Here is a 144,179-nt window from a genome sequence, read left to right as displayed (position 1 = left end):
ATCCACACTGGATCTCCTTTCAAAAATCATCATATTTTCAAAAATATTTTCTTCCTTTATTAGAGTTTAACTTAAAATTAACTTAAGATATATATCAATGGTCATAGTCAGGATATATTGAGAGTTAATTTCATTTTAAACTCTATAAAGGCACCATAATGTATTTTATTCTTCATATGAATTTAAATACAGATTATTATATAATACATTAAATGGCCATAGTCAGGAATGTATTATATCTTTGATCTTCTTTCAATTCATTTAAACAATAAAATATACTTTTCAAATATTCAATTCTCAAAATTCTTTAAATTCATTCATCATTTAGGATAGAATCACATCATATTTTCAAAATTCTCTTTCAAAAACCAAGTGATCCTGAATATCTTTTCTTCAAAATTTCTATTTCAAAAGTTCAAAATCCAAATTCAAAGTCCAATTTGACTTTAAAATTTCAAAATTTATTTTATATTCAAAATTCTCATTCAAATCAAATTTCAAAGTCCAATTTAACTTTGAAATTCCAAAATTCATTTTTTTAGAATTCAATTTCAAAATTCAAATCAACATCTCAAAATTCAAATTCAAAGTTCAATTTAACTTTGAAATCTCTGATTCATCTTCTGATTTCAAAACTCAAGCTTTAAATCAAGTTCATCCTTTATTTCTCATTGAGTCTTGATTCTCAAATTCAAAATCAAAGTTTTGAGATTGATTCTGAATCTCAAAATTCAATTCTTTTCTAAAGTTTTAAATTCAAATCTGGGTTTTTCAAAACCCAAACCCATCTTCAAAAGTCCCATTTGAGCTTTCTAAATCCAAAATTAAAACTCAATTCCACTTTAGATTCAAATTTCGAATCCAATTCCATATTGGATCTCAAACTTCAGATACAATTCCCTTGTAGGATTCCAGATTTCTAATCCAGCTTCATTTTGGATCTCATACTTCAGATCCAAAATCCATTTAGGATTCCATATTTCGAATCCAACTCCATTTAGGAATCCAGATTTCAGAACTCAACCTCATTTTGGATCCCAGACTTCGGATCCAGTTCCAGTTAGGATCCTAGAATTCAACCTCATTTTTTATCCGAGACTTCGGATCCAATTCCATTTAGGATCCTAGAATTCAACTTCATTTCGGATCCCAGACTTCGGATCCAATTACATTTAGGATCCCAGAATTCAACTTCATTTTGGATCTCGGACTTCAGATCTAAATTCCATCTTGGATCTCAGTTTTCGAATCCGAATCCAAATCCATTTAGGATGTCAGATCTCAAACCCAAGTTTATCTTGATTCCCACATTCCAAAACCAAATTCCTTTTTTTTCATATCTCATCTAGATCTCCTAAACCCAATTCTATTTTTCAAATTCAACTTGGATTTCTCAAGTCCCATCCTGATTTCAAATTTCGAAATTGGAATTCAATTCCATTTTAAAATTCATCTCCTCTCCTAAATTCAAATTCAAAGTTCATTTCTGACTATGAAACTTTCTCTCTTTTCTTTTTATCTCAGCTTAAAATCATTATTTTCAAAGTCAAGATTTATTTTCCCAAACTCTGATTATTTCATAAGACTTAGAACTTCAAATCTCTTTCCTGATCTATCTCAAAGCTCTAAGTTAAATTCAACTATTCATAAATCATTTCTTTATTCTATCATCACATTTTCACTTGGAAAGTCTCAGATTTCCAAATCATTCTTTTCAAAAGAGCATACATCGTTGCATTGCACAAGCATGACTCTTGGTGCATTTAGACTTAGGATAAATTCTTAGATGATATTTTAGCAAAGCAAAAAGGCATAAATTCGATCCTTGGTTCGATTACCTTTGGTAAAGGCGCCAGGAACGGTCGAACCTCGTACCGACGAGCGGACCCCGTCTCCCAATTTTTCCACAAATATTCTAAAAATGGAGGCGAGTAATCTTTTAAAATCTTTTTCAAAATTAAGGTCAAGTGAGACCTTCGCAGAAGAGTTCCTCTCTCTTCTTTTTCTGTCTTTTATTTCTCCCTTCAAAAGGGAGAAATAGGGATTAGAAAGGAAAAGAGAAGGAAGAGAGAGAAATACCAAGAGAGAAGATATTTTACGATGATCACAATTGGGAACCCTGTCCGAAAAATAAAAGATCGAATTGTGATTTACAGGTGTTAAAATCGCTATCGAAATTCATAGGTAATTTGTAAGTGCGTTATTTTTGTCATCCGAAGTCCGATTTGTGATCTGTAAAGTGCATCAGATTCATGTTAATGTCTATTATTTATTGTGATTTTCATGTATTTTATATTACTGTTCACTATTTTCCCTCTGTTAATAAGTCAAACTCATGCTTTAAAACACGTTATGATTTATTAAAACCATAGGTCAAATCGTGGCAATCATAGATCCTTAACCATAGATCCGATTCATGATCTATAAAAAGGGAAGTTCATTATTTACATGTCTGTTATTCACTGCTAAAATCTCAAAAAAAATATATGAAGTCTGCTATTTTTTCCTGTATTTGCAACCGGAAGTGCCTATTTTGATTAATTTTATATTTGTTAAATTCAAGTACAGATTGTCGAAACAATATCTTCCCAACCGGAGATTATTTTTTTGATCTGTAAAAACGAGATTCTTTGTTTTTTTTTATTATGGCTCTGTAAAAAATTATAGATTTCTATGGTGAATTGACCCCTAAATCGGGTCGGACACCATGACAAGCATGTGCTTGCAGGTAAAATAGCATATTTTAGGGTTTTAATGCAATTTTCGAATTAGAATAACATTCAAAATGTCTTTTTCTAATTCTAATCTAAATTTAGGATGATAATAAGGGCAGGTACCACTTTTTATGAATTTTGGATATCATTTGATGTTTGGATGAGTTAAATTGCAAAACAGGGTGCACATAGGATCCCGAAACACTGCCAAAATCATGATTTTTGTGATGTTTTTAGTTCTTTATGTATAAGTTCATATTTTTAGGGTTTATTTATGTTTAAAATCATGATAGGACACCTCATGTTCGATTTAGCTGTTATTTGATTTTATTTATACCCCAAATTCAAAGTTTTTACCAAAATATTTTTTGAAAACCCTGATTTCAAGGTCATAGTCTTGCTATTAGGGGTAATTTGGTCATTTGACCTTAATTTCAAAATCCTTAATTTGGATTTTCTTATTTTCAATCATATCATATCATTTTATATTTGATTTATTCTTATTTGAATTTCAAAATTTATATTTTACAAAATATCTTTCTGAAAACCCTAATTTCAAGGCCATAGTCTTGCTATCAGGGGTATTTTAGTTATTTTGACCCAAAATTCGAATTTTCAAATCTCATTTTTATATTTTCAATTCAATTTCATCATTTATGTTTATATCAGGGAAGTATAAACTGGGTTTACATTTGGATGACATCCGATAATTTCCAATATTTTCGGATAAATCCAGATAAACCTACATTTTTATGCTAACATGTTTTATAGTTTTACAGGATTATTCAAGTGTAGGACTTAGCTCTTTTATTCATTTCTCTTTTATTCAATTCAATGTAATATCAAATGTAATATTTGGAATAAGATTTATATTTTCTGCTTAGAATAGGGAACATTGCATGTAGTTTAATTCTGCAAATATCAATATCTAATTCATGCATATTATTTACAAATCCACCATGGTCTACACAAATGACACATGCACTAGCTCTTAGGAAGTTGACAAACTCGGTGAAATTCGTATTCATGGCCATAGTCAGAATACGAATGAGACCCAGATTTGTGATCTTCGTATTAGCCACATTCAGCCTACACTCTTAGGCTAACTTAAAAATGCACTGCATTTCTCAAAAATACAAAAGGGATTTTCTCAATTCTTCAAAACAATGTCTTTAAAATCCATATTCATTCATTTCATTCAATTTGCAAATTCCAATTTCAATTTAGAGAAATTGATTTTCCTAAAATTTTCTAAGTCTTTCTCAGAAATTGATTTTCTCAAAACTCTGAGCTTTCAAATGGTATTTCAAGTATTTCTCAAGTTCAAATCATAATTTTTCAAGTCATATTTTTTATCTCAAAGTTCAAATTCAAAGAAATCAATCTTCTCTGAGTCATTTCATGTTTTCTCAGAAATAGATTTTCACAAAACCTCTAGATTTTTCAGAAATCGATTTTCATTTTTCTCAGGAATATTCTCTCACCATGATTCACAATTTTCCAAGTGACATATTCTTCAAGAATTCTCTAAGTATTTTAGTTATTTTAAGCAAATATCATGTTTTTAAATCTGCATTTTCAGAAAATTCATAGCACATGCCTGATTCTTTGTACATTTAGGAAATAGAACACGATTTAGACAAGACAAGCAAAGCCAAACACACTTTTGATCCTTGGTTCGATTACTCCTGGTAAAGGCGTCGGGAACAGTTGAACCTTGTACCGACTGACGAGTCCCATTCTACAGAATTTTCCTGCATTTTAAAAATGGAGGCGAGTCATTTTTAAAATCTTTTCAAAGGTTAGTTTGACTTGCAAAAGTAAAATTTTGCAATGACAACAGGTTTGGCGACCGAGATGGGACCTGTCTTCGTCTGATAAATTGTGTGCTTTGACTTAGCTCAATTATCAAAATCGTGTTTTATGGAATGTCAGCTTTTATTTTCTGATATCATGTAAACCTAGGAGCCTAGACTTGAACCCAGCTGACATGGATGCATGTAGACTAGGCATGGTTTGGTAGGACCAAATTGAGGATAAATTTTCATGTTCACTTAGACTTAGGTCTAATACAACACTCCTCAATCTAGGATTTGTATGAAAACAGTGTTTGCTTCTTCAAAATTTTCAAAAATTCTACTTCTTTAGGTCTTAGAGCCCTCTATTTTCTTGCATGTGATCATATTTCTAAAACAACCCCACATATCTCTACCCAGTCTTCATGTTGTTGGGATTTTTTCCAGAACCATAGTTCAGGATAAAGCCTCACAACTGGGTCACTTATTTGGGCTAACACCCTTCTGCCAAGGAACAAGAGTCATAGTACAACGTATATCGGCAGGCGCTCAAGGATGTTGGAAAACATGAACCTAGAACCAGAAAAATTGATCTTATGCCATATACATCCAGCCTCGGCTCGAGTATATCGGCATAGCATGATTGGACACAATTGATCTGAGCCTAGAGTCAAGATTAGGGTCCTACAAGCTCTTTCAAAATTGATGCATTTAGAGTCAGTTTCTTAGGGAATGTTGTATGTGCATAATCATTTATGCAAAATGTAATTGAATGTATTGTAGTAATTTTTTCTTTATTTTGCTATATTTTCCCTAAATTTTTCCAAAATATTGGACAATTTTTCAAGTACCTCATTTTTCAATTTATGAAACCCTTCCTTGTATTTTCTCAAAACCCTGAACGATTTTCCAAATTCTCCTCTATTTCCCTCAAAACTCCCGGTGATTTCCATCATTTCTTCCTTCTGGATCTCGAACTTCCTGCTTCATTTTTATCCCTCCTGCATCTTTTTTAAAATCCTTGTATTTTCTCAAGTCTTTTTCCAATTTTTCAGTCGGATGGCATCTAGTCAACTTGATTCGATCTTTCCTGAGGGTCACATCTCCTATGACGTGTGACAAGGTATCCTCGAATATCGAACTCTCAGCACCGGATCCTTCATTCCTCGGTGGTATTATTCATGGCTCAAGAACTTCTCTCGTATGTTTCTGAACCATCTGAGTGATTGTGGATTAGAACTGGCATCCGCAGTGGGAAAGCAGACAATCAACATCAATTTGATTCATGCACTAGTAGAGCGGTGGAATTCGCGCACTTGTACTTTTGGTTCTCATGGGGAGAAATAACTTTGTTGATGGATGAGTTTTCAGAAATTATGGGATTGCCTGAGCCAGCCGGTCATTTAGGAGATCCATTGGAGAAACAATTCTTAATCAATGTCAAGGATCTGGATCCCTGAGATGGTTTAGCTCGCATGACCGGACGCAAGTCTTGGCCATTGATCGAGGAGAATGGAAATGAATATGTGAACCTGCTCGAAATCTACAGACAATATAGGGCATCTGTGGAAGTCAGTTTTTTATCTTGAACAGCTTGAGAGAAAATCCATCATGTGATGGTCCTATGCACTGTGGGATTGGCTCTCTTTTCAGACGGACAAAATTACATGGATATCAGGATAGTTCAACTTCTGCGAAGGTGGGGAAGTCGACAGACTAGCCACCTCTCTATAGCCATGGTCGCACTCGCTTTTCTGTACCGAGGGTTGACCCATTTCGCACTCGGAGAATCGATTCTTGTCGAGGGGTGCACTTGTGCCCTGCAGTCCTGGTTCCTTTGGCATGTGCCAACAAAGCCAGCTCATTCAGATACAATGGCGAGAAGCTTCTTCCAGTTACACGATACAGATTCTTGATCGACAATCTTCAAGAGGAAGAGGTCGTGTGGGACTACTTTGATCGTCAGGAATCACCTCTCATATATACTTATACATACGGCAAGCGGTTCAGTCTACTTGGCCCATTCTTCTGCACATATTACCATCCAGAGCACTGTGTTAGGCAGTTTTCTGAGAGGCAGAAACGTGTAGAAGCTCGCCTACTTTCAGAGATCATGCTAGAGTTCGATCTCGCATCAGCACAGTGGTCTAGAGCATACCATTCTGTCAGATATAGCTGGGATTTCTTTGTCAATCTTACTCTTTTTCTAGGTCCTCGAGTGTCCAATGATTATCATGAGTGGTGGAAAATTGTTTGTCCCCCTCCTCTCTGTCAAGTTTATTATAAAATCATGTTTTCTTTGATAAAATTTCTTCCATTTTTATTCTATCATGGTTTGACGACCTCGCCTAGGTAACAAGGCGCATTTCCAGTTGTTTATTTTGCAAAGAATATCAGCACAATTGTCGTGACTCCAGCGACGACTCAGTTCTTAGTAATGGGACATCTTTCAAACTTTCTACCAGATGTCCAGCAAATGTTTCCTATTCAAAACCATTTTCAGCAGCTAACCCTCAGTTTTGCTTTGCAGAGAGCACTTGCATCCTTACATGGTTCAGACAAGGTCCGGCAGGAAAACCTCACTTGTTCAGCATATCAGTTATTCGTCAGCCTCAGAGCAAGAAATGGCCTCCACGATCTATTGAAAATAGAATCCAACAGAGCAACGATGACAATGACCCTCAGATGTATCTATTATTTGAGAAGATGAAGAAGAAAATGCTGACTGAAAAAACAGAGACCAGCTCAGGAAAGATTTGTAATAAGAAGAAGGTTAGGGGCCGAACAGTGAAAAAGAATGTAAAAATCTCAAAGAGGCAGAATCATCGTGAGGAAACTTCTGATAAAGTAGAGTCAGCGGGTGGTACCGATGAGGAATATGAGACGCAACAGGAACTTCGAAGGTCAACCCAAGGACAGGGGTCAGCTTACAGATCCAGGAATCAATCTGTCAATGATCCTACTTAACCATAACTCAAAGACGTGGTTAAGATGGTCAAGGACCTCCAAGCTCGTGACAAGGGCAAGGAGGTATTTACAAGTAAAGATTTCTACGACGGACTGGATGGGGATGACAATCTTGATAACCTCCCTAGAAAATTTAGCAAAAATGATGGTTTGGGTGATCCAAACACACATCTCGCCTTTTTCTTCGCAGAGTGTTCCAAGTTCAGGAGGAACAATCGAGCCTTATTTCTTTGTTTCTTTCACAGTCTAGAGGGTATTGCGGCGAAATGGTATTCAGAACACGTTAACCCCATAAAACTGAGGGAATTTGACAAACTGGTCAATTTGTTTATTGAGCGCTTCTTATTCAATGTTGAGGCACTCCCGACCCTCAGTCACCTCTGCAGTCTAAAGCAGAAAGAAAATGAGAAAGTCAGAGATTTTATTCACTGATGGAGGTCGGCTTGTAATAAGATGTGAGAACCAATATTAGAAGGACATGCATTGTCCTTAATCTTAAGTAACTTTTCACAATCCTTAAGGGGTTTGATTTTCACCTCTCCATCAAAGACCTTAATAGAACTGACAGAACGAGCCAAATGGCTTGAGTTGAGTGTGGAAAATTGATCTTATGAGGGCTTCATGTTCACTAGGAACAATAGTCAGCAGGAATCAAAGAAGAAAACCCATTTCACCTACTCTGCCAACAACAGCAAAAATCAACATAAGAGGAATATGAAAGATCACAGTTATGGGTCAGGAGGGTCAAACCCTAATAAAAATGACCAAAAAGGCAAGTCGATTCTTCAGTATGATAGACAGCCTCAGCAGACTCTCGAGCAAGGGTCCAGACCTCAAGAAAATCTGAAGCGTGAAGGGTGGAGTTATAATCGCAAGTTTACTTCCCTTGATCAGTCCCTCGAAACAATGCTAGAATATATGCTTGGCAGCGACATGATTAAACTTCCAAGGGTAGCTGATCCACCAGTGGTTATGGGTAAAATGAAGAACAAATTTTGTAAATTCCACCAAACAGTGGGACACGACACTGAAAATTGTATTGTTCTAAAAAATATTATTCTGGATTATATTGACAAGAATCTTCTGGTAGAAGGTGCCGAAGATGAAAAGATTACCATACTGAATCAGCCCTTTTTTCAGCATTCAACCGTAATGATATTTGATCACCCATTTTAGCCACAAGATCATAACCGGCCATGTTCCAGTAGTGATATTGATATTCAACATCAAGTATTAGTATTACATAAGGCCCAGTCCAACACCCAGAAGATGGACCTCGTTTCATCTTTCAGCAAGCTGAAAGTCTCAAAAGAGCTTACTGGGATATCTTCTGAGGTGGCCAAAAGAATGCCATGGTTCCCCAAAAGCTTTATTAAATTGGTGTCTGAAAAGAGCAAAGCATCAGAGGAGAAGGTCGATATAGTGCAAAGATCGATTACTGCTCTCTCAAATATCCTGATCCTTCAATTGGCACGTGCGTCTGCCAAGTTGTTACAACAATGAAGCCATACATGATACTTCAAGTACAATGTTTTGATGATGAGCAAGTAGAATCAACTGCATTTCAGCTAAGGCTATGAAGAAATTGAAGAATTCGGTGAAGAATCCTTGAAGACTAGTGTGCAAATGTTTAATTCATTAAAAGTCTTAGATTCTTGTAAGAGTCTTACTTAGAGTGCATATTTAGGTTGCATTTCACCTTAAAAGTCTTTAGAAAAACTTTTCTAAAAGAAACTCTTTTGAAAATCTTTTTAGAAAACTCTTTCCTTAAATTTTCATGTTTATTAGTCGACCAATAGACTTATCAGTCGACTAATCTTTTCGCGCCATATTTTCTAAAAAGTCATTTTTGTCAAATTAGTCGACCGAAGGTTTTATCAGTCGACTGGACAGAATGTCTGTTTTCTGGAAAATTAGCAGCAGTCGACTAATGGTTTTATCAGTCGACTGAACAGAACATGTGTTTTCTAAAAAAATTTAGCAGCAGTCGATTAATGCTTTTTATCAGTCGACTGAACAGAATGTTTGTTTTTTTAGAAGTTTTTAGCAGCAGTCGACTAAAAGGTTTTTCAGTCTACTGATGATATTATCAGTCGACTAACTTTTCTCAAGTCGACTAAGTTTCAAAAGTTCAGATTTTCAAACGGCTCGATTAACAAATCAGTCGACCGACGATAACTGTCAGTCTACTAATAACTAACTATTAGTCGACTAACTGATGTTTCAGTCGACTAATTTTGCCGTTTTCCTGAAACTTCAAAAAAGGTGTGTCTTTTCATTTTTCAAACGTTTTGATCGTTCAAAATGGACAGTTTTGACACCCTTTCATACTCTCAACGTATGGAATCTTTTAACTATAAATATGAGTGCATTCTACACTCAAAAACATCAAATTCAATAGAATTATATTGAATTACTTCTTGTTTTTCACTCCTATTCATTCAAGTATTTGTTTTCTCACTCACGTGATATTTTCACTTCAGTTTTTCACTCAAATCACTTTGAGAGATAGTGAATTCGTGAGTAGAGTGTTTCAACATCCTCAAAAGCCAATTGCATCTCATTTGCATTCAAAATGAAGGCTCATAGGTTGTATTGTAAGTTGTTATTTCTTTTGTGTAAAAAGGACTCCTTGGTGTAAAGGAGTTGTTTGCTTTCAGTAGGATTGTTACTGAAAGTGGGACCGGTTATGGTCTGTGTGATCTTGTAGTTTACAAGGTTGATAGTGGAAAATCTCAAGCGGGTTTTGCTTGGAGACTGGATGTAGGTCGGGTTTGAACGAACCAGGATAAAATCTTGTGTTCTTTGTGTGTTTGCTTTGAGATTTGCAAAATCATTCAATATTCTGCAGAAATTTTTAAAAGCACTATTCACCCCCCCTCTAGTGCTCGTTGCCTCAATCCTAGTGCACTTTCATTTGGTATCAGAGCAAGGTTTGCTATTACTTTGATTTGGCCATCATCTAGCATGGCAACTACAACATCTCAGCACAAAGAAGGAAGCTCCTTTGTTCGTCCTCCTCTCTTCGACGGAACAAACTATGGATACTCGAAAGTAAGAATGACAATATTCCTGCAATCCATGGATCTCGATATCTGGAGAGTTGTTTCAGAAAAGTATCAAACTCCATCAACTGATTTTAGCCGATGGACCGATGATGAAAAGAAGACTGCTTCACTTAATGCCAAGGCAATGAATGCCTTATATTGTGGCGTTGACAAGGTAGAGTTCAATCGCATCTCTCAATGCTCTACAGCTAATGAAATCTGGCATACTCTTCTCGTAACACACGAAGGTAAGTCAAACGTAAAAGAATCTAAAATTGCTTCTTTAGTTCATAAATTTGAATTGTTCAAAATGAAGCAAAATGAATCTATATCGAACATGGTAACTAGAATGACCGATATAACTAACACTTTGAAATCCCTTGGAAAAGAATATTCACAAGTGGATTTAGTCAGAAAGATTCTAAGGTGTTTAACTCCTGAATGGGAGAGAAAAACCACTGCTATTGAAGAAGCAAATGATCTCAATACTCTCACTCTTGAAGACTTAGTTGGTAACCTAATGGCATATGAGGTCCAACTTCAAGACAGACAAGAAGAAGAGCCTAAAAAGAAATCTCTTGCTTTTAAGGCTACTTCTGACTCAGAAAATTCTGAAGAAGATGAAGATGAAGATATTGCCCTCATCATAAGGCAATTCAGAAGATTCATAAAAAAGGGAAGATTTCAAAGAAAGGCAAAAAAAGCAGATTCTTCCATTCCCAATGAAGTAAAGTGCTTTAACTGCAAAAAGGCAGGACATATCAAGAAAGATTGTCCTCTTCTCAAATTCAAGCCCAAGGACCAATTCAAGAAGAAAAAGGCATTTTAAGCCTGTTGGGATGATAGTGACTCCTCTTCCGATGAAGAATCAAATGAAGAAGTCGCCAACATGTGTTTTGTAGCACAAGAAGATTCGGTAAGTCAATTTGACTATGATGAGTTATTTGAAACATTTAATGATTTATATGCTAAATTTAAGAGTCTTAGTTCTAAAAATAAAAAGTTAAAAACTGAAAATTTAACTATTGACTCTCAAAATAAAGTGTTACTTCAAGAAATAGAAGATCTCAAGAAGGAAAATTCTTGCCAAGCAATTGAGATAAAAGAAATTGGAGTTAGAACCAATCTCTTACAAAAGGAAATATCTAGTCTTAAAGAAAAGTCAAATGATCTTCTTTCTATAGTGACCAAATTCACAAATGGTCAAGAGAATCTAGAAAAACTTCTTGGTTCTCAAAGATGCTCGGTTAATAAAACCGGATTGGGATATAGCTTCTTTGATACTCAAAATAGACCAAACTATGTGGTGAAAAATCAAAGACATTATTCTCAACCTTTTGTTCATAAAACTAAACTTTCTAGTTCTAATAGAAATGCATCTAGAAATGATTATTCTAGAAATGTTTATTCTAAATCCTTTTATAGAAAGAATATTTATTATCAAAGGAAACCAAAATCCAAATGGATATGGGTTCCTAAGACTAACTCTCATTGACCCAAAAATAGAAAGGGATCAAATGCTCTGTTTTCTGATTTTGTTGTAGGTACACAACATAAGGAGCAAATGGATATTAGACAGCGGCTGTTCCAAACATATGACTGGAAGGCCGGAGTTATTTTCCACCCTCCAAAATAAGGATGGAGGAACCGTCACCTTTGGTGACAATAACAAGGGAAAAGTGATAGGTATTGGTAATATTGGTAATCCAAAATTTCCCTTGATAGAAAATGTTCTTTTAGTGGATGGTTTAATGCATAATTTAATATCTATTAGTCAATTATGTGATAATGGTTTTCATGTTTCTTTTGAAAATGATTTATGCTTAATTTCTGATTTTCAATCTAAAAAGATCATTTTTAAAGGTAAAAGAAGAAACAATGTGTATGAACTATATCTAGATGAATCACCCTCTTTTAATGAAAAATGTCTTATTGTTTCAAATGAAATTCAATGGTTATGGCATAAGAGACTTGGACATGTTAACTTTAAAATTATTTTAAAATTATCCAAGAATGATCTTGTAAGAGGCCTACCTAGAATACCATATAAAAAGGATCACTTATGTGATGCTTGTGAAAGGGGTAAACAAATCAAGAGTTCTTTTAAAGCAAAAGATATAGTTTCAACAAAACGTCCTCTTGAACTTTTACATTTAGATCTATTTGGACCATCTAGAATTCAAAGTTTGAATGGTAGCAAGTATGCTTTTGTTATAGTAGATGATTATTCTCGGTTTACATGGGTGATTTTTCTAAAAAGCAAAAATGATGCATTTTCAGAATTTTCTAAACTTTGTAGAAGAATTACAAATGAAAAATCTACATCTATTATTAAAATTCGTAGTGATCATGGTGGTGAATTTGAAAATGAATCTTTTCTAAAGTTTTGTGATTTACATGGTATCTCTCACAACTTTGCTTTTCCTAGAGCGGCTCCACAAAATGGAGTTGTTGAAAGAAAAAATAGAACTTTGCAAGAATGTGCTAGAACCATGCTCCAAGATAAAAATTTACCAAAATATTTTTGGGTTGAAACAATTAATACAGCATGTTATGTCTTAAATCGTGTTCTTATTCGACCAATTTTACATAAAACATGTTTTGAATTGTATTATGATCGTATACCAAAGATCTCATATTTCAAAATTTTTGGTAGTAAATGTTTCTTGTTAAATACCAAAGATAATCTTGATAAGTTTGATTCAAAATCAGATGAATCAATATTTCTTGGATATTCTTCTAGAAGTAAAGCATATCGTATTTTCAATAAAAGAACATCTTGTATTGAAGAATCTCTACATGTTGCATTTGATGAGAATTGTGAGCAGGTTATTCCTCTAAGCGAAGAAGAAGAAGCAATACTTCAAGAAGAACCCTTGATAGAGAGTACTTCTCAAGAAAATATTCCTCTTCAACCGGTTTGGAAAAAAGTTCCTAATCATCCACATGAACAAGTTATTGGTGAAATAAAGAGTGGTGTCCAAACTAGAAGGCAGTTAGAAAAATATATTGCAAATGTTGCTTTCATATCTAAATTAGAACCAAAGAATATCAATGAGGCATGTGATGATGAATTTTGGCTTTTAGCCATGTCTGAAGAACTTAACCAATTTACTAGGAATGATGTTTGGGATCTAGTTGATAGACCAAAGGATCATCCAGTAATTGGAACAAGATGGGTCTTCCAAAATAAGCTGGATGAAAATGGTGAAGTCATTCGTAACAAAGCAAGGCTAGTGGCACAAGGCTATAATCAAGAAGAAGGCATAGATTTTGATGAAACCTATGCACCAGTGGCTCGAGTAGAGTCAATTCATATGATGCTTGCTTTTGCTAGTTACATGAACTTCAAGTTATATCAAATTGATGTTAAGAGTGCATTCTTAAATGGACACATCAATGAAGAAGTTTATGTAGAGCAACCTCCAGGCTTTGAAAATGAGAAATATCTAGAAAAGGTCTACAAATTGAAAAGAGCTCTATATGGACTCAAACAAGCACCAAGAGCGTGGTATGAAAGACTACGAAATTTTCTAGAACAATCTGGTTTTTCCATTGGTCGGGTAGACTCCACTTTATTTATTAAACATTTTAATTCAGATATTCTTATTGTGCAAATTTATGTTGATGACATAATATTTGGTTCTACTAATGATTCTCTTTGTAAAGAATTTGCTAAGGCTATGCAGGAAGAGTTTGAAATGAGCTTGATGGGCGAATTAAACTACTTCCTTGGACTTCAAATAAAGTAAACTGAAGAAGGAATCTTCATCAATCAGGCTAAGTATACAAAAGAACTTCTCAAGAGATTTGGGATGGACTCATCGAAATCAAGAAGGAATCCTATGAGTACAACTACTTCTCTTGATAAAGATGAAAATGGTAAAAGTGTAGATACTAAGCTCTACAGAGGTATGATCGGATCTCTATTATACTTAACTGCTAGTCGACCTGATATTATGTTTAGTGTTTGTATGTGTGCAAGATTTCAAGCTTATCCAAAGGAATCTCATTTAACTGCAGTAAAACAAATTCTTCGTTATTTGAAAGATACTTCAGATTTCGGTTTGTTTTACCCAAAATCATCTTCTTTTGATTTAGTTTCATATAGTGATGCAGATTTTGCAGGAAGTAAATCTGATCGCAAGAGTACTAGTGGAACTTGTCATTTCTTGGGAAATTCCTTAGTCTCTTGGTTTAGTAAAAAGCAAAATTCAGTATCACTCTCAACAACTGAAGCTGAATATATAGCGGCTAGTTTAGCATGTTCACAAGTACTTTGGATGAAACAGACCTTAAAAGATTTTGGTTTGAATTACTCCACAACAACTATTTATTGTGATAACACTAGTGCTATAAATCTTTCGAAAAATCCTATTCAGCACTCAAGAACTAAGCATATTGAAGTTAGACATCATTTTTTAAGAGATCATGTGTTAAAAGGAGATATTTCGTTAAATTTTATTTCCACTAAAGAACAACATGTCGATATCTTCACTAAACCTCTTAAAAATGAAGATTTTATGAGAATTAGGAGAGAACTAGGTATTTGCTCATTTTTGGATTTATAAAAATGTTGATTTTTGAACAAAATCTCAAAATCGCACTATATTAGTCGACCGATAAAATTTTAGTCGACTAGTGTTTTATATTTTGGAATGTATCGCACCATATTAGTCGACCGATATATTTCTAGTCGACTGATGATATTTTTAGAATAAGTTGCACTTTTTAGTCGACCGATAAAGTTTTAGTCGACTAAAATTTTTTTTTAAAAAAAAATTAAGTGAAGGGACCCGACACCCCTTGGATTTATTTTAAAACCCATTTTTATTTAAAAAAAAAAAAGTTATCATTTCACTTCGTACCTTTTCATTTTTTCTTAAAAACGAAACCCTTAAACCCCTCTTTCTCTCTTGCCTCTCTCTCTTCCGAAAAACCCTCGGAGTGCCGTTCGACTCCATCATCGTCGGGATTTTCTTACCGTAAGAGGGAGACGCCGGAATCTTCTGGCCGTGATCTTGAAACGCCGGAACTCTCTTGCCGTGACAGTGCTTTGCCGGAATCCCCTTTTGGCCGACTTCTCCTCATCGTTAGCCACCACATTGTCCTTCGTTTTTTATCGCCGGAAAGCTTTTTCCCCTTGCCGGACGTCATTTGGAAGCCGACATTTTGGTAACCATGCCTCGCACGAAGTCTGCATCTGCAAAAGGTTTAGGTTCTCCTCCTCCTACACCTACTTCAAGACATGGTTTTTCACTAAGATTACTTCGCAATCCTCTTCTCTATGACACTTTTGGATCAATTTCTGCACTACCTATTTTACCAGGCCGAAATGTTCTATTTCACTTGTTTTCTCGTTACAAAATAAGAGAATTATTTCCTGGTATTTCACATCTTTTTGATGTTTGTGCAGACACCCTTCACTATCCTTTTCTTATTCACTTGTTTTACACGAATTTACAAATGAATCATGAAACTGGAGTTTTGTCTTCTCTTGTTCGTGATGTTGAAATCGAGTTTGATTCAAAATTACTTGGAGAAATTCTTGAAATTCCACCTTCAGACACTCTTTTCAACACTATTGAATTGAATGATGAAAGAGTTTTTGAACAAATTCTTCTTCCAGAAGCACCTCACTGCCCTCCTTTCAAAAATACTAATCTTCAAACTCGTGCACGCATTGCTGGATGAATCCTTGCCCACAATGTTCTACCCAAAACTGGTTCTTTTGATTATTATTCCACAGATCTATCTACGGCTCTTTATGTTTTATTTGGAAATATTTCTATCAACTGGGTCAATGTGTATTTTACAAACTTGTGGAAACAAAAACCATTTCTTCCTTATGGTTGTCTTTTAACCCGTATTTTTAGACATTTTAAAGTTCCTTTAATAAATGAAAAGTACATTGAGCAAAAAGAGTTCTTTGATCAAACAATTTTTAAAAGAATGAAAATTAAATATCTGCCTCCTTTAAATGTTGATCAAACTGAACCATCTGATCCTAATGAACCATCTATTTCTGAACCTTCACCCTCTGCGACACCTTCATCTCATGCAAAAAGAAAGAAATTTTCGACAAATTAAGACCATGATGAAGTTATGCAGAGATTGGAAGCTTTGGAGCTGCATCAACACACCTTTCGTGAAGATGTGACTCAACAACTTGCTTCAATTCAGAAGGATGTAACTGCCATTAAGGATTTGCTAAACTCTCTTTTCTGATCTTTGATCTTTGAAAAACTTACTTTATGGGTTGTAATATTTTTAAACTTGTATCTCTATTTTGCTTATGCTATTTTTGCCCTTACTCTTTTTTATTCTGACAAAGGGGGAGAAAAAGATAAAGATAGCATTACTTTGAAATTGCAGAGAGATCTTAAGAAAAAGATGATAGCAATTACATTACAGGAGATCTTGCATGAGAAATGCAAAATTAAGAGAAAAAGAAAGCTTTGAATGAATGTATTTCTAAATGCATGAAGAAATGATGAATGGAAATGCAAACCAATCAATATGTGATATATGTGCTTTAAATGTGCTAACTTTTAATGTTTTGCAGCATATTGATAGGGGGAGTAAAATCTCCATCTATGCATCTAAATGCTTCATCTTTGATTAAGTTTGTCATCATCAAAAAGGGGGAGATTGTTACAACAATGAAGACATACATGATACTTCAAGTACAAGGTTTTGATGATGAGCAAGTAGAATCAACTGCATTTCAGCTAAGGCTATGAAGAAATTGAAGAATTCGGTGAAGAATCCTTGAAGACTAGTGTGCAAATGTTTAATTCATTAAAAGTCTTAGATTCTTGTAAGAGCCTTACTTAGAGTGCATATTTAGGTTGCATTTCACCTTTTCTAAAAGAAACTCTTTTGAAAATCTTTTTAGAAAACTCTTTTCTTAAATTTTCATGTTTATTAGTCAACCAATAGACTTATCAGTCGACTAATCCTTTCGCGCCATATTTTCTAAAAAGTCATTTTTGTCAAATTAGTCGACCGAAGGTTTTATCAGTCGACTGGACAGAATGTCTGTTTTCTGGAAAATTAGCAGCAGTCGACTAATGGTTTTATCAGTCGACTGAACAGAACATGTGTTTTCTAAAAAAATTTAGCAGCAGTCGATTAATGCTTTTTATCAGTCGACTGAACAGAATGTTTGTTTTTTTAGAAGTTTTTAGCAGCAGTCGACTAAAAGGTTTTTCAGTCTACTGATGATATTATCAGTCGACTAACTTTTCTCAAGTCGACTAAGTTTCAAAAGTTCAGATTTTCAAACGGCTCAATTAACAAATCAGTCGACCGACGATAACTGTCAGTCTACTAATAACTAACTATTAGTCGACTAACTGATGTTTCAGTCGACTAATTTTGCCGTTTTCCTGAAACTTCAAAAAAGGTGTGTCTTTTCATTTTTCAAACGTTTTGATCGTTCAAAATGGACAGTTTTGACACCCTTTCATACTCTCAACGTATGGAATCTTTTAACTATAAATATGAGTGCATTCTACACTCAAAAACATCAAATTCAATAGAATTATATTGAATTACTTATTGCTTTTCACTCCTATTCATTCAAGCATTTGTTTTCTCACTCACGTGATATTTTCACTTCAGTTTTTCACTCAAATCACTTTGAGAGATAGTGAATTCGTGAGTAGAGTGTTTCAACAACCTCAAAAGCCAATTGCATCTCATTTGCATTCAAAAGGAAGGCTCATAGGTTGTATTGTAAGTTGTTATTTCTTTTGTGTAAAAAGAAGGACTCCTTGGTGTAAAGGAGTTGTTTGCTTTCAGTAGGATTGTTACTGAAAGTGGGAGCGGTTATGGTCTGTGTGATCTTATGGTTTACAAGGTTGATAGTGGAAAATCTCAAGCGGGTTTTGCTTGGGGACTGGATGTAGGTCGGGTTTGACCGAACCAGGATAAAATCTTATATTCTTTGTGTGTTTGCTTTGAGATTTGCAAAATCATTCAACATTCCGCAGAAATTTTTAAAAGCACTATTCACCCCCCCTCTAGTGCTCATTGCCTCGATCCTAGTGCACTTTCACAAGCATCAGCAAGTCCTAAATGATTTACTGTGAAGAATCAAGGTCAAGCCAGGCACCACCTCTGAAGACATGGCCCAGATCGTTAATCAGGCCATGACCAATGCTTTCATAACATTCTTCGATGAAGACCTACCCAAACCCCATGCATTTCATAACAATGTTTTGTACATTGTGGTTCGAACCAGGGGATGACTGTACCTCATGCGCTCGTAGATGGAGGTAGTAGCCTCAACATTTGCCCCAAAATGACGGCTAAGACTTTGGGTATAAAAAAAGAAGAATATGCACCAGATCCGATCACTATTTACGGATTTGATAATCATGGACACACAACAAAGGGCAAGATTTTCCTAAAAATATTTATCAACTACTTTGTTCACATAGTGCTTTTCCACGTTGTCAATGTACCGCCAACGTATAATCTTCTATTGGGGCGAACATGGATTCACAACGCCAATACAGTGTCATCCACCCTACACCAGTGCATTAAGTGGTCTAAGGGCGGCATGATTACTATTGTTCTGGGGGAAGACCCAGAAGAGAGGCTGCCTCAGCCTATGATTCCGTGACCGACCTATACTATTGATATTTCTAGCATCAGGGAGAGCGAAGAGGTTATTCTGAGTGAAAGCCTCGAGATGTTGAAGTTAGGGGTAGCACTAGAGACAAAGCATACCGCAGCAATGGTCTGATGGCAAGGACCACATTTCTTTAAAATCGGAGGTCATCTTGATTACAACACTTTCAGAGATCATCCTTTATTCCCAGAATTCATAAAAGTCAAGAAAGGATTTGATCTTCTACTAAAACATGACTATCAGCCTTTAAAAGGCCTAGGCAAGAATAGAGGTGGCCGACTAGAACCAGTAATCCCTGATCATCACCCGTACAGAGCAGGGTTGGGATTCATGGGCAACAGATCTCATAAGGATATTGTCTTTATCAAGGGGACCCATTAAGAGCATTTGTTATCATTCTTTTTCTACTTCAGTTATTTGATTCTTGCATTTTATAGGGACGGTGTCCCGTTTTATTCCATTTCCTTATGTCATCATTTCAATCTTCAATAAAGTTATCAATTTTTCTTATCCATTGGGATGTCATCCTTCCTTTCCTCCTCTACGATTTGTCTTCGAAATTCATTGTCATTTATCCTTTCTGCTTCATGCAATTTGTTTCGTGATAAGCCAACTTTATCTAAAAATGCTACTCCTTTTCAAATTTTCAGAATGTCTTTCCGTTCAATAAGGAGACTAGTCGTCAATTCATCAATCGTGTCGAAGTCTGTGAAGATCTATCAGGTTAAGGCAAGAACTGAGAACAGTAAAGTCACAAAGCAGTCAGAAGAAGCTATATAATTTGATTCATCTATTCAAAAATTGCCAGAGTTTGCAGCGATTCAGAAACAAGATGAGTCATCGAACCTAGTTCAGGACCCAACTGAAGACATAAATATTGGTTTAGAGGGTAGTCCGAAGATTCTTAAAATTGGCACTGGTCTGAGTGCAGATGAGAAGGAAAGGCTCATCGATTTTCTCAAACAATACCAAAAAGTGTTCGCATGGACTTACGAGGATATGCCCGGTTTAGACCCTAAATTGGTAGAACATCGCCTCGTTCTAAAACCTGATGCAAAACCAGTTAAGCAGAAGTTGAGAAAGATGGACCCTCGAATCGAGCAACAGGTCAAGGAATGACTTGAGGATTTGCTTAAAGCAAGATTTATTCGAGGAATAGATTGTCCAGATTGGTTGGCAAATATCGTAGCAGTTCCTAAAAAGAATAACAAAGTTTGAATATGTATCGACTTCCATGATCTCAACAAAGCTACTCCAAAGGATGACTATTCACTCTCAAACATCGACCTCCAGATCAATAGCACAGCGGGTCATGCCATGTTTTCCTTTATGGATGGATATTTCGGATACAATCAAATCAAATTGGTCACTTGTGACCAATCCAAAACATCATTCACCACGCCATTGGGTACTTTATGTTACACGGTTATGCCATTTGGACTTAAGAATGTCAGAGCGACCTATCAGCGCGCAATGGCTGTCATCTTTCATAATTAGATGCACAAGACCATGGATGCATATGTTGATGATATCCTAGTCAAAGCCAAGGAAGAAGAAGATCATATTGATGCTCTCAATCAAGTCTTCAAGCGACTCATCCTTTACAAACTAAGACTCATCCCTCAGAAATGTGTTTTCGGAGTTAAATTAGGCAAATTGTTGGGCTTCTTGGTCAGCAAGAAGGGGATAGAAGTGGATTCCGCTAAGGCAAAAGCCATCATTGACATGCCACTCTGACTACTCTCGAAGAATTATGTAGCCTTCAGGGGCGTATGCAATCAATTCGACGATTCATATCCAATCTTGCCATGAGATGTGAGCCTTTAATCATTTACTCAGAAAATGAGTAAAGTTTGAATGGGGGGCAGAGTGTCAACAATCATTTGAGCTTATCAAAAAGTATTTTCTCAACCCTCCTGTCTTAAAACCGCCAGAATTGGGAAAACCCCTTTTGCTATATATTTCTGTTAATCAAGTCGCTTGCGGTGGATTCTTAGCGCAATATGAATAAGACAGTCTGATAGAATACACCATTTACTATGTGAGTAAGACTTTTATTGACTACGAGAAGAAGTATTCTCAGATAGAAAAGACATGCCTAGCATTAGTTTGGATGTATCAGAAGTTGAGACATTACTTGTTAGCATCAGAAGTCAAGATTCTCTCAAAACTTAATCCCTTCAAGTACATCATCGAGCAACCGTTTCTCAGTGGACGGATCGTCAAGTGAAAAGTTCTATTAATGTAGTATGACTTTGAATACGTCTCTCAAAAGTTGATCAAAGGCCAAGCTATCACCGACCAACTAGCCGATTTTCCGTTGTCAGAAGAAGTGAAAGTCGAGGATGATTTCCCTAATAAGCGCATTCATAACGTCCGGCAATCTCCAGTTTGAAATCTATTCTTTGATGGGTCCAAAAACATGGCCGGCATAGAAGTCAAAATCTTGTTGATCATGCCAGAGAAGGAGATGATCCCTTTCTCTCTCAAACTTGATTTTCAGTGCACTCATAATATGGTCGAGTATAAAGCTTTAATACAAGGTCTGAGAATTCTACAAGACTTCAAAGTTAAGAGAGTTCACGTTTTCGGTGATTCATTGCTCATCGTCAGCCAAGTCAAAGTTGAATGATAGGTAAAAGATCAGAAGTTGCTTTCATATCAAAAGATCATTCTAGCCCTTATCGACAATTTTAATGAATTTCAGCTTTTTCATATCAAAAGAGAGTTTAATCAAATAGCTGACAGTTTGGCCAGCCTAGGATCCATTATGTCTTTCAAAGACGGAGAATCATGTCGTTCTTTTGAAATTGGCAGACTTGACCAGCATGCCTTTATTCCAATAATGCAAGTCAACCAAGCGGAACAGAAGAAGAAGCCTTGGTATCAAGATATTAGAAATTTTATTAAAATCGGTAGGCTTCCATCAGAATTGTTGAAGAAAGAACAGAAAGCAATTCAATGCATGTCTGCTCATTATTTTATTCTCACAAATGTTCTTTATCATCATGGATTCAGTTTTGAGTATTCTAGGTGCCTAGACGAAGAAGAAGCCATGGAAGTCATTCGAGAAGCGCACGAAGGCATTTATGATGGTCATGTCAGTTACCAAACTCTTGTTAAGCAGATCAATCGGGCAGGATATTATTGGAAGACCATGCAACAAGACTATTATCGTTTTGTGAAGAAATGCTTACAATGTCGGATATATGCATATTCTATTCATGCGTCAGCCACATATTTGCAATATGTCGTCTCTCCATGGTCGTTCTCTATGTGGGCCTTCGATTTCGTAGGTCCCATCACCCCTTCTGCTTCAAATAGCTATAAATACTTTCTTGCTGCAACAGAATACTTTACTAAGTGGGTGGAAGTTGTCACTCTACGCACGGTAGAAGGCCGACATGTGGTCTTATTTATTCACAGGAATATTCTTTGCCATTTAGGTATACTGCATGACATTGTTTTAGATAATAGTACTCATTTCAAGAATGAGAAAATGAAGGCCTTTTGTTCAAAATTCAGAATTCATCATCATTTCTCAGCTTCATACTATCCCCAAGGGAATGGTCAGGTAGAAGCTACAAACAAAATTTTAATTCGCATCTTGGAAAGAACCATCAAAATGGGGCATGATTGGCACGAGAAAATCCATGATGCACTCTGAGCATATCGAACCATCGTTCGAACCCCGACCAATGCAACTTCTTTAGAGTTTGTTTATGGAACTGAGGTGGTATTGTCTCTTCATTTTCAGAAACCTACTCTTAAATTTGCATCTCTTCTAGAGCTACCACTCGATCAATATCAGCAGTAGGGGCTGATACAACTTGATCAACTCGATGAGAAAAGGCTCAAAGCAGCAAAGCATGCTTAGTCTTATCGTTAGAGGATAGCGAGGCAATATGCCAAGTCGATCATCGAAAGAAGATTCTGAGTTAAGGATTTGGTCCTCAGATCAATGACTCATCTCAAGCACCGCCCACACGGCAAATGGTCACCAAACTGGGAAGGACCCTATGTGGTTAAAGAAGCTTACCACATAATTCATATCATCTGATTAACGCAAATGGGGTAGAATTACCTGATCCTATTAATGCCCGATATTTGAAGAAATTCTACACTTAGAAAACTTCTATTCTATCTTTTGTATCCCTCAATAAATTCCCTTCTAATAAATGATCAATTATTCTTTTATCAGAACATTTCTTTCCTCGAGACTACACTGGGGCATTTTTGTTATAAAATTCATCTTTTATTCAAAACACCCTGCATGCAGGCAGGATCAAACAAAATCTTTCATCATTTGCTTATTCGCATACATTCACGTTTATTTGCATGTGTTTGCATTTGCTTACATCCATTCTGCATTTGCACCAAATTTCATTCGGGATAAGGAACAAATCCAGAGATCCCGATCAACTATTCGAGTCTTCGTGAGGGTGAAGATTGAAAATCTCTCATCACAACTAACAGGTAATCTTTTAAGACCCAATGCTCGTATTGGTAATCTTTCAAAAATCCAGTGCTCATACTGGTAATCTTTTAAAATCTGGTGCTCCTACTGGTAATCTTTCAAAAATTCAGTGTTCGTACTGGTAGTCTTTTAAAATCCAATGCTCATACTGGTAATCTTTTAAAATCTGGTGCTCGTACTGGTAATGTTTCAAAAATCTAGTGCTTATACTGGTAATCTTTTAAAATCTGGTGCGTGTACTGATAATCTTTCAAAAATCTAGTGCTCGTACTGGTAATCTTTTAAAATACGGTGCTCGTACTGGTAATCTTTCAAAAATTCAGTGCTCGTACTGGTAGTCTTTTAAAATCCAGTGCTCGTACTAGTAATCTTTTAAAAACCAGTGCTCGTACTGGCGATCTTTCAAAAATCTAGTGCTCGTACTGGTAATCTTTTAAAACCCTATACTCGTACTGGTAATCTTTCAAAAGTCTAGTGCTCGTACTGGTAATCTTTTAAAATTTGGTGCTCGTAGTGGTAATCTTTCAAAAATCTAGTGTTCATACTGGTGGTCTTTTAAAATCCAGTGTTCGTACTGGTAATCTCTTAAAAACCAGTGCTCGTACTGGCGATCTTTCAAAAATTCAGTGCTCATAACTATAATCTTTTAAAATTCGGTGCTCATACTGGTAATCTTTCAAAAATTCAGTGTTCGTACTGATAGTCTTTTAAAATTCATTGCTTGTACTGGTAATCTTTTAAAGTTCAGTGCTCGTACTGGTGATCTCTTGAAATCCAAGGCTTGTACTGGTACTTTGACAAAATTCAGTCTACATACTGGTCGCAAAACACTAGACTCGCATTGGGGTTCAGACTCAATGTTAATCTTCAGATCTGCGAACCAAAAACATTTTTTGTCAGACCCTTGGGTCACTCCGGTCTATCAATCATATCTTTGGGTCATCTATTTGGTTAGTCAGACCTCCGATTATCAATTTTTAGCAAGCAAAACCTTTGGGTTAACAAATTCTATCAAAGTCAATTATATCTTTCCAACCTTTGAGTCGCATCCGACAATTATAGTCTTTCAAGATTCGACCTTTGTGTTGAATTCGTCCGCCAACTAGCTCAAAATCAATTATCAATCATTTCTCTTGCGAGGGACCCTTTTTCCAGGGAGAGTTCAAGAGAGCTCATTCTTTTCGCATATCTTTATTGTTCGTTCGTTGAACCTTTTTTCTAGGGAAAGTTTGAAGGGACTCGTGCTTCACGAATAGTTTATAAAACAATCTTTATTGTCGCACAAAAAACCCTTTTTTTAGAGAGAGTTTCGACGGAAGCTTGTTCTTCTTGTAACCCTAAATGTCTTTTGTTAGGCCACCCCAGCATCAAGGACCCTTTTTCTAGGGAGAGTGTGATGAACTCGCTCCTCTATGATATCCTTTCCAACCTTTGTTAGCGGCCCAATTTTCATAAGAGAAGTCTAGAAATAGAGAGTTTTGACGAAAACTTTATTTTTCTTCGAAAGTTCGTTTTGCAAACACCTCCTCTTTATGGAAGAGAGAAGCATCTTTTGTTACCCGTTCAGGTAAGGGTCAAGTATGAGTCTCACCTTTGGGAAAAGGAGAGGAGAATCTAGCTATGAATATGTCGTTTAAACCTCAAACGATTTCTATCACCAAGGATTCTAAGAATATTTTGCCAATTTATCATGAAAAATAGTTGTTGATTCCAAAAATCTCTCATTACACAAAAGAATTACCTCAAGTTACCTTCAGTATTACTTTTAAAAGAGCGAAGCTTTTGCGAAGAAGGATTCAAAATCCAAATTCTTTCTATTGATCAACCAAAGAGATGAAGAATAAATCCTCGATATGACCAACAAAGAAAATTTGATATTGTCACAAAGCCATAAGTGATTGATATTGATCGCAGCTATGGCATATATTTAAAGACCGTTCTTGTAAAAATGAGGCAGTGAAAATATCATGAGCGATAAAAAAGAATCCACGCAATTCTCATGTATCCCCGATCATTTGAATATCCAAAACTGGAATTTAATATCTGCAAAAGGGATTTCTCAATTGTCGTTAAGATGAAGACAAATATGTGAGTTAGACCCTCAGGGATAAAGAAGATTTGGATCATCTCCAAGATGAAGGAGTTTGTAACGGATTTTTCTAGGGAAAGTTCCGATCACCGCCAAGTTGAAGGCGAATGCGATGAACCTCTCGACAAACCCTAAAGGATATTTAATTTCAGCTATCATCAAGAGACCACCAATCAATGAGCCAATATCGTCAATATAATCCCTGAGGCAAAGAAAGATCGAAACATCTCCAAGATGAAGGAGTTTGTGACATACCTTTCCCAAAAAAGAGAAAAGTCAGGACATCTTCAAAATGAAGGATGATGTAAAAAACTCTCTAGGAACCCAAGAGAGCTTCAATTCTGTCGAAAAAAAAGGAGGGGCAAAAAGACCATCATGAGAAAAGAATCTCAGGATATCAAACTGTTGAATCTACCAAGAATCTTCTTAAATTTTGTGAAATTCTTTTATCAATATCCTTTCACCAATTGCTTTCACAATGAGAATTCTTTCTTTTCCGTTCATATCAAAGAAATTGATAGCTTCTTTGAAAAAAAGTCAATTGCAAGTAATTTGAATTCGAATCTTAATTCTACGAAGTTAAGTCCAGATGAAGGTAATACTCTAGGCAGAAAGAGGGAATATTTTATATATATATGCTTATTTTCCAACATTCTTGAATTAACTACAATTTTTATCTTATTGGCAATCTTTTCAAGTTATCCTGACAAGAAGTGAGAGCTTGATATCTATTTTGATGTATCCAGGTGTTGTTTTTATCTCTTTTAAGATCGGATAACGCGAGTTGTCTAAAATCCTTCCCTTCTTGTTTTCATTTGAGTGCTTGGGCTCTCAGATTCGCACACTTCCCTATGCTCCCCACTGTCCCACCATAGACAGTTCCCGTTCAGGGTAAGGGTTAAACCTGAATTGTTTCTGCAAAAGGTCATCTGTTTTAAAAGTCATATAGTCTTAGCAATGAGACGCCCAAGATCAATTCCTTTTCAAGCTTTAGAGAACCCCCTTCCTTCATTTTGCAAACCCCTCTCGGATTTATTGTGCAAAATTTGAAGGTCCCATCATGGCTTGTTCATTTGAGGATTCTGTTTGTCGTCCTCTTTCAGGTTAAGGGTTAAGCCTGAACCTCATTTTTCCACGAGGTATCGTCCCCTTCAGGTTAAGGGTCAAGCCTGAACCTCATTTTTCCATGAGGTATCGTCCCCTTTAGGTTAAGGGTCAATTCTGAACCTCATTTTTCTATGAGGTATCGTCCCCTTCAGGTTAAAGGTTAAGCCTGAGCCTCGTTCTTCCATGAGGTGTTTTTTGCCACATTCAGGTTAAGGGCTAAGCCTGAGCCTCATTTTGATGAGGTGAATCTTCATCTTTATTCTCCATTTCATACCTATCATTATCGTCGGAACCAATTCTTTTATACCCGATCAGATTCTTCTAACTGGGGCATTTTTATAGTCCAAATTTGGTGTGTTTTTCTTTGCCACTAAGCTCAGCCCTATACGGCTTAGTAGCAAAGAGGGGCATCTGTAAACACCCTAAATTTTCACCCCCATCTAGTGCTTATATTTCATATGTCACTGCATATCATTGCATGCATTCGACATATCATTTCAATGCATTGCATAGCATTGCATGTCATTTCATCTCACTACCGAGATCTAGAACTCCTGTTTTCAAAATATTAAATCCATATTCGGGTTTTTAAAAATTTTCTTTCGAAATTAATTTCAAAATATGGGTTTTAAATCGACATTTTTGTCATTTGCCAACCCCCATAACCTTATATTTCGAAACATTTTCCTCAAAAAACAATCTGGGTTCATTTTAAACTCAATTTCAATCGATTTCAATTCTCAGATGAGACCCAGTTAGGTGGTGTCGCTTCTGAATTCCTTTATTTATAAAAAAATTCAGAGTTCTAGTAGGACCAGGACTCTGTATTTTCATCTTTTTGAATCTTTTTAAAACTCCATTCTGATTTTAAACCAGATGTAGTCATATCCCTTGCTCATTCTTGTCATTTTAGCCAAAATTTCAGAATTTCAATCCAATCAGGATTTTTTTTCCAGAATCCTAGTTGGATCAAAACTCTTTTTCTCAGAGTCCTAGTCGGATCAGAACTCTACCTTTTACTACCCTTTTTACCTGTTTTTGAGAAAACTTATCAAAATCCTTTGTTTTTGGCCAAAATTCTAGAGTCTCAGTCGAATTAGGACTCTTTCTCAGAGTCCTAATTGAATCAGGACTCTATCCTGATTTCGTCTGTTACTCATGTTCTTCACTTGTTTTCAAAACTTTCTCATATGACTTTCAAAATCTTTCATTTTAGCAAAAATTTTAGAGTTCTAACTGTATTAGAACTCTTTTTCGAAGTCCTAATCGAATAAAGACTCTATCTTTTGTTGGTATTCTATCTATTTTTAATTAAATTTTTTAAAAATCTTTCAAAATGAGTCAAAAACTTAGAGTTTTAGTTGAACCAGGACTCTATTCAAAGAGTCCCAGTTGGATCAGGACTCTGACTCTGATTTTAATTTTGATAGAATCTTTCAAAAATCTTTCTATCTATCAAAATTGTTATACTTTTATCATGAAATTTCAAAATTCTAGGATTTTATCCCAGAGTTTTGATCGAATCAGAACTCTACCCAAATTTTGTTTTCTCACTTCATTTTCACTGGTTTTCAAAAGCTTTGTTTAAATCTCACCATTTACTTTTTAGAAAACAAAAAATTTTCAGAGTTCTAGTCGAATTAGGACTTTTCTTTAAAGTTCTAATCAGATCAGGACTCTGAACCAGACTTCAATTTTATGTTGTTTTCACTTGTTGTTCAAAATCCTCTCATTTGTTTTCTCATAAAATCTAAAATTCTGAGAGTCCTAGTCCAATTAGGATTTTGTCACCAGAGTCCCAGTTGGATCAGAAGTTTGTTTGATTTCAATACTTGTCATTAGTTTCACTGTTTTTTGCAGGTTCTTTTATCTGTTTTTCATAAAATACCAAAAAAGATCTAGAGTTTCAGTCCGATCAGGACTCTGTCCAAGAGTCCTAGTCTAGTTAGGAGTCTATTCTGAATCTTGTTTTTACTTTCATTTTCATCTTCTCCACATGTTTTTCCAAAATTAGGTCATTTTGCAGAGTTCCGGTTGATTCAAGACTCTATTTCAGAGTTTTGATTGAGTTAGAACTCTAACCTTAACTATATTTTCTGACTTATTTTACCAGTTTTGATAAAATCTTTCAAAAACTTTTTCATTTAGCTTTTAAAATCTAAAACCTCAGAGTCCTAATTAGTTCAGGACTCTGGTCCAGAATTACAGTTCGTTTAGAACTCTGTTTTCAAAACCTTTGAATTTTACTTGTTGATTTTAACCCCTTTTCAAAGCCATTTTCAGTCTTTATTTCGAATTTTTCAAAACTCTGGTGCAGGGCCCACTCAGTTGGCACCACATCTGGAAGAGTTCTGATTCAGTCGAAATTCTATTTGGTTTAAAAACATTCAATTTCAACTTCACTTTTAACTTTATTTTGAAAACCTTTGTTTTCAAGCTTTAAAATCGTTTTTAAAAATTCAAATGGGGCCCACGAGAGGTGGCGCCACATTTGTAAAAATCAGGGTTAGACTAGGATTAGTCAGTGTCCTACCTAAGTTAGATGTCTAGGTGAGTCGAAATTTAAATTTTAAAATTCCTATTTTCACTTTAGTTTTTAACTTTGATTTTAAAGTTTTAAAAATCATATTTTTTGAAAAACCCAAGTGGTGCCACATTTGGGAGTCTTTTAAGGTAATTAGGAGTCTAGATTAGGTATTGATTAGGATAATTAGGTTAGGGGTAGTTAGGTAATCTTTCCTAACCCCCCCCCCACCCCTAAGAAGCCAATTTGAAAAAGAGTTTGGAAATTTCCAAACTCTTTAACTAAACCTAATTCTTTCTATTTAAAGGGACCATAAGGGGGTCGACCCCTAGGCTTCTCTTTGGTGAATCTTGGAGCTTCTCTCTCCTTTCTCCAACACCTCTCCTTCCTCCATTACAGCTGCAACCTCAAGGTAAGGTTTTTATAAACTTTTTTTATGCTTTATTTAATATTTTTCCATGTTTTAACATTGATTTCACCATTGGCGCCCTCTCTTTCATGGTTTTAACCATGAATTCTCATCCAAGAACATCAAGTTTGATCCAAAAAGACGATCTAACCCTATTTCATGTTGCTTTTCAAGATTCTAATTCATTAGAATAATTTACATCATCGTTTTTCATGTTCTTAACCAATGAAACATGAGATTTATCCGTTAAATGGACTAAATCCATGTTTTCAAAGGTAAAAGCAATTTCAGCCATGAATTCCTTGTTTTATTTTTTATTTTTTTATCATATTAATATTTATTGCATGTGTTTCAACATTAAAATAGACTTTGTGTTGCTGTTTAGGTATTTTTTATTGTTTTCCATTATTAAATTATATTTTTTTAGTGTTTCTTAGATTTTCATGTGTTTTAATTCTAGAACTGTAGAAATCATGTTATTTTTAGTTTAAATCTTTGTTAAAAATTGTTGAAAATTTTATATATGGTCCACGAATATGTTATTGAGTCTTTGTAAAAAAATCAGAGGTTTTTAGATTCAAGAACTCTGTCAGAAAAATAAAAGATGGAATCGTGATTTCCACGTGTTAAAATCGCTATCGAAATTCATATATAACTTGCAAGTGCGTTATTTTTGTCATCTGAAGTCCGATTTGCAATTTGTAAAGTGCAATAGATTTTTGTTAATGTTTATTATTTACTGTGATTTTCCTATATTTTTATATTGTTGTTCACTATTTTCCCTCTGTTAGAAAGTCAGACCCATGCTTTAAAACTCGTTATGATTTATTAAAACCCTAGTTCAAATCGTGGCGATCATAGATCCTTAACCGTCGATCTGAATCATGATTTAAAAAAAGGGAAGTTCATTATTTACATGTATGTTATTCACTGCTAAAATCTCAGAAATTTTGATGAAGTCTGCTATTTTTTTTCTGTATTTGCAACCGGAAGTGTCTGTTTTGATCAATTTTATATTCGTTAAATTCAAGTACAGATTGTCATAATGATATCTCCCCAACCGAAGATGATTTTTTCGACTTGTAAAAAAGAGATTCTTTGTTTTTTTGTCTATTATGGCTTTGTAATAATTTATAGATTTTCATGGTGAATTAACCCCTAATTCGGGTCTCACATCATGACAAGCATGTGCCCGCAGGTAAAAATAACATATTTTAGAGTTTTAATGCAATTTTTGAATTGGAATAACATCAAAAATATCTTTTTCCGATTCCAATCTAATTTTAAGGTGATAATAAGAACATGTACCGATTTTTATGAATTTTGGATATTATTTAATGCTTGGATAAGTTAAATTGCAAAACAGGGTGCTTGTAGGATCCTGAAACACTGCCAAAATCATGATTTTTGTGATGTTTTTAGTTCTTTATGTATAAGTTCATGTTTTTAGGGTTTGTTTATGTTTAAAATCATGCTAGGACACCTCATGTTCGATTTAGCTGTTATTTGATTTTATTTATACCCCAAATTCAAAGTTTTTACCAAAATATTTTTTGAAAACCCTGATTTCAAGGTCATAGTCTTGCTATTAGGGGTAATTTGGTCATTTGACCTTAATTTCAAAATCCTTAATTTGGATTTTCTTATTTTCAATCATATCATATCATTTTATATTTGATTTATTCTTATTTGAATTTCAAAATTTATATTTTACAAAATATCTTTCTGAAAACCCTGATTCCAAGGCCATAGTCTTGCTATCAGGGGTATTTTAGTTATTTTGACCCAAAATTCGAATTTTCAAATCTCATTTTTATATTTTCAATTCAATTTCATCATTTATGTTTATATCAGGGAAGTATAAACTGGGTTTACATTTGGATGACATCCGATAATTTCCAATATTTTCGGATAAATCCAGATAAACCTACATTTTTATGCTAACATGTTTTATAGTTTTACAGGATTATTCAGGTGTAGGACTTAGCTCTTTTATTCATTTCTCTTTTATTCAATTCAATGTAATATCAAATATAATATTTGGAATAAGATTTATATTTTCTGCTTAGAATAGGGAACATTGCATGTAGTTTAATTCTGCAAATATCAATATCTGATTCATGCATATTATTTACAAATCCACCATGGTCTACACGAATGACACATGCACTAGCTCTTAGGGAGTTGACAAACTCGGTGAAATTCGTATTCATGGCCATAGTCAGAATACGAATGAGACCCCGATTTGTGATCTTCGTATTAGCCACATTCAGCCTACACTCTTAGGCTAACTTAAAAATGCACTGCATTTCTCAAAAATACAAAAGGGATTTTCTCAATTCTTCAAAACAATGACTTTAAAATCCATATTCATTCATTTCATTCAATTTGCAAATTCCAATTTCAATTCAGAGAAATCGATTTTCCTAAAATTTTCTAAGTCTTTCTTAGAAATTGATTTCCTCAAAACTCGGAGCTTTCAAATGGTATTTCAAGTATTTCTCAAGTTCAAATCATAATTTTTCAAGTCATATTCTTTATCTCAAAGTTCAAATTCAAAGAAATCAATCTTCTCTGAGTCATTTCATGTTTTCTCAGAAATAGATTTTCACAAAACCTCTATATTTTTCAGAAATCGATTTTCATTTTTCTCAGGAATATTCTCTCACCATGATTCACGATTTTCCAAGTGACATATTCTCCAAGAATTCTCTAAGTATTTCAGTTATTCTAAGCAAATATCATGTTTTTAAATCTGCATTTTCAGAAAATTCATAGCACATGCCTGATTCCTTGTACATTTAGGAAATAGAACATGATTTAGACAAGACAAGCAAAGCCAAACACACTTTTGATCCTTGGTTCGATTACTCCTGGTAAAGGCGCCGGGAACGGTTGAACCTTGTACCGACTGACGAGTCCCATTCTACAGAATTTTTCTGCATTTTAAAAATAGAGACGAGTCATTTTCAAAATCTTTTCAAAGGTTAGTTTGACTTGCAAAAGTAAAATTTTACAATGATAACAGATGAATATGAAACAAATATGACCGGGAGTTGAGACTATTTTTTTCGAGGTCAAAATTCGGTAATGTAACTAACTTGGTCAATGTTTATCATTATGACATAATATCCATTTTTGGTGGATCCAATGACATAGAGGCTTGATACTTAACTGGATCTGAAAATTTTCTTTGAGGTCCGAGATAGATCGTAACCTTGACTTACTCTATAAGAAACTAATATAGTGACAGGTCAAGCCTGACCTGACGCATATCAGGCCCACTTTAATCATACCTAATCCGTATCCACACAATCTCCGAGTCCCCACAAGCAGGGGTTTCAACGGATTGGACCTTCACTGGACATAGGCTAGTTCACACTCAAATCCAACTATGAGGTATTGGTACTGGACCTACCAAATGCAAAACCATACTGGGGTCTTATAAGAGTAGTGTAAACCAGACTTGGCCACACCTGATAAAATATTAAATTTTTTGTACGTTTTACATTAGGAAAATGTGGATCTTATTTGGAAGCCGATTGAAGCCTGGTATGAAATTTCACCAACCATACTTTGGCTCTGTATTCTAATTGAACCTTGGATGTCCAAACCAGAGTTAATTGGACCCCTTTCTTCGTTACCAAACCCGATCATACCGGGTTTGATACAGGTTGGGATTGGGCCGTACCCGACCCGTTCGTATTGAAACTCGTGGGTTGACCAAGCCTAGAGCGGAGTCTTCTGCCAAGGTTCTCTCTCTCTCTATCATATGCACATAGTTAAAAGCAGTGACGTGATGAACATGAGGTAATTCAAAAATCAAGTAATATTATCTGGCTTCTGCTATTTTTGTAAAAGATTTGATATGTCAAGTGAGCATGAAAAGGGAGAAGGATATAATGGGGATAAAAGTTAAAATGAAAATAAACGTTTCATAGAGATAAACATTACCTTGTTTTCTGAGTCCGCTTCGGTTTTTTTATATCAATTAGAGGTATACCGTAAAATACGAAAAGAATTCTCCTGGGTGAGGGTTGCAGATAAAATAAACTCTCTCTCTAAAACCCTAGAATTTCAATCCCCACTCTCACCTCATCATCACTCTTGTTTCTCCGACACGCATCTCTCTGCGAAGAGGAAGAGGAAGAGGAAGTGGAAGTGGAAGAGCCATCATGGGGTCGTCTCTTCCTACCAAGGAATCAAATCTCTTCAAGCTCATAGTGGTAATCTCTCTCTCTCTCTCTATATCCCATCCGATTGTTTTTAGCCAAGTCCGTTGGTCTCATGCAGTTTGGTTTCTTTGGTTGGGGTTAGGGTTAGGGTTTTGAGTTCTGATTGGTAATCACCTTGCATGAATAAAAAATTTCATTCTTCTTTTTCGTTTTGTTTATTTCTTACTTACTGAATGCAGAAAATACTTAAATTTGTCGGATTCCCTCTATTTTGGAAGGTGGGTTTTCTGTTCAAGAGGGTTTTCAATTCGCTTCGATTGATGAACTTTGGCTATTACTTGGAATTGCTTATTGACTTGCTGAGCTTTCTAGCTTTGAATATGTTAGAATTGGTTTGAGCTTATCCAATGCAATGTGTCGTTTGGAGTTTCGGCAATAAATTCTGTTTCTTGGACCGAAGAAAGGATTTGTTTTTTTTTTCTTGGTCGATTCAGATGGATGAGTGAAATCATTAAGTGTCCTTTTCTTATGAAATTTTAACCGAACATGAGTTTATGGCTTATCTAGACGAGTGGTTTCAAAACTTTGGTTTATATAGGTCAATGTGCTTTTTCTCATCTTGAGTATATCCTTATACTGGTTTTGAGGTTCTGCAAAAGGTTCAAATGATGGGAGATAGTTGGATGCTCCCACTTATTCAGGAAAAATGAGATATGCTGGGATATTGCAATGTGAAATCACGAAATGTTGGAGAGTGTGTGGATCTATCTGCTTGTTAGGAAAAATGGGATATGGGGGATATTGTATCCTTCCCCAAAATTCATCATCCCAGTAGAGGGTGCCGCGGATGAACAATAAATGGTTGATATTATCCATTTTCTTTTCATTGTTCTTTTCTTTTTGTGTTTTTGAACATCACAAGTTCCTGCAGATCTGTTTAGAGCATCCGAATGCAATTTCTTACTAATCCTCATTTTGCAGAAATCATATGAAACTAAGCAATACAAGAAGGGTCTGAAGGCTGCAGATGCTATATTAAAAAAGTTTCCAGATCATGGAGGTACTAATGCTGCAACAATTGGATTCTTATTAGATCACTGTGTGACTTCTCATGCTTACATGGCACTATTGTTACATATGTGTGACCTATGCAATTTGAACCGTGATTGAATATCGTTCAATGGAATCACTATTATTGTAGTCTATGTGACATAGCCTGTATCCATGTGACATAGCAACAAATATACGAGTAAGTTATTTATTGATTCATCCAAATATTAAGTCTGATTATTCCACTTGAAAGTGGAACCAAGGGATTTATGTATGAACTATATGCTCACTCATATTTGAAGCAGTAATGCAGAATCATATGTTCTGCCTTTTCTGCTTGGTTATGTGATTATCTGGTGGTCATTGTACTGCCCGCGTCTTCTGGACATGGATATTTTGTCCAATCTTTGGCAACACTGGATGTTAAAAAAAATAAAAGTAAAAACTTTGGCCTGCCCTTAGGCAGTAATTTGATGTCTGTTGATGTGGTTTTGAACTCTTGAATGCGCCTTCAGTCCCACATTATCAGTTTCTGAGCAATGTGTGATTCTGTAGAGTGCTGCTCGTATGATAACATGAGATGGGATATTCTTATGGGGCTCTTTCCTTTCTCTGTCCGTTAATAGTTTATTTTCTGCATGGGGCATGGATTCTTATTTTTGTGTTATGATTTGTTTCTGTAGAGACCTTATCAATGAAGGGATTAACATTGAATTGCATGGACCGTAAGGCTGAAGCATATGAGCTTGTGAGACGTGGACTTAAGGTATGTGATTCCTTCCTATATGAATTGTATATGTTATGGATTTCTTTTTATGTTGTGCTTTCTCTCCTTGGACCTTTTTTTTCTTGGTTCTGAACTTTTGATTTGTTTATCATGTGCAGAATGACCTGAAAAGTCATGTTTGCTGGCATGTGTATGGCCTTCTTTATCGGTCAGACAGGGAATACAGGGAAGCAATCAAGTGCTACCGTAATGCTTTAAAGATTGACCCAGACAATATTGAGATTTTACGAGACTTATCACTTTTACAGGTCAGAGTATGAGAATTAACAAGTTTAACTTTTTATGAAGCATGTGCCCCATTTTTGTTGGTGTAATTTCTTGTTTCCCTTACATTTGGATAGAATTTTGACTTTTTAACTTGTGTTGTCTTGCCTAACTATCTTTTCGTTTGTCTGAAAAAGGAAAGGCTGATGCCTAGGGATGTAAACGGACCGGACTCGGGTCTGGTAGGCATTACCAAGTCCGACTTAATCGAGTATGACCTAATTGGGTTCTGTTTCAGATGGAATTAGATAAAACCAAACCCGGAACCGACTAGCTTAAAACCTGACATTTACACTTAATCGGGTCGGATTTTAATCAGGTTCTGGGTTTTGTTGGATTTGGGTTTGCGTTTGAATGCAAAACTCAAAACAAAGCCCGCATCTGATTATTAATTGGTTCCTAAGTTTCCTACCAAACCTGAGTAAACAGGTCCGGTTTAGTCGGGTACTAGACCCAAACTCATTCTGTTTACATCCCTACCGATGCCCATTGTTTTTACTTACAAAATTCACTGTGTAAGTTTTTCTGCACTGTGATGTTTCTATGCTCCCCAGGGGTTCGTGAGCTTGGGCATGTTGCATATGGTCCCCAACATATCTTTAAGTGTTAATTAGTTTTTAAACTTCCATGAATTTGATCTTTTAAATAGTGTGCAGTTCAACAAGGCATTGTAATGCCTTTCTTACTGTCTAATTGTTGGTTATGATACAAGTCAATTTTTTTTCTGGGAAGTTATATTTTTATTAAAGAGAAGAAAGAAATGGCTACAATATGTCACCCAATACAAAGATAAGTCAAACATTAGTAAAGCTAATCAAGGAAAGTTCAGAACACGACCATTTTTTGGAAGTACAAGCCAAAACAATCTGTTTGACTGATACAGTTAAAGTGGGTTTGGAGGACTTCCATTGAAATAACCTGTCATTTCACTGTAGGCTGTTTTGTGGTGACCACTTGTCACCTGCATTCCCTTCTTAATGAAAGTTTTTTTCCCTGGAAAAAAACCTTGTTGTTCCCTTTGCATCACGTGAACCTTTATTTCTGGAATACACCACATACAGACCTCCATTTTGTCATTTTCCTAATCTGAATTGGTCCCAGAAGAAGCAACCAAAAGCACAAAGAGGGAGAGGGTGATATCTGGCCAAGCAAGGTGAAAAAGCGTCTAGAAGTATGGAAGAAACAAAGAAGATGAATAGTCAAGTCCCTGTGTGCTAGGACATGTAGCACAGATTCACCTGCTGAGCCTCCACCAATTTCTGATTTGATTGAATGGCTATAAACTTGGCCTGTAGGGATAGTAGAACTGTCAAAAACTAGGCAAGAAAAGTATATTATTCATGTGAAAGGTCCAAACCCAAAGTAATCCTGCTGGAAAAATGGGCAGGTGTGGGTATCCCAAGTATTCTTCACAGAGTTACTGGAAGCGTCTTATGGAGTGGGGAAGCGTGCTTCTCCAAAGTGCGTTTCGGAAGCGCAAAACGTCGCTCTTCCGAAACACGCTGGGAAGCGCAAAATTTAGGGGAAGCAGCTTCCCCTAAATGGGAAGCTTGCTTCTCCTTTTTTTTTATATTTTTTTTGTATTTTTATTTTATTTTTCTCTTTTTTCGCTTTCCCCTCGCTTCTTAGGTCGCTTTTGGTTCGCTTCCTAGGTCACTTCCTCTTTGCTTTCTAGGATGGTTCCGAGACGATTCCTGATTCGCTTCTAAGTCGTCCCACGCTTTCCGCTTCCTAAAATTTTGAAAGTGCCTCGCTTCTCGCTTTCGCTTCCCGCTTCCTCGAGTGGCAACTCAGAATCTTCATAGATTGAGGAGCATCCCAACCTGAAAAGAAGGTTTGGAAAATTTTTGACACTCCTTTGTGTTTCATTGAGAAGGATCACAAGGATCTCTTGCAGAGCTAAATGAAATGTCAGTTGTTCATCTCAGATTTACTTACTCTCCAAATTGTTAATCAATGAAATTGTATCTCATTCAGATAGGCCACTTGAATTTTGCATCCCACATGCCCATGCTAAAAGCTGGTGCTTCTTATGAAGTATTCTGCGGCACCCCTGTCACTTCAGTTCTCTTATTATTTATTTTATTTTCTCCATTTTTTCTTTTTTACGGGCTTGGGAGTTGTTTCCCTTTTACTGTGTTTTGCATAACGGCCTAAGCTGAGTGTTCTTAATCCTTTCAATAAGTAGATTTGCTATAAGAATAAGCATGAAGAGTACATTTATATTTATTTTGATGTGTACAAGACGGTGGAAACAGTGCCTATTTGATGTGTAAATTCTTCCATAGCACAAATATTATCATTCCTTAAAAGCCTTTTCTTGAAACTGTTAATGTCAAAACATCTCTGCCTTTGGAATATTATATTGTTACATCAAGCACCAGATTTCAGTGAATTAGTTCAGATTTCTGGGGTGCATGTACTTTTTCTTATTTGTTTCACACTATGTCACCTGGGTACGGGCACGACACGACAATTCCAAAAAATGTGGGTATAGGGACACGGATATATATATATATATATATATATTAAATATCACATAAATACAAAACAAATTCAAAATAAACTGAATATAATCTAAATATATATAATATCTAAAATATATATTGTATACTGAAAATATGAAGTTATAAACTGAAAATATAATTACAAATTATAAATTGAATACAAACTTGTATGTATGGAGGGTAAAATGGCATGTCCAGGTGTCGACACGGGTACACGCGTGTCGATGCGGGTACAGAGGAAAAAATGAAGTGTCCAGGTTGTGAAAAAGCCTTACAAACAATTAAGTTTTCAAATAACTTGATACTTCAAATACTCAAAACATATGATAGCATAAAATAACATTCAAATGCTTTACACCACAAAAGAAGAGAAGTGCGTCAAATGCACTCTATTGATAAACATAAGGGAAAAAAACCCCTCTTACTATTACAACAGTTACAATGGGCTCACAACCCTTATTTGTAAAGCACTACAACTCTTAAAGAGTCGTTGGGCTATTCCCAACGACTCTAATTAGAGCAGTTGGGAATCAGCTCAACGACTCTTATTTTACTTACGGTGTACAACAGTCAGTGGTTGACTATTGTACACTGTACTGTGTACAAAAAGAGTACACAACAACAACAACAACTACGCCTTCATCCCAAAACAATTGGGGTCGGCGATATGAACCAACAAAGAAAATCATTATGGGTGCAAAAAGAGTACAAAAAAGTGAAAAATAAATAAAATAAAAAATTACAAAAATAAGAAAATAAAAAATACAAGAATATACATATATACTTTAAATATTTATTTATATACATATACTTATACATATACATACTCTTGAATTACAAAGAATATGTGTATATATATATTCAAGTATATACATATATGTATTATTTTCTAAGAGTCTCCTTCAAACTTATGGTGAAATCACCAAAAGTTTGTCAAGTAAAAAGTTGAATCTTGGTGAGTACAATGCCTTGGTGAAGAAGTCCGCAAGTTAATATTCTAATGTCACATAGGGAATATCAATAGTCTTCTTTAAATATTCTTCACGAACAAAATGACAATCCATCTCTATATGCTTAGTTCTTTCATGAAACGTATGATTTCGAGTAATGTATATGGAGTTCTTGTTGTCCCAACATAATCTTGTAGGATTTTAAAGATGAATTCCCATATCTGAAATTAGTTGTTTGAGCCATACAATTTCCATGGTAGTAGTCGCCATTTCTCTAGATTCAGCTTCTGTAGATGATAGTGACACCTTCTGTTGTTTATTGTACCTCCATGAAATTAACGATTCACCTAGAAACATACAAAACCAGTTGTTGAACGCCTATTATTTGGATCCCCTCCCCAATCAACATCAGAGTATGTAATAAGATCTAAGGAGGAAGAAGAGGATAAAAAAGCTCCCTTATTTATTGTGCCTCTAATGTATTTGATAATCCTCATCACTGCACTCATATGAGCTGATGTTGGAGCGTGTTGAAACTGACTGGCTATATGTACAACATGAGCTATGTCTGATCTTGTAATACTTAAATACATAAGAGATCCCATGAGCTCCTGAAAGGGGTTGGATTGTCTAAAGGAACTCCATCATTGACTCGCATCTTTATTCCAAAAGTCTCTGGGGTGTCCACAACTTAGTCCTAACCTGTCAATAATATCTAAAGCAAACTTTGTTTGTAACAATATGTACCCTCTGTTAGAGTATGATACTTCTATACCAAGAAAGTATGTTAGGAACCCAAAGTCTGTCATTTCAAAAGTTTTTTTCAAAAATTGTTTTACTTTCTTGATTCCTTCTTTGTCACTCCCTGTAATCAACATATCATTAATATACAACAAAACAGCAACAACTATGCCTTCATCTCAAAACAATTGGGGTCGACGATATGAACCAAAAAAGAAAATCATTCTGTGTCTTCCACATGAATCCTTCTCCTCCAATCATTTCTATCCAATGCCATGTCCTCGGTGAGGTTCAAAGCATTCATATCCTTTCCTATCATCTCCATCCAAGTCTTCCTAGGCCTACCCCGACCTCTTTTAACTAATATATTTTCCCATTTCTCCATCCTTCTAACCGGAGCATCATTATGCCTTCGTCGAATATGTCCAAACCACCGTAAATGATTCTCTCTCATCTTATTTTCAATGGGTGCAACACCTATCTTCTTACATATCTCCTCGTTTATTGTATTTCCACACATCCATCTAAGCATACACATCTCAGCTACACTCATTTTTTGAATATGATGTCTCTTGGCAGCCCAACATTCCATACCATATAGTAAAGCGGGCCTAATAGTCGTCCTATAAAACTTTCTCTTCAATCGCAATGGCATTCTACGATCGCACAACACTTCAGTTGCACTTTTCCATTTCATCCACCCAACCTTTATCCTATGATTTACATCTCCATCAATTTCTCCATACTTTTGAATGATAGATCCCAAGTATTTGAAACAATCATCCACCAGTATATAATTGTTTAGTTATACACTGCCGGTCCCAAGCCCGGATAAGGGAGGAGGGTTGCGGTAGGCCAGTGACAGCCAACATAAAAACTTAGTCATACCCTATGAATATGAACCAATATGAGAACATATCATCAATATATACAAGTAAAATTATAATACTTGTAGAATAATTCTTGATAAATAAAGCTGTATCATTATGGCATGGTTTAAAACCATATCTTGTAATAGCATTGTTAAAAGTATCAAACCAAGCTTTAGGTGTTTGTTTGAGACCATATAATGCCTTTTTAAATTTAAACACTTTTCCTGAAGGAATTATCAATCCAGACGGAACATCCATGTATACTTCTTCATTAAGATTCTCATTCAAAAATACATTTTTAACATCCATTTGAAATATATTTCAATTTTTAATAGTTGAAATAGCTACAAGCATTCTAACAATGGTCATTCTGGCAATAAGAGCAAAAGTTTCTTCGTAATCCACTCCGTATTCTTGAGAATATCTTTCGGCAACTAGCCTGACTTTATGCCTTTCCAATGATCCATCACTTTTGGTTTTTACTTTAAAAACCCATCTACATCCTATGAACTTCTTTTCAATGGGTAAATTTAGAATTTCCCAAGTGTTGGCTTCTTTAAGATCGTCTAATTCTGTATGCATAATTTTTATCTATTTGGGTAAATTTTTTGCTTCATTGTAACATGAGGGTTCAAAATATGAATGAATAGCTATAAGACATGCTGTATGTCTAGGGGAGAATGAGTCATAAGATGCAAATTTATTTGGAATTCTTAAGGTTCGTTCTGAACTACGAATGATGATTTGTTCTCAAGGAATTTTTAATGCTTCATGGTTACTTTGATTTACACTTTCATTGGTTGCATTTTGATTTCTTCTAGTATATACTATTGGTTCAATTGTTGTTCTATCTTCAATAGAAGGTTCTAGATAACTATTTTCATCATTAGACAACAATTTAAACAGGAAAGAATAATCAGAATTTATGTCTTGTGATGTGTTTCCTTCAAATATACTTTCATTTTCAACAAAATTGACATTTCTTGAGACAAAAAGTTTATCATTTTTTGATATCATAGCATTTAAATCATTTTTGTGTTTCAGAGTAACCACTAAACGCACAAGGGATAGCCTTAGAGGATAATTTATCTCCTTTATCATTTAAAATATAACATTTACAAGCAAAGATTCTCAGTCTTTGACAACCAGGTTGATATTTGAATAACTGTCACATGGGTGCGGGTGCGACACTTTCAAAAACTTGGGTGCGGGGGTGCGTTAAAAATATAAAAAATTATATATATATATATATATATATATATAAAGTCCAAAAGTTGGACATAAATGACCCTGGGTGCGTTGACTGCACCCAAGGTCAGGTTGACCACATCAGGTGCGGGTGCGACGCCTAGTTGACGAGTCCCTGTGACATAGTTGAATAATTTTTTAAAGGAAATTTCATTTGACAATGTTTTTGAAGACATCAAGGAATTTCATTTGACAATGTTTTTGAAGCCATCCTGTTTATGAGATATACTATGGTTAATGCTGCTTCAGCCCAAAGATTTTTAGGAACATTTGATTCTTGTAGTTTCCATAATATGTCTGTGTTTTCTTTTTGAAATTTCGTTTTGTTGTGGGATTCTAGGACATGATTTTTGATGTAAAATTTCTTTGTTTTGTAAAAATTGTTTAAACTCATTTGACAAATATTCTCCTCTAGAGTCAGTTTTGAGAATTTTGAGCTTACTTTCAAATTGATTTTTAATCGTGTTATGGAATGTTTTAAAGGTTGTAAATACATCTGATTTAAACTTAAAGAAAGTAAATCCAACAATATCTAGTGAAGTCATCGATAAACACAATATAGTAGGAGAATCCTTCTTTAGAAGCAAAATGAGTAGGACCCCACACATCCGAATGAACTAATTCAAAAGGCATTGAAGAATAAAAAGTTCTTTGACCATAAGGCAAGCCTGTCATTTTACCAAGTAAACATTCTTTACATTCAAAATTTTCTTTACAAAGATTCTTGGTAACAGGTACGAAATTTAATTTCCTTATATTTCGATGCCCAAGTCTACAATGCCAAGTCCGTATATCTTTTGTTTGGGCAGTGTTACAAAATGATTCCTTTGAAATATAAAGGAAATCCATATAATAGAGATTTCCTTGCTTAAAACCTTCCCCAATCAATTTCTCGGACTGGCGATCCTGCACCCAACATTTACTTGCTGAGAAAATGACATCATATCCATGATCTGAGATTTGAGAAACTGAAAGTAGGTTAAGATGAAGTTTTGGTATAAGTCTTATTTTTGGAATGTAAAATTTGTTGTTTTGACAAGTCATTTTTAAAAATTTCAACACCCTTTATTTCCAAGGCAGTGAAAACAAAAGATGTATTCGAATTAGGTTGACATTTAGATAATATAGGCTTGTGTATGGTCATATGAAAAGAAGCTCCTGAATCAAAAAGCCAAGAGCACATACTAGGAGGAGAAGATGATGCAATGACCGCTCCCTAGGTAGATCTTTTGAGTAATGGTTGCAATGCTTCCATCAGTTGAGGCAATGATTTGGTGAGGTCTTTGAGATTCAGAGTATCTTCATCTTGTTTTGTTGGTGCAACGACAACATGTTTTTCGTGAGGCCTGTATTTGTATCTAGGATATTGGGGCCTAATGTGACCTGGTTCATTACAATTATGGCAAATGATTTTTGATTCTCCTCTATTCTTGCTAAAATGAGGAGGTTTATATGGCTTGATATAATGTTCTGGTTTTGATGCGGCAAGTGCACAATTCTCTTCTTGGCCATTGCTAGAAATAACAAGTACACTAACATTTTTACTCATATTTAGCCTAGTTTATTCTTCACTAAGCTTACTGAGAATCTCATGAATAAGAGGATGAGATGAAGATGATAGCAACGAAGCCTTTGTTTGTTCAAACTCGAGTCTTAAACTATAGAGAAAAGCGAAGAGTCTATCTTCTTCAACTTGAACTCTTCACATTTCTATATACTCATCTTCCCATTTGAGTTCAAATTGGGCAAGTTGGGTCCATATAGAAGATAACTCCATAAAGTAATCTCTTACATTTTTATCTCCTTGTTTGATATTTTTAACTTTTTCTTGAAGATAATACTTGTGAGCCATATCTTTTTCGGTAAACATACCTCTAAGACATTTCCATGCTTCATTTACCTTTTTGAATCATAATAGGTTTGAGGCAATTTTTGTCTCAACTCCACTTAGCCTCCATGAAAGAATTTTTGCGTTTTTTATTTCCTATTCATCCAATTTCTTGTAGTATTCTTCCATGGCTTTGTTTCTTTCGTCAAGACTAGTCTCAATCTCATTTTCACTTAATGTAATTTTGAGAGTAGGTTCAAGAATAGTACTTCTTACGAATCCTAACAAACCTTGACCCTTGATGAATGTCTCTAAGTGTCCCGCCCAAATGTTATAGTTGCTTCCTTCACATTTGAATGACGGAATAAAGTTGAAGTTGTTTGTGTTGTGTGGGAAAAATTCACCCATAGTGAATTAGAAGAGAGAAAATAATCACCACCACGAAGGAGAATAAGCATGCTTTTTGAGGCAGCCCACCAATGCACGGTTGATCATACACCACGCTCTGATACCATGTGAAAAAGCCTTACAAATAATCAAGTTTTCAAATAACTTGATACTTCAAATACTCAAAATATATGATAGCATAAAATAACATTCAAATGCTTTACACCACAAAAGAAGAGAAGTGCGTCAAATGCACTTTATTGATAAACATAAGGGGACAAAACCCCTCTTACTATTACAATTGTTACAGTGGGCTCACAACCCTTATTTATAAAGCATTACAACTCTTAAAAAGTCGTTGGGCTATTCCCTTAGAGCCGTTGGGAATCAGCCCAACGACTCTTATTTTAATTACTGTGTACAACAGTTAGTGGCTGACTGTTGTACACTGTACACAGTCAGCTAGTGACTATACAAAAAGAGTACACAAAAAGTGAAAAATAAATAAAATGAAAAATTACAGAAATAAGAAAATAAAAAATACATGAATATACATATATACTTTAAATATTTATTTATATACATATACTTATACATATTTTTTTAACAAGATTTGGCGGACAAATAAGATGCCTAATGAGTGGAGGAAGAGTACTTTGGTGCCTCTATATAAGAATAAGGGTGATATACAAGATTGCATAAACTATCGTGGTATAAAACTCATGAGTCATACTATGAAACTTTGGGAGAGGGTGATTGAGTCTAGGTTGAGGAAGGTTGTCATGATATCGGAGAATCAATTTGGTTTTATGCCTGGAAGATCAACTATGGAAGCTATACATCTTCTTAGACAATTTATTGAGAGAAATAGAGAGAGGAACAAAGATTTCATATGATTTTTATTGATTTGGAGAAGGAATACAATAGAGTACCTAAGGACGTTCTCTGGTGGACAATGATGAAGAAAGGTGTTTCTCTCAAGTACATTAGTATAATTAAAGATATGTATGAAGGAGTAGTAACTAATGTCCGCACTTGTGGAGGGGTGACAACCAATTTCCCTAAAACGGTTGGGTTACATCAAGGATCTACTTTAAGCCCTTTTCTATTTGCTATAGTGATGGATGAGCTTACGAGATCAATTTAAGAAAATGTGCCGTGGTGTGTGCTGTTTGCTGATGATATTGTTTTGATTGATGAGTCTAGAGCTAGGATTAATGCTAAGTTAGAATTATGGAGACAGACATTGGAAGCAAGAGGTTAAGTTGAGTAAGAGTAAGACTGAATATATGGAATGTCGGTTTAGTGAGCAACGAAGTAGTGATGGGAGTGTAGTGAAGCTTGATGAGCAACAAATACCGGTGGATGATTGTTTCAAATATTTGGGATCTATCATTCAAAAGTATGGAGAAATTGATGGAGATGTAAATCATAAGATAAATGTTGGGTGGATGAAATAGAAGAGTGCAACTGGAGTGTTGTGCGATCGTAGAATGTCATTGCGGTTGAAGAGAAAGTTTTATAGGACGACTATTAGGCCCACTTTACTATATGATACGAAATGTTGGGCTGCCAAGAGACATCATATTCAAAAAATGAGTGTAGCTGAGAAATGGATGTGTGAAAATACAATAAAAGATAAGATTCAGAACGAGGAGATACGTAAGAAGGTAGGCGTTGCACCCATTGAAAATAAGATGAGAGCAAGGTTGTTAAATGCGATGAGGCGAAGCGAGGCGTAAGCCTCGAGGCGTTGAAGCGTAAGCTTCATGATCAAAATAATAAAATATATAATATTAATAAAATAATGGAAATTTTAAATAAAAACTACTAATAAATGACAATATAAAATAAATTGTGTCCTCACAAGATCAATTAGGGTATGTTTGATGGCTTGTCCAGGGTTGAACGAAATGAACAAAAAGAAAAGAACAGAGCATTGGTTCTGTTCATTCTGTAACAACTGTTTTAAGTCTCTCCAACCAGATGCGGGAAGTCCTTGTGGGCACCTCAAAGTTGTGCTCGCTTGTGGGTATAACTTGAAGAAAGCCAGAAATATGATCTTTTTATTCTGTAAAACATTTTGTACCTAGCTAAAGATTAGGAAAGAGACTCGATGCTGGAGCACAACTCGATCAATTATCAACACAGTTAGGAGCTCAACTCGGTCCATACTCCATACACATCCCAGACCACCCCGTTTCTTGCTGAGCCAAAGTTGGTGGAGCAATGCCATGGTCCAACCAATGCCTGTGAACGGGTCGGGCACCAACCTCTCTCTCTCGTGCTTGTCATATGCTGAACGGGTCTGGTTCCCGCCGACCTATCACCACCACCTCTTCCTCTGGTCAGGCCTCGCTGCCATCGCCCTTTGGACCGCAAATCAGGTCACATGAGCGTTTTTGCTCATGCCAACATCGTGGCATTTAAAAAAGCTCCAAAGTCAACAAAACCACGTGGCATTCATTCAAAATGCAAACAGACGGCCACGATGTCGGCATGAGAAAAAACCCTCATGTTCAGCATGACCTGATCTGCTTCCCATGCTATGCCGTGCGCTGCCATCTGACCACAACCGTCCATCGGGACTCCTTCAACGGCCACGATCAGCAGGCTCCACCCACGCCAGTGGCTGTGCTTCGAGTCTGGTACGAGAACCAGCAAGAGAGAACCGAGACGCAGGAGCAACAAGAGGAAGCGCAGGAAAGTAGAAACTGATTCGCCTGCAAGAACCGACGTACCTTCCTCCTCGCAACCACGCCGACAAGAAGTTCCGGTGCAGAAGCGGCTCGAATTGGCTGTGGAATGATGATCGGATCCGGCCGAGAGGCTGGAGGGTCCCCTCGGCCTCTACCGGGGGTGGTCCCCCGCCGTGGTCCGCCACCTCCTCTACACCCCCATCCGAATCATCACCTACGAGCGCCTCAGGGATTCCCCTCTTCACAAAGCCCTCATCGGAGGCTTCTCCGGCATCATAGGCGAGGTTTTTCATTCCCTCCTCCTCTCTTTCATTCTTGCTTTCCCTTTGAGGAGGATGCCACCATCATACGAGCCCACGCCCGCTACGACAATAAGTGGACCACCATCGCCCGCATCCTCTCTGGCTGCACAAACAACGCCATCAAGAACCACTGGAACTCCACCCTCAAGCGCGAGTGCTCCACTGTCGGCAACCCTCCGGCCAAGCGATCCAACAGCTCCGGCGGTGCCAGCCCCTCTTCCGCCGCCACCAGCGTCCTTTGTCTCAGTCCGAGCAGCCCGTCAAGCTCTGATTTGAGCGACTCCAAACATGATGCGTACGCCTTAGAAGCGAAGCACATTTCAACTTGAGGCGTGCGCTTCACATGAGTGAAGCGTGCGTTTCAAGCTTGAAACGCTTCACTGCAACGCCTCAATACCTTGAGCGTGTGCTTCGCCTCTGAGGCGTACGCTTCAGGTATTGAGACGTACGCCTCTCACAACACTGGATGAGAGAGAATCGTTTACGGTGGTTTGGACATATTTGGCGAAGGCCTAATGATGTTCCAGTTAGAAGGATGGAGAAATGGGAAAATATATTAGTTAAAAGAGGTCGGGGTAGGCCTAAGAAGACATGGATGGAGGTGATAGGAAAGGATATGAATGCTTTGAACCTCACCGAGGACATGGCATTGGATAGAAATGATTGGAGGAGAAGGATTCATGTGGAAGACCCAGAATGATTTTCTTTTTTGGTTCATATCGCCAACCCCAATTGTTTTGGGATGAAGGCGTAGTTGTTGTTGTATACTTATACATATACATACTCTTGTATTACGAAGAGTATGAATATATATATATATATATATATATATATATATATATATATTCAAGAAAATGTATCGTGGTGTATGTTGTTTGTTGATGATATGCTGGGGTTAATGCTAAGTTAGAATTATGGAGACAGACATTGGAAGCTAGAGGTTTTAAGTTGAGTAAGAGTAAGACTGAATATATGGAATGTCGGTTTAGTAAGCAACGAAGTAGTGATGGGAGTGTAGTGAAGCTTGGTGAGCAAGAAATACCGGTGAATGATTATTTCAAATATTTGGGATCCATCATTCAAAAGTATGGAGAAATTGATGGAGATGTAAATCATAGGATAAAGGTTGGGTGGATGAATTGGAAAAGTGCAACTGGAGTGTTGTGCGATCGTAGAATGCCATTGCGGTTGAAGGGAAAGTTTTATAGGACGACTATTAGGCCCGCTTGACTATATGGTACGGAATGTTGGGCTGCCAAGAGACATCATATTCAAAAAATGAGTGTAGCTGAGATGCGGATGCTTAGATGGATGTGTGGAAATACAATAAAAGATAAGATTCGGAACGAGGAGATACATAAGAAGGTAGGTGTTGCACCCATTGAAAATAAGATGCGAGAGAATTGTTTACGGTGGTTTGGACATATTCGGCGAAGGCCTAATGATGCTCCAGTTAGAAGGTTGGAGAAATGGGAAAATATATTAGTTAAAAGAGGTCGGGGTAGGCCTAGGAAGATTTGGATGGAGATGATAGGAAAGGATATGAATGCTTTGAACCTCACCGAGGACATGGCATTGGATAGAAATGATTGGAGGAAAAGGATTCATGTGGAAGACCCAAAATGAATTTCTTTTTTGGTTCATATCGCTGACCCCAATTGTTTTGGGATGAAGGCGTAGTTGTTGTTGTTGTATATATATATTCAAGTATATACATATATGTATTATTTTCTAACACAGGTACTATAGGTTTCACATTTTTCTAAGGTCGTTTTTCCATGGTTGCATTGGATGTTCCTTGTTAATTTTATAGAAGGGTATATTCCATTACTTTTTTCTTTCCTTATTTTCATGGTACCTACAACAGGATTATTATTTTTCTGCAAGTTTTTGTGGTGCCTTTTTCCATTAATTGATTTAGAAGATTTGTTAGGAATAAGCTTGATCTCATTTTGGTATTGAAGTTAAGACACCTATCTGCATTAATATTCCTTTCTGCTGTATCAGTAGAACAATAGTTTTGACTGCTTAATGGATCCATTTATCGAATCATTTTTTATGGTAATTTTCATTGTATGTAACAATTATTTCATAACTTACAGTCTAGCCGCATCTGTATTCTTTTATATTAATAGTGCTTTCCTTTCCATTGCCGCAGGCACAAATGAGGGACTTGTCAGGCTTTGTTGAAACAAGGCAGCAGCTTCTAACGTTGAAACCCAATCATCGCATGAATTGGATAGGTTTTGCAGTTGCTCATCATTTAAATTCTAAGTAAGCTAGTGCCTCCTATGAGAAGCACTATAGATGCCTTCACAGTCACACATGTCAAAATAAAAGGGTGTATTACAGAGGTTGTTTTAGTTATTTACATGTTATTGAGATATGCTTTCTTTCTTAAGTCTCTTTACAGTTTATGCAAGTTGAATTCAATAGGAATAAATTTAGGGTCAGTAAAGGGCTTGATGGTTAGTTTTTCTAGATGTTTGGTGAACTTTAAATGCATAAGATAAGAATGGGATGCATTCCTTGTATCATTTGTCAATGTAGCCATTACACATAGTTTAGTATTCATTTGAAATGATTTCTTCTTGCAAAGGAAACCATTTAGCTTTTTGGGATGGTTATAAAACCGAGCAATATTCTAAATATTGTACTGTATCATATGAAACAATGCAATGAAGTGACATTATCATTCTTTGATACATTACGGTGAATGTTAAAATTTTGGAAACCAAATTGTGTTGTAGTATTTTATCATATTAGTAAGTATTGTATGTTATGGGTTGTACTTTACTGGATCATAGAATACCATCCGTGCTGTATGAGTTGAAACTCAACTATTGCTAATAGTTTCTTAGACGTTTCCTTTTTCCTGTCCGGTTTTGGCTAGAACTTTTAGGAGAAATCTTTTGTTCAGAACATCAAAGGAGAGTTTTCCTTACCATTGTAGGGTTCCTTTACTCTTCAAATATTATGGATTTTGGATAATTCAGCTTAACCTAACCTTTGGAATGTTGCTTTGTGTGTATTCTTTGAGAATTTTCCCTAGTGCAACCATTGGGGAGGCCCAATCTGCTGTAAAGAAAGAGTAGGTACATCTTGATCGTGAATAGCCAACCTTCTCACTGTGAAACTTAGATGGGTTCTATCAGTGGTCATGAAAGCCTCAGGCCTCCTAAAAGGATCGATTACATTCATCAAGATGTTCCAATGAATCGAATGACCAGCTATTGATGGAACTCTTTGTCTGATTTCTGTGAAATATTCATTGGGTGCAGATGAGGTGAAAACCATGGGTAAAGTGCTATATTTAAGGCCTTGATTAGCCACTTGCTTATAGGATTTTTAAGAACCTTAAGTATGCACTTTTTTTAAATTTTTCTTTAATTTAATTGTGCAACCTCCAAATGTGCGCGCACACCAAAATTAATCATGGAATATGTAGGTTCAAACGGCGTCTTGTATGTGAATGTCCATCTGAAAGGTCATGCATATCTCTTGAATCCTGATACAAGTAACGTAGACTTGGGATAATAGCCAGTTTAGAAGAAATTACTATAGCCCTGTAAGATCACGATGATTATGGAAAAAGCTATTCTCTTTTGGAAAACAAGCACTTAAGTAATTAAAATGGTACAAAAGGTTGCATCAAATACTTATATCAAGAATTGAAAGTAAAAACAATCCCAATCATGAAAATTGATAATTTAAAACATTTTAAGGATACTTTTAAGAAAATAACAATACGTAGTTGACATGCAATACTCAACCTGTGAAAGTACAGGTCCAATCGTAGAGAGAGAGAGAGAGAGAGAGAGATCATGATCATGTTTGCAAAGAATGTGCAAGTACCATGGAAGTAACACTTGCTTCTTTTTGAAAAAAATACAAATGTGTGGACAAATTTATAATTATTGCATGAGTGTCATTTGAAAAAAAGTTCATGAAGAATCAAAATTTTGGCACCCAGTACCCCTTCCTCTGCTTTTATATATATTAATGATAAAAAACTTAAATGGGCAAGGGTTGCTAGGTCGTCGCCCGGAAGCGACGCGTCACACCGCCGCCCGGGTGTGGTGTCAAATAGGCAAGGGTTCCCTCACTTGGTTGGACGGGTGGGGGTAAAGAAGTTAGTCCAAGACCATAAAGTTAGGTTAGCCACTTGGAACATAGGATCTTTAACTGGTAAGTTGGTAGAGTTAGTAGATGTTATGTGTAGGAGAAAGTTTGATATTTTATGTCTACAAGAGACCAAATGGGTAGGTGAGAAAGCAAAAGTGATAGAACCTTGGGGATATAAGATTTGGTATACATGAATAAATAGGAATATGAATGGAGTAGGGATTGTTTTGAGTCGTGAGTTTATAGATAATGTAGTTGAGGTCCGTACGAAGGGTGATAGGATTTTACTTATTAAATTAGTATTAGGTATGGATATTATTAATATTATTAGTGTTTATGCACCTCAAGTAGGTTTAGATGATTCCATTAAGCGTCAATTTTGGGAAGATTTAGATGGAGTAGTACAAGGGATATCTTATGGAGAAAGGCTTTTCATCGGCGGTGACCTTAATGGGCATGTAGGCATTAGTAGGGATGGATTTGAGAGTATCCATGGAGGCTATGGTATAGGAGAAAGAAACGAAAGTGGAGAAAGGATTTTAGATTTTGGTTTGTCCTGTGATATGATCTTAGCAAACACTTGGTTTAGGAAGGAGTCTCACCTAGTAACATTTAAAAGTGGGGTTAATACGAGTCAAATAGATTTTTTCCTACTTAGAAAGAGAGATATGGGTTGTTGCATCGATTATAAGGTTATACCGGGAGAAAGTGTAGCTACACAACATAGAGTCTTAATTTTAGATCTTAGAATTAGACAATGCCACAAAAGGGATAGACATAGGATAGATCCTAGAATTAAGTGGTGGGCACTGAAAGGAGCTAAACAAGGAATGTTTGTAGAGCGGGTAGTTAAGGAAGTTGATTGGTGTCTCGAGGAGGATTCAGAATCTATGTGGAATAAGATAGCGGGTGACATAAGAAAGGTGACTAAGGAGGTATTAGGTGAGTCTAAAGGCGGTGCACCGCTAAGTAAGGATACATCGTGGTGGAACGAAGATGTCAAATTAGCTATTAAGGTTAAAAGAGAGTGTTATAAAAATCTAAGTAAAAGTCGTGATAATGAGAATTTGGAGAAGTATATGATAACAAAGAAGGAAGCTAAAAAAGTAGTTCGGAACGCGAGGGATAAGGTATATAAGGAGGTTTATGACAAGTTTGATACCAAAGAGGGCGAAAAGGATATTTATAGGCTTGCAAAGATGAGAGATAGGAAATCGAGGGATCTGGGTATGGTTAGATGTATCAAAGATGAAACGCAAAGGGTTTTAGTCAAAGATGAGGAGATTAAGGAGAGATGGAAATATTATTTTGATAAGCTATTTAATGAAAGTCATGCTCAGGATCTTGGAGACTTTTCCATTCCTTTTCATGAGATGAATCGTGACTTCAATGCGCAAGATTCAAAAGAAAGAAATTGCAGAGGCTTTGAAGAAAATGAAATCAAGAAGGGCAGTTGGCCCAGATGGTATACCTATCGAGGCTTGAAAATGCTTGTGAGAGAAATGTTTAGAATGGTTGACAAATCTTTTTAACAAGATTTGGCGGACAAATAAGATGCCTAATGAGTGGAGGAAGAGTACTTTGATGCCTCTATATAAGAATAAGGGTGATATACAAGATTGCACAAACTATCGTGGTATAAAACTCATGAGTCATACTATGAAACTTTGGGAGAGGGTGATTGAGTCTAGGTTGAGGAAGGTTGTCATGATATCGGAGAATCAATTTGGTTTTATGCCTGGAAGATCAACTATGAAAGCTATACATCTTCTTAGACAACATATTGAGAGAAATAGAGAGAGGAACAAAGATTTGCATATGGTTTTTATTGATTTGGAGAAGGCTTACGATAGAGTACCTAGGGACGTTCTCTGGTGGACAATGATGAAGAAAAGTGTTTCTCTCAAGTACATTAGTATAATTAAAGATATGTATGAAGGAGTAGTAACCAATGTCTGTACTTGTGGAGGGGTGACAACCAATTTTCCTATAACGGTTGGGTTACATCAAGGATCTGCTTTAAGCCCTTTCCTATTTGCTATAGTGATGGATGAGCTTACGAGATCAATTCAAGAAAATGTGTCGTGGTGTATGTTGTTTGCTGATGATATTGTTTTGATTGATGAGTCTAGAGCTGGGGTTAATGCTAAGTTAGAATTATAGAGACAGACATTGGAAGCAAGAGGTTTTAAGTTGAGTAAGAGTAAGACAAAATACATGAAATGTCGATTTAGTAAGCAACGAAGTAGTGATGAGAGTGTAGTGAAGCTTGGTGAGCAAGAAATACCGGTGGATGATTCTTTCAAATATTTGGGATCTATCATTCAAAAGTATGGAGAAATTGATGGAGATGTAAATCATAGGATAAAGGTTGGGTGGATGAAATGGAAGAGTGCAACTGGAGTGTTGTGCGATCGTAGAATGCCATTGCGGTTGAAGGGAAAGTTTTATAGGACGACTATTAGGCCCGCTTTACTATATAGTACGGAATGTTGGGCTGCCAAGAGACATCATATTAAAAAAATGAGTGTAGTTGAGATGCGTATGCTGAGATGGATGTGTGGAAATACAATAAAAGATAAGATTCAGAACGAGGAGATACATAAGAAGGTAGGCGTTGCACCCATTGAAAATAAGATGATAGAAATACAATAAAAGATAAGATTCAGAACGAGGAGATACGTAATAAGGTAGGCGTTGCACCCATTGAAAATAAGATGATAGAGAATCGTTTACGGTGGTTAGGACATATTCGCCGAAGGCCTAATGATGCTCCAGTTAGAAGGACGGATAAATGAGAAAATATATTAGTTAAAAGAGGTCGAGGTAGGCCTAGGAAGACATGGATGGAGGTGATAGGAAAGGATATGAATGCTTTGAACCTCACCGAGGACATGGCATTGGATAGAAATGAATGGAGGAGAAGGATTCATGTGGAAGACCCAGAATGATTTTCTTTGTTGGTTCATATCGCCGACCCCAATTGTTTTGGGATGAAGGCGTTGTTGTTGTTGTTGTTGTTGTTTTCTATTTTCTTTTTGCCTTACATATATGTTCAATTGTTTATTAATTATAACCTTCTTTGTGGTAACAATGATAATTTTTTATAACTGGTAAAAATGATATTTTTTTTCAACTTGAGTTTTATATACCTGTTAGTTTTTGTCCTGAAAAAAATACGTGTTAGCTTTATCGTTTAAAATATTTTGGTGCATCTTGCAATATGATAAATTTGTGTCTTAGACCTTTTTGTGTGCATTACAATGTGCTTTTTACAACATTGGGCTTGATAAAAATTATCCAATTCACATCTAGGTAGTTCTAATGTTTTTGCGCCTAAAACAAGTAGCTAGACATAATTTCTCTGAGTGTTTCTCTCTCTCTCTCTCTGTGCTTTTAAGAGATTTGATTTGAATATGAAAAGACAACCATTTGAAATATCGGACTGACAGAGATGCTGCATTGCCACATGACTATGGATCATTCTCCTGAAGTCATAATTGTATTCTCAAGTGTAGATGTGATACTTCTCATCAGTTAATATTTTTGACGTTATTTGGTTTCTCATTCATATACAAAAAAATATCAGATTTTTGGTGCATATACTTAATTTCGTTATTGTCCTCCTCCTCCTTCTTCTTCTTCTTCTCTCTCTCTCTCTAGTCCTTCAAAAGCAGCTGAAATTCTAGAAGCATACGAAGGGACACTGGAAGATGACTATCCTCCTGACAATGAGCGCTATGAGCATGGAGAAATGCTTCTATACAAGGTGCAATTTGATACTTGATGTTCTGTGTTTGTTTTCCTTTCCTGTTTCCTGTTCTGAGTCTTTCTTATGTAGATTTACCTTATGTGCATATGTTTTTTTCTTGATAATTGGATGAGCTTTTTTAGTTCAGTACGATTCTACCTCATAGAAAACAATTAATTCTTACATAATATTTTGCTTACATCAGGCAGTAGCTCTTGTATATGAATTCCCTGAGGTGAGAATTGTTTTCAGTAACTAATTTGAAATGCTTGTGAAATTCTGTAGAACATGAATAGTTCTGATTAATCTGTAATGATTTTAAATTATTCTTAAGAATTCTAGATGCATAATCGTTCATTTCAAGTTTGCATGCATAGTAGCAACTGGTACCAGAAGATTGCAAGGAATCTTCTTAATGTTTTTGTTTTTTGTTTTTTTTTCCCATTTGACAAACTTGTGCCAAGTCTTCTCAAAAACATGTTCCATTTCATATTGAAATGTGACGTGCTACTTGTAGCTTTCAGAAAATGTGGTTTCCAATGTTTTAAAACCCACTGACTGGGGACTTGACTCGGCGGTGCCTCACTAGTGAGTCGGCCAGGTAATGTTAACTTTTAAATGTATTAATCAATTAGATATTTAGGTAATTATGGATATAAATATATATGATATACAATTACATAAGTATAAATGCATATAGATTATGCAAAATAAATACATTGTAAACTCATACAATATATAAATAATACATATACATAACTTGGCTGAGTCATAAGTTGACCCATCCGAGTCATAGCCAAGTTGTATGAAAACTCGATTGACTTGGCCAAGTCTTGTGGACAACCTGGTCATTCAATTTTTTGACCTGTTAGAGGGTGTTAGAGGGTCGAGTTGAGCTGAGTCAACCGAGTTGCCAAGTTGACTCCGCGGGTTTTTAAGCATTGGTGGTTTCCTATAGCATGAAATGTAACTGCTTCCTCAAATGCCCCTTTTCCTGAATGCTATACCAAACATGTTTGATCATCATTGATGCAACTTTTCTGAAAAGTATTTTTAAATGATATTTTTTAATGAAAATCATCTGTGTAAACCGTGCACCAAATTATAAATACCGCTAGTGGTGAAGTCCGGATCGAACACAGGGAAACGAGTCAAAACCTTGTACTCCAAACAAAACACACTCTTTATTGTCTTGAAAATAAACAAATGCACAATCAAGCCTATTACAAATGTTCAAGCGAAAATAAAAATTAATACAACCCAAAATAAATAATTGGCCTAATGCACGACTAAAAAAAATAACAAGTCTTTGTCTGCTCATGAACTAACTCCTGTTATCCTCGTGTGTACGAGCGTGCCTCAATATGTCCACTTCAACCCACCCTCTACCTAAACTCAATCAAGCTCATGGCATCACTTACAAAACACAAAACAAACACAAAAACAAAGAAGAAAAACTAGATTATCTAATCTAGCTACAGTTAGTCCCAATAAAGCAAATAATTGAAATAAACCTAATTATGACAAATGGTTGCAACTAACTCTAAGGAAAGAAACAACTTTAACTAGGAAAAGACTAGAACACAATTTTGCTAAAACAGATTTTAAACATGTAAAACTCGGTTTTATGAAAACTGCTCAAAACCAGGTTTTTATCATCAAACTCGCTTGGATCTTTTGCAAAACTGTTAACCTAACATGCTGATCACTAACTAACCTGCTAACTTAATATAAAAATTAGTAAACAACTGATCGACCACTAAACTTAACCAAAAATCAACAAAAAACCAGGTCTGACCGACTGTTTGTGGCTGACCAGGCCTGGCCGGCAGATTGGGTTGGGCCGACCGGCTGCCTTACCTGCTGGTTTTCAAAAGCAAGTTTTAACAAAAATAAAAACTAATTGTAATGCTGAAATAAATGCAAAACAGATGCAAACATGTGACCCTCAACTAAATATATGCAGTGCAATATGCAGCAAAGAAGAAAAACAGAATCCCTAATCTATATGTGCCTAAATTAAAGAAGAGGTAGGAAAGAGCGTACCTTTCAGCATCTCCGAGGAGCTTGTGGAAGAAGAGAGCGATCTATACCTGTTCATGCACGTGGCTGCCTTCCTTTCGAGTCGAAATCCACAAGGTTCACCATTCCTTAGATCGTGTATCGCCTTCTTTGCCGAGCAACAGATATGGGAGAAGTGTGCGGGAGAAAAAAGGATACTTGCTAGGAAGAAAGAAGGGTTCAGCTAGCATCATGGCATTATCTAGGCTGGAGAGTAGTTTCTAATGGTGCAACAATCAAGGTAGGGCATGGCGGCACCTTGGGTAAGAAATGAGAAGGAGGAAGGAGGGGGCGACAATTCTGAGGATGCAAAGGCGCCCTATCACACGTCCCAATTATGCTTAAATAGGCTATTCTAGGGTTAGATGGGTACTTTTGTAAAATTATTCAAGAAAGGCTTGTTTTTTCAAAATTTACGAAACACCTCAACTCAACAACTATTTTTTTAAAACATTGTTAGAACTTACACTAATTCTAAAGCGTGGTTGACGCCCCACTAGGGGTGTTTAGGTATTTTAGGCCCTCTTAAAATGGAACAAATCTCAAATTTTGGATTTTGACTGGTACTTACCTCAGGAACTAAGTCACAGAGATTCGGCCAACCGAATGGCGCACCCGCGTCAACGTGACGCAACGCGGGTGCTCGTGCGCATGCGGGTGTGGCATCCGGTGCGGTCAATCGGATCTTGGGTGCAGTCAACACTCCCAAGGTCATTTGTGTCCAATGTTTGGACAAAAAAAATGCCCGATGAAAAGGGCTGAGGGGAGGAGGATTAGGGCAAATGTTTTTTGCCCTAATCCTCCCGACTTTGCTTCCTGTAGCAGACACCCTGTCTTCGCCGCTCCTCAGTTATCAGGTACGCCTCTCTCTCTCTCACTCTCATAGTCTCTCTTCTCTCACTCTAAGTCACTCTCTCTCTCTCTCTCATTGTCTCTCTTCCTTCCGTCACTCTCTCTGTCTCTCTCTCTCACTCTCAGTCGCTCTCTTTCTCACAACCTGCCACCAACCTCCCTGTGCCTCTGCGTCTTGTACGCATTGCCGAAGGCCACCCTATGCCCAGGGTGCCCCTGGTTCGACTGGGATTGAGCTCGACTCAGTCGAGCCCTCCAACCACTGACCCCCCTCTCTCTCTCTTTGCGCATTTTTTCGAAAATTGGAGGCTCGCCTCCCCCGCCTTCTCCTTCTACTTCCTTTCAGCGAGCCACTAACAACTCTGCTGCTCGCTATTCTTTGTGGGTTTTGACTCAATCGAGTCAGTCTCGGTTCAACTGAGACGAGCCTAGCTCGGTTATCCCAACCGAGTCTAGCTTGGTTAAGACCCCAATTGAGCCAGCTCGGTTTAGTTGTTAACGACTAAAACTTAATATATATATATATATATATATATATCACTCTCAGTCGCTCTCTTTCTCACAACCCGCCACCAACCTCCCTGTGCCTCTGTGTCTTGTACGCATTGCCGAAGGCCACCCTATGCCCAGGGTGCCCCCGGTTCGACTGGGATTGAGCTCGACTCAGTCGAGCCCTCCAACCACTGATCCCCCCTCTCTCTCTCTTTGCACATTTTTTTGAAAATTGGAGGCTTGCCTCCCCCCGCCTTCTCCTTCTACTTCCTTTTAGCGAGCCACTAACAACTCTGTTGCTTGCCATTCTTTGTGGGGTTTGACTCAATCGAGTCAGTCTCGGTTCAACTGAGACGAGCCTAGCTCGGTTATCCCAACCGAGTCTAGCTTGGTTAAGACCCCAATTGAGCCAGCTCGGTTTAGTTGTTAATGACTAAAACTTAAAAAAATATATATATATATATATATATATATATATATATATATATATATATATATTTTGCCGCACCCCCGCACCCAAGTTTTTTGAAAGTCTGGCACCTGCACCCATGTGACATAGCTCGGGATTTGATCCGAATACCTTCAAACTGCTTTGGAAAGCTCATCTTAACTCTGTTTTTCGCAAAATTCGAGCCAGAGCTTCCTTACCAGAAAACACATGTAAAACAACTAAACATGAGCATTTAAACATTAAATATGCACAAGATCATGCTTAAGGATGTATAAAAATATGAGTAAAATATGCATGATCAATCATCATTATTATTATTATTATTATTATTATCATATCCATACCTCATGCATCTTCCCTCCACCCAAGGGATAAGCTGGGGGTTTTATGCCCATGGATTCAAACCGGAGACCCCTGGGTTATGATAGTGTGACCCAACCATCCACCTATGTCATTCAATTCCCCGATGCCTCCTTCTTTTGATTCCCTCATGCTGCCAAAAATCTGCTACCTACTTTGGCAACTGCTGCCTTGTGTCAATGGATAACTTGATTTGTGACTTGAAAAACTTGATACAACTCGACATGGGACTTGTTTAGCTATCCCCATTCATTTTTCTCATATTTATGTATGCTGGGGTCCCTACAATTTCTCTCCTAATCTTGGTAAGACTTGTTTCAAAGTTCTGAACTCTAAAAGTTTGTATAGGTCATAATGTCATATGCATTTTTTACTTGTTTGTGTGCATAGAGTATATTAGTATATGCTATGTAGCATTATTTGCTTAACATTGTCTTGTTAGGTTCAGAATTGACTTCATGAGTGAGATGGCTGATGAGGTGGCCACCTTATTATGATTGTAAGCCTAAGCATGACTCTAACTAGCATGGTCTTTCTTGTGTGAACCATTTAACCAACAATTGTTCTCCCATCTTTTTGTGGGATCATTTAAGTTAAGGGAATTTTTTATTTTGGAGATGAAATCTGTGTTTAAGAGCACTACAGTCAATCTATTTACGTTTAACTGATACTTGAGCCTTTTGTTTATTTTTAAGTGAAATCAATGCTTTCACTAGTTTTCTTTATTTACTTTTTTTTTCACTAGAATCATCATTGTTCAATATGGGGTTGTTTATCCTTGATTGAAAGAATAGAAAATAACATTTCTATGATGTTTTTATTTTATTTATTTATTTTTTGTAACTTCTGGAGGAGTCCCCTATATATGCAGTAACATATGGATTGTGCTTTGTGTTTGTCTTTACTGACATTCGTGCATATTGAGACACCAGTATAGTATTAATAATGTCTTTTATGCTGTTTTTGTTAGTGTTTGTCACATTCTTATTTTAATATGTTGGTTTGCATGTTTTGATACTCATTTACAATTAGTCAGTTTTTTGTGTCATTCGTTAACATTTTATGTTTTCTTGAAGATTTCCCTTTTGGAAGAATGTGGGTTTCACAATAGAGCATTAGATGAGCTTTATACGAAGGAGGCTAAGATTGTAAGTATGTCAATGTTTATTTCTTTGAATTATTTACATTTTCTATTTTTGATCGTAAGGCGTTATGTTTTGACTGAATTATGTTTTCCAGGTAGATAAATTGGCATACAAGGATCAACTTGTTTCCTTATTGGTAAAGCTTGGTCACTTAGAAGAGGCGGAGAAGATATATAGGGCTTTGCTTGCCTTGAATCCTGACAATTACAGGTTATTTTATTACATCATGTTGGCATAATGTCGTAGATGTACTTAAAATGTTTGTCAGACTTATGTTATGATTTAGATGTCTTCATACAGGTTATAGTGAATGTGAGATTAATATAATTATAAATATCATATCGAATATATATATATATATATATATATATATTATTGACATTCTAGGGGATTATATCCATACGGTGTTCTTTGATCCTTGATTGCATGTGCATGCTAATAGGAAGGAGTATGTGGAGTCCTTTAGGAAGCAATATGTATAATAATTTGGAAAACAATATAAGATGTTTGAAAATACTGAGAAATTGATGTAGGTGAAAGATAACTTTTAAGAAATGAAGAGTAATAATTATTGCTAGCTTATTAGAGAATCTCTACATCACTTATTTACTGAATAGCGTGCAAATATACATTTGATAAAAGTACACCATGTTTGAAAATCAATAACTTAATAAGCTGTCTGTGGACACTAAACATTGAAATACTAAAGAACTTGTGATGCATTTAGGTCATATTTTGTGACGTATTACAAACCTAAGAAATTTCCACTAAGCCTTACAACATAGTCAGCTACTATATGATACTTTTAAACAATTAAAAAAAAGATCTTTAGGGTGCTGGGAGTCACATTCTGGATTACAGTGTGTTTTTTCATTGTATCTCCATGTTTCTGAATGAAAGGGCTTATCACAGGCCCTTAGTAAAGAACACAAGTCCAAGCAATAAATCTGTTCTTACATTTATTTGTTGCTACATTTTCTATTAATAAGTGGAACACTAATCTTTCTTTCCTTTAGAAATGCAAGTCAATCCATGTGGTGGATTAAATGTTTCCCTCAATTTTATGGATGTTTCTTTTCTCATAAGGGATGGCAGTGTCTGACATTCTTTCAATATATTTACACTTGATGAAATGGAAAATTAACTAATTTTCCATTTTGTGTTTATTCTTTTATTTAGTTATTGTGAAGGTCTACAAAAATGTCTAGGGCTATATTCAGAAAGTGGCGAGTATTCACCTGATGAAGTTGATCAGTTGGACAACTTGTACAAATTCCTCAGGGAGCAGTATAGTTGGTCATCAGCAGTCAAGGTGATTATTGCTTTTTCCTGGTGGTGTATAATATTGTTTTATTCTCATTTTATCCATGCGTGATCTCATGAATGTATTTGATCTGTAAAAAATTTGTGTTGCTTTCTGTGTTCATGTCTCTATGAACATGGCTATTCATGAAGACTCAGTGATTGATATCTCATATTAAGGGGCTGGAAATGACATGGAATTATTAAATTGAGCAAGATTGTAGAGGCAGGTTCAAAAAAGAGGAATACAGGTGAATCAGCCATATAAATTATGCAAAACCATACACTTGAACAAACAGATGTATTAATTTTAAGTTGCTAAGCTGAGTGCAGATAGCTTGCAGCATGGACTCTGGTCCTTCACTTTAGGTCTAATCTTGCAATGTCCAACCTGCATGCTAGGCCATGTTTATCTGATGCACTAGTGTTGTATATCCTGCACTGGCATGTTAAGCCTGCAAATACATGTTCATATCACTGTCACCAATATCGCCGATATTTTGAAAATATCATGATATTATCGGCTATTTCAAGCTAGCCGATAATATCGGGAATATATCACGATATTTTCAAAATATTGCCAGAAACAAAATACCGCAATATTTTTTGAGAAAAATTCTTTTTATTTTATTTTATTTTAAGTTTGCATTTCTTATTTTTTGGTTTCTTTTATATTTTAAAATGTTTAAAACATGTTTCTTTATATTTTTGAAATAAAAATAATGCAAAACTTATTATTTTCTTAGCTTTTTTGTTGTTGTTTATATTTTTTCAATTTTTAAACTCCCGAGATATTCCCGAGATTTATCAACTTTTGAAAATCTCTCCGAGAAATAACCTCGCCGATGCAGGTGACTATGGTTCATATATTTATGTGCACATGCGTGCTTGAATGCAAATATTGGCTACTGTCCTTAGTACCCTACATTCTGGGATCCATTTTTATAATTTTTTTGGTTTTTGTGGATCAAGTCGTGCGGATATGGTTTTACATTTTTTTAGTTAAAAACATGTTTGGATTGTCTAATTGCTATGTCACAGGGACCCGTCCAACTATGTGCTGCACCCGCGTCGGGTGCGGGGGTGCGGCACCCAGTGTGGTCAACCTGACCCTGGGTACAGTCAATGCACTCAGGGTCATTTATGTCCAACTTTTGGACTATATATATATAATCCGCACCCGCACCCGCACCCGCACCCATGTGACATAGTCTAATTGTGTTGTTTAATAAGGTTTCTTAGGAGCTCAAAGATCAACAGTCAATGTACAACGCATTTACGTTTCATTATAACATGTCTTTATGTCAAAATCACTCAATCCAATTTGCAATTCATATTTAATAAACTATGCTGAATGCATCTATGGAGTAGGATGGATTAATTAAGGTTCACAACCATGATTTTCTGCTAGAGTACAGTTAAGTTGAGTGTGCCAAACGTAATCCCTATACATAGGTTCAAGCTTTATTGAATTAATCTGACCACATAGATGTGTTCAGCATGGTTTGTTTGCTGAGGATCAAACTTGGATTGCATTATTTCGATCTAAAAAGATGATTTTTTGAGTTGTAAAATTTTAGTGTATTGTGGGCATTTGGTTTTTGAAGCCTTTATAAAACCTGCTTATATGTCACAATCACATGATTGAAAACTCATTTTATAGTGAACAAACCTTGTAGATCACATCCATGAGGTCCGATCTACTGAAAAGATCTGAAAAATATGAAAAGAAGGTGATTTGTACTTCACAGTTCCATGCCATAAATAGCAGCAAATATTATATATTTAAATATTTATATTTATATTTATATTTATATATACACTAGTGACTCAGAGGTTGTATGATCGTTGACTTAACAAAAGATATGCAGGCTAATATGAATGGAATGAATCATAGATTGATGATGGTGATAATAATGTTGATTAAATTAATTTTTAGCTTTGGTGACATGCACCCACCCATCCACCCACACCTGCACCCACACCAACAAAAAAACACACACACACATATTATATGGGTGCTTCTATTTTGGCACTGAACCACCATAACTTATGATGTTACATAATTTACATAAATCTAAAAGCAAAACCTAACCTTTGGATCATGCTTTCATGTGTTAAAGTTGTCTCCAATATGATGTTCTATACCAATCATACCTGCCTTGTCTTCATGAATTGAAACTTGTGTCATTATTCTTTAACCATATCATAAAACAAATCTTGTGGTGTATTAGACATGATAAAACCTACAAAGTTAGTAAATGAACCATTGTAAAAACATCTGTACAATTATATTCAACATTTTATGGCTAGATCCATACGAAGAAGAGTGTGTACAACCCATAGTCACAAATATCGGTATCGATGAGGTTTAATATCGGGATATTATCAGTTTTCTAATAAATCTTGGGAAAATCTCAAAATTTAAAATATAAAATAAAAAAATAGATAAAATAAGAAAAAATAAGTGTCTAGTCCGCTTCTCTCTTCCTTCCTCTTTTTTTTTTCTTCATTCCCTTTTCTTTCTTTCTTTTTTCTTCCTTCCCTTCCTCTTTCTTTCCTTCTCTCCTCGTTCTTCTTTCCTTCCTCTTTTTTTCATTCCTTGCCTTCCTTTTTTTCCTTCATTTCTTTCCTTTTTCTTTCCTTCCCTCCTCTTTCTTCTTTCCTTCCTTCCTCTTCTTTCTTCCCCTGTTACAGTTCCGGCTAGGTTGCAGCAGCGATAATATCACAATATATTTAAGTTGCCGATATTTTGAAAATATTGCGTTATTTTGCCGTTAATATCATTTATTCAATTTCTAGCATTAATATCGCAATATTTTCAAAATATCGGCGATATCTGTGAATGTTACAATCACATGGTATAAAATCACCATATATCTTCTCTCTTTGAGAGAGAGAGAGAGAGAGAGAGAGAGAGAGAGAGAGAGAGAGAGAGAGAGAGAGAGAGAGAGAGAGAGAGAGAGAGAGCTATGTCACATGGATATGGCTGAGGGATACAGTCATTTTTTATGAAGTTCTCTTTGTAACTAATATACAAGGGGATACAGAATGGGAGTCAAAGTGGAGTTTCCGTGTGACATAGATATACAGATTAGCTGCCTACACCAATCCGTGTCTACCCTTAGCCTACGGGGCTTTTGAAGGGTTCTTTTCCATGTTTTTCTCGAATTTGACCATACATATATGCCTATATGCTTGATTTTATAGGAATCAACTCTTGCATTGCCTAATTTTGACGCACGGGTCGATTTTATGAGGTTTGAAAATCGGTATAGATTTTTTATAAATATAAAAAATATTCAAGGATTAAAAAATCATCTTTTAATTGAAAAAGCACTATCCAAGTGTCGTTTCCCAGCAAATTGACCATGCCATCACATTTGCAGGGTTCGATTTGTGAAAAACAACCCTGAAACCCTCCATTCGCCTGTGGTAGGCATGAAGCGGAGTAGGCAGCTACCCTCTATTCTCTCTCTCTCTCTCTCTCTCTCTCTCTATATATATATATATATATATATATATATAAGGGTTGACCACACCCGGGGACGGGTTGACCGAGTCCGAGCCACACCCGTGTCGGTGCATGTTGATGTGGGTGCGTCGATCTTGGAGCCGAGTCCGTGTGACATAGGTTGACACCTATAACTCCCAAACCAACCCTATGAAACAAAAGACCTTTTGTGGGTCCTATGGATTCTGCACATCATCAAGTTGCTTAGTGAGAAAAGAGATCTAAATAAGTCAGGCTTGAGAGACAAACCTTCTTCCTTTTGGTAGTGGGTGCTTTTAAGCAGCTCTCACGTGTGTGTGTGTGTGTGGAGAGAGAGAGAGAGAGAGAGAGAGAGAGAGAGAGAGAGAGAGAGAGAGAGAGAGAGAGAGAGAGAGAGAGAGAGAGAGAGAGAGAGAGAGAGAGAGTAACCTCTTTTAATTGTAACCACCCAGGGAACAACCTAGTTTTCTGAATGTAAGGTGTCCATGCCCATGTAATGGAGGTTTTAGTAGTAGCTGATAGTTAAGTGCTAGTGTGTGTGTGTCTGCATGCGCACATGTGTTTTTGTGCATATGTGCTTGTGTGCATGCCCATGACCTGCAACCTAGGTGGCCATGTGTTTGTTGCCTGTTTATTTCAAAATAAATGTTTAGTGTATGTGTCATGAGCACACATAATGTAAATCATATTCCAAAAATGGTAGGGGCAAATAGCAATAGGTATAGAAGTTAATATTTTATGTGATACATTAAGGCTTGATGATGGTAATAGTGACAACAATCATGGGTGTTAAACTAATCTTTAGCTTCATTAAGGTTACAATGGTGATGAATACTGAACCAACTTTTAGCTTCAATGACACACACACAAATCACCATGCCGATGGTATGCTCTTGTATTTTCCAACATTATTTCGACACTAGCTTGTCCAGAAACTGGTGGGAATGACATCATCCAGCCTGGATGTTTGCTAGCTCAAGAATTCTCATGAAGCCAGTGTCAGAGTGGGATAAAGGTGTTGCAGTCAAAGCCTGATCAAAACTGAGCCTGCCAGTTTTGCTTGGGGCACCCATTAAAATGAGTGAAGCTGTGGTATCCTTGTGGCTTGTTTTCTTTTGTAGTTATGCTGCCTTTTTCTTTTGTTTCTTTTTTCTTTAATAGATATTTATTTGAGTTGTATTTTGTAAGCTTGTCTTATATCCTGAGGGCCTGCTGCTTGGTACTGATTTTTTATTTTTTATTTTTCATTCAAGAACTAGATCACGTCATACATATGTGCAAGCATTTGTTAACCTTATCTGAACATTTTGTGTGTTCAGCGTATACCTCTAGATTTTCTGAATGGTGAGAAGTTCCAGGAGGCTGCTGACAACTATATTAGGCCATTGTTAACTAAGGTGAACTCTTTTTTTCTCTTAAATGTTAGTTTTCTATTTTTCCTAATGCTTAGGGATGCATACAACCATCACTTTTGGCCCTTGGTATGGATGCTGTTAGGGTGGATTTGTCTTCTTGAATTTCTGTGCTGCCAACTTTTCCTTCACAAATATGTAGCTATTCTAATCCTTGCTTGCCAATATGTGAAAATAGGGTGTTCCTTCCTTATTCTCTGATCTTCGTCCTTTGTACAGTTCCTCAGGCAAGGTACTGTTCTTTGTCATTCCTCTTGTGCTTGCCATTTTTTGAGAAATTGTTCAAATGATAAGTTTTTTTGGTGAAAACCCAATTATTGCCTTCTGGGAAGCAACGATTTTTGTTATTACTGCTAAACAGGCAGACATTCTGGGGAAATTGTTTCTTGAGCTGGAAGCTTCTGTTGGCACAACTGAGCGATTTCCTGGAAGGTAATTCAAGATGTATTTTGTTTCATCTCACTGTGGATTGAACTATTGCCAATTTGGTTGCATGTACAACTCAGAACTTGCATGAGCTGTAAACCATTCTTTATGCCGCTTCTTTTGCTGCTGAAGCATGTGAAAAGTTATTAGTTAAATATGAGCCTGTAGCTGTGTATGCAGTAACTATGATATATGTGTACATACACACACATATATATACTATATAGACACATATGACAAGTCTCTCTCTCTTTCACACACACACACACATATGAAACACTTCACATCCTTTTTTGTTGCTAGAAAGCTGTGGAGTTGGTGCTGTCCGGTGACGACAGCACTTGCAAGGCTACTTTTAGGCTATTCTTGACTGGAAAACCTGGAGGTGACACCGAACTCCTCCCCGCTTTTTTTTTTCCAGTTCCTGCCCTTCCTGTCTCCGTCATCGGCTTGATGATTAAGGAATCAGTTTTAGATGGCACTAGGGAATGTCTTGAGGAAAAAGGACATGAAACGGGATCGCTGGCAGATTATTTTTCATATTGTGAATGTTAATAGTTAATACTGGGAGGAGTTTTACCCCTTTCTATGATATGGAGTTTTTGTATTTGTTTTATTTTTAGTGCTCAAGTAGCATTCTCTATAACACCAGATTTTTTTTAGCTCTTTTCCTTCCATCCATGTTTTCTTGTCTCCCTTTTAAAGTTGGATTTTCTGACAGTCATTGGATGTATATTAAGTCCTTTTCATCCTGGAGTTTGTTTGCCTTTGTTTTCTGACAAGCATGCTCTTTTGACCTGCAGTGCTCAGAAAGAGCCCCCCTCAACATGTATGTGGATTTTGTTTTTGCTGGCCCAGGTTTGGCTGATAATTTAATAACGGTTACAGTTCTTTTGATTTTTAATGTTCTGTGATCCATTCAATCCTAAGCTATTTATGAAAGTCTTTCTATATGTTGCAGCATTATGACAGGCAGGGACAATATGATATTGCTTTAGCCAAAATCGATGAGGCCATTGAGCATTCTCCTACTGTAATTGACCTGTACTCTGTCAAGGTATGTAGGTGCAAATATATTTTGAAGGCATTGATTATGTCTTCTGCATATGATGTTCTTGCTAGATTCATTTCTTCAAATATTATTTTCTGCTATGTAACATGGGTAACTTCTGGGAGGGTGCCATGCTCGTGTTGACATGGGTAATGGTACTGGTACCAAATGGGTACAGATCTAACCAGTTTCAGATCTGACCTGATACAAACCCAACCTATTGCCTGTTATATGAGATCATTTTCAACCATCTTTATGGTGAATAAATGGTTGTTTTCATCATTCTTACATGATGTTATATATATATATTAGACATGGACCAGCTTGTTTCTATCAGCACTGAAATTGATGAGTCACATTTTAATTGAATTTAGTTTGAGTGGTGACACTTTTGAGCCATGGTTCAGTGAAATATTCACTGCTTTCTTGTAATGTTTATGATGTTTGAGATTTTTTCTGCAGCTACTTAATAGGTCTCGCAACCATTGGTGGTGTATGTTTGTTAGACTATTATTTACTCTTAAATTGCCTAATTTTTGAATAATAGTTACTGCTTCCTGAAGAATGTGAGATAAGTGTATACTTTATTTTAGTGTAACTAATATTCATGAGGGTAGGTGATAATATAGATGAAATGATTACTATGTTATGTCAAAGCTTGTCCAATTTTAGTTTTCAATTATGAATTTGAAAAACTTGTTCCGTTTTCAAATGTCCGTCAATTCTATTCCATGCAATTTTAATTCAAACTTTTTAAGATATAGTTTGAGAAAAATGGGACCATGTAATAGACAGGCTACTCAGTTACCATGATCGACAAATCAAAATAACATCTGAATGATGCTCTATGTAGTCAAAGATGCTAGAGTGGCACCTAGTCAGTAGACCCCTAAAAGGTCTAGTTTGGGACTAGTCAGCCTAGTCGATACTAAAAAAATAAAAAAAACAGAATTTATAATGAATTGCTAACATTAATAGGAAAGATGTACTCAACATGACATTAATCAGCAAGATAATTATGAATACAATATAACATGATGTAGTACACTCAATAAAACTGTAACTTTGTGCTATGACTCCTATATTTTATTGTTGATTATATCTGCTAGCACTTGCAACAGGAGCCCTTCCATTTGTGAATGAGTAGAAAATGAAATTTTAAGCTGTAAACATAGAGTATATGGAAGAAACATAGATTATATACTTACACACATATATGTATGTAGGTAGGTATGTATATGTATATATAAAGTTTTCTTGTGTAACATGGCTCCTATATTGACAATCCGTTGACAATATTGAAGTTTGAGTCTCTTGAGATGCGTTGCACATGGGAGACTGGTTTTACTTTGACATTTCTGTGCAGTGTACTTGACATGGACTCTATTGGACACAGGGCAGAATCTTAAAACATGCAGGTGATTTAGCTGCAGCAGCTGCACTGGCAGATGAAGCTCGTTCAATGGATCTGGCCGATCGCTTCATAAATAGTGAATGCGTGAAGCGCATGCTTCAGGCTGATCAGGTTTACATTAACAAATGGTGCATCTTTTTCACCACCGAAATTGTTTTTGATGTATGTTTATGATCTGTCAAATAATTTTGTCCCACTTGAAAATCTGTTGTAAAGGTGGGGTTAGCAGAGAAGACTGCAGTATTGTTCACCAAGGATGGGGATCAGCACAATAACCTGTATGACATGCAATGCATGTGGTTAGCCCTTGTGACCTGCAATCATGTCATTGGCGATGCAATATATGGATGTAGAGATATCTTATAGCTTTTATATTTTCTTTCTTGGTAAGGTATGAACTTGCTTCAGGAGAAAGCTACTTTCGGCAAGGTGACCTGGGACGTGCTCTAAAGAAATTTTTGGCTGTTGAGAAGCATTATGCAGATATGACTGAGGATCAGTTTGACTTTCACTCTTATTGCTTGAGGAAAATGACATTGCGATCTTATGTGGAAATGATGAGGTTTCAAGATCGTTTGCATTCTCATTCCTACTTCCATAGGGCAGCAGTTGGAGCTATTAGGTATGGTCCATGACTGAATCATAATTGCTGGATCTGTTTTACTTGTGATTCCTTTGGTGGCTGCTTTCTGGTTTGCCAAAACTTGTCATTGCTATTTAGCAAAGACATTGGGCTGAATTTGTGAATAGTCTGAGCCTCCTTTCTTTGGTATAAGAATCCTTTAGGGGTTTCCTATTTGAGTAAAATTCGCTAAATACCTCCTGTAGATTGTTTTTGCAATCCTCCCAATGAATTTGACTTAGATCTGCTGGGAAACTATAAGGTCTTGGTGCTTGTTTTGTGGCATGCTTTGAACCTATGTCACATGGATCCAGGGATATGGCCATTTTTATGAAGTTTCCAGTATAACTTGTATACAAAAGGATGTGGTACGGCAGTCAAAATGGAGTATCCATTTGACATAACTTTGAACTAATGGACTAATCTCATCTTCAGTGAAGGAGGCGATGAGTTTGGACTTGTTCATAGATGAGATATTTTGAAAATTGGATCAGGCAGGCTTGACTAAGAGGTGAATTGAATTTATTGTTAGGCTCTGTTTGGAAACTGACATTTGGAGGAAGTTTATGCATTTGGAAAAGTGGCAGCTGCCAAATCTTGGATTTGGTAGCTATCACCTCTAGGAGGTGGTAGTTACCAAATCCAGGATTTGGTTCAAATATGAAAGGGAGAGGGTTTCACTTCCTTTCCCAAGTGCACTAACTCCCATCCCAGCTGCCAGATTCCAAACATCTACCACCAAGGTAGTTTGACCATATTTTTACCAAATGCATAAACTACCACCCCAGCTGCTAGATATGTCATACGGATACTCCATTTTAGCCTTTGTATCGTGTTATTAAAAACTTCATAAAAATAGCAGTATCCATGTGACATAGGCTGCTAGTTCCCCAAAAGAGCCTTAAAGTAATTATCTGCCATCTGGTTGATATCAATTGGCTTCAACTCTACAGCCCTCAATAAAAATATATGGAATGGGATTTCCCTTTGCTCTGTCAGTGGCTGAAGGTAGAAGAATTTCATAATTTGGTCACCATTCATTCAAGTGACCCTTGATCTCTGCTTCCAGGCGATCTCTTCCCTAATCCTCCATTAGTTGATCTTCACTCTCAAGTCCTGCATCTGGTTCGCTATAATCGTCATCTCTTTTGAAATCCATATAATATAAGCTTTTTGGAGATCCTGAGCTCTAACTCCCATTCCTCGATCTGCATGATGTTATCTTTGCTCATAATGAGCCACCAAGTGTTAGTATTTTTGCTTATAAAGTCAGGTTTTCTCATAAGTTTGAAAGTTGAATGCAGTCTAACTACGTTCCTGATCATGGCTTGACCATTCTCATCAAGGATTTCAGAAAGTCCCGTACCATAATCTGCCCTGATCATCTGAAATTCTTTCCCCTTGATAAGAATCTTCCAATGATCAAATAGGCTGCATGAGTAGGCCACACCTCTCACATCCTGGAAATGATAAGCCATGACACTTGATGCTAAAAAACAACGTAATTGTTTGAGGCAAGGCTCCCTCTTGTTGTTTCACCAAGTGAAATGGTCCCACACGAAGGTTATATCTACCAGGCACCAGCTGGTATTGGTTGACAATATTCCTGAGACTGATCATATTAAGGGATGCCCTCATAGATAGGTCACTATGTCTCGTTGGGCGCTTCACTTGAGATGTGTATCTCATGTTGACATGGCATGACAGTACACACCATGAGACTTTATGGCCACAGTCTAACTTGTGTAGAGCACGATCAACACTGTGTCTTGAACTCTGTTTGTTTCTTTTGATTTTGTTTGTATACATCATCAGTTTTCAACTTAGATTTGTTATTTAATGTTTTTAATCATAATGATTTAGAATTTCTGTTCAAGAAGTTGCCCTTCAGATGATATTCATGGGTTTTTTTTAGATTAAAATTTTTAAATCTGCTTAATCATGTGAACATTATATATCTTACACTAAATTTCATTTATTACTTTCTTACAAGATAGAATTTAAGATGTTTATACTAAAATGTATCTTTATATTTGATATAAGTATAATAGTGTAATTTTCATATTCATATAGTCTAGAAAATATCAAATCACATATTCGATAACTATTATACCAACATATGCTTCATATTTTTAACAACCAAAGAATTAAATAATAAATTTCAGATATAACAATAACATCATATAATATAAAAAATATTGGTTGTTTTCAATCATGAATTTTGGAAAACTTCTTAGTTCAGCTTTTGAATGCCTGCTGTTTGCTTCTTCCCATTTCACAAGAATATAAGAAAATTGTTGCTTCTTGTTTCTGCTTTTCATTTCACTTCTCAATTCTACTTCCTTATTTTGCAACCGTGGACACCTCTCTTTTTTTCCCTAATGTGTCCCCTTCTTAACTCCCTCCATCTTGTACTCATAACAAATAGAATTAAGGACCTCTCTACATACACCGATGTGTTGTGGTGGATCCATGTAATGAATGGTATTCTGCATAAAGGATGTCCAATAACTGAGTGAACAGAGAGCTCTCTGGTTTTGGAAAATAATCAATAGGAAGAATTAATTCAAGCAAAAGAGACTGAGATGCATTAATGAGTAATGTGGTTAACAGGATCGTTAGCATGAAATATTGATTATCCATATATGAACATGAACTGTAAATTTTTCTTGAGTTCAAAGACGAAATATTTCTTATTTCTATAGTTCCTTAGCTAAATCCATAGTCACAAATATCGTCAGTGATTCACTTGATATTTTCAAAGTCTGATATTATCCTAAAGAATATAATATTTTTAAAATATCACCTGTTTTGAAAACATTGCATTTTAATCCAATATTTACCCAATAAAGCGCTTCTTCAGTGTATATATTATTGTTATATATTATTTAAGGTTTTTATACATCAATATTTTCCTGAGTTTTCTCTTGAAAAACTAGATTTTTTCCTCATCGATGTTTTCCCAAGAATGAGATTTGTGCCTATGGTTAAATCTTTGGCAGAAAGGTCTGTAAAATTTCCTTTTGTGGTTTGACAAACTCTGTCATAATCAGTACAAGTGGGTGAAATGTGAGAAACAGATTTCTTGAGTTCTTTACTCTCCTTCAAAGTCAATTAACCGACTCGATATATGCTCAATAGAGGTCAGAGATTTCTAGGACAATCATCAAAATCTCTGCAAAGATAGAAATAACTATACCATACCCTTTCATAGAAATTATGGAACTTGCTTAAATTCTTGAATCTTCACCTTTAGCTGTTTGGATGATGCTGTCATAGTTTGAGTTCATGGTTGAAGGATGATATCTGAAGAGCACCTTGTTATCTGACAAAAACTGTCATGACAGTCTTCTAATCCGCATCTGATTTTAAGTAAAGTATGGAAGAGATGAAGACAATGTTAGACAGGGCAGATATCGTGCATTTGTATTTGTATTTAAGTTTGGATCCGGATCCGGATCCAAACTACTTGTAACATGTCCATCCAATATTGGGGCATACTTGTAAATACTTGTAACTTATTAGAGTTACTTGTAAAGTACCATGTATTAGGTTTTGTTTTATAAACTAAAGGAAGAGATCACGATTTTTCCAATTGGAAAAATGTGAGCAGTTGCAGCCCCATTATCTTTCTTCCCTGCAGTTTCTTGTTCATCGTTCTAGAGAATTCTGACATGGTATCATAGTAGCTCTGATTCGAGGGCTGAAGGTTTTTCCAACAGGTGTTCACTGTTCTGTGTCTTCCCCTTTCTAAATATCTTCTTTTATTCCCCATCTGCTATTTCTTTCTCCAGATTACTCTCTTCTGATTTGCGTTAAATTTATTCCTTAATCTTCATTTCTCTGAAACTGGATTGGGTCTGTTTTTCAAACCAGTTTCACGGTAACCATTATCTACCTCAAACCAGTTGGGTCTGGGACAAACCTGTTTCACGATCCACTATTCCTTTGTTTCCTGAAACTGATTTGGGTTTACGTCAAATCAGTTTCACGAAAACCTTTTTTTTTCAGTTTCACGATTCCATATCGAGTTTAGATTTGCTTTTCTTCCCTAATCCTTGATTTATGTTGCTGCTTACTTGCATTCGTTACTGCTGTGTGCAATCATAAAAAAAAAATTGAAATCAGATTACATCTGTACACCAGGCCTGTGATTTCTCATTCACGTTAAGTACTCGAGCTTTCTCCTGTAAAAAAGAAAAAAAAGGAGACGAGTCTTATTCTATTGCATTATGCACACACCAAAAATTTTATTCATGGATTCTCCTTCTCAGTCATTTCTCTCTTCTAATTTTCTTCGTCAACTTATTTCTGAAAAACTTACCAATTCGAATTTCCTGATCTGGAAAAGACAAATTCTTCCCTTTATTAAAAGTCAAGGTCTCTCTAGACATTTCACTGGATCAATCCCAGCCCCTCCAGAATTTATTAAACAAGGAACTAAGGATGGAAATGAGGCTGATTCTATACAACAAATTCCAAATCCCCAGTACGAGATTTGGATGAAGCGTGATCAAGCTGCAGTTGCTTTTATTATCTCTACTATCTCTCAAGAAGTATTGGTGGGGATTCCAGACGAATGCTCAACAAAAGAATTGTGGGCCAGACTAATGAAGACGTACTCTCAGATATCAGAGGCTAGAATTTCCTTTCTTCAGCATGAATTTCAACTTCTGACTAAGGGCTCCATGTTTGTCATGGAGTACTTGAACAAGGTTAAGACTATCAGTGATCAACTTGCCGTTGTAGGGTATGAAGTGACAAATAAAGACAAGGTCAGGCAAACCTTGAATGGATTGGGACCGAAATTTCATGTTCTCTCGACTTCACTGCTATGCCTACCTGATCTACCATCATTTGAGGACTTGCAAGCAAAATTACTTCAATATGAGATGACTCTGAAGGGGATGTCACATGAAACTGGTGGACAGGTTCTTGCTATTGGTGTTTTCTTTAGTCAGGGACGTGGTGATAATAATTTTGGTGGCGGTAGAGGACGAGGACGAGGTACTCCAGGGGGCGTGGGCTATTGCCTACCCCGAATGCTTCACCTCTTTATAATATGAAAAATGTACCCACATGTTATATTTGCAACAAGCGAGGCCACATAAAAGTCAACTGTTGGCACAATCCGCAGAACAAAGGAAAGTTTCAAAAGGGTGAGAGCTCGTCAGGACGCAAGGATAATTCTTCAAAGTTTGGTGGAGATGTGAAAGAGCTTCTCTTGGCAACGTTGTCCGAACTTGATCTGAAACGCGATGATAAAGGAGTATGGTATATTGATTCTGGGGCAGCTACTCATGTCATAGGTAATGCGGGTAAATCCTCTACTTTAACTCCCTATTTTGGAAAAAGTAGCATAGTCACTGGAGATGATGGGTCACACCATCCCATCACACACATTGGAAATGTTTCCATTCCCTTGCCTAAATCTCCACTTCATCTTTCCAATGTTCTTCATGCCCCATATATTACAAAAAATATTGTTTCTGTTTTTAAGCTTGTTGATCATACCAATTCTTCCGTTGAATTTACTCCATCTTCTGTTTATGTCAAGGATCTACAAACGAAGGAGACATTTGCTAGAGGGGAACACCGGGGAAATATGCATGTCTTCCAGGAGGATCCTTCTACTTGTGTTCGACCTACCTTGAAGTCCTCTCCCCAGTCTATGTCATCAAAGAATGTTCATGTGTTCAATTTGCAATCTTCGAATAAATGTAATAAGCCTGTAATAAGTCTTTGTTGAGCGATTAGTATCCGATGGTCTTATTTCTGAATCTAGCTTGATTCCTAGTTCAGTTAATAAAATGTGTTCAAGTTGTCAAATGTATAAGAGTCATGTTCTTCCTTTCCATTCAATAAATGAGAGAGCTTCAAGGCCTTTTGAAATTGTCTGTTCTGATGTGTGGGGACCAACCCCTAATCCCTCTAACTCTGGCAGCAAATATTATGTTATCTTCATCGATAATTTCTCCCGTTTCACTTGGATATATTTCATGAAGAATAAATTGGAAGTTTTTTCTATTTTTCGTTGCTTTCATGCATTTGTCAAAACTCATTTTTCTTGTAATATTTTACATTTCCAATGTGATGGTGGGGGAAATACTCTTCTAGGGATTTTATCAATTATCTCCAAGATAGTGGGATAAATCCTAGAGTATCTTGTCTGCATACGCCCCAACAGAATGGAGTTGCAGAACGGAAACATCGTCACATTGTGGAGAGCGCTATGAGCATGTTGCACAGAAGTCGTACTCCCATAGGACTCTGGACAGAGGCCTTTCACTCTGCTGTTTACATTATTAACCACCTGCCCATGAAGCTTTTAGAAAATAAATCCCCTTATTTTGTCCTGTTTGGGAAACATCCTGATTATGATGAACTAAAATTTTTTGGCTGCACGTGTTATGTTCATATTGACTCTTCTCTGCGAAACAAGTTTCAAGTTAAGGCATCAAAGTGCAAATTTGTCGGATATACAGATCATCACAAAGGATACCGGTGTTATGATCCTGATAGCAGACGAATCAAGATATCTAGGAATGTAGTTTTTGATGAAAGTGATTTTGGAGATGGAGAACATGTTTCTGCCCAAACCAATATGAGTGTACTATTTTATGATCCATGGCTCAGTGCAGAGCTTTTTCCTGAAACAAACAATGAGTGTTCTTCCTCCTGTAATCAAGGAATATCCTGTCAAGATGGAAACAGTGGCATACAGGAACTTGAAATAGAACATCCTCCAGAGATTAACAAGTTTGCTGGACAAGTTTATAGGAGAAGAGAAATGGACTCACTCTTGACTCCAGATGGTATTGAACAAGAAGCTCCTACACTTCATTCATCCAATGACGTTACTTCTCCAATATCTAATACAATAGCACTTCCAATCAGGCGATCTGAAAGAGCTCGGCATCCCATTGAAAGATAGGCCAATTATGAGAATTTTACCATGGACTTTCAGTTATTTTTATCATAGATTGAGAAAGAGACTGAGCCTAGACATTTTCATCAAGCCATTAACTCCAAAAAATGGATTCAAGCCATGAATGAAGAGATGGAAGCCTTGTACCAATGTCAAACATGAACGGTTGTTTCTCGACCCTCAGATAAAAATGTTGTTGGGTCACGATGGGTCTACAAAATCAAATACAAACTGGATGTGAGTGTTGAACGATACAAAGCTCATCTCGTAGCAAAGGGATTCACTCAAGAGTTTGGACAGGACTATGATGAAACTTTTAGTCCAGTTGTGAAAATGGGCACAATTTGTATAGTTCTTTCATTGGCTGTAGATTATGGTTGGAGAATAAGTCAGCTAGATGTGAAGAATACTTTCCTTCATGGGAATTTGAAGGAAAAAGTATACATGGAACAACTGCCAGGATATACAGAAGGAGATTCAAAGGAGTATGTATGCAGACTAAATCGAGCACTCTATGGACTGAAACAAGCGTCTCGATCTTGGTTTGAGAGCTTCTCCCTAGAAATTCAAAGACATGGTTTTTATCAATCACAATTGGACTATTATCTCTTTATTATTCAAGGTAAGGAGTTTACTACCTTCTTGTTGATATATGTTGATGATATAATTATTACAGGAAACAGTGAGAACCATGTTCAAGAAACTAAGGATCTTGAAAATCTTTGGTACTTTCTTGGAGTAGAGGTGGATAATCAAGAAAATAAACTTACTTTGACTCAACATAAATACACTCTGGATCTGTTAGAAAAGAGTGGGATGAAAGATTGCAAGCCTCTTGCTACTCCTAGTGTAATTAACCAGAAACTAAGTGCGCGAGACAGAAACTTTTATCATGATCCCACCAAATATCGGAGTCTAGTGGGAATGCTTCAATATCTCACCTTTACCAGGCCCGATATCACATATTCAGTCAATCAAGTTTCTCAATTCATGCATGAGCCAAGGACGGGGCACATGGATGCAGTAAAAAGGATACTGCGGTACTTGAAGAGTATTGTTGGAGATGGACTTTTGTATACCAAAAGCAAATCCGTGAATAATGCTCATGATATCATTGCTTATTCAGATGCAGACTGGGCCGGAGATCCTGATGATCGAAAGTCAATTTCAGGATATGGGGTTTTCATTGGTGCCAATCTTGTTTCCTGGAGTAGTAAAAAACAGAATGCAATGGCTAGATCTAGCACGGAAGCCGAATACAGGACGATGGCTGCTACTACGGCAGAAGTAACATGGACTAGACATTTGTTAACAGAATTAAAGGAACCGATTGCTAGTTGCTTCCTTCTTTGTGACAACCAAAGTGCTATTCAAATATGTCTTAAAGACCAAACACAATGAGATTGATCAGCATTTTATTAGGCAAAAGATTGAAGAGAAAGAGATTGAGCCTCATTATGTTAGAACTGAAGACCAAGTGGCTGATTTGTTCACTAAGGGACTCACAAAGTGTCGTTTTTGGTTCCTAAAGAGCAAGTTGTCCATGATTCGAAATCATGCACAACTTGAGGGGGACTGTTAGACAGGGTAGATATCGTGCATTTGTATTTGTATTTAAGTTTGGATCCGAATCCAGATCCGGATCTGGATCCAAACTACTTGTAACATGTCTAGCCAATATTGGAGCATACTTGTAACCTATTAGAGTTACTTGTAAAGTACCATGTATTAGGTTTTGTTTTATAAACTAAAGGAAGAGATCATGATTTTTCCAATTGGAAAAACGTGAGCAGTTGCAGCCCCATTATCTTTCTTCCCTGCAGTTTCTTGTTCATCGTTCTAGAGAATTCTGACAGACAACAATATTGATTCATGACTTATTTTCAGGGTGAATTGCAGTATGTTAATGTAAAGCAATCTTTAAGAGGCAACTGCGTAGGAAGCCTATATTAGAGTCTACTGTGAGGTGTAAATAGAAGACTAGTATGCTTCTTATTCTACAATAAAGAAATACATAGATAGAAACAACTCAACGAGATATATATGACAGCAGTGGAATGAATATTGTTTTTCAGATTGTAGTTGTATCTTCAAGTGTTTTTGACTGGTTTGATTCTTGATTTGCAGATGCTATATAAAGTTGTACGATTCTCCTTCAAAATCAGTGAATGAAGATGAAGATGAGTTGTCAAGACTACCTCCTTCCCAGAAAAAGAAATTGAGGCAGAAACAGAGGAAGGCTGAAGCTCGTGCTAAGAAGGTTTTTTAGAGCTACTTTCGTATATTGCTTGGATACCAGATTCACTGCTATGCCACATAGGTGTAGGTGTGGGTGCAGGTATGGGGTATGACATGGGTGCACGAGATTCACTGCTATGTCACTTAGGTATAGCTGTGGGTTTGGGTGTGGCTACGGCATGGGTGCGAAAGCTACAAAGCACGAGGGAGGGAGGGACAACATTTGTTAAGTCTTTGATTTTCGGTCTTGTGCTGTTCTTTAGGAAGCAGAGGAGAAGCATGAGGAGGAGTCTAGTGTAACTGGGTTATCAAAAAGTAGTAAGCGACAACATGCAAAACCATTAGATCTTGATCCTCATGGGGAGAAGCTCTTGCAGGTGAAATAAGGAAAACTGTCCTTTCCTACAAAGAATAATTACATAAAGAATATATTTTCAGTTGCATTAAGTTTCTGATCGAAAGGGAAAAGTACTGATGCTTTCTTTATGGTTTTGCATTTTGTGCAGATTGAAGACCCACTAGCAGAAGCTACCAAGTATTTGAAGTTGCTTCAGAAAAACTCATCAACATCTGTGGAGACACATGTACTTTCGTTCGAACTGAACATAAGGAAACAGAAGATTTTGCTTGCATTCCAGGTGTCTATTGAGTTTTGAATTGCAGAAAATGAGTTCTGGCATGCTTTATAGCGGATTTAGAAGTTGATCATTTTTTATAAATAATATTATGAATGTAGAATGGTCTTTTGGAAAGATGATATTCCATTTCTAATGTGTTAGTTCTCTCTTCATGCAATACGAGATGGTTGCTGGAAATTTATTCCTGATGCAGGCTTGTCTTTATTATGTACGGGTCATTTGTTTGTGGTCATCTTTCAGTGATCATATTCAATACACGTGCCTTTGTCTTAACATTGAAGAAAAGATGCTAGCTTTCAAGTAATTCATTTGAATAATCCCATGTTCAAATTTTTTATATGACATAACTGTAGTGATGAAAGTTCAAAAAGGCAATTAGTTGGCTATAATTTTGTTGAGATTTTCAAATTTTTTGCTCATCAATCTCTGAAAAGCTATCAAAATAAATGAATTGAAGTTCGGATGGAAGATCAAATAAAAATATAAAATTGTGAAGCAAATAAATTTTTTAAACAAAATACTTGTAATGAAAACCACCACAAAATACATTCAAGAAAAAAATCAAGACACTTCAGGGCATTGAACGGGAGGTAGGGAGGTTGTAGTGAAAACCAACAAAAATAAAAACATTCAAGAAAAAGTTAAAGGCGTTGCAGGGCATTGAATGAAGTCTGAAGACAGAGGCTAAAATTCATTTGAGCAGCTAACGTGCTGTACAGTTTAAAATGGCAAGAGTTGAATTTTGCTACACAGCCTTTATTTCCCCATTTACTTTGGCGGCCATGTCTTTTTATATTTTCCTGAAAAAATTTAAATATCATGATAAAACAATGATATTTTATTAAAACATTAATATCATGATATTTTCAAAATATCACCATATATTAAATGTTTAAAACAGCAGTGAAAAATATGCCTCTTTTCATGCTATGACATGTACATCCTCTCATGTTCTTTGAGTGGATTTTGTTAGTAGTTTGGTGATAGTTTCCTCTTCATTTATTCACTTCTGTTTCTTTGTGCTTCTGTGCAGTTGTAAGGTTTTTCTTGCATGCCCAATTTGGTGCAATTTGTTATTGTCTTATTGATGACAATGGTACTCACTTAAATTCTGCTTGGTTTATTACCACATTAGAATCGGCAATTTTTGGATGAAGCTTTTTATTGGAGTATTGAGAAATACTAATGGTGTTCTGTTGATAAAGGTTGAAAAAAATAAAAAAAGAAAAGCAAAAGAACCTATTACTTAAATTGGTAATTTGCAATAATATAGCAAGACGTTGAAAATTGTTACTAGCTTCAAGATATTGTAATCAAATAACTTGACTTTTTTTTTTATTTTGTGTGGATCATTGCACTATTATATATTATATATAGCTCTGTTCTCATGTGTTTGTGAAATAATGCCATGAAGATACTGTCTCTTGTCATTTATGTGCATTTATCATCAACTTTTATCAATGCATTATGAGAAATGCTAGCACTAAGTTCACTTCTGTTCCAAAGGTGAAAACAGAGATGGGTTTTCCATTTACGTAATTGTCTGATTGGCATTGTGTCTAATCACAAGTCAGTGAACTCTTTAATGTGCTAGTTGCTTTTTCTGAAACATACTTTAGATTAACACATGATTCTTTTTCTGGAACATTTTTTCTTTGTTAAAATGCCATTATGGTGGCAACTTATAAATTCCACTGTAACCATCTATCATTGTTGTCGGTTTATCACATTATGAAATAATGTTTTGGTGATTTCTTACTAGTACAATAAAACATTATTATATGGTAGTTCAGAAAATGTCTGGGCTGTAAGAAATCCCCACAGTTAGCATTCAGAGAGAGAGAGAGAGAGAGATGCTCAAAACGGCAGCCCATCCTTGAGATGGAATGCTGTAATCCTTTATTATGAGTCAAATAACACAACAGGTTTAAAATACACGAAAATAACTAAAATGCCATTACATAAAGAAACCTATACAATAAGGATAAGACGCACGGATCTGAATCCGATCCAGATCCGATGACGTCAAAACATATTTTATCACCCTCCCTCAAGTTGTGTATGGTCATGGACCATGGACAACTTGTTCTTCAAGAACCAAAATTGATGCTTTGTTAGGCTGCAACTTGGCTTTCTATACGAATGTGTTGAAGCTCAATCTCTTTGTCTTCAACCTTCTGTCTGATGAAATGCTGATCTATCTCAATGTGCTTTGTGCAACCATGCTGTATAGGATTATAAGCAATGTTCAACAAAAAGGATTGTGAGATTCCTTCTCCAAGATCTGCAAGAAGATGTTTGACCCATGTACCTTCAGCTGTTCCAACTGCCATAGACCTATATTCAGCTTCATTATTGGACCTGGCAATGGCTCGTTGTTTTTTGCTACTCCATGACACCAATTTTTTTTCAATAAATATACAATATCCAGAAACAGATCGTCTTTCATCCGGATCATAACATATGTATCTTTTATAATCTTCACAACTTTATCCTGAAATTTATTCCTAAGAGATTTGTCAATATGAACATAATGAACACAACCAAAAGCACACAGGTTATTATAATCAGGACCCTTTCCAAGAAGGGTAAAATATGAGGACTTGTCTTCTAAAATTCCTATGGGCAGCCAATTAATTACATATACTGCAGTATGAAAGGCTTCTGGCCAAAGATTAATAGAAATGTTACTATCATGAAGCATGCTCATCGCACTTTCAACGATATTTCGATGTTTTCTCTCAGCTACTCTATTCTGTTGAGGAGTATGTGGACATGACACATGCTTACTTATCCCATTATTTCGAAGAAAATCAAGAAAGTCATTTGAAGAATATTCACCTCTACCATCACATTGAAAATGCACAACATTGAAAGAGAAACGATTCTTAACAAGGGCACAAAAGTCTTGAAACAATCTAAAAACTTCGGATTTGTGTTTCATGAAATATATCCAGGTCAAACTGTTAATGAATAAAACATAATATTGACTTCCAAATGAAGAACATACATGAGCTGGCCTCCATACATCATAATACACAATTTCAAAGGCTTTTGAGGCTCTTTCATTAATCAGATTAAAGGGAAGTACATGACTCTTACATAACTGACAACTTGAACATTTTTTAACATCTAGGATAGAATGTAAACAGGACTCTCGAATCAAATTTTCTGACACGAGTTTCTTAATGAAACCATGACTACAATGACCCAACCGACTGTGCCACAAATTTGGCTTATTACATTGAGAAAGACTAAAAACATCTCTATGACAAGACTTGAGACTCTGAGATGTCGGCTTCAAAGGAGAGGACTTCAAGGTAAGAGCAGAAGTATGAGAAGATGGATCCTTCTTGAAGATATACATCTTTCCTCATCGTTCTCCTTCAACGAATGTCTCCTTCGTTAGAAGATCCTTAACATGCACAGAAGAGGGAGTAAATTCAACGGAAGAATTTGGATCATCAACAAGTTTAGATATAGAAACAATATTCTTTTTAATATTTGGAGTAAAAAGAATATTGAACAGATTAAGAGAGGTACTAGGCAAAGGAATTTGTGCATTTCCAGCATGAGAAATGTGATGATGTGTTCCATCTCCAGTGATTATACTATAATTTCTGAAATAAAGGGATAAGTTTGAGAGCTTACCAGTATTTCCTGTGACATGAGTAGTCGCTCCAGAATCTACATACCATTCACCTTGATCATTTTGCTTGATACTCATATGAGATAGAGCCGCCAACAAAAGTTGTTGCGTATCTTCAGAAGATTTCTGTCCATCAGCTTCTCTTTTGTTTTCAAATTTATTATTCTTTCCTTTGTTTTGAGGGTTAAACCAATGGTCAGCTTTCACATGTCCTTTCTTATTACACTGAAAATATGTAGGCACTCTTTTTTTACTCCCTGCATTGAAAAATCCTGGTGTACTCGGAGAAGGAAGATTACCACGACCTCCTTGACCAAAACGGCTTCGACCTCTGCTACTTTGAAAACTGTTACCTCTACGACAAAATTGTGAGATATATATGATGCCAAGACATTATGACAATCTGCATGTTGCATGTTCACCGCCTTCTGTCAAGTGTTTTATGCTCATTTCATATTGCAGAAGTTTAGCTTGAAGATGCTCGAAGTTGGGAAGAACATGTAGAACTGATAAGGAAGTAGAGAGGACATGATATTTTGGACCCAGTCCATTGAGAGTTTGCTGCACTTTTTCTTTATCAAAAACAACACTTCCAACAATAGCAAGTTGATCCCTAACTGATTTCACTTTGTTTAAGAATTCCATGACTGACATAGAACCCTTGTTAAGAGTTTGAAACTCCCTTTTTAAAAATAAAACTCTTGTCTCTGAAATTTGAGAATAGGTTTGCGCAAGCTTATTCCATAATTGACTAGCAGAACAATCATCTGGAATTGAAATTAGTACTTCCTGAGACGGAGTGAAAGTAATATATGCAACTAAAGCTTGATCGCGCTTCATCCATGTAGTGAATTCTTGATTTGAAACATAGGTATTCAAAACATTTCCTTTGTCATCCTTTGATTCTTGTGGAATGAACTGTGGTGGAACTGGAATTGATCCATCCAGATGCCCAAACAGATGTTGACTCCTTATGAAAGGAACAATTTTTGTAACGCGCCAAAATTTCAACTTGAAAATTTGAAAACATTTAGAGAAAACCTTTCAAAGTTCAGGATTTTGATCTTTCAAATCGTAAGCAGAAGAAATTTTCTTTTAGAAAGGAAAACAAGTTGACAATTATGGGCACGTTAGCTTACAAACCAATCTTACGGAGAATAGCCAGGATGCCATCAGAAAGAGGGTGATCTCGAGCCATGTTGCATAGTGTTAGTTTTGCAACCTCCAGTCCGTCCCACGTTGGAGCTGCAAAACAGAGAGAGGTAGAGGAAGGGAGAGAGAGGTTTGGGGAAAACCGATACCCTGTTGTACATGGGTCGGCTGCTGTGTATTACTTTATATTAACATGAGATTACAAACAAAATTAGGGTACTAGAATACCCTTTTTACAATAATCAATATTACACAATGCCATTAATGAGGAAGTGGGTGTCACGGGTCTGGATCTTCAGATCCATGACCCGTAACCAGAGAAAACATTTCTTTTCACCCTCCCTCAAGTTGTGCATGATCTTGAATCATGAACAACTTGCCTTTTAACGTCCAAAATCTGTCTTTAGTCAATCCTTTTGTAAATATATCCGCCACTTGATCTGTAGTTCTAACAAATTCAGGCTCAATCTCTTTCTCTTCTACCTTTTGTCTCACAAAATGCTGGTCTATTTCAATATGCTTGGCACGACTGTGATGAATTGGATTAAAAGACATACTAATGGCACTCTGGTTGTCACACAAAAGAAGTGAACGAGATATCGATTCTCCTACTTCTGTCAGTAGATGTCTAACCCAAGTAGCCTCAGCAGTGGCGGTTGCCATTGACCTGTATTCAGCCTCTGTACTGGATCTGGCAACAGCCTTTTGTTTCTTACTACTCCAAGAAACCAAATTCATCCCAATAAATACACAATAGCCGGATACTGATCTGCGTTCATTTGGATCTCCCGCCCAGTCCGCATCAGAATAAATAGTGATCTCATGTGCACTTTGCCCATTTGTATTTCGTTTATATATGAGACCATCCCCAACCGTTCCCTTCAGATATCGTAGTATCCGTTTAACTGCTTCCATATGCCCTTCACATGGGGCATGCATAAACTGAGAAACTTGATTCACCGAGTATACTATATCAGGGCGAGTAAAAGTGAGGTATTGTAACATACCCACTATGCTACGGTACTGTGTGGGATTATCAAATGGATCTCCATCTTGAGAGCTAAGCCTTTGATGAAGAACGCTAGGAGTGCTTAAGGGCTTGCAGTCTTTCATACCCGCTTTATTGAGAACATCAATAGTATACTTATGTTGAGTGAGAGTCATTTCTTCAGAGGAACTGTCAACTTCAACTCCAAGAAAGTACCGTAGTTTGCCAAGGTCCTTCATTTTGAACCTCTGATTCAAGAGATGTTTGACTTCTTCAATGTGGTCATTGGAACTGCCAGTAATGATGATATCATCCACATATATCAACAACAGAGTAATTGTGTCTTGGTCCTTAAATATAAATAAGGAGTGGTCAAGAAGAGATTTCTTAAAACCATATTTTTGTATTTCAAGAGAAAAGCTGTCAAACCAAGATCGAGATGCCTGCTTCAATCCATATATCTCCCTTTTTAGTCTGCAGACATATTTTGTAGGATTACCTTCTGCGTAACCCGTGGGTTGTTCCATGTAAACTTCTTCTCTCAAATCTCCATGAAGAAAGGCATTCTTCACATCAAGTTGGCTAATGGTCCATTGGTGTTCAATGGCTAAAGAAAGTATGACTCGGATTGTCCCCATCCTCACCACTGGACTAAAGGTTTCATCATAGTCCTATCCTTGCTCCTGTGTAAAACCTTTGGCTACAAGTCTCGCCTTGTATCGCTCTATAGTCCCATCTGGTTTATACTTTATTTTGTACACCCATTTCGAACCAACAACATTTTTGTCAGGTGGTCTTGATACGACATCCCACGTACCACATTCATGTAGAGCTTCCATCTCCTCATTCATAGCTTCAATCCATCTTCTGGAATTTGATGCTTGAGAGAACGTTGTGGGTTCATCTTCTTTATTCAAGGCTGTTAGAAAGAGTTGAAAATCTAATGAGAAATTTTCATAACTGACCCACCTTTCAATTGGATGGCGAGGACGTGTGGATCTTCTAGTATCAACAATGTTGGATGTTGAGGATGTGTCCATGTCTGAATCAACTATAGTAGGTGACTCTCTTTCTCGTCGAGTATATACAAAGCCTCTATATCTTCCTGGATTCAAAGTTGAGTTTGTATTTTCATGATCAATCATCCCATCAGTAGACACAGGTATCTTATCCTTTTGAGTGCAATTTGAGCAAGCATCACTAGCTCCTGTGAGAAGTTTATAGTTCAACCAAGGATAGTAAGCCTGAACTTCATGTTTTGATTCTAAAGAACTATTACATTGATAATCAAAATTCAATTCATCAAAGATGACATTTCTTGATATTTTGATGCGCTTGCTCACCGGATCATAGCATCTGTACCCTTTATAGTCATCGGCATAACCCACAAACCTGCACTTCAAAGCCTTGTCCTGAAACTTATGTCTCTTTGAACTGTCAACATGAACATAGCATAAACAGCCAAACACATGCAAATCATAGTAGTTGGGGTGAATACCAAAAAGAGACAAATAAGGAGACTTGTTTTCCAAAATAGTCATGGGCAATCGATTTATCACATGAACTGCAGAATGAAAAGCCTCTGTCCATAAAGTGATCGGAAGATTACTATCATGCATCATGCTCATCGCACTCTCAACAATATGGCGATGCTTTCTTTCAGCAATCCCATTCTGCTGAGGTGTGTGCGGGCAAGACACCTTTTTCCTTATCCCATTACTTTGAAGAAAGTTAGTAAAGTCAATGGAAGAGAATTCACCTCCTCCGTCACATTGGAAACTTAGGATGTTTTCAGAAAATTGGTTTCTGACAAAGGAATGGAAGTTACGGAACAACTTGAAAGTCTCAGATTTATGTTTCATGAAAAATATCCAGGAATAGCGAGAATAACTGTCAACAAATAAAAGATAGTATCTAGTTCCAGACATAGAAGCAACTGGAGCAGGCCCCCAAACATCAGAACAAATAGTCTCAAAAGGTCTTGAAGCTCTTTTATTGATAGAATGAAATGGTAAAACATGACTCTTACATAAGAGACAACTAGAACATTTGTTGTCATTTACATTTATTCCTAAACTTGACTTGGGAATGAGGTTACTTGAAACAAGCTTCTCAATGAAATTATTACTGCAGTGACCTAGACGACCATGCCAAAGGTTTGGCTTATTGATTTCAGAGACACTAAAAACGCAGGTAGGATTTTCAGAAGACAATGATGATTGGAGCTTCAAGTTTGGGTCTGCAGAGCGAATATGTGCTGAAGGATCTTCTTGAAAAACATACATATTGCCTTGCCGTTTCCCTCTAGCGAACGTCTCCTTCGTGCAGAGATCCTTAACAAGAACAGAAGAGGGAGTAAATTCAACTGAGGCTTTGATATCATCAACAAGTTTAGAAACTGAAACAATGTTTTTCTTGATATTAGGGGCATAAAGAACATTTGAAAGATTGATGGAAGATTCAGGTAAGGGTATGATGGAGTTTCCAATATGCGAAACAGAGTGGTGTGATCCATCTCCAGTAACTATACTACTTCTACCAATGTAAGGAACAAGTTTTAGGAGCTTACCTGCATCTCCAGTAACATGAGTCGCTGCGCCAGAATCTACGTACCAAGTGCCTTGTTCATTCTGTTTCAGATTCAATTCTGCTAAGGCTGACAATAACAACTCTTTTACTTCTCCGCTGGTCCTTGTATTGTCTGTGCCTCTTTTTTGCTTTAGTCTGTGTTGATTTTCCTTTATTTAGGGGATTGAACCAGCAGTTAGCTTTGATATGCCCCCTTTTATTACACAGAAAGCAAGTAGGAATTGGCCTTTGTCTTTGTGGGTTGGTATATGAGTTGGGGGTAGGCAATAATCCACGACCTCCATGACCACTTCTACCTTGTGCTCCTTTTCCCTTGATATCATAGTTTCCTCGTCCTCGTGCATAAGTAACCCCTGTAGCAAGAACTTCTTGTGCCCCAGTATGCATAGATGATTCTTCAGAAAATCCCTTTAGATTCATCTCATATTGTAACAATTTTGCACGCAGATCTTCAAAATTGGGCAGCTCAGGTAAACATAACAGAGAAGTGACAATCATATGATAGTCGTGTCCCAATCCACTGAGGGTTTGTTGTACCAAATCTTTGTCAGAAACTGTACTTCCAACAACTGCTAACTGATCTGTGATGACCTTCATTTTGTTCAAATATTCCATGATGGTCATGGACTCCTTTCTTAACATTTGAAATTCTCTTTTAAGAAACATAATCCTGGCCTGAGAAACCTGTGAGTATGTCTGAACAAGTCTGTTCCAAAGTTGCATGGCAGTGCAGTCATCTGGAATGGCTACAAGAACCTCTTGTGAGAGTGTTGATGTAATATAAGCAACAAGCGCTTGGTCTCTTTTCATCCAAGCCACAAATTCAGGATTTCTAACATATACGGTAGTAGATTCCCCTTTGCTGTCCCTTTCTTCTTGTGATATGAACTCAGGAGGAACTGGAATGGATCCATCCAGATGTCCAGAAAGATCCTGACTCCTAATGAAAGGTATGATTTGCCTCTTCCAAGTCAAGAAATTACCATTATTTAATTTTTCAGACACAAGTTGGCTGAGGAAACTTGAAGAAAGAACTGACTGGTTAGGAAGAGAATTCATGTTTCACAGAATGAAGAATGTATTCAGCACAATCTGCTTACACCTGCAGTTCTGTAATTTTTCCTTTTTTTTTTTTGCAAGAACTAATTCAGATTGCTGATACGAAACAGAAATTTAAAGACAATCAGATTTCTGATTTGTATATGAAATGGAATGTCGGATATGAAAATCCAAAAAAAATGTGCATATGTATTCCTAATGTCGGCTTGTTAATGGCTGAATGAGGGAATCTGGGCTGAAGCACTCAAGAGATAAAAATAAACAGTGGCGAAACCAAGGTTCGACCACCACCAACGTAGGAGAAAAGGAAACTGTAGAAAGAAAAATTGAGAAAAGAAGAGGATGAATAAGACGTGAATCCAAAGTTGGCTTGGTGAGAAAAGAAGGGGTGAGTCGTGATTCCCAGAAACCGAAAAAGAAATCTCAGTTGTCTGGATCAGTCGTGAACCCAAGAAGAGACGAGAAATAGGCTGAGACTGACTGGGTCAGTCGTGATTCCAGAAAGAAATAGGAAATAGGTGTAGGATCTGCTGAGACTGATTGGGTCAGTCGTGAATCCAAAAAGAAAAGAAAACAAGAACAGTCGTACCTTTTTTTTTTGATTGATTTTCAGACTTTGGAAGAGGAAATAGAGGAGAAAAGGATCTTCAGACGTGTCTTTTGAATCGATCCCAGTTTCAGCTGAAGCGTGGCTCTGATACCATGTTAGTTTTGCAACCTCCAGTCCGTCCCATGTTGGAGCTGCAAAACAGAGAGAGGTAGAGGAAGGGAGAGAGAGGTTTGGGGAAAACCGATACCCTGCTGCACATGGGTCGGCTGCTGTGTATTACTTTATATTAACATGAGATTACAAACAAAATTAGGGTACTAGAATACCCTTTTTACAATAATCAATATTACACAATGCCATTAATGAGGAAGTGGGTGTCACGGGTCTGGATCTTCAGATCCATGACCCGTAACCAGAGAAAACACTTCTTTTCACATAGCTCTATCAGCCGTCTATAAAGTCTAACTTGCCACCTGCTCATGAAATGAGCCAATTTCATAACAAACTGGTAGGTACACAAATAAACAATGTAGAATAAGTAAAGCAGGACATTCATAAGATAAACAATTTATTTTATTAAAGACAATGGTAGCACGTATAATTGAATTGCGAGGAATTACATCTATTCTGGCATGAGCAACATAAGCAAATAACAACTAAACCGAAGGGAATGCGCAACACAAGGTGTAAGCATCATTATAAACAATTAGCTAGCTTGAGTAGCTAATTATTACAAGTAAAGAACGATGTTAGTAGTTTAACTAACAAGTATAATGCCACAATAGGTATAAACCGTTCGACTAACAATGAGAACAAATTATTTTTCTGTTTCGATATTAGCTGGCCTTACGGGTACACACAGGACACAAATCGTAAAAACAATTGAGACCAGTTTGGGGGTCTATTATGCCATGTGTTTTCAATACCCTGAATAGCTAGTTGAGTCCGCTTTTAAGGGAACGGTCGGTGACCGAGAGAGAATTCCTCAAAGGCCACTTGTTCCAAAGGATGCATCCAACTTCTGCAGAAGTGTTGAACTAACTTTTGTAGACCATTTCTCCTAACTCCGATGATTGGAGAATCTGAGTTTTTTGCCCGTAACTGCCATTAAAGGACCTGTCCATCAGAGTTTTGTACCCTTTCGTTCTCTCTTTTGACAGGAGTTCGTGGTTCGAATGGTTACGTCAGGTGTTAGTTAACTGAAGACCCATTCTGCATGCTCTGGTCTTTCAACCAACTTGAGCATCTTGCCTCTGAATGCGAATCATCACTATTTATGTGATCTCAACATTGTGCTATTTGCACGTTCGAGGTTGCCACAACCCCATCATCCAATCATCGTAATACAAACCAGACGTACCTGTTCAAAGGTACGGCCGTACCTATCCAAAGCTACGACTACGATGAAAGGGTAACATTTAATATGTTACAATTCATTTGGTTCAATCATGCATAGCTCTTTGAGCATTTGGCCTGTAGAGGCGAACATCATTATCTTTATTTATTTCAAAAGAGTGCTTTTTGCACAACTCGAGGTGCCCAACGACCTCTCATACTACTCATTGTAGTGAACATACCATACCTATCAGAAAGGTCCGACGAAGAGAGTAGGTCATGGGTTTCTCGAAGGAAAACCCACACAGTGTTTTGAATGACTTAAAAGCAGTAATATATTTGGCATGCTCAAACACTACGAAACAGGAAATCTCGAACAAGTCTTGGAATCACCGTGGATCCAATCATTTCTTCCGAGTGATCAACTCGGGGTACAATTAGTTGCATCTAGCAACACACATATGAAATATTCACTTTAAAAGCATGATTTTGTGCTCGAGAAGTTGGACCTTGCAACAGGAAGATCCTCTTCTTGAGATTTTGGCGCATGTACCCAATTTTGCTTCTTTTCGAAAGGTACTAAATATGGTACGCACACCTGGACACCCTACGAGGCTTGCCTGAGGGTGTCATCAAGATCTAACATATAATAACAAACTAAGCATCTACAATGCAAACACAACAACGAGCAAGTACAAAAACACAATAATAAGAATTACTGTAGAAATGATCCTACTCATATAGAATACATCAAGCATGTAATTTTAGAAGAATAAGAACGAGAAAATACAATACTCTATATGTACGCATGTATGAAATATCAATTATTCTATCTCAGAATCCTTATACTTTATTTAATTCATCTAAAATCCTCGTGCAACTTTCCCTTATCTCGGGATGTTGCGTCGTTGTGTGCGCCTACAAGTGTAGGTGATGTAGGACTCGGGCCGCGGGGCACGAGTGAGGTCTTTCGTGCAAACTACAAAAATATGAATACTTAAAATGCTAAAGTCATAGTAAGGAACAGAAAGGGCAATGGCAGGGGCTCAGTCCCTTCCGAAGAAGGAGAGTGGGAGGGGCTAGGCCCCTGCCGGATAATCAAGTGGTGGCAGGAGCTCAGCCCCTGCCAGCGCAATTAAGCAAATGGCAGGGATTCGGCCCCTGCCAGAAAACCAGGCAGTGGCAAGGGCAGGGCCCCTGCCAGAAGAATTGAGCAAGTGGCAGCGGGGGAGCCCCCTCCCCTGCCCGTAGGACTATGCAGAGATAGGGGCCCGCTCCCCTGCATGCCGAAAAACAAGGAAGCAGGAGGCGAAGCCCCCTGCTGCTAGTTAAAAACACAGAGGCAGGGGGCTCTGGGCCCCTATCTGTCGATCGACATAAGAGACAGAGGGCACAAACCCCCTCCCCCCCCCCCCCCCCATTCGATGAAAAAAAAAAACAAAGGACAGGGGACACCGACCCCCCTGTTCGATGTCCAGAACAAAGGGACAGGGGCGTCGGCCCCTTGACAGGCGGAAGGACCAAGGAACAGGGGGCGCCAGCCCCCCCCCCGTTCGATGATTAGAACAAGGGCAGGGGGCATTGCCCTCCTGTCGGACGACAGGAAAATAGAAGAAGACAGAAGAAGATAGAGGGAGGAAGAAGAAGACAACTAGAGAGGAGAGGCGCGACAGGGATCGCCGCCCCCTGCCGATCTCCCAACGAACGCAAAGAGAGAGAGAAGGGGAGGGCACAGTAGGGAGCCGCTGACCTCCTGCCGGCCCTCCAGCAACTAGAAGAAGAAGAAGAAGAAGAAGAAGAAGAAGATAGAGGCGTACCTGGGAGAGGGTCAGCGTCGCCGACCGACGTCTATGGGCTTCCAACTATGTCGGCTCAACGCACGCAATGAGCAGGTGCCGCGGGGGCTCGTTGGAAGCGCAACAGAGAGGGGGACGAGAGAGAAGATGAGTTGAGAGGGAGGAGGAGGTAGGCGCAGGCTGAGAAAACCCTCCCTCCCCTCTGCGATATTTAAAGAGTGTCGGGGGAAAGAGTGTCGGGGGAGGCATGAAAAGGGAAACCCCAAAGGGGTTTCCTTGCAGAGGGGAAAGGGGGAAAGAACGGGCGCAACTGCGGGGAAGAGGGTTTAAAAGACCCTCACCCCCCTGTGTATCACGTTATAACCCTAATGGGTTAACGGGTTTCGGTCGGATCCGGGTTTGACCTGAATCCGACTTTTTTTTTGGTAAAACGTAGGTTTCTACAATTTGTCTCTTTCATGTCAGAAAATTTGGGTGATTAAGTTTTTCAGAGACAAGCTGACTCATAAACTTCGAAGAGAGACCAACATAGGAAGAGGAATCCATTTAAAATAGATGAGAGAATAAAGGAAGTAAGGAAGGAAGAGAGTGAAATTCAGTCAAGGGAAAATATGCAGCAGCACAACAAGAGAATTAGATAAAATGCAGGATATAATATAAAACATCCCCCCCCCTTTTTTTAAAGGGGCACTATTCCAGTTTCTGTCTGATTCCTGTAACAGACCAGAAAACTACAATATAGTGCTGCTAATATGCATATTCCGATTAAGAATGTATGAAGTAATAAAGAAAAATATCGAAACTGACAAGAAATATCAAGAGTGAAACAAGATTCCAGAAAAATGAAATCTGGAAAAATAATGAGAATAGAAACTTTTTCCCTACTTTTTTTTTGTTGGTTAGGGATATATGAAGCTAGAGTTCAGATTGGGATATTCGAAAGCAAGCAACCTCTATTTTGACGTCAAATCCACCTTTTTTTTTGGAATTGATGTCAAACATAAAACACAATATTAGATGAATGAAACAAGGAATAATCTGCTGTCAGTAAAGAAAGACTGACAGTAGATGAAAAGAGAAGAAAGAGGACAGATTAGAAGAGAAAAGAAGAGGAGAAAGGATTTTTTTTTACCGGAAGAAATAATAATCGTTCTATAGGGGCATACCTTTTGGAACAAAACCGAGGTCCTGCTCTGATACCATGTAAGAAATCCCCACAGTTAGAGAGATGCTCAAAACGGCAGCCCATCTTTGAGATGGAATGCCCTAATCCTTTATTATGAGACAAATTACACAACAGGTTTAAAATACATGAAAATAACTAAAATGCCATTACATAAAGAAATCTGTACAATAAGGATGAGACGCACAGATCTGGATCCGATCCAGATCCGATGACGTCAAAACATATTTTATCATGGACATGGAGTCAAATTGTTCTTGTTATTGTTCAAACAGAGTCATGCAATCAAGGGACACAAAACCATGTAATCCTGGCTGCCTTGGATCATTTATATGGAGATGTTCTCATCAGGCAATGAATGAGTATGAGACAGATTATAGCAATAAAAAAATACACATGCCGTTGCATGGATATTTGTCACCATCAACTTGTAGATCTCATCATGAGGTGAAAAATTGACCTTTGTGTTCTGGAAAACATGATTGCATCAAATCTTCCACCTTTTTGTAGGTTGATTGTGATTGATTTTGTATATCTGATCAGGAGCTAAAGTGCAAAGGTTGCATTTTGTCATTGACTGTAATGTCTTCTTGAGGGTCATGGCAGAGCTTGGAAAATGTAGCTAGTTTGCATGTGAAGTGCTAGTGGTTGAAGGAATATAATTTGCTAACTCCATAATTTTCCTTGAGGGTCATGTTGAAGATTCTGCCTAGAATTTAAGTCACTGGAAATTTTAAAGCAAAAATAAAAAAGTAATTCTATTGAAGTAACAACACAAACTTACCAAAATAAATGGATAAAAATAGACTCGGTCAAAGTTGACCGAGTCCAAAATGTGGACGGACCTGGCCTCGGTGCGTTGACCGAGTCCGGCACTTAGTTGACCGTGTCCGCACCCGTGTTGGGGCATGTCGACGCGTGTGCGACGACCTTTTAGCCGAGTCCGTGTGACTTAGCTGGTGACTAACTTGAGAGATTCATGGGCTTCAGAGTCCAAAAACAGAGCGTTGTAACTGACATGGAGTAAAATAAGGGGTGACTGTAAATTTGTTTTTTCAGTTGATTTATGGTACCAGTATATATGGATAATATTGTCTGGATTTTTATATACATGTTCCACTTCTATGGGGATTGTAGATGATCTTGTGCTCTATGGTATTTTGTTTTCTTGATTGCATGGGTCTAGCAAAAAGATTATGTTGACTTAAGATTGCTTCTGTTTCTGTTCAGGCGGTGAAGCAACTGCTTAAACTGGTCCCTGATAGCCCTGATACTCACCGCTGCATGGTATTCTTCTGTGGGAGAATTAGCTACTTTTTCTCTTGATTCAAATGCCTTTCTGCAGAAAGTAGCTGTATTTATCAACTGTGTCTGATTGGCCTTGTGTGTGTGTGTGTGTGTGTGTGTGTGTGTGAGAGAGAGAGAGAGAGAGAGAGAGAGAGAGAGAGAGAGAGCTCTGTACTTGATTAGCTGAAAATAATGAGAGCAGTTAGGTGTACTTTTACAGATCACCCAAAATGAAGAGGCTTCTTTCAATTTTTCGTAAACAAAATTTGATATGCAGAAATCATGCATGGTTCAATTTCTTTGCTCTTAGTGAACAAAATCTTTTAGTTTTTATTCTATATTACCAGTTCTAGAAAGTAAAGGTAAATTAGCTATTAGTTCATTGTAAATGTTATGTTTGACCTGAACTGTTTTCTTCCTGATTTTACCTATTCATTGTCGGAGAGCATTCTACAAACTCAACATATTATGTAAAATCATTGTCAGCGAGCATTCTGTGAGCTTCCTGATTTTACCTATTCATTGTCAGAGAGCATTCTACAAACTAACATATTATGTAAAATCATTGTCAGAGAGCATTCTGTTAACTAACGTATTATGCATCATTGCATATCTTATATCCCTTGTAAGAATGGGCTTGAGTTTATGTTATGCTTCTGAGAATTTGGCTGGAAATGGTAAAGGTGATTTTGGTCCGGGAATGGGAATATGTTGGTTTGAGAATCTGCAGCTAAACTCCAGTTGATGTTGTCAGATACTATTTTTTCATAAAGTGGATGGGCTTTCATCACCTGTGATGGACTCTGAGAAACTTGTATGGAGTGTCTTAGAAGCAGAGCGGCCTACATTGAGGTACACATAGATCTTTATTCAGCTTAAGTTTTATTTCTTTTCAGTTTTTAACTTTGTTGTTGCATGTCTTCTTTGCAGAGGATTGCGAGAAATGACTTCTCTTATTGAAGCAAACAAATGTTTTCTTGATGCTCATAACGGTCAGTCTCTGTTCAATGCTTTTCTTTTCTTTTTTCCCCTGAGCTTTTGGTGACATGTTGTGATCATAGCTTCTATTTTCTTAGCTGTGATTGTTCACCTCCACCTGTGACCAAAACAAATGTGCCCTAATAGTTCTGTCTTTTGAAGATTCCTTGATGCATAGAGCTGTGGCAGCTGAGATGTTGTATGTTCTAGCCCCTGAGAAGAAGCTTGAAGCAATTAAGCTTATAGAAGATTCAACTAATTTATCTGGACCAATGTAAGCTTCCTTACCTAACCAAGCAAACACTATTTTTCCTTTTCTTTTTTGTTTTACATTTATTTATTTAAAAATTTTATTCACTGTTGGATATGTCCATGGTTATGAGCAGAGCTGGTCCTAATGGACCCATCGTGGGGTGGAAACTCAAGGATTGCATTACTGTGCACAAATTGCTCGGAACCATTTTTGCTGATCCTGATGCTGCTTCTAGTCAGTACCTGAGCAATCTTCTTGTTTTTCCTTTATTTTCTATTTTAATGAGTTATTTATTTTATTTTCTTGGCTCTTTGTGTAATTTTGAAAGAATAGCTTTATGCTGTGCATATATATATATATATATATATATATATATATATATATATATATATATATATATATATATATAGAGAGAGAGAGAGAGAGAGAGAGAGAGAGAGAGAGAGAGCAGGTTCATCATGCTTCATGGATAATGTTAAAACATATAGTTAGTCTATGGTCGTCCAAATAAGGGTTGTTTTATTTTCCTTGCTTCCACCCCGAACCCTATTTTTCTAGAGAATCACCCCAGCTAATATAGAGCTTCTGGAATCTCTTGGACAATGCTTGTGTTGCTCATCCTCTCATCTATTACACATTCTTATTTTATGAAATCAAATTGTATTGAATGGGTCATGTATCTGATATTAAGTTCATAGTGCTTTGTCAGATAATATATTAATGTTATAAATTCTTGTTCTTGATAGGCTATAACTGTTGGCCATGTTTTCCTGAGATTCAATCATTGCTTAGTATTCATGTAATGATGTCAACTGTATGCTTCAAAAATTGACTGGATTTGCACCTTCTTCATCTCTGGATGCTGGTGTTGTTGACTGTAATTGCATTTTCCTTCTCTGGCATTCATGGTTACTGGTGTTATTTTTAGTGTCTGGATTACAATATTAATGGAGAAAAGTGAGTTTATCAAGTCTTCCATACCTGATAAAATGGAATAGACTAGTGACATTGATGGATTCGTGTAATCATGAAAGCAGCCACTCTTGTTTGTGACTTGAAATGAGAATAAAATATCGTGATTGGATGTAGCCATTGACCTTGTGCTCTTGTGGTTCATCAAAGCTAGGAAAGGTAATGGTATTACGTTTGATACAATTAACTAGGTAAAATTCAGGGAAAAATCTAGTTAGGGGCCAACCTTTTGCTCATAATTCCAAATATGGGCCACTTTTCTGAAATCCAGATATAGGCCTAACTTTTCCTGAAAACAGTTATATAGGGACCTGAGGTCAACATCTATCATCTTGGAAAACGTGTTTCCTTGAAAATTGAAAAATACACATTCATCCTCATTTAAAAAAAAGAAAGTAAACAGCTTGACTTTGAACTCTTAATGATGGTCACTGTTGTAATTTGACTTGTGATTTAACCTGAGTTAAAGGACAATAAGAAATGCAGGCCCTTGTTTGGTTTCCAGGAAAACAGAGGGCCATATTTGGAATCAGGGGCAAGGTATTTTCCCTGAAATTTACGTCATATGTTGTTGTATTGGGTGCTGTATGGTGTTGCAGTAACAGTGGATGTGGTGTCATGCTGGCAGATTGCGCCTTTGTTGTTATATACAGTAGCATCTAATATGTTAGCTGATTTGGACATGTGGCTGGTACTGAATGGTTGGTAGATATTGTTCAAATAATGCAAAGACTAGGTCATTGTTGGGGTTCCTCTATTTGGCTTCAGAGTGGTATTCAAAAGTCAAAAGCATAAGATGAAATGTGTAAGGTTGCTCCGGAAACAAATGATACCTATGCTAGTGTGGAATCATCAATTACCTTTGGACTTTGTGTAACCACCTTGATTAGCGATAAATCAGTACATGTCATCTAGGCTGTTTAAGTCCAGTTTCCCCTAATATGTTCTTTTATGATAGATGCACAAAATTCGTTCTGTAAAGAATACATGATTCTTTTCATGTGCATTTGATGTTAGATTTGTCGAGCCATCTCACGTTCTTTTTTCTCTGTGGTTGCTTTAGAAATGCTAATTCATGCTTGTGCATATATAGGGTGGAGAACCAGATGTGCAGAGTACTTTCCCTACTCGACATACTTCAAAGGCCTCCGCAGTTCTGCTGTACTAAAGCCAGTTGATCGTAACTTAAACACTGCACCGGAAAACGGTGGTGTTGAGCGTTGTGGTGCTAGCGTCCAAGACTCCCACTCCATAAATGGGAACATCAACTCTCTAAAGACCTTGAACATCTAATAAGCAAAAGCTCAACCCCACACACCATCTTTCAGTGCTAAAGGCACATTCAGAATTTCAAACACAGGTAAGGAACTGCACAGATTTGGGTAGTCAGCTGAACTTGGTAAATTGAATACTCGGAAGGGATTTTGAAAGAAGCAGTTTTTTGATGTTCAGTGGAGAAGAGCTGGGCACATTGATTTTCAAGATTATAGGTAAGGTCAGGATACCTCTGCGTTCTTCTTGCTTTGACTCTAGTCTTGTGTAATTTGTTCCATTGAGTTATATGCCTTGAGGAAGGGTTGATGACATTTTGGATGTGTATAATTAGTTTCTTATATTTTTATCAAATTTTGTTTGTATTTTCTGGTTGATTTATTCTGAGTGTTCTATGAGAAAACATGGACCTTTCCATTGTCGAAGAATAACCAGGAATTTGATTCAGCTCAAGTATGCCAAAGACAGAAGTCTTCAATGTATCAATGCTTTTACTGATAGCTGCCAAAACAGCAATTTGATGGCTGACTGGCCGTTTGTCAGGTTCTTCCATCTTTTCTTTTCTTTTCTTTTTTCCTTGACGACGGTTACTGACGAGTACAGGACCGGTTGTCCAATATCAACAACCAAGGAATTTGTTTCAGATATTGAGGTCTCTCTGGTCTTTGTACTTGGATGAGTTTTGTTGTTAGTAACATGGGGCTGATGATGACTATTTTCAAGTCCAAAATAGAAGGTCAAAACAAGGGGGCTAGCCTAGGAGTATAATACTGCTGTACTGATATTCAGAGATTACTACTTGGTTTGCATGTAAAAAGCCTGATTTGGGTCACATCAATTTTATAGCCCTAGCTTTCACCTGTAAAAGGCTTGATTTGGGTCACACTAGCTGAATGGATGTGGTCCAGATTGTAACGCCCTAAAATTTTAAACTTGGAATCTTTCAGAAAATAGGCAATAGACTAGAAGAAAATCTCTTTTCTTTCAGAGTTTGTTTATGTAATCAGCGGAAGATAATTATTTTGTTAAATTTAGAAAGGCAAACTAACAACTTTAGGTACGTTAGCTAAAAGAATCAAAACTCATTATACATGTTACTTGCAAAACACTTGAAAATGCATTTTTATTTAAAGAAGTTTTCAAATAGTACAAAGTTTGGATATCCAAAGAAAAATTAGTGACAAAACTTAAAAACGTTCAGGACACGAGCTAAGAGCAAGAAATCTTGTAATTGTGTATCGTTCGTGGTGTACCTAATCATCACTTGTACCCATAGAATGAGTTAGTTTCGTGAAAAAGCAGTAGGTGCACAAGAGAGATTACAGAAAACTGAATTAAGATCATTTAATTCAGTATGCTAAGCAGATCGACAGTTCAAAGCAAGTAAGCAGTTCAAAGCAGGTAAACAATTCAAAGCTCGATTGAACAAAACATATATGTGATTAAATTTTTATCTTCGCAAGCGTTTATACAGCATTATAAAAAAAGTTTAGCAGAAGACTATAAGAATGTTATCTTCTACTTGATTCAACATGGATGAAGAGATATAATGAGACATTGCTCTAACTTGTTTTCGTTTCTTCAACGAGGTCTCTGAATTTTATCAAGATGTCGTTTGTCGTTCTCACTATTTCTAACAAACTCTTTGTCCTGAACAACCTTAATTTATTTTTATCTTTTAAAGCCTTATGCGGCTAACTATCACCTCTTATGACTTATTTAAGGCATCATACTTTCTTAGAAAAACCCTATCATTTCATAGAAGGTCCAAAACATGATCTAAAATCAATAAAGATTTGATTATCATATCTGAGTCCAACATGTAATTATGCTATAACAGAAAGCCAAATCTATAGATTCATAACTGATTATCAATATCAATCTCAGAAGATCATCGTAACTCACCATAACTTTTTATGGTAATCAAAATTCACAAGTTTCACATCGGATCGCATGGTTTGGAAAATGTACGACCTCACAAGTAATTACCACCCTAGATGGTATACTTAGTCTTGGACAATACATTTTCTTATAGGATTTCACCGTCTTTGCGACTACTCACTCTTGGACAGTGTATTTTTTCATAGAGATTCTATCGCTCTAGCCGATTACCAGATCTTGATCATACATACCCTCACAGAGAATCCTTTGGGAATCCGGTCATCAACAAATGTCATATTCAATAAAAATTATTGTGATACACATATCAACACAAATGATCGCTCTCAGGGTCGATAGCCACTATTATAATTAACAATATCAATGCCGGATCACCTGGTTTGGAAAATATACAACCTCACAAGAAACTACAGTCCTAGATGGTATACCTGGTCTTGAACCATACACTTTCTCATAGAAGTTTGTCGTCTTTGTGGTTATCCACTCTTGGAAAGTGTACATCCTCACATAGATCTACCACTCTAGTCGGGTCACCTGATTTTGATGATACACACCCTTGCAGATAATTCTTTGAAGATCAGGTCCTCAACAAATACCATACTCAGTGATACATGCATCAATACAATCGACTGCTCTAAACAATTGACCGCTCTTGGGATCAGTAACCACCAATATGGACACAAACATATATACTAGCAATATGCATCGTATCACTTCACATGGTAAATCAAAACACAAGATCACACATTCCTCCAATAAGGTTCTATGAACCATGAATATTTATCGCATGCTTTTAACATTTCTTATCACGTGACATTTCAATCACATCATACAGAATCATATAACACCACACATCGCATCATTACCATAAGGAACATTGCATTCCTCAAATAGGACCTCAAAGCATGCATAAACAAAGCATGAGTTCTATACACATGAGAATACACACATAATATATTATGAATCAAATAAACTTCAACATACATAACTCTTGCGTAGTTCAATAAATTCACATAGGATTCAAGTTATATGTGCAAATATTCAGATCATTGCATCATCATATGCATTCACAATTCTTATCTCAAAGTACATCGCATTCGACCTTTCTAGCGTGTAACTCACACATATATCTTCAAGACATTTTAATCAAATATTCATGATACTTATCAATTATGTTATACAGGTATGATATATTCACACAAACAATCATAATGCAATCTTCTGCAATACAACTATGTAGGCATGACGTGTTATTTACCTGCATAAGCATCATAATCATAAGAATCTCAGAGATACTAAAGTCATACATAATTTCATCGATAAGCTTTTACTTGACAAAAAATATGTACCCAAAACACACGAAAGTCTTATGACCCATCAACCAGTGTGAATAGACTTATGTTTCGATATTACTGGCCTGCAGTTACGCGCAGACAAATCGTAGAAACAACTGAGACTAGTTCGGGCGTCTGTTATTCTATGTATTTTTAATAACCTGAATAGCTAGTTGAGTCCGCTCCTAAGGGGACAACTTTAGCCAAAAGAGGATTCTCCAAAGGCAGGTACTTGGCAACGGATGCATCCAACTTTTGCAGAAGTCCATGGGATCTACCACCTATGATAATGTCTGGTAGTCTTTTTTCCTAACTCTAATGACTTGGGAGGATGGATCTTTGCCCGTGGGGTGGTTATTAACAACCTGTCTATTGGAGTATGTACTGCTCCATCCTCTCCCTTGACATACTACAAGAAGCGAATGAGTGTGTTAGGGGTAAATTAATTGACGACTCATTCTATATGCTATAGTCTTTTGACCAAATGAGCATCTTACCTCTGAAGGTGATCCCATTTTTATGTGTTTACAACATTGTGCATTTAGCACTGTTCGAGGTCGCACGACCGTCTCATCCGATCATTGCAGTACTAGCGTGTAGTGCATGACTACAAGTACTCTAGGATGAAAAGGGGTATAGTTCTTCAATTAGAGTCTCAACAAAAGTGTTTCACAAAGATGTAATGTTTCTCAAACTTTACTTTTGACATTATTTATCTTTTGAAATAACCAACAACTTGTGTCAACATTTGGCATGCAATTTTCTAGAATCTCATCCGCTATCATGGTATCTACATGCCTCGCATGACTCGATATCGGCCTCGATGAACGAGATGCGAGTTTCTTAACAGAACCCTCGCTAAGAAGTTCGTTCAAGCCCCCAATTTGGGGTTATCCAAGATATGTCGAATAGACGAACATAACTAGCCAATCACATCCTTCTAAATACTTTGATTTGGGAAGTCTTTGATGCTTTTGCGCAGCTTCCTAAATTCTCAAGTCTACTATACAGGACTGTTCACTCAAAAAGCCAAGATCCCTCTCCTTAGACGAGAATGTATCGTTAAGCTCCCAGCTCAACTCTTATCACAAGAAGGAGAGTAGTAAATGGCTCTTGCATCCTTCACGAGGATGCCTTTTATAGAACATGCAATGAGCGAAAACTTGAGCGTCATCTGCAATGACAAGGCAATAACGAAACATTTGCAAAAGTAGGAGCCTGGGCGCAAAGCGCGACGACAAAGTAAAGACATGACAGAAAGTAAATGACAAGGATCGCGAAATCACGTCCTTGAGTTAAATGCGTACTCGTATATATATATATATATATATATATATATATATATATATATATATATATATATATATATATATATATATATATATATATATATATATATATCCTTTTTAGTTAATTGAACTCAATTCAATTATCCAAGTTCTTTGTGCAATCTTTTCCTACCTTTGAGAGTTACAAGATTGCTGGCGTCTGCGGGTGTAAGCGATGAATGACTTGGGTCACGGGGTACAAGCTGGATCCATCATACGAGTTGCAAAAGCAAGGCATCAACATGCTATCTCAATCTTAAAAATAGAGAAGACAGGGGCGCTACCGTTGTTCTGTCTTGAAATAAGCAGAGGCTGCAAACCTGCTTTCAGTGTTAGAAGCAGAGGCAGGGGCTGCGAGCCCTGCTGACCTGCTGTCAACGAGAAATAAGGAGGCAGGGGGATGCACCCCTGCCTGACGATGGTTCAGACAGAGGCAGGGGTTGCACCCCTGCTTGATGAAGGCAACGAGGCAGGCAGGGCGAAGCCCTGCCTGCTGGAAGAGCAAAGCGGCAGGAGCGAGACCCTTGCTCGCTAGACACAAAGAGGGAGGCAGGGGGCTTCGCCCCTGCCTGCCAAATACGCAAAGAGGTATGAGCTTGGCCCCTGCCTGATGAACACGCAAACAGGCAGGGGGCGAAGCCCCTGCCTGACTCTAGAGAAGAGGGAGCAAGGAGGGGGCTTGACCCCTCTCCTGAACAACGAGGGTGCAAGGAGGGTCGCAACCCCTTCCCTGAACATCGAGGGTACAGGGAGGGGGCTCGACCCCTCCCTTGACCAATAGAGGTAGGAAGGGGGTCTCGTCCCCTTCCCAACAAAACACGAAAACAAGAAGGGGGTTGACCCCTTCCCCGCGCAATAAACAAGCAGGGAGGGGCTCAACCTCTCCCCTAACATCAAGGGACCGAGGAGGGGGCTCAACCCCTCCTCCAGCGTACTACAAAGGCAGGGAGGGGCGAACCTTCCCTTGCATAGCACGTAGGCAGGGAGGGCTAGAGCCCTTCCCCACAACAAACAGAGGCAAGGAGGGTCGAACCCTCCCCTGCGCGATAAAAAGGAGACAAGAAGGGCTCAACCCTCCCTGTGAAAAAGAAGAGACATGGAGGGGTCTCGACCCTCCCTGTGAAAACAAAAGGGCAGGTAGGGGCCCTAAAACCCCCTGCCAGAACCCTTCTCATAGCCGGCAGGGGTTTTACACCTGTCGACCTGTCAACAAAGTGGCAGGGGCTAAAGCCTCTATCGGACGGCCATTCCCTGCCGTAAAAGACCGATAGGCAGGGGATTTTGCCCCTGTTAGTCAAGGGAAAGAAGAAGAAAAGAAAAGGGGAAGAGGAGGCGGCAGAGGGGTGCGCACCTGGGCTGCCGACCTTGGGTTTTCGGAAGGGAGCTCAGGTCGGGATCGCCTGTGCTGATCCCGTCAACAGGAGAAGACAGGAGAGGTGAGGGGTGGTCACCTGAGGGCTGTCGGACGGGAGGTCACCGGTGGCGGTGGGTTGTCGGGGGGTCTCCGACTAGCAGAAATGAGAGGGGGGTCGGGGAAAAGAAAGTGCAGAGAGAGAGATAATGAGAGAATAGAGGGGAAGCATGTTTCGAGAGACCTCCCCTCCTCCCCCCCCCCCCCCCCCCCCCCCATGAGGTAGTAGTTATCGAATTCAGGATTTGGTGTAAATACAAAAGGGGGAATGGATGGATTTGGTAGCTGTTGCCTCTAAGTGGTGGTAGTTATCAAATCTAGGAGTTGGTGCAAATGTAAAGGGGAGATTGTCTTGCATTCTTTTCCAAATGCGCGACTTCCATCTCATCTATCAGTTTCCAAACATTCGACACTAGAGTAGTTTGACCATGTTTTTACTAGATGCGTAAATCCTAGATGCCATTTCAAAAGACACCTGCTGGTCTCAAGTCTTGACAAGTTCAGTGATGTCTTGCTCTTCATTTGATGATATTAAAGTCAATTTGTGGTTTTCGTTTTCCAGTCTCTGATAAAATTGGCATTTGTTTTATGTGGTGGACTGTATCTCACTTAGCAACAAGGTGAATGAATTGAACACGAGTTGTTCAAGCCTGGCTTGCTTATGCGGCGAGCAAGCCTTTCAAAGGCGTTGGTGTAGAGCGGCATTCTTAAAAAATTCGAATGAGGCATGAGCCTCAAAATTTTCAAGGTATAAAGGATTTACTTAAAAACAATTTTCACCTACAAAATATGCATAAAGAATAACTGTTGCCGGTTAAGAGCATGATACAGTATCAATATTATAATGGAAGGTTTTCTGTCAAAAATATTATAGTGGAAGGCTATCTTTGATCAGTAGAATGTTTATCTGAATTAAAGATTTTAAAAAGGTTTAGCCTTTGTAATAATATCAGTATCGAGTAAATAGAAAGCATAAAGGAAAGTGAAGGCTGCTTGTGTTATTCTACGAAGCTTCTAGTTGTCTTTGTGATTAAGAATTGAAGAAAAGAAAACGAAAAATGACTGCACAGTATGATAAATATGACGTGTTTTGTCAAATGTTTTAAAATTTTTAAAATCTGCTCGCTGTTCAAAACAGCAAATAGAAAACTTTTAAGACTTTTTTATCCTTTGTACAAATGAATGTCACAAAGATTGTGCGATATATCATTTTGCTCGTCGGCTAAGGCAAAACTTCACTTAAATTTTATATTTGCACATATTTTTTTGTGTTTCTCAAGAAGTGTGCAAAAAAAATGTGATTTATGTGGTCTTCTATGAAATCGTAAATACTTTAGTAAAATCACATATTTTATATTAAAGTTGCGAGAAACGTGCCAACTTTTTCCTTTTATTTTCTTTAATTGTCACTTAAATATGTGTTCACATTGATTCTTTTTGCAAATTTTATGAAACACAAAAAAGCAAGTTTTGTGAACTTCTTTGTGATCATAACTTTGCAAATACTGAAATATTTGCACATTTTTTTTGTGATCATAACGAAATACACAAATATAACTTATGTGAATCTCTTTTAATCACAACTTCGCAAATAATAAAGTAAAGTCACATATTTTATAAGATTACATATCGAATTGTGCAAAGAGACGCAAATATGTTACTACATAAATACCACATATCTAAATGTGCGATGTTCTTTCATGTTTGGGGTTTTTCTACTAGAATAAATGTGACTCTTCGGAAGTATAAAAAGTGATTGTTCGTACCTTAGGGCTGTTTTTGCATATTTTAGGGTTTCTTTGTGGTCTCCAACCTTCTTAATATTTCATAAAAAAAATCAGTGATTTTACGACAACTATTTCTGACCATATTTTTCAGTGATCCATCGGTGATACTTCATCGTTGAGTTTTTCAAATTTATCGACAATGATTTTTTTGGTAAGCACATTTTTAACAATGAGTTTTTTCAGTAAATATATTCTTAAGGATGAATTTTTTCGGTAGACAGTATTTTTGACTAGTTTTTTTATAACCTTTTCCCTCAATGTTTATAAAAATATTGAGAAGACAGGGCCTACATACTTCAACCTTTTTTATATTGTTGTATCTTGTCTCTTTTACCTCTCTTTATCCTTCATACAAAAAATATGCCTACAATCGATACATTGACAAATTTAAGAAACTATAGCAGTATTAGTTTACTTTCTAAAACATTGGTTTTGTTGACACAACTGAATAGTGGTTCAACTGCTTGGTTCAATGGCTTGAGATTCTTGCTTCTATAGTGAGACGAGTTAACCACACCGTGGTGATGGCTATGAGCATTGTCATCTTCTAATGCCTAGATGCATTGCATTTTTTTTTCTTATTTGATATAATTAAACATTGTTTGGTGTTTATTAAGTATGTTTTTTACTTACCTTTTTTGGAATGCTTAATTTTCTTTAAGTTGTTTTGTATGCAGTGTTGTTGTTGCTGATGTAGTAATGACAACTACAACTAATAATATATTCTCATTGATGAATAAATTTTGTGCTTCTTAGTGTTGTGTATACTTTAATGCCAAATGTTTGATTTTTTATTGATACTTTCAGATGACATGATTTTGCTTGTCAAGGTAGTAATTTTATATTTGTTGCAAGATACTTTTTTGAAACTTCTTAAGGTCTATCTGTTACAAGAAAAGTTTTATGAATTACTTGGCTTTTGTTATATATAGAGTTTGGCATAATATGACTATTGAGAAGTCTAAGGGGCACACACCCACATCGTTTGCTAGTGTTGAAGCACATCAAAAATTGTCAAAGAAGAAAATTTATATATTGGGTCATTTTTTATACTATGATGTACATAATAAGCTTGACACATGGATAGAGAGGGAGCCTACTCCATGGCCAAAATACCGGATGTCTAACAATTACCATAAAAAATACAAGCTCAGTTATCAGTTACCCAAAAATAGCAAAAAAAATACTTGAAATGTTGGTCAAATTGTAGTTAATAACTCCTACCTAGCGCAAAACTTAAGCAGAATGTGCAAGAAATGATGAAGAGTTTGTTGCCACAATCATGTCTCCCATCCCGAAAACATCTAAGGAGGGGGAGGTGGATAGACTTAGTGAACAAGAAATTTGACCCATGCACTCACTTTATGGTTGTTGCTGACCTCAATGACTAAATAGATGAAGCTGGAGATGCGACCATAGAGAATGTAAATGATAGAAGGGCGGAGAAGGTACCTCAACAAGGAGAGAAGGCATCTCAGCAAGGGGTGAAAGTCCCTCAGCAAGGGGAGGATACAGAGAAGAAAGTGCAAGCTCTAAGGAAGAGATCAAAGCGAGAAAAAAAGGTCTAGTGCTTCTAGACATGTAGTTTAGTGAATTGTTATTTTGTAGATACATATTTCTAAGATGTTTGTAATCATTTTCTATTTTACATTCAATCATTTATTAAATTATCATATATATACTGTAGGAGCTACAAGGCAAGAAGAGTAATCCAACATACCACATGCACTGATTCTACTAGTTCTAAGCACACTAGTGGTTTCTATCACTATTGTAGGATGCAAAGGATAAACTTGATCATTTGCGTTTCAAAAAATTCTTGAAGATCATACCATTGAACATCAATTACCCCCTCTTAGAGGCCGTTGTGCAATTTTAGAATGTGAAAACTAACACATTCCAGCTCAGAGATATTGAGATTATCATTATGTTGGTGGATGTAACACAATTCACTGGATTTAAGTGTCATGGGGAACTAGTGAGTGAACATCGATAGGGAGATTTTAAACACGTGATAGTTATTTGGGAACGAAAGATGGTGCATTCCTAGGAAAAGGGTTGAGTTATCATGATTGATGAATTACTTTGACCTCAACAGAGTGAGGAGAAACTACCATGTGTTGAACACTATAATTAAAATGACCAACTGAGTGGTCCGATAATTTGGTTATGTTTAACAACCAACTGGTCACCCTGTCACAGTTAGCAAAATCATCTTGCTAATAATAAATGATAGGATAAAGGATTACCCCCATTGACTTGTCCCCATGGTACTTATTGACAATGATGAAGATGTAACTACTCAATCTCGATATTTTATTGGCAGTCCCTCAAAAAAGATAACCATTAAGGAGGAGGAGGAGAAATATGGGCTGATGAGTCGAAAGCAGAGAAGGATTGCAAGTGGAGAAAATGTAGAGTTGGCTTATGCACATGCCAAAATCTGCATGCTAAAGAATATACTTGCTGCAAAGGAGTTCATTATACGAAATCATGCTGAGCTTATCGATAACTATACTAGGGTCAATGAGGAGTTACAAGTGTGCCTGTGGCATCTACAAAAGTGATTAATGTTTTGTAATTATAAATTATTATAATTAAGTAATCAATACTTTGTAAATGCAACTATAATTGAATTTCTATTTAGTTTAACTTTAAATACCTATAACAATTTAAATGAATGATGAGAATGAATGTATATAGTTTTGAATATTACAGGTAAATTATATATAGTTTTAAATTTGAATATAAATCTCTATTAAATAAGAATAAAAAATGTCTACTAAATTGTAAGTGTCTGCTAAATTATAACAAGAAATGTTTGTTGAATTGTAAAATGTCTATTGAATTATAACAAAAAATAATGGATTTACAATTTTAAGGAACTTTGCAAATAATTATTGCGAACAATAACCAAGAGTTCTGATTTTTGGGAATTTTACAATAAATAATAAGAAAATATGTTATCTTATAAAATATGCAATTTTACTTCGTATTTAGTAACATAATTATAACATCCCTAAAAAATTCAACCTTTTTAAAACTTTTCTAAAACCCAAAAATTCAAAAAAAAATAAAAATTTTCAATTGTTACAAAGTTTTACATGATTCTCAAGGGTAATGCATTAACGAGTTCATCTATGATCACATTTCAACCGTTCTAAACACTGGGTGGCTCGTTTGAGCACAAGCATGAGCGTATACTAGCTTCCCAATATCAGATACAATACGTAATCAACTTTAGACACAACTCAATTGAGGTTATTACTCTAGGGACCATCACATATAAAATTTATGGAAGACAAAATTTATTTAAGGGTTAAGACAATTAAGGGGCTATGTAAAAGTTTGAGATTTGAAATCTTAAGCAAGAAAAGACAACATTTATAAGGATTCTTATTCCAAAATATTTACATGTCCTAAAAAAGTAAAGATCCAGAATCACAAAGTTTAATTGTTTGCAAGTTTATCAAAATCAAAATGTCTGGATTCCCGAGAGATCATAGTAAGAGTGATGCCTCCAAATATGTAGCAACCTGTCATTCGATCTGTAATGTTATAGGGCATTAACCATATGCCCATAGGAAACCCAAACCAAACTTGAAGAATACAAATCAAGTTTATAATGGTACAACCAAAGTGTGATTCTTATCATTTATAAAATAAGGGTAAAGAGAATCTACAAGAATAACCATTCACATAACCTTCAATCATATATTCATATTGATGACATTCATCCATTCATTTATTCACATCCATGACATTCATCCATTCACATAAATAAATAATACATAAATAGTTCATGCATAATTTCATAATATAATTAAGTCAATATCCCATTGACCATGTCCAACATGAAACACTACACTTGCTTTTCAAACAAGTTAGAACATCAGTCTCTCACAAACATAACATATGCTTTTAAAGAGTTGCATATGACAAACAGGTCGAAGTCCCATTCGATTATTCCAGAGTACCTAATACACACATGCTTTTCAAGTGAATAAGACATAACAGTCTATGAAAATGCAAGCATTCACCTTCTTTTCTCAAAAATAGCATACACAAGTCCAACTCATGACTATAATACGCACTCTTACATTTATCAAATCATCATGTCTGTTCTTAGGTCATTTAATGCACTCATGCATTTAGATTACATATAGATAATAGGCCCTAACTCGACCTTTCCCGTGTGTCTCACACATACAAGCACCTCTCGTGCAAACTATCAAGTTTGTGACTTGAAGCAACCGATCAACCACATGACCTTAAACATGTCTTTCTCATTCACATGTAAATTCGCATGCAATAACATATATAAACATTAGCAAACCCTATATGTCTACATCTATATGTTTATGCACATGATTAGAATGATTCTCAAAATTAAATACATTATTTCTCTTGATTATTTAGACCCATCTGATAGAAAAGATGGTATAGCCACCCAGAAACAACCATAAGACTATTTATTATTCTATGTATTTTATTCTTCCTTCTATGACTTAACTGAGTCTATCCCAGACGATCAATCCTACAATGTAGCGATTGAGAGATGGATATGGAGTCCTCATACCGACCTACGCCCGTGTATGCTGCCTGAGCTAAAAACAACAAAGAACGTCTTCCCTTACTCTATAGAGCTTTTCGCCCTACCCTATGAATCCCCCTGTAGACCTATTCCCTATACCTTCGTGGGGTGGGGGATGAGGCACACGTAGTCCTCTAACTCTTAAATTATCCCACAAGGTTTGTACCACTTTTCTTTCTTCAAGAAAGACAAGAGATCAGGATGGACCTAGCCATCTCATTGAGATCAAGATGGACTCATCCATCTTTGAGAGCTTGACTTTACTAACGCCTCAATTGGACCCATGGTCTCAGGGTTATCTTTATTATTAAGCTATAGGTTATGTTTCAGTGTCATTATCTCTCAGGATAACCCTCTTATGCCCTCATGCATAATTCAACAGTCCATGCCATATGCATGACTCAAAAAAATATGCTTTGATGCATGGTACATGTCATGATTTATTCATGCCCTTATGCATAAATCATTCAATTCAAAATTCATATGCATGAAACATTCATTGCATACATGGTATACATCACATGCAACATTCACATAAATATTCAATTTAGCCATGCAGTCATATCAATCACATAATATTTAATTCAATCATGTATATGCACACATGTACCTTCAAAAAGCACTTTATATTTTGCTATTTAAATCATGACAAACATGATCTCCTGAACTATAACAAAAAAAGCACTTCTATTCTCATACATTTAAATCGGGCTCAACCTCATCTCCAAATTTGAATTATGACAATCCTAATATCCACAACTAAGTGGTGTGTGTGCGCAAATTGTATTTCACATAACCATGTATCTATTGATATAATGCACTTTCATCATTTACACTTACCACGAGTATTTACCCGATTTGCACAATACTTTGCATTTTATGTGCATTACTTTTCTAACTATGAGTGATACTTAGCATTAAGTATCATTTATTTTATACCTGCATGACAATTCATACATTACAATATATATTTCTAAGCATTCGTATAATTATAAATGAATGGATAAGTGCTTCTAAACACTTTCCATTTGTGAACACGAACTATGCATGTGCACGTGCAAAACCGCACCTACGACGTGTGTGTTGACATGGTTAATGTAAAACCCATAATTTTTAAGGATTATTAATAAGTAAATAACTCATTTTTTATCTCTAAATTAGAAATGTGTTTTTAGCTTTTGAATTTCATTTATTGATATATTACATGTTCATTTGTTCATTTTTGTTCAATCAGGGCATAATTTGAATTTATAAAACTATTTTGGGCTATAAATCACTATATATATATATTATATTTAAATATATTTTTGATGGAGTTTGTAAATTATTGAAGTGTATTTGTGTGTTATGTGGCTCTTGGTAATGGTTTATAGGGTAATTTGTCATTTTTGGCTAATCTTGGTATAATTGGCATTTATAAAGTTTTTGGTATTTGTGATCACACAAGAAGGGTTCATTGTATTGCTTGGGTAGCGGTCTTTGCGAATTTTGAAACCACTTACTCTTTTGAGTTTTGATTCATTGTTCTTCACATTATCAAGGTAAGATACCTTAACTGAACTTGTAAAGAGCATGTTTAGGCACTAATTGTGTAAGCATGATATTGTTGCGCTAAATATTTAAATGAATTGCAAATACAAGTTATGCGCACACACCATACTTAGTTGTAGATATCTAGGGTTGTTATGTATGCATAAGTTGCCCTATATGTTTAATTGATTTGAGTGCAGGATGTACAAAAAATGTGATACTTAAGCTAAGTATCAAAACAATTATAAGTCAGTGTGCATTGAATGCAATGCAATACAAAATGCAAATCGGGTAAATGCCTGTGGTAAGTACATGGTGAAAATGTATCCCATAATAATTTATTTTATTATATGCAACACCTTCATGCTCACACACTTCATTTGAATTTTAACACAAAGTTACTGAAATTTAATCGATCATCTGGATCGATTATCATTTTTTTTACAAATTGATCGATCATCTGGATCAATCACTTTGTTTTCCGGTGCTTACTGTGTAATTGGATCAATCATCTGGATTTCAACATTTTTATTCCTGATCGATATTGATGTTTGAGCCTGAGTTTGTAATCGAATTTCAGCACCAATCAGAGGCCTGGATCCATTCTAGCAAATCAGAATCGTGAAGGATTTGTAGCTGGCCAGAAAACTCTGTCACGATTGGCCGGAATCCCCTGCGTAAGCCATGACATCGTGATTCCTCTTTTTGCCGTGAATCCTCTATCATGATTTGTGTTTGAATCCGGTGAATGTTGATCTGAATCACATCTTTCGGTGAATGCTCTGTTTAAATCGGGTGAATGTTGTTGCTTACTGTTTCCGGCAAATTTCTTCTGGTCATGCTTTTCATTGATCTCCGGCGTTGCTGTTTAAATATGAGCCATGCTTTTCACTGAGCTCTGGCAAAAATTTGATTTTCGGCGCTGAATGTTTTCAAAGCAAATCGATGTCCATCAGAAATTTGAATCTGGCATCTGAATTGTGAACATTTGAATCATGAACAGGGGTAAGATGAACAGCTGAATCGTGAACATTTGGATTCATTGGCAATCTGAGTTGTATTTTTCTTTACTGATCCATCGGCAATCTGGCCGTGCTCGTTACTATTTTTGACGAAATTTCATCTGAGCCATGTTTTTTTTTACTGAAATTAGGCAATTTGAGTCGTGCTTTTTACTGTTTCCGGTGAAATTTAATCTTAGCCCCAGATTTTTACTGATATTAACTAGATCAGATTTGAGTTTTGCTTAATGTTTACTGTGTTAATCGCTGAATTTCACTGATTTTTATTGTTTTGAGTAATAGAGTTAGTTGTTTAGTTAAGTGACTAGTTAGTTGTTAGTTTATCAAATCGTTAGGGATTAGTAGAATAATTTTGTTTGAAGCAGTTAAGTAATGTGTAATTGTTAGATTAGCTGATTAGTTAAGTAAGTGGTTAGTTCATTAACTGTTAGATATTAGTTAACTGAGTAGTATTAGTTGTTAGTTAAGTAAATTGTTAGTTGATTAGTAAAGTAATTAGTTAGTTGTTAGTTAAGTAAGATAATTAGCATTGTTAATTGCTTTGTAATTAGTTAGTTAGTAGTTAGATTTAATTAGTAATCATTTTTATTTAAATTTGTCATTTAGATTTCTTTCATATTATCTTTCATTTCTTTTAGCAATTAATTAGTATAATCTGCTTAGTGTAGTTTCTATTACTCTCTTGTGTTGCTCGTGTTCTTCTGAATTGTGCAGGATAGCACAGAGTGGAGCAAAAGCGAGCAAGTGACACAAAAGCACAAGCATATAAGATTTTTGCTTTTCTTTTAGAATTTAAGAATTTAATTTCCGGGTTGTAATAAAACCATTTTAAGCCCTCTGCGTAGGGTATATATTTGATGTAATAGTTACTTAGCTTTACTTAACTCATACTTTTTTATTTTGACAATAAAGAGTAGTTTAGTTGCTTATTTGAATACAAAGTATTCTCGTTCCTTGAGTTCGACCCGGTCTCTACCACTAGTGAGAACCGTTTTTTATTATTTGATGTCTAGTTTTCACATTGCTTTCATTTAAAAATATTTTCAAAACTATAATTTCTTTAAAAAGACATCAAATTTTTGGCGCCATTGTCCAGGAACAGTGAAATATGAGTATTCACTTTATTGCCTATTTGTTTGTTCATGTATTTTTAGGATTATTTACTTTACTTTCCAGTTATTACGTAGGATTGTTTAGTTTACTTTTCTGATGAATATCTAGGATTGTTTAGTTTATTTTTTGCATTTAGGATTAGAACCACGTGTTTGCACAACGTAGAGACCACTTTACATTTCTTGCACAGCTTATCCAAAGGATACCCTTAGAGGTGACTGTGCACGATTAGTACCGTGCTCTTAGTTTGCTTTTCACAAATTCCCTGTTGAGTGCAAGTGTGTGGTGTTTGTTTGTTTGTTGGTTTTTGCATTTGTTTTTGCTTACTCGCTGTGTGGTTTGCGTGGTTTGGCCACTAGCGCGTTAGTTAGGTAGAAAAACCCAAATTAGGGTGTGTGCTATATTGATCTACTTCAAGGTGTATGTAAGGGCGATGCTCGCTTGACCCTAAGCTTGTCGAACCAATCGAGGACTTAGAGTCCCTTATTAGGAGAGCCTAGAGAGCTGCAACCATGGTTGAAGATCAGCAGATGATTCGTCCTCTTAGGGAGTACTTCATGCCCAACACCTATACTCTCGCCTCCTGCATCACGAGATCTGATGTAGGAGCGAACCACTTTGAGATTAAGGCCAGTGTGATCCAGATGCTACCTTCGTTTTATGGCCTTAGTAATGAAGACCCATATCTTCATCTCGATGAATTCCTTGAGATTTGCTCGACAATGCAAATCAACAATTTTGGAGAGGATGATATGAGGTTGACCTTATTCCCCTTCTCTCTAAAGGATAAAGCCAAGCATTGGCTAAAGTCGTTAGATATTGTTCAAATTACCACTTGAGAACATATGCAAAGGGAGTTTTTAAAGAAATATTTCTCAATTGGTAAGATGAATCAATATCGAAAGGCCAACACCAGCTTTTCGTAAATAGAGGGAGAAATGTTTCACGAGACTTGGAAGAGGATGAAAGATCTTCTCCACAAGTGTCCCCACCACCAGGTGCCTCGCTGGCAACTGGTGTAATATTTCTATGACGATCTTACTGAGAAGAACCGTCAAATGGTTCATTTGTCGTGTGGGGGCACTTTCATGCTCAAGAGTGAGGACAAGGCTTGGTCTTTATTTGAGACCTTGAGTGAGAACGAGATGCATCATGCCTTGTCTTCACGGCTCGATAGGACCATATCTGTGCCTAGTGGTCCTAAGAAAATAGGGATTTTCGAAGTAGGGTCCGGGCAAGATTTGCAAACCAAGGTTGACCTGTTGTCTAGGAAATTAGATCAATTTTTAGCTAATTCTTTGCAAAGTCCAGTAGGAAGAGTGTGTGAGCTATGTGCTGGCCCTGCACATTGTGTTTCAGAGTGTCCGGCAGCACCGCTATATCCTGAATTCGTTCAGGAGCAGATGAAGGCTGCCCAAGGTTTCGCTAGACCCATGCATGATTCATTTGCACCCTCATATAACTCAGAACGATGAAACTACCCCATCAGTCCTCCCAAAAACAGCATAGACATAGTAACCCTTCACATGGTTACTCACGTCCCATATTTTCACAGGTCCACCCCCAGTATAGTTTGCCTTCTCCTCAGGAGCCCACTTCGACCACATCATTTTAGAAGAAGATGTTAGAGATTTTTTCTGATATTAAGGCCACTCTTTGTTTCTATACGCAGTCAATAGCCAAACTAGAGATTCAAATATGACAGTTGGCTGAGACCTTCAGCAGACAAAGCAAGAAGAACCTATCTAGTCAGTCTGTTGTCATACCCAAGGGAGAGGATTCCATGTCATTTGGCTTGCATTCCACTGATTCACACCCTGCGCAGATCAAATTAGTTACATCCCTTCAACATGGGAAGGCATGTCACCCCATTTAAGAATCGACTCATGAGCTCAATATCATACCCACTGACGAGTCGATCTCCTCCATTAGGCCTCAGGAGAAGAGGCAATGTCCACAATTTCTACAGTCTTCATATATTCATAGAGCCCCAGTCTCTCAGGCATTAGGATCGTTGATTGCTTTTAGCAAGCAAGAGGTGCATATGCAAAAGATGCTTGACCTAGTCAAGCAGGATCATGGTCACCACTTCTTTGATGTTTCATATATCGATAGTCGATCGGTCATAGACTCTCCTTTTGAGAGTAGTCTCCCAGAGGAGACTAACCTCTGTTCTTCCTATAGTGAGAGTCATGATACTACTTTTAGGGGTTGAGTGGGCAGAAACACAGTGCGCAGTGTCACATATGACACTTTTTTTCATAGAGAGACCGATTGAGCCTGACTTCATGTCCATTGATCTCATGGACAATGAAGGGTTTTTTCAGGGATCCGTTTGGCTAGAGACGTCAAACTTAGCACTTTATGGGAGACAATCCATATCTTGTATAGTATTAGATTTGCCTTCGCATTTGTAGATTTTATTAGGTTTTATTTTTCTTTTTTGTTTTATTCATGAGTTTTCATGTTATGTCGTGTATACATTGCATTCATTACAGTCGTAGAACATGCATTCATATTTCATGTCAGGTGTTTCTACTCTTTTTTCCTCATTTATTGTCTTATGTGTATTCTCTTAGTTTCATATAAGCATGAGGGAGTGCCACTGGGACAATGTCATTCAAGCATGGGGGAGGGTGTAGTTTGCACACCCTGATATTTTTGTCTACGTTCTTGCACATGTTTACATATCTTTCACAAAAGTAGGTTTTTAAAAGAACGAGTTTGAACTTATATGAATGTTATTTCAAATCTAATATTTTTAGAGGATTTTTAAGCCCCACGAAATTTTTTTTGACATGGATCTAGAAATTATGGTTGTTTATATGGATTTCGAAGAAATGATGATAGATACATGTTAGAGTTTATTTTGAATCACAAATATGAATATGCATAGTTTTATTTTTGAAAAAACTAAGCAAATGAACAAAAGCGCAAAAATAAGCTCAAAAGAAAAAAAGAGCATTTGTTAGGTTGTTTGGATAATTTTGCAATCCTTAGTAAAAGGGACTTAGATATAAGTTGAAGCATTTGAATTCCATTTTGAAAAGGAGAGTGGAAAACTTTGTGATCTTTAGTAGCTGAGAACAAACACAAGTTGAATTGTTTGAATTTCATATCGAAAAGGTAAATGAAGGAAGTCACTTTTGTGTCTAAGTTGATATCTTTTGATATACATTGAAAAAGTATAAAAGATATTGACATTGCACATGGCATAAAAGCAGACCATACGCAAGCCATAAAATAAAAAAAAATAAGTGTGCAAAAAAAAACGTGAAAAATTAAAAATCAAGAAAAGAAAAGAGCTAGAAAAGAAAAAGTTCACTACTTAGAAGTGTGATTAAGAAAACCTGTGCAGAAAACATATGAGTGAGGATAAATAAATAATAACTTGTTTTTATTAGATTTTTCAAGAATAAAAAATAAATAATTGTGATATTTAGAAAAGGGAAAGAAATTCTTTTTCTGTGGTGGTATATAAAAGACTCTAATTATGTTTTGATTTTTTTTGTAACAAATATTTATGAAAACAAATTCTTTAATTACCTACTACTTGTGAAGATATATGATATTATGCATACATGACAGAGATGTTTGTGAGTAGAATCACTGCAAACCCTCACGAGACCTTACTCGTCCACTGGGGTAACCCAGGGGTTGAAAGGGATTGTTGCATGTGCTAAATGCAACCGTAATTTCTACGAAAGTGAGTTAATGATAGTTTGATTTCTTGTATTTTTTTAGTTTGCTCGAGGACTAGCAAAACATAAGCATGGGCGTATTTGATCATGCATATATTTAGGGTTTATTTCATATTAAAATATGCATGATTTCATGAGAAAACATATTAAAAACCCAATTTTATGCTAGTTTTGAGTAAATGTGTTAAAATGATTAAAAAATAGAAAATGCTTGAAAATTAGTTTTATTTTGCAATTTAGTGTATATTTTAGTGATTGTCATTAATATAATAGTTTTAGTTTTTAAAATAATAAAAAAATAGAGTTAGTTTAGATTTTTGAAAAACATAGTCAAAATTAGGTGTTTTGTAAATAACTTTTTGTAGGAGAGGTTGCAAAATGGAATTTTAAAAAAAGAGAGGACTTATGGAAAATGTTTAAAAATTATAAATATGATACGTGGAGGAGAGGAAGGCTTGTCTTCTTCCTTGCAAAGCCCCTCTATTCTTCCTCTCCACCTCTTCCGCTTCTTCTTCTCCTTCTCCCTCTTTTTCCCTTCTTTTCTCTTCCCACTTTCCGGTGGAGTGTAATCCGGTGGCGGCGCAAGAAGGAGAATTCAAACTCTCTTCTCAACCAAATCAAGAGTGAGAATTCCTTTTCTCCCTCTTATTCTTTTCCTCCTCCTCTTTTTCTTCTTCTCTTCTCTTCTTCTTCTTCTTCTTTTTATGTTTTGTTAATTTGATTTCTCGTAATTAGTAGAGATAATGTTTGGTTTCAATTCCATGTTACATTTTGCATTCATCGTATATAGAATTAGCATTAGCATCTGAATTTTCTGCATATTTTCCTTTCATTAAAATCATGCTTCGTAGATTCATTTCGTGTATAATTTCTGTTTCATTTTTTCTATTTGTTTGTTTTAAAGCTTTTCATATACAACATTGTAGTGTGCGTACAGCGAAATATCAGAAATCGTCATATCTGTGTTTGTGTATTTGTTGGATTTCAACACAAAGTTACTGAAATTTAATCGATCATCTGGATCGATTATCATTTTTTTTACAGATTGATCAATCATCTGGATCAATCACTATGTTTTCTGGTGCTTACTGTGTAATTGAATCGATCATCTGGATTTCAACATTTTTATTCCTGATCGATATTGATGTTTGAGCCTGAGTTTGTAATCGAATTTCGGCATCGATCAGAGGCCTGGATCCATTCCAGCAAATCAGAATCGTGAAGGATTTGTAGTTGGCCAGAAAACTCTATCACGATTGGCCGGAATCCCCTGCGTAAGCCGTGAAATTGTGATTCCTCTTTTTGCTGTGAATCCTCTATCACGATTTGTGTTTGAATCCAGTGAATGTCGATCTGAATCACAACATCTTCTGGTGAATGCTCTGTTTAAATCTGGTGAATGTTGTTGTTTACTGTTTCTGGCAAATTTCTTCTAGTCATGCTTTTCATTGATCTCCGGCGTTGTTGTTTAAATATGAGTTATGCTTTTCACTGATCTCTAGCGAAAATTCGATTTCTGGCACTGAATGTTTTTAAAGCAAATCGATATCCATCAGAAATTTGAATCCGATATCTGAATTGTGAACATTTGAATCGTGAACAACGGTAAGATGAACAGCTGAATCGTGAGCATTTGGATCCATCGGCAATCTATGTTTTAGTTTTCTATACTAATCCATCGGCAATCTGGCTCTGCTTGTTACTGTTTCCGAAGAAATTTCATCTGAGCCATGTTTTTTTTACTGAAATCAGGCAATCTAAGCCGTGGTTTTTACTGTTTCCTGTGAAATTTAATCTGAGCTCCAGATTTTTACTGATATTAATTGGATCAAATTTGAGTTTTGCTGAATGTTAACTGGATTTTTACTGTTCATTTTACTGTTTACTGCTGAATGTTAACTGAATATTAACTACAATTTTATTGTGTGTTAATCGCTGAATTTCATTGGTTTTTATTGTTTTGAGTAATAGAGTTAGTTGTTTAGTTAAGTGACTAGTTAGCTATTAGTTTATCAAATCGTTAGGGATTAATAGAATAATTTTGTTTGAAGCAGTTAAGTAATGTGTAATTATTAGATTAGCTGATTAGTTAAGTAAGTGGTTAGTTCATTAACTGTCAGATATTAGTTAATTGAGTAGTATTTGTTGTTAGTTAAGTAAATTGTTAGTTGATTAATAAAGTAATTAGTTAGTTGTTACTTCAGTAAGATAATTAACATTGTTAATTGCTTTGTAATTAGTTAGTTAGTAGTTAGATTTAATTAGTAATCATTTTCATATAAATTTGCCATTTAGATTTCTTTCATATTATCTTTCATTTCTTTTAGCAATTAATTAGTATAATCTGCTTAGTGTAGTTTCTATTACTCTCTTGTGTTGCTCGTGTTCTTTTGAATTGTGCAGGATAACACAAAGTGGAGCAAAAGCGAGCAAGTGACATAAAAGCACAAGCATAAAAGATTTTTGCTTTTCTTTTAGAATCTAAGAATTTAATTTCTGGGTTGTAATAAAACCATTTTAAACCCTCTGCGTAGGGTATTCATTTGATATAATAGTTAATTAGCTTTACTTTCCTCATACTTTTTTATTTTGGCAATAAAGAGTAGTTTAGTTGTTTGTTTGATTACAAAGTATTCTCGTTCCTTGAGTTCAACCCGGTCTCTACCACTAGTGAGATGCGGTTTTTATTATTTGTTGTCTGGTTTTCACATTGCTTTCATTTAAAAATATCTTCAAAACTATAATTTCTTTAAAAAGACATCAATGTGTGTCATCATACATTGGTTTGATCACACAACATCATTTTGTGTGTTTGCATGAATCTGACACATGGTGCACATACAACTTCTATGGATGCATGTAAGTCATGTTTGGTACATACTGTGAATGTTATATATATTGTCTTGTCGTATGATGGACTCATTTATTCTTATGGAAGAATGCATGTAAATGTTATAAATTGTTTAGGACTCGTATGTCTTGTTTGTTTGAGAAACATGTGCGTATAATGCATGCTAAGATGGTCAATAAGATTTTGATGTGTCTTTCTTAAGCAATTATATCTAAGGTGATATATTGATTTATGTGGTGAAATAATGTATATATGACTTTCATCATGTGTGCATAACTTGAACTATGTAGGAGTTACGTATATTGAAGTTTAGTTGTTTCATATTATGAATTATGCATGTTCACGTATGCATGCATATAACTCATGTTTTGTTTACAGATGCTTTGAGGTTTATTTTATGAAATATAATATTCTTTGTGGTGATGATATGATGCGTAGGATAATATTCTTCTGTATAATATGATTTAAATGCCACGTGATGTGAAATTATTAATGCATGTGATAAATGTTTAAGTTCAATAGTGAGCTATGGTTCATGAAACCTTATTGGTTAAATGTGTGATTTTATGATTTCAATGCCATATGAAGTGATGTATGATGTGATGCATATTGATTGTATATATGATTGTGCCCGTGTTCGTGGCTATAGACTCTGAGAGTGGTCAACTGTATTGATGCATGTATGACAATAGTTTTCACTGAATATGATACCCATTGATGAACTGTTCTCAAAGGATTTTCTATGAGGGTGTACATGACCAAATCAGGTAATCCGGCTAGAGCAGTAAGTCTCTATGAGAAAGTGTATTATTCAAGAGTAGGTAGCCCGCAAAGATGGTATATTCCTATGAGGAAGTTCATTGTCTAAGACTAGGCATACCATTCATCTAGGACAGTAACTCCTTGTGAGATTGTACATTTCTCAAACCAGGTGATCTGGTATGGATCTTGTAAATCTTTATTATGATTAAAAAAAATGTTATGAGGAATTGTGATGATCTTCTGAGTTGGTTGAGATAGCTAGTTATGAATCTATGAATTAGGTTTTTTTGGTGTAGCATAATTATATACCGAACTCAGATATGAAAATCAGATCCTTATTGATTTTAGGTCTTGATATAAGGTTATGATTGTGATGCTTATGTTAGCGTATATGTGAATGACACATCATACCTACAAATGACTAGGTTGACTTATTAGGTGAATGATACTTTATGCGTACATAGTTTTATTGCAAATGATTGCATTATGATTGTCTGAGTGAATATATCATACCTATGTATCATGATTGATGTGTATTATGAATATCTAACTAAATTACTTAAAAAATATGTGTGTGTGTTTCACGTTGGATGGTCAAATATAATTTGACCTATTGTTTATAAGAATTATAAAATGCATATGAAAATAATGCAATGACTTGAATGTCTTAGATGCATGTATATATTCAAGCGATGACTTGTATATCTTGAATGCATGTGAATTAAGCTTTATGATGTGAGTTCATGTTAAATGAAATATTAAGTGATAGAATGCTTTTAAATGCCTTGTGTTTAAATGCTTGAATGGATGACTTATGGGATGTTGTCCCCTTGTCTGTCACTTGATGATTGATGCATAATATATCATGTTTTTACCTTTGGATGCTTGATATGTCTTCTTTAAGTTTGAGTTTGAGTTGCTCTACCAGACTTTAGCAAGTCTGACTCCATTTTATGGGGGACAGGTAATGCAGGTAAAGTATGATGAGTAGTTAGAGCAAAGGACTGGTCGAGATGTATCCTCGAGGGTCCACTCTTACCTTGCAATCTTGGTAGATATGATCTTTTCGTTTCAAGTACTTGATCATGTAGAGACTGAACTATTGTTTTTATACTCTGATTTAAAATAAAATTAAAACTCTCTATATTTTAGTCTTATATTGTACGTGGTTTGAAATGTGTATATCCCGTATATTTTGATTTGATTGTTATCTTTAGTATAACCCCTCCCAAAGTCTTAACTGTTTTTTAAAATCATTTCCACATTATAAGATCTGATTTACTTATACTTATAAAAAAAAATTTGTCTCGAAATTTTAATATTTGAACAATAATTAATGTTAAAATTTTGGGGGCGTTACAGTTAACTACGCACATTCACGCATACTCAAATGCATTTTTATGACGCAATCAACATAATAAAGAGCATGATTTCATAGTGTATACAAACCACTTCAAAACATAGTTTTAAACATGCATATCCAACTTTTAAAAATATTCTTGAAGTCTTGTGCAAAGCCACATTTAGATATGAAATTCTACCTTACTTGATCATTTTACCAAACACTTAGCATATGGCATAATTTTCAAAGCATAACTAAATTTTTAGATTTAAAAACATGCTTAACAAAATTAAATAAACTATTCTAATCATGTTAATTACACACTCAATACATTGGACAATTGATTTCATATATAATCATCGAATTAAGCATCTCTAAAACCTAATTCGCTAACATGGCACTTATGCTACATGCTTAGGCTAACATGACATACAAAAGATACTACATTGTGACCAAACAACTTAATTAAGCATTCAACAAGATTAGTTTATGGATCATATTTTTGTAGATCAAAGAAAAATATAGTGAAACCGTACCCTTCAAGGGGTTTCATAAACCGCAATGAATTGCCCCTTTGGCAATTCACCAAATAATTGGTGTGCGACACACAACACCAAGCAAAAACAAGAACTAGGGTTCAACTGAGGTGCTTATCCACTGTCGAAGAATGCTACAATGCTACACAAATAATAAAAAAAAAGTTGAAGAATTGTTTCACACAAAAATAAATACAAAACAAAAATCGATAAATCAATTTTTCAAAGAAATAAGATGAAACAATACTAAAAACAGTGAAGGATGGACAAAATGACTAAGCTAGGGGTCTCCCATAGTCTGCATGCAATCCAAGACGTCTCCAAAGTTGAGACAAAACCTAAGGCACCCAAAAATCAAAGGAAAACCGATTTCCCTAGAGAAATCGATTAAAATAAAGGAAATCAAAAAAGAAGTTGAGGTGGATGAGTTCCATGCTATTGGCGCTAACAAAGGTGGCATCAATTGTAGGGCACGATTCCTAAGGTTAAGAATCAGTCACAAAAAATGAGAAAATCCCAATTAGCGAGACCCGCTAAGGTAAAACACTAAAAATCGCAATAATCGGTGAAGGAAAAACGAAAACAACAAAGAAATGCATACCTCACACGTCAATGTGTGTGAAAAAAGGCACCGATTGTAACACCTCAGATTTCCAAAACAAAGCTAAGTTGAAAATTTCATAAATTTCTTTTTTTTTCTTTTTAGTGGAACTTAGAAAAGGTTTTAGCAGCGGAAATGGACGATAATGAGTCATCAGTTTTAGAAAACTTCAGGCAAGTCACAGGTATGTGGCCAAGCACTCATTGACCACCAAGGTGTTTCATTTATCAAAATGAGTTGTTTATTACAAACATCACGGCTTAGAAAAACAATATTCTATGAAACTGGTTTTATAAAAGCAGTACAACACTTTATGGAGAAACCCTGAAACTTGATGTTGCTTTGCTCCACATATCGCATTGCAGGTTCAACACCTGTAATCCCCATTAAATGGGGTCAAAACCATTGCTGGTCTGGCAAGAAAGCATTCAATCTCGTATTCAATCAAGTATCCACTCATGGAAATGCAAAGACCACTCAAAGTCACAATTTGAAACAATGACGCTCAAGTCTCCATGACTTAGCACATATCGCAAGAGCCTCTTCAAGCCTACGAGTTTAACATTTTGCTTGAGTCTCCAAAACTTAGCGTGAGCCTCTTTAGAGCCTCAATTGGAGCTCTTTTGTGTCTTAATTGAAACATTGAGCTCAAGTCTCTAAGATTTGGCACATCCGTATCCCACAAATCCAAGCACGAGCTCCTTGAGCTTAGCTTAGTCGTGCGGATACCACATGGGTCTTTACCCTATCAGTCCAGTAGTATACCGATTATGACACATTTCTCAAGGTTATGCAAGACTTGACAAAACAAGGTTCATTCATGCATACATTCATACATCGCTGAACCTAAATCTAATGCATTGTTTCGATATTAACCATTCACCCTTTGGTATACAGAAGAAGCTAGAACTTTGACATCAACGTGACATTCTAAGGTTTATTATTCTATGTATGTTAGATACCCCAGAGGCATGTTGACCCTATATATGATAGGGCGGTATAACTCATACCGGGATAACCCTAACAGGCCGGTTCAGATGCATCGTCTACTACAGTAGTTAGGTTCAATCCTTAGATATTTAAGGATAACCATGACCTTCAAGCCTTCTGAGTGATGGGAGGTCCCTTGAACTCTTCGGTTCATAATCAAATACATGTCACTCATGGTTGTACTATCACTGTCTACCACGATGAGCAATAGTTTTGAAGGGGTCTGACGGTCTAACCATTACTTGTCAGATATTCAAATGCCATTCAGGCAAGCCAGTTGTTATCATTGCAAAATTTTACTTTTGCAAGTCAAACTGACCTTTGAAAAAGATTTTGAAAATGACTTGCCTCCGTTTTAAAATGCGGAAAAATTTCGTAGAATGGGACTCGCTTGTCGGTATGAGGTTTGACCATTTCTGGCACCATAACCATGGGTAATCGAACCAAGGATCAATCATGTGCTTTGCTTTGCTCAACTTGTCTAAATCGATGTTTTATTCCTAAATGCACAAAGAATCAGGCATGTGCTATGAATTTTTTAAAGATGCAGATTGAAAACATGATGTTTGCTTAGAATACTTGAAATACTTGGAAAAGAGAACACCTTAAAAATCGTGAATTGCATTTGGAAAATATTTTTGAAGAAAAGGAAAATCGATTTCTGAGAAACTTTGATGTTTTGAGAAAATCGACCTTTAAGGAACAACCAGAATGTCTTTGAGAGGATTGATTTCTCTGAAATGGATTTATAAAAGACCCAATAGGGATGGGCATATAGCCTTATGAAATATTTTCATTATGCAATCTAACCTAGATGGTGCATGAATGCAGTTTTGAGAAAATATTTTTTGAAGAATTTGAGGACAATTGTAACGCCCCAAAATCCCAACTTGTAAAATCCTTAGATTTTTAGAGGATTTTTTTTGAAAAACTTTATGCAAGCGAAAAAACCATAAGGGAAATCAGTTGAAAAATTTAAGTGGGTTACAAAATGAACAACAAAAAGGAACATTTCATTCCACAGTTGATTTACAAAATGAGACCAAAGATATACACCAACCCATTTACAAAAGGGTCTCTCAGAACAAAATTGAAGATTTCCCAAACCAACTGCCAAGACCGTGTACGTCCAAAGTGTGGATCCAAAAGCCTCTGTTGCACAGTCGTTGCGAACACACCTCTAGCAATCGTCAGTTGTATCACCATAAAATGGGGTCAGTGCTCTTGCGAGTTGGTGAGATAGTATCTTCAACCATACATTTATGAAAACAAAAGCAGTAATAGCATGAATGCAAATATCAACAAGACTAACTATCATAATGACATACATAACTTTAGCTTGATGGAACAATAAGAAACATTTGAAATCATTTATTTAGTGCAACAGTAACAAGTAACGAACAATAAGCAAGATAATGAATTTAAGCAACTAAGCAGTTACGCTATGACATGAATATTAATTCATAAATCAGTAGTTAGCAAGTTAGTTTAATTGTTCTGTCTTGATTACTCCTTCAGGTATGCAAAGGAACCTCGCATTCTGTGAAAAATACCGTCGGTGTTTATTATTCTATTTCATGTGATAACCGGGGTAACTACAGACCAAGTAAACCTCATACGGGTGGCTCATAGCCGAGAGAAAACCTCACATAGGTAACAGATTGCAATCCACACTACTGTAGTAGCTGAGGTACCTCAATAGATCACCTCAACCTCCCTCACTCTGAGTGACTGGAGGTCAAAGGATGTCTTTGCTCCTTAAAACATGTCATAAAATTGACTAGTCACTCAGGGTTGTACCATCCACCCTCTCCAAGGTGAACCATTTCGTGAATGTGCGACTGGGCAGTTTATCTTTTTAGGGCTTTAGTTAGTAAGCGTTCTCTCATTTTGAGGTACTTAAGCCCATCAGGCCTTGTGTTCCCTGCAGAGCAACACGAACAACACTCGAGGTCTAGCCCGCCCATTCATGTGCTCAAGCCTCACACGACCTCAAAAGAGCTCTTCGCCTGTGAAGGCGACCATCACACATTCATTATTTAGGGGTTTATGACACAACGAGCACAAGTGATCTCTACTCACGAAAAGGGCCCAATGCCCAATACAACTTGCCACGGAGTTTCAAACAAGCATCCAAATATGCAAAATAAGTCTCATAACCCTACTGTGATGTTCATATCCCCTTTTCATTTGGGATGCATCAAGTGTCAAGTGTGCAACATGTGTTAGTGTAAACGCACATGAAGTCATTCAAAAATTTATTGCATGCTAAGAACATCATAGGATACTTGATTTAAAGTCATGCTCAACTATACGCATAAGGCACTTGACTGTAGACACTATTCATTCAATCCATCTAAGTTTGGTGACATGATTTGCCAAAGTGTGTAAGATTTCTAACTTAATCAAACATGTTTTGATTAATTTCACACTCATGCTAAGACGTAAATCACATCAACTACACATGTCACATACATTTCATATCGCATTTGTGTCAATATGTGTAAGTAGGCAACAACATCTGATACGTAAGCCAACTACACATTTTCACGTATTATTTGCAATTATGACAAAGTAAGCATTTGCAATTGCGTGTTATATCACATGACTTTTTGCATCGTATTTGGCATCATTAAGTGCAAGGGCAATTCACATACTCGCAACACATTTCTTTTACCCCACCACCACTCTTACATGTTTTTAATGAAGGATTCTCATGCACATGTCATGATGTGCGAGTGATGTGTGAGAACTTTCGTAACCTATTTGGGAGAATTACTTTGACACACTTTTCTTTGTAAAAATTTGAATAGTGGTGATTGTGCTTCAACAAACATATGCTAGTATCGATACGAGAGACCACATGTCGCAGCCATGATGATTGGAAAAAGGGGTAGCTACAGCGACATGGGTAGCTGCAGCCTACGAGACAGCTGCGAGAATGTCGTAGCACCCACGGCTACAACCCAACGGGGGCTGCGACCACGTTGTGGATGAGGTTCCCTAAAGGAGCAGCAACTGTAGCTCGCCGATCACCTCCTTGTTGTCATGACACAGCAACAGGGGGACTACACCAAATTCTGGGAATAACGGCCAGCAAGCTGCGCACAAGCGGCAGCCATGACCTAACCCAAACTAGGTACAGGTCGCAGCAAACGAACAACCCAGGTCTGAACTGACTGGCCGAGACCTATGCAGAAATGCTCAGACTATGAGTAAGGTATGAATCGGGGTGTTCAGACCCAACGTGGCCCGCGAAGAGGCTGCCCAGGACAGCTACTGTCCGATGCCCTAACAGGAGACCGGGTGAGCTAGGTTTGGTCCAGGTGGGACCAGACCTACTCTAGTTTGAAAACGACCACACCCTGGTCTGAGCTAGGGTGGCTTGAATCAGGGGTGACGCTGCCAGCTCGACATGCAGCCTGACACACAAGGTGCACAGGCTGGTGCCGTGCTGGGCTGGACTACCCTGCCTGCCACGGCTATAGTAGGGCGCCTGGTACACCGGAGCTGCTATAGTGGCAGGGAGGAGTTGGTCTGGGTGCTAGGGACCCAAACACAACACATACACAGAAGCGCACAGGGTGTTGGCCAGACCCAAAACACCCACCTGACATGCAGCCAGGTGTCACTGCACCCAAAGAAAAAAAAAAGAAGGGGCTGGAAAAGAAAAAGAGAGGGAGAGAGGGGGGGTTGACCCGAGTGTGGTCGGCTTGGGTCACCTGTTGCAACCAGACTAGGTCTGAACCGAGTGGTTCAGACCTTGGTCTGAACATCCCTCACAACCTAGTAATAGGGTTGTAACCACGGTGGAAGGGAAAAAGACTAAGGAAGCCATGGTCGGCTGCAACCCAGCTAGAAAACAAAGATGTGGGGGTGCTGGAACAACAGCCCCTTACTTCCAGCAGCAAGGTTGTGTTCCAACCACCTACACCGTTCTATCCCTCTAGTTGGGGCTCCACACATCCATGAAGAAGCTGTGTGAACCCAACCACCATGGAGAAACCCAAAAACAACAGTTAGATGGGGCGTGTGTGCACAAAAATGGTGGAAATGCAAAACGTAAGAAAAAAAATATATGCAATATCTAATCTGCCCAACCCTTGCATTTCATCAAATGTAAGAAAGGTACGAAGCTTCATGGCATGCATTTCTAAAAGAGAAGAAAAGAAAATGCTAAAAACACATGGAGAAGAAAAAAAAACTCACCTTTGCTTGAAGAGGGGAACCGAAAGAATGTGAGCTTCACTTGGCTGGAATTGTAGGGGGGAGTCCCTATGTGGTACCTCACTCTACACTAGAGCTCAAGGAAGAAGGTAATGGCGCACACGGTTGGAGAAGGGAGGGAGAGAGAGAAGAGAGGAGAGGAGAGAGAGAGGCCAAAATGGCTAGTGCTTTCTCTCTCTTCTCCTTTCTCAAACTACCTATAATCTAGGGTTTGAGAAATGGACGACTAAGATTAGAAGGAGAGATGGACGGTCAAAACCAGTTCACACCCTTTTAGGGTTTTAAATTTTGGAATCCTTTCAAAAATGCCACCCCCCCCCCTATTTGGGCGGTTTTTAAGGCTTTCAATTCACATTTTTTTTGTTTTAAAATGTGTGTGGTCACTTCAAAACGGCGTGGGCTGCACCCTAGAGTGCGCCCATGCCCTAGGCTGACGTTGGCCTTATGCCAACTTTTCCAAAATTCTGAAAACCTCTTTTTTAACTTTGTTAAATTTTATTTTGGCTCATTTAAAAAACCTCTTTGTTTTTTTTTTAAATTATGCTTTGATCTTTGGAAATACCCTTTCTAATTTCCAATAAAATCTAAAAATTCTCTTAAACCACTTTCAAAGTACAATATTATAAACAAATGGGTTCAAGCCCCTTTTTAAAAATATCCATGGTTCGATCATAATAAATATATATATATATATATATATATATACAAATATTGAAATTCCACCATATATTAAATAATTTTTTCAGAAAATTTTTGGGTCTTACAAAAATCATTGGAAAAAAGATTTTTTGTGCCTTATAGAATTTTGATGAAATATATTTGCCACATATCCCTGACTATGGCCACGAATATGAATTGAATATAGTTCATTTGATTCTAAAAGGAGAAAATACTTAGAAAAGTTTTCAAAAAATGCAATAATTTCTGAAGATAGCCTAAGAGTGTAGGTTGTTTGTAGCTTAGAAGAAGATGATAAATTTGGATTTTGTTCATATTCTAACTATGACTATAAATACGAACTCAATCGAGTTTATCAACTCCTTAGAAGCAAGTGTACGTGTCATTCGTGTAGACCATTGTGAGTTTGAATATGCATGAATCATCATCCATCACACATTAATGTTATTGAAAAATACACTACGTGCAATACAACCTTAATCTAAGCAGAAAAGTAAATTCTCATTCCAAATTTATAATTTACATTAATAATAAATTAAAATAAAGAAAAAAAATAAAGAAAATACAATCTTGAATGTCATTGTAAAACTAGTAAACTCGTTAATGGACAAATGTCTTCTTTTCAGGATTTATCCAATAATATCTAAAATTAATGGATTTTTCCAGATATAAGCCTTTTTTCATGCTTTCCTGAAATAAACATAATAAAACATAATGTATATTTGAAGAAATAATAAAAATAAATAACTTTAAAATTCAGAATTTTAAAAAAAAAAGGCCAAAATACTCTTAAAAATTGGCCTTTATTGCAAAATAGGGTTTAAAACAGGGTTTCTCAAAAAATATTTTTGTAAAAAACTTAATTTGTGGATCAAAAAAATTCAAAAATAATGCAAAATTGGGTAGAGAGCACCCTAATATGATTATAAACATGATCAAACCCTAAAAATCTAAAACTTTTCATAAAAAATATGAAATATCATAAAAAAAACAAGTTTTGCCCATGTTTCGCTTGAATCAGGACTCCGCGGGCATCCTATTTTTATGAAATAAACAAATAATGCATCAAATAAATTCTAAAATTCACAAAAATCGACATGGAAGCTTCTAATAATCCTAAAATTAAAATTCAATCGAAAAAATATATTTTTGGTATTATTTAAATATAAAAATTAAATAAAGAAAGAAAAATGTGTAATTTTATCCTCGGGCACATACCTGTCATAGTGTCAGACCTGAATCAGGCATCAAACAATAATGAAAAACTGTAAAATTTCACATGGAGAAACTAGACAAATGAACAAATTTTTTTTTTTACAAATCATAAAAAGCATCGCCGGTTAGGGAGATATCATTCCGTCAATATACACTTGATTCCGGCAAATGCATAACGGTCCAAAAAAAAAATAGTTCTGATTTCGTTCTGAATAAAAATAGCAGGCATAGTTAAAAAATTATCAAAAAAACAGTGATAAAACTAGACATGTTGTTGAATCCATGGCATATTACAGATCGGAAAAAGATCTTTGGTTAGGGAGATACGATCTGCGTAAGTTGACCCAAGGCTTAAATAATGCATAACAATCTCTGAAAAATAGATTCTTATTTATGATAAAATAAGAATATCAGACAACCATGAAAAAATCTGAAAATTTCACCGAATATACTAAACATTTGGATAAACACACTCCTTTTTACAGATTGTTGATCGGATCTCTGATGAGAGAGATATCACCTCGACAAGACGTCCCTAATCTCACTTAGCGTTTTCATGATACAATATTCAAAGTTCGGTTTTTGAATTTTTAATTAGGGTTACAGAGCCTAAAATAATCTGATTTTTTTATTGAAAGTCGCATACACATTCATGATTTCACCATAAAAAATTAAGATTTTATTGACAGATATAAACTAGTTAAATAAATACATTAACAGACAAATAGAATCACAAATAACAAATCTAAAACCCTAAAACAAAATAACATGAATTATTTATGCTAAAAATATAAAAAACATATAAATAATGCAATGAATCATGATTTGATGCTTGAACATTTAAAATAAATATGAATATGATGAAATAAACAAAAAAAATTAGGGAAGCATGGTTAGAAATTTGATTTAGCCATTAAAAGAAGGATTCAACCTATAAAAAGGTTGAATCTCGATCTTTTTCGGGCATTTAGCATAATAAACTATTTTCTAATGATTCCAATGGATCAAAAATGTAAAAATAATCATGGATGATCAGTAGATCATCTTGAATTATGGAGCATGGGGTTTGAACGAAAAATAAAATAAAAAAAGAAGCAACACATAGGGATCGATAATGGCTGTTTTAATAAAAAATAAAATAAAAAACAATAAAAGAAAGAAAGAAATTACCTTGGACAGCATTGGAAGAGGGGCAAGAACTTGGAGAGAGAGAGAGAGAGCATGTCCCATAGCCCCTATTTATAATTTTTTTCCAACTCTTAATTAAAGAGTTTAGTTTTTCTGAAATTCCTCTTAATTAATTAGGATAAACCAAATGAGGGTCGATTTTGCTTGGGGCTTCTAACCTACCTAAGACTCTAATTAGTCAACCCTAATTAAATTAATTAAGACTCCTAATCAATTTTGAAAACCCCCAAATGTGGCACCACCTATGTGGGCCCACATTTGATTTTAAAAGCCCTAATTTCAAGATTTAAAAATAGGATTTTAAAATGTAAAAATAAAGGTTAGGTTTTAAAATCAATTTTGATCCTCTCAAACTTTTAATTCAATTTGGACACTAACTAAACTTGAACTAACCCCGACTCTTTCAAATGTGGCACCACCTATTGTGGGCCCTATTTGATTTTTCAGAAAACAATAATAAAATTTGAAAATAAAGGAGTTAAAAACAAGGTTTTCAAAAAAAGTTTGGAACAAAAGATAAAAACCAAAGTTTTAAATCAACTAGAGTCCTAAATGAATTAAAAATCCCTCAAATGTGGTGCCAATTGTGTGGGCTCCACATTTGAGTTTTTGAAAAGGTTAGAATAAAGGTTAAAAAGGTTTTTTTTTTAACAAATGAAAATAAAAGCGAAGAATAAATTCGAAAAAATTATAATCCTGAACCAACTAAAACTTCTGACTAGAGTCTTAAAATTTTGAAACTCTGAAATTTAGGTTTTGAATGACAAATAAAGAGGTTTTGAAAGATCTTCTCAGAGATTAGTGAAAATAAACAAAAAGATGAAATCATAGTTAGAGTCCTAATCAACTAAAACTCTAAAATAGAGTCCTAGATCAACTGAAACTCTGAGAATTGGGTCTATTTTCGAAAAACAAGTAAAATAAAAGTAAAAAATGAAATCAAAATAGAGTCCTAATCTGAATGAAACTTCGGGATAGAGTCCTAGTCCGACTGAAACTCTAAAATTTTAGCCAAAATGAAAGAAATGGCAAGGGGTAAGGCTACCTCTGATTTAAAACTAATAAAATGAAAGTTTAAAAAGGTTTAAAAGGTAAAAAGACAAAGTCCTAAATCAACTAAAACTCTGAAGTAACTAAAATCTAAATGAAAGAAGTGATCCAGAAGCAACACCACCTAAATGTGTCTCATCCGAGAATTGAGATAAGTTAAAAATTGAGTTTAAAATGAATCTAGATCGCTTTCTAAGGAAAATATTTTGAAATAAAGAAATATAAGATCCTGGGGGTTGATAAATGGCAAATATCGATCTAAAACCTAGGTTTTTAAAAATGATTTCGAAAGAAAAGTTTTAAAATTGAATTTGGATTTGAAGATTTTGAAAAACCAGAGTGCTGGATCTCAAGGATGACATGCAAGACTATGAAATGCAACAAAATGTCACGAAATGACAAGAAATGATGTGAAATAATGTGAAATAATGTGAAATAATATAAAATGATATGAAATGATTATGAAATATAAACCCTGAGCGAGAGATTTGAAGTCCTGGACCTTTGGCAGAAACAAAGATTTAAACATTCCTGTTCGAGGATGAAAATTGATAATTGACTATCCGATCCGACACTGGATCCAATCCAAATGTGAATTGAGGCTCGGATATAGCTAAAAATTTCAGAAAAGAAACTGATCCAAGCTCATATTAGCAGTTGTACCAGCTTGAAGAATGACAAAATGATATTTCAGACAAAATGATCCGAGAAATGATTTTGCCCCTACAGGGCATGTTGTGACACTAAGGACTGAGGTTTGAACTGGACTTGACTGATTTCACCTGGTTTTTAGGGTTTCTAAACTCAGTTGGACTAACAAGACACTGACTCGACAGAACTCCTATACTGGATGATCGAGAAATGGTATAATTCCCAGAGGAATGGTGAGAAATGCGCACTGAAGTGAAATGGGTAACGAGACCGCACTGGGTTTGAGCTGGAATGAAGACCAGTAATACTGAGATGAACTAATTTTAGAGCTCAAACACGCTCAACTGACTGAACTTAGCTCGATTTCAACTGAAATGAGCCAAAATATACTCTGACAATAAAAAATTGAATTGAGCTGGAACTGGAGTGCTTAAATTCTTGGTAAGCTCAAGTTAGACTCAGGGGAATAGGGTCCACTAGAATTGACTGACTCAGAAACAATTGGCTAGAATTCGAGCTAGAAATGAGCTCATTCCTCAGGAAATGAATCAATTTCAGCTGAAATGGTCAAGAATGAACATGATTTGCTCATTGTGAGCTCAGATGAGCTAAAAATGACTGACATTCTAACTGTTCCGAGTTCAAAATGAGCTTGGTTGATTCTAACTGACAGGGATCTAAGGTGACCTAGGGGTAAAATGAGAATTTTATTGGCAAAATGGGGGAGGGGGGGAATAACACCTAAACTGGGATTGACCTAGGGCTAAACTCCTACGGGGACTCACATCTACTGAAAAGGGGTGTATGAGGATGAATGAGGAAAATTTGGGGTGTTTACACTAGTACATCCCACACTGAGAAAATATATACCTGACCCCATTCAGTATTCTCAAGCATGGTCTAACCGTGGGGTTCCTATGACATTAAGTTTTATTTATATGCATGCTTGACTCGGCTCTCGGCATCTATGGCCATCATGAGCACCTCACCTCTTTTGAGTGAACATAGAACTCTGACTCTCCGGCCCTTATGAGTCTAGTGGTGCAATATTATTTTCTATGAGCATACATATGACACGATCTCAACGGATCGACTATTCGGCGTATATCACCGCAACAAGCACTTGGCCTAGTCAAGGTGCAATAACTACTCTGACTCTTTGGCCCTTACGAGTAAAGTGCTTTATAGGTGAACATGGGAATGAGCCATTTTGGCAGCGTTCCGACAACAGGGCATCCGTGTGTCATTCAACCGGTTCAGGCAATTCTTTTGCCAATCATTTCGACGACACTTTCTTTGCTTTGATGACAGAAGTCTGATGACCCTTTCTACTTTATAGAAAGTACTTGACAGAATTTTGGCAATACCTCCTCTTTATGACGGAGTAACATGTTACGCTCTTTCTGAGCTTTTGTTAAGTTTCTTCAAAAAAATTGGCAGCACTTCCTCTTTTTGACCGACAAAGCGTGCACTTTCTTTAAGCTCGGTGAGCATCTTTTCAAAAATTTTGACAGCATCTTTCCTCTTTAATGGAGAAATTGCTACACTTTAACTCAGACATAGACGCGCACTGTTGTTCATACTTTGCATCTATCAAGGTTCATTGAAAACCTAAGCCTTAGCCAGGCCATATGCAAGTGACTTAGGTTTTTACGAAAAAGAAATTTTGCGCAAAAGCAAAGCCTTTCCAATAGGGGCTTCATTCATCAAGAAAAATCTGGATCGAGAAGCGGCATATGAAATCACATTGACAATTTGGAGTTGATCTCCATTTGAATGCTCATTTATGTATAGCTATATGTAATATAAACAGGAGGTTATGCTTTATAATGTGGTGGCGTAAATGAATACATATTTAATGTTCAATCGGGGAAACTGAACTAAATAACTTACAGAAAGCAAATACATATATATTTACTGAAAGCAAGAGCCTTGGCATCGTTCGATGCGACGACATTCTTAAATGCATAATTTAAATTGCAGAAAGTAGGAGCCTTGGCATCGTTCGACATGACGACAATCTTAAAAGCATAATATAAATTATAGAAAGCAAGAGCCTTGCCATCGTTCGATGCGATGACAATATTAAAAGCATAATGTAAATTACAGAAAGCAAGAGCCTTAGCATCGTTCGATACAATAACAATTTCAAATACATATATACTAAAATATACAAGAGCTTTTATCATAAATATTCAACGATAGTCACAAGGAGATGCGCGTGAACATCGAAGTGTTCCTGTAACGCCTCAAAATCCCAACATGGAAAATCCTTAGACTTTTAGAGTATTTTTTTTAAAGCATTGCGCAAGCGGAAAAAGCCATAAGGGAAAAACTATTGGAAAATCTTGAGTGAGTTACAATATGATCAACAAAAAGAAGCATTTTATTATCATAGTTTTACAAAATGATATACATCATTTTCCTTTATAAATTGTCTCTCAAAACAGGAAACTTCCCAAAACCAACTGCCAAAATTGCTAAGTTCTAGAGTGTGGGTTCAATTTTCTGCCGCACATCGATCATCATCGCACCACTAGCAGTTATCACCTGCATCCCTATAAAACGGGGTTAGTACTCTTGCGAGTTGGCGAGATAATATTCACAACATTCTATTTTATGAAAAACCTAATCAGTAATAACATGATGTGTAAATATCAACAACGACTATATGTAAGTAGCTTAGGCATGATGGAACAGTTAGAAACATTTGTAGAAATTAGCAAGTGAAACTATAAGCGAGAGACAGTAAGCAGGAAAAATACATCTTTAGCAATACGATCAGAGATAAGCAGTAAGAATAATATCAAGTGACTATCATGCTCCTCTGATTATAGTTAACATTCAAATACAACACTGAACAATTCAACAATCATAACTATGAGCAGAGAAATATGACTTTAATCATAGAGTTATCACAAGGCAGTGAGTGACAACTTTGTGTGACAAACATGAATCTAGATTCATAACCAATGTAATTACACAATTAAGCAATTGAACAGTTAAGCAATTAAATAATTAAGCAAGTGAGCAATTACTATAACAGAAACATCCCATTCATGAGTCAACAATTAGTACGTTAATTTAATTGTTCCATCCTGATTACCTCTTCAGGTATGCGAAGGAACCTCGCATTCTGCAAGAATCATCGTCGATGTCTGTTATTTCAACTTATGTGAATATGCAACCAGAAGATTTATCTTTATTAGGCTTAACTAGCAACATTTCATCCTTTCGAGGTACTTAAGCCCATCTGGCCTTGTATTCCCTACAGAGCAACACGAACAATCATGATGAGGTCGCACTCGTATATTCACGTGCTCCAGCACAACAAAACTAAGTGGAGCACTTCGCCAGTGAAGGCGACATCAATCAATCATCATTCAAGGGTGTATGACATTCTTAAACAACTAAGCTTGACTCACGAGGTGAGTCCATCACCCACACGTAACTCGCCATGGAGTTTTCATACAACAAGTCTTAAAAGACAATCATACCCCTACAATGGCCCCCTAAGTCCCCTTCACATTTTCGGGATTAATCAAGTGTCAAGTATGCATCATATGTCAAGAGTAAATACATACGAATTTGTTTAAGCATTTGTCGCATGCTAAGAAATATCATTAAATATAAGACACTTGATTTATAACCATGCTCAATTCAACACATTTTAGTTCAGTGACATGATGTGCCAAAGGTGTATGCAAACTATCACATCATCAAGCATTCAATCATATATTTTCATGATTCAAAATACACGCGCTACACCATTTTAAGCAAGACATGATGTTTTACACATGCTTCATTAGATAATTTGCATCATTATCAATGCAATTACCATTCGTCACATATTATGGAATATCCATTCTCATATATGTTATGGAATATCTGACATTTGTTTCGACAAAGTGAGCCTCATTCGTATAATTCATTCTAGTAATGAACTGTGTGATAACACACTTTATTTCAATGACACATATGTGCATACATTGCAGGTATGCTTTCGAAAGTTGTCAAGCATGCGATATTGTGATCATCGCAAAATTTTTCCTCTCTTGGTATTTCTCTCTCTTCCTTCTCTTTTTCCTTTCTAACTTCTTTTTTCCCCTTTTGAAAAGGAAAAAATAAAAGACAGAAAAGAAGAGAGAAGAGAAAAGAAAAGAAAGAGAGAGAGGAACTCTTTTACGAAGGTCTCACTTGACCTCAATTTTGAAAAGATTTAAAAAGATTACTCGCCTCCGTTTTTTAAATATTTGCGAGAAAAATTGGGAGACGGGGCTCACTCGTCGGTACGAGGTTCGACCGTTCCTAGCGCCTTTATCAGAGGTAATCGAACCAATGATCGAATTTATGCCTTTTGCTTTGCCATAATATTGTCTAAGAATTTATTCTAAGTCTAAAGATGCACAATGAATCATGCTTGTGTAAATGCAATGATGTATGCTCTTTTTGAAAAAAAATGATTTGGAAATTTCCAAGTGCTTCTGAGATGAATTTGATAGTGGAGTGAAGAAATGATTTTTGAAAGTTTAAATCTGACTTAGAACTAGAGATGGATCTGAAAAGATATTTGAAGTTCTAAGTCTTGAAATAATCTGAGTTGGAAAAATAAATCTTGAATTGAAAAGAATGAAGAGAAAGGAGATTTTGAAGCTGAAATAGAAAAAATGAAGTTTCAAAGTCAAAAATGGATTTTGAATCTGGATTTCAAAGTAGAGATGGATTTTGAAATGGAATTGAATTTTAGGTTTAAAATTTGAAATCAGGAAGAAATTTTGGACTTAAAAAATTCAAATGAAAGTTTGAAAATAGAATTGGATTTAAGAAATCCAAATGGGATAATCCGGAATCTAGGATCCTAAATGGAGTTTTATCCAAATTATGGATTTTGAACATGTATTTGGATTTCAAGATCTGAATTAGATTTGGATTAGGATCTTTAAAATATCCAAGTTGAAAAAGTGGAAAGTCAGATTTTGAAAAATCCGGAATTGAATTTGAGAATCCATATTGAATCTGAAATAGATTTGAGAAATTCCCATGGAATTTGAAGGTAGGATTGGATTTCGAAAATCTAGATGAGATCTGAAGATGGGTCTAGGCCTTGGGCATCTAGATGGGTTTTGAGAATAGATTTGGGTTTTGAAAATCCAGATGAAACCTGAAATTGGATCTGAGAGATCCTAGATCATTTTTTTTTAATTGGAAAGAAGGATAGAGAATGAAATTTAAATTTTGGAATCAGGTGATGGACCTTTGAACTTTGAAATTAAATTGAATTTGAACCTGAATCTGGAAATGAATTTGGAATTTTAAAGTTGAATTGAACTTTGAAATTCAATCTAGAATATTGAATTGACTTTAAAATCGAATCTTGAAAATGGAAATGAATATGAATTTTCAAAGTTGAATTGAACTTTGAATTTGGTTTTGAATTGGAAATTGAATTTTGAATATAGAAATAAATTTGAGTTTTCAAAGACAAATGGGACTTTGAAATTGAATCTTTGAATATAAAATGAATCTGAAATTTCAAAGTCAAATTGGACTTTGAAATTGAAGTTTTGAATTTTCGAAGTAAGATGGAATTTGAGGATAGAAAGGAGATTTTGAATTTACAAATGAAAATTGAAGATGAATCTGAGAGGTGAAGAAGATATTTGAAGAATATATCTCAAAATTACTTGGATTTTGAAAAAATAAAATATGATGTAATTCTATCCTAAATGATGAATGAATTTAAAAGAACTTGAATTTGGATTTTGAAAAGCATATTTCATTCTTTAAATGAATTAAAATAAGATTGAAGATATAATACATTCCTGACTATGGTCATTGAATGTATTATATAATCATCTATATTTAAATTCACATGAAGAATAAAACACATTTTAGTGCCTTTATAGAGTTTAAAATGAAATTAACTCTCAATATATCCTGACTATGACCATTGATATACATTTTGAGTTAATTTTAAGTTAAACCCTGATAAAGGAGGAAAATATTAAAAATATGGTGATTTTTTAAAAGAGACCTTGTGTGGATCTAGTGTTATTCCATAAAAGGTAAAAATCATAAGTTTTGTTCACACCTTGACTATGGCCATTGATGCAAATCATAAACTTAGAATTTAGTCACCTTTTATAAAATGGTGCACGTGTCATTCGTGTATTTTTAAGAAATAAGAGCAAAATGACATAAAACAAGCAATTTATGATATTTACATGCTCATTCATTCTATCTAAGACTGGAAATGTAAAGCTTTCATTAATATATAGCTTATTACAATGTTGAAATTGGAAATATCAAAAAAATTTAATCTAAGGAAAAAAATTCAAGCTTTTCACATATTTCTGCAAAATAGAGTTATTATGAAGCAAAATGCAAAATATGAAAGAAAAATGGAAAACACTATGTTTTAAGAACCAACATGCATATGGTCAGACCTAAATTAGTGAATTAGTACATATACCTCTATCTAAGGGTAGTGTTTGTACTAAAATGGAGAATACACACGAATTTACTCAAGGCAGTGTATGGATAATATACTTAAAATAGGGGGATTCATACTGATGAGACAATGCACATGCATCTAAGTAAGATATTTAGTATATCTACTATGTACTGGAATGTTATGATGCATCTTAAGTAATACAATGCTTAGATATGTACATGATATGATAAAGCATATGAACAAGTCATACAAATGGGATAAGAGGAACATGGTGCTGTAATAAATGTAATATGAGGAATGATTTTACACGTAATGGGAGTGAAGAAGCCACAACAACTGTTGGGTTGTTGTGCTAGGCAATCAAAAGAAGACACCGCAGGTAGTATGAGAAATGGATATAGCAGGAAGGTGACAGATGGGTTGCCAGTGTAAGGGCAGTGGGCTGGGTTGCAGGAAGATGATGATGGTGCTGGGAATGGAGGGTAGGCTAACCAAGTACATCATTACAGGTGGTAAAACCATCCTTCAGCCATTCAGCGGTTGCACCCATCTAGAATGATACAAACAGGCCAACCGAGGATACACAAATCAAAATTATAATAAACATATTAATCCCAGTTAGATGCATAATGGTACGAAGAAAACTATCAACAAATTGAATAAACCAACCAGTAATATAAAATGCAACAGTGAAGAAAACAAGATGATTATTACCATCTAGTCATGAAAACCTCTTAGAGGCTTGGATCTGCAAAAGAAAGCCTGATCATGATCAGGATTATCATTTTCCTCAAATGTTAATGTTAGCTGAACATTAACCTTGTATACATCCAACTCTTACAATTTGAGCATGCAGGGGTAACCGCAACATTTTGCAGTAAATCACAACTCAACATTTTGCAGTAAATCACAACTCAAATTTTATTTTTTTTTAGTCAGCATGTTAAATTGCAGGTAAATTTATCAAATGTATAACAGTGAGCAGGGGAAGTATGATGAATGGTGACGTGCATACACTGTGAAAGTGAAGACAAATGTGAATAATACAACAGGTGTGGCAAGTAACTAGATGATGGACAACAGTACACTATGCATATAGATACTTATTTCTCGGGGACTCCCTAGAAATCCCATAATCTTCCGGATTACCATATGAGTATTACATTCGACTCCCAGAATTCTAGACTCCAAGAGTGACTGCTGATGATATAAGCACCTAGAATCAATGTAAAACCTAACATTCACATTATCCAGTGTATTGATGATAACAACCAAGCAGCATCATACATTTTCAACATCAGGACTAGTACAATTCTGCAAAGTTTTTACCCGGAGGGATGGGCTAGTCAGCACAACAGTTGCTGCAGCAGCACTTGATTTAGTTGGGTCAATATTCCAGCCCCTGAAGAAGAATTGCCTTTGTTTCTAGGCCGGTTGTAAGTCGAGCTTAGCAGCAAAGAAGACACGCCAATTTTTCTTTAAAAATGCCCCAGTCAGAGGGTCTGAACTGGGTGTGGAAGAATGATTTTTGTAAAACATTATTCTCAGGTTTGATACCTTACCCTGAAAGGTTTTTGGGAAGGAACAAAATCCTCAAGAAGAAAGTAATTTGGACAAAAGAAAAATGAGGAAATCGTGATGGGATTTTGGGATGAATAACCCGAAATGGTAAAAGGGAGAGATTTTCAAAGAAGTCTCATGGTTGAGACAAAAGTAAGGATTTTTTGAAAGGACTGAGGTTTAGTCCTTAACTTGGATGGGACGAAGATTTTTGAAAGACCATGATGGGATATTTTTGAAAAATACCTCGCGAGACGAGGTTCAAGTATAATCTTTATTTGAATGAATATACAAAGCATGGATCCCTTGATGAGGAAAACCATGATGGGGCTGAGAGAAATACCTCACCAGAATGAGGCGATTCTATTTGAAAACCAAAACAACGCTAGGTTGTATCAAAATAGATATTGAGCATTTATCTCATTTTTGGATAACTGGAAAATTTCGCCAATAAGATGAAATTGCAATTGATTCAAATGCTTGAAAGTGTCTACGTATGTGCGAAAGATGTTCCCTCTTTTTACCTAGAGTATTTCCTCCAACGAGGTTAATTCCCTAGAGTCCAGAGTCAGATTCAAATTTTAAAGCTTTTGAGTTTCTTCAAGGAAGCTATCCATTTCCTTGATATGAATAGAGAAGAAATACTCTTAATTTCATAAAAGTAAGTAGTGAAAAGACATTGATGAAATGATTTTGCATAAGAAAAGATAATTTCTGTCAATTTTGGCAGTTTGATATCATGGGGCTTTTCCCATAATGATCTTCCTGACACTCTTTTTGAGATATTGAGTTTTCTTAGGTTTTTTTGGGGGGAGTTCATTACATCATCCTTCATTTTGGAGATGTCCTGACTTTTCTTTTTTTTTTTATTCAGGAAAGGGTACGTCACAAACTCCTTCATCTTGGAGATGCTCTGATCCTTCATTTTCTCAGGAATTGTACCAGTGATA

At 36.3% G+C, this 144,179-nt stretch overlaps 1 protein-coding gene across 2 annotated transcripts; it reads left to right on the top strand.

Moving 5' to 3' along the window:
* Positions 1-33,816: 33,816 nt before the first annotated feature.
* Positions 33,817-99,784, top strand: LOC149828471 (N-terminal acetyltransferase A complex auxiliary subunit NAA15-like). Of its 2 annotated transcripts, XR_016434294.1 has the most exons (27): positions 33,817-33,997; positions 34,928-35,006; positions 35,680-35,762; positions 35,882-36,031; positions 49,740-49,855; positions 55,370-55,475; positions 60,750-60,821; positions 60,913-61,028; positions 61,998-62,130; positions 66,933-67,010; positions 67,204-67,257; positions 67,387-67,457; positions 68,255-68,309; positions 68,413-68,508; positions 69,899-70,027; positions 70,133-70,215; positions 70,308-70,538; positions 79,594-79,726; positions 79,968-80,081; positions 80,211-80,342; positions 95,874-95,930; positions 96,685-96,782; positions 96,861-96,922; positions 97,071-97,182; positions 97,295-97,395; positions 99,227-99,493; positions 99,586-99,784. XR_016434294.1 is itself a non-coding variant. In XM_090017603.1 (26 exons), exons 1-26 carry the CDS (start codon positions 33,947-33,949, stop codon positions 99,424-99,426), a joined length of 2,712 nt encoding a protein of 903 aa, XP_089873729.1. In that variant the 5' UTR covers positions 33,817-33,946; the 3' UTR covers positions 99,427-99,784. The 2 variants fall into 2 exon arrangements, 1 of the variants encoding a protein (XP_089873729.1); XM_090017603.1 differs by having other exon boundaries at positions 99,227-99,784.
* The last annotated feature ends 44,395 nt before the right edge of the window (positions 99,785-144,179 follow it).

This window comes from Nuphar pumila, chromosome 9 (genome assembly GCF_984573655.1).
Source record: "Nuphar pumila chromosome 9, dmNupPumi1.hap1.1, whole genome shotgun sequence".
Classification (NCBI taxonomy): domain Eukaryota; kingdom Viridiplantae; phylum Streptophyta; class Magnoliopsida; order Nymphaeales; family Nymphaeaceae; genus Nuphar; species Nuphar pumila.
The sequence above is the reverse complement of the archived record's forward strand: the minus strand, read 5'-3'. Positions and strand labels throughout refer to the sequence as shown.

Excerpts from the sequence above, each read along its gene's own strand:
- LOC149828471 (XM_090017603.1), top strand. The coding sequence starts at position 33,947 with ATGGGGTCGTCTCTTCCTACCAAGGAATCAAATCTCTTCAAGCTCATA. Across the intron at positions 67,458-68,254 it reads ACTGAGCGATTTCCTGGAAG|TGCTCAGAAAGAGCCCCCCT; the intron begins GTAATTCAAGAT and ends TTTGACCTGCAG. Across the intron at positions 97,396-99,226 it reads TGATCCTGATGCTGCTTCTA|GGTGGAGAACCAGATGTGCA; the intron begins GTCAGTACCTGA and ends GTGCATATATAG.